At 42.7% G+C, this 107425-nt stretch overlaps 3 protein-coding genes across 6 annotated transcripts; all 3 read left to right on the top strand.

Moving 5' to 3' along the window:
- The first annotated feature begins 3526 nt into the window (after nt 1–3526).
- Nucleotides 3527–7410, top strand: cav2 (caveolin 2). The gene is made up of 3 exons (XM_061823744.1): nt 3527–3845; nt 4961–5148; nt 6420–7410. Exons 1-3 carry the CDS (start codon nt 3693–3695, stop codon nt 6568–6570), a joined length of 492 nt encoding a protein of 163 aa, XP_061679728.1. The 5' UTR covers nt 3527–3692; the 3' UTR covers nt 6571–7410.
- A 2143-nt stretch (nt 7411–9553) lies between these two features.
- cav1 (caveolin 1) lies at nt 9554–17881 on the top strand. The gene is made up of 3 exons (XM_061823410.1): nt 9554–9709; nt 11493–11687; nt 15840–17881. The coding sequence occupies exons 1-3, from the start codon at nt 9674–9676 to the stop codon at nt 16179–16181; spliced, it is 573 nt and encodes a 190-aa protein (XP_061679394.1). The 5' UTR covers nt 9554–9673; the 3' UTR covers nt 16182–17881.
- Nucleotides 17882–20874: 2993 nt separating this feature from the next.
- Nucleotides 20875–101215, top strand: met (MET proto-oncogene, receptor tyrosine kinase). Of its 4 annotated transcripts, none has more exons than XM_061822381.1 (22): nt 20875–21308; nt 35177–36191; nt 36921–37118; nt 56168–56371; nt 62629–62754; nt 62893–63069; nt 66801–66958; nt 67350–67467; nt 68496–68632; nt 69426–69590; nt 70393–70492; nt 77629–77853; nt 82484–82633; nt 88961–89114; nt 90076–90210; nt 91791–92045; nt 92574–92654; nt 95635–95816; nt 96700–96809; nt 97096–97261; nt 97514–97650; nt 99509–101215. In XM_061822381.1, the coding sequence occupies exons 2-22, from the start codon at nt 35178–35180 to the stop codon at nt 99801–99803; spliced, it is 4287 nt and encodes a 1428-aa protein (XP_061678365.1). In that variant the 5' UTR covers nt 20875–21308; nt 35177; the 3' UTR covers nt 99804–101215. The 4 variants fall into 4 exon arrangements, with proteins under 4 accessions (XP_061678365.1, XP_061678364.1, XP_061678366.1 ...); XM_061822380.1 differs by lacking the exon at nt 20875–21308 and adding an exon at nt 30189–30430 and having other exon boundaries at nt 99509–101214; XM_061822382.1 differs by lacking the exon at nt 20875–21308 and adding an exon at nt 30189–30430 and having other exon boundaries at nt 77629–77838; nt 99509–101211.
- Nucleotides 101216–107425: the final 6210 nt, after the last annotated feature.

Here is a 107425-nt window from a genome sequence, read left to right as displayed (position 1 = left end):
CAGTATTTGATTTTGTTTTTTAAAAAGTGCTTTGTTTACTTTATTTAATGTCACTCTGTAGAATATAGAAATTTGTGTTGTTGTTGTTGTTGAGGGGATTCTTTTAGTGAACTATGTTTTTGTTTTTTCAAAAGTTCAGCTTATGCTAATGAAGCCTTTTCGTTTAGCTCCGCCCTTTGTTGTTTGTTCTGAAAATATTTCTGTAACTGTCTCAAAGTTAACTGAATAAACCAAGCCAAAAGATTACATATCTGCTTTGTACATGGCATATGTCTAATTTATCTAAAAAAATAAATAAAATAAAAGCAGGAATGGTAAAATTTTGGCTAATAGGCAAGAGCGGCATACCGATACAAAAATACTCGGTTAAATTCTCAGTACGACATTGTGAAAATCCAATTCATGGGATCTAGCTGAAGTGTACACAAAGTTGACTGGCTGGACAGTAAATGTGTCGGAAGGTATTTGGGAACCAAGTGGACCCAGACAGCAATTCTCCCTTTCTGTCAAGAACCAGCGGGCCGGGGGCGGACCCAAATGCAGGACTTCGAGGCAGAGGCATAGTGTTCAACGTGGTTTATTCTGGAAACTGGGTCATACACTGTGTAGCAGTCCGACAAGGCAGAGGCGCAGAAACGCTAGGCTAGGCCGGATCCAAAAGACATGCAGCAATGTCCCATGACTATGGGGCAAACTATCGAACTCAGCAGGACAGGATCAAACAAAAGGGGCACGGAATCGCTGTGACTAGCGTTACTCTAATTTACGCGTAGAAGCGGAGACTCCCACAGGTAGTGAATGCAACTCACTAACGCAAGGCAACGAACTGGCAAATGCCAGTGACAAAAACTCCAACTTAAATGCCCGTCTAATTACAGTCCCAATGTGAAACAGCCGTGGCCTGGCCACTCCCCTCTTGGCAGTGACCAAGCCTTGCGCATGACACTTATGTGAAAGAGGCTTTTACCCTGTCTGTAAATGATGGCATTCTTCCAATTTCCCTGGGTTCCATGTGAAAGGCCACTGGAGCTAAAATTAGCATCTTCTGTTATGGGTCCGATGGGGCAATTTAACAGGATCACTGTATGGAAGGGCCTTGTATTTGCCAACTTGCGGGATTTTTGTGTGAAAGACACTCCAATAATGCAGTTTGCTGAATCTTTGTGAGAAATAGGGTGTGTTGTGGGCATTTCACACAGATCTCACGGTGCTGTTGGGGGGTCTCGATTTGAAAGAGAATCTTCTGTGGCCATGTTTTAGATTGTATGGAACAGAAATGTGTCTGTTTTCACAATCTCTGTGTAAAACATTCTTAAAATGTCTTGCTTTCTGTGTGAAACATGCTCTTATAGAGCAATTTTGTGGGATTTCTGCGTGAAAGAGTCACTTATGTTGCCATGTTTTGGGTTCTGTGGGAAACAGAAATGTGGCTGTTTTTCACGATCTCTCCGTAAAACGGACTTTTGAAATTGCTTGTTTTCTGGGTGAAACATACTCTTATAGGGCAATTTTGTGGTATTTCTGTGTGAAAGAGTATCTTTTGTAGCCATTTTGTGGGATCTCTGTGTCGAACAAGTTCTTAAATGTGAATTTGGAGGGACGGACGGCATTGTGAAAGAAGCTTGCACACGGCCGATTTGCTGGGTCTTTGTTTCAAAAAAATTGCAGCTTGGCCATTGGATTTTCTCTCTGTGTGAAACAGGGTCCGAGAGGGCGATTTTGCAGGCTCTCTGTGTAAAATAGATTCTGATTTGACTTTTTTGGATGAATCTGTATGTCAAAGAGACTGACTTATAGACTAGTATGTAAATAAACTAAAGTACTATCCATCCATCCATCCATCCATTTTCTTTTGCCGCTTATCCTCACCAGGGTCGCGGGGAGCGCCGGAGCCTATCCCAGCTGTCAACGGGCAGGAGGCGGGGTACACCCTGAACTGGTTGCCAGCCGATCGCAACTAAGTGCAATTTAGAGTGAGTGCTAATACTATAAAATATACTGTACTTGCATTTTTCATTTTTTTTAATTCCTTGAATGCTTAAATGATATTTTCCACATGCTGCACTGAACCGACTGCAGCACATTTTTGTTCTGTATAAACTTGCACACTTGTGACTATCAATAAAGCACATCTAGAAAGGCTCTTTAAGGTCTTTCTAGGACATCATCGACATTTTTACGCCTCCAAAAACTTGCCGAGGCACTGCTGGCTCCTGGGGGCTGATCGTGGACGTTGGTGCAACGGTTCACGTAGTTGTCGTACTTGCACTTGTTATCATTGGCTCTGTTTTAATGAGTTTCAAAGGCGATTTTTGACCAGACGGAAGGTGCGACGGGCCACGCCGCGCCCTCCCCTCACGCACTCGTTTTGCGCGTTGATCCGGCAGGATTTTGTCCTTCCATTGTTGCGTTGAACCCGATGAATGTCGGTCTGATGGAGTTCTGCTTAGCTGTCACTCACGCTGACGGCCCGGTTTTGCGACCCGCCTGCGCCCAAACGCCGCCCCCGCAGCTTGTTCCAGATTGTGGCGCGGATACAAAGGCGGGCCTGGTAAACACATGACGCGCAGAGTGACACACTTCGCTGGGGTGCACATGCTCAGTGATAGCGATTGAGCCGTTGCCATGACGACACCCCTTGTTTTGGCCCGGTGCTTCCCAAACATTTTTTTTGCAGCCCCCCCCCCCCCCGCCTGCAAACATTCCCTGGGAATCAACAAAAACATGAACAACATCTGGGTGTAACTTTGTCATGAAAAGTGTTCACGGTAGTTCATGGTGGCGGCATGGTGGAGCACCTGGTAAAAGCGTTGGCCTCACAGTTCTGAGGTCCCGGGTTTGATCCTGCACCCGCCTGTGTACAGTTTGCATGTTCTCCCGCGTGCCTGCGTGGGTTTTCTCCGGGCACTCTGGTTTCCTCCCGCATCCCAAAAACATGCAAAATTAATTGGACACTCCAAATTGCCCCGAGGTGTGATTGTGAGTGTGATTGGTCGCTTGTCTCCATGTGCCCTGCGATTGGCTGGCAACCAGTTCAGGGTGCCCGTTGACAGCTGGGATAGGCTCCAGCACTCCCTGCGACTCTTCTGAGGATAAGCGGCTAAGAAAATGGATGGATAGATAGATGGGTAGTTCATGGATGACCCCCCCCACTACCATTTTGAAAACTTTTGTTTGCCATTTTAACGTCTACTGTTGCCTCATTATCATTGGAGAAAAATAGTAATATATGAACAGATTTGTATTGTAGTGCATGTATTTATTGAATAAAAAATTTTTTTTGGTACATTGATATGAATTCCAAAGTAAAAAACGAAATAGTGCGAAGAATTTTACAAATATTTTACCAAAAATAAGGTTGGAAAATGACCATGGAAAAAATATTACATGAATAAAGTAGTACCATAACGATAATATAGTTGTAAAATTATGCAAAAAAAGTTTCAACTTTACAAGACAAACAATATGATATATATATATATATTATATATATATATATTTTTTTTTTTATACAATATTACGAGAATAGAAGACGAGGTCGCTCTGCGGTGCACGTGGGGGCGGGGGGCAGGGGTGGCGCCCGCTCCAGTTCTTGCTCCCGTTCCTGCTCCTGCGAGTGGCTCCAGACCAGCGGGAGCGGCTCGCCGACTTGCAAGTGCGGAGCGAGCCAGGCGACCGAACCGACGACGACGATGGGTGCGGAGAAGGAGAAGGCGGACACGAGCATCGTCATGGACGAGGGCGAGTTCGACAGGTCTATCGGAGCCGTCCTGGCCCGGAAGGAGGACGGCTTCTCGTCCGCGAGCGAGGACCGAGACCCCGACGACGTCAACGCGCACCTCAGGGTAAAAACTAAAACAAAGCGGAACTGAACCAACTGAGCCAGCCTTGCATTGTTTTCGAGGCACCGTGACGCGGAACTGGGGCTAGTGACGTCACTGGTCACTCAAGCCTCGTTTTGATAGCGCAGGTGTGCTTCTTCCTTCAAGGTCGTGGAAAAGCCACATCTCTCTCTTTCGCCCTCAAACTAGCTAGCTATAAAAAAAAAAAAAAAAAACTTTTAGTTTTTCTGATTTTGCGATTGAGGCACGCTTTTTTTGTTTTTTGGTTCAATAAACTACAGACAAATAACCCAACTCCAAAATTCCCATCTAGGAATATTGTCATTGGCAGCCTTTATTTGCAGAATTTTTTTTTTTCCAAAAAATATCCGGGTTTTTTTGGGGTTTGTTTTTTTCTTCTGTTTTTGGTGTCTTAATTATTGTCTTGTTGGACCAGTATTTATCAATTGAACAACATCGCTCTCTCTTTCATAAAGTTATCTATTATATATATATATATGGAGAGAGATTAATAATATATGTTTCAATAAGAAAAATAAAAACAAAGCATGGTCTGTATAGCATTCCATCCCATATTCCATAAGCAGTGTCTTTCTGTATTTGTTCATTTGCATTTATTTACTTACTTATTAGCCACCATCTGTATCATATGTATGTATGATATCAAGAATTACATCTTTTTTTTTTCAAAAAGTGAGAATATGGACATTAAAAAGGATAAATCATCATTTCCTGTCGTCATTGCCATGCTGTCATTTATTTTAATTGTGCTAATATTTTTTGGGATAAATTGTCAATATTATCCATCCGTTATGTGAGACGCTTATCCTCACAAGGGTTGCGGGAGAGAATGGAGCCGATCCCAGCAAGCTTCCTATTTTACTAAAAATAAAACTAACATTAGACTTACATAACCACAATGAGCACACGCATGCAGGCACCGCTGCGTGCCGCAGCTCACGCCCTGACACTCACACGCCGACGTCACATGTCACCCCACTTGACTCCGCCTCTTAAAGGCACCACAATGCACACTTTATTTTCTCTCCAGTTCATGGCTAAAACTATTCCAAAAAAAACTTCTTTTTAGTGACCTGCCATTTGTTCTCTGCCGTCAGGTGGGCTTCGACGACGTCATCGCCGAGCCGCCGTCCGCTCGGACCTTCGACCGGGTCTGGATTTGCAGCCACGCCTCCTTCGAGGTGGTCAAGTTTGGCCTGTACCGGCTCCTCGGGACGCTGCTGGCCGTCCCCCTCGCCTTCCTCCTCGGGCTCGTCTTCGCCGTCCTCAGCCTCGTGCATATCTGGTAAGGCGTGGCGCTTTTTCTTTGGCTTGTGAGAGCGGCAAAAATGCGTGACGTGTAGTTTGAAAAGTTTTTCATTGTACTTCTTAATTGATGAGATAAAAGTATATAAAAAATTGCAAGATTAAAATCATATTTTTTTTTACATACGAGTTGTGATGATATGCAAAAACTTGTACTTTTACTAGAAGAGATAGAGAAAAAAAAATCACAATATTATCCAAAAAATGTTGAGAAAGTCAAAGGTCCAAAAAAGATTTAGGCAAATACACCAGAACCCGCCCAGAAACAAAAGTGACTTTTAACGAGCCTGACAGACTATTATGGGATGTTTGCAAATGCTCCAAGGCAAACATTGACACGCGCTATTTATAACAGATGACATCACTTTGCTAAAGAATGAGCCCTTCTCTCCCGAACTCTTGTTATGATCATGAGTTGTTTTTTTTTTTTTTTTATGTTTTTTTTTTGGACTGATGACATCATCACGCGGGCCACCTGGAGACTGTTAAGCAGCAAGCTAACAATCGAACACGCTAACCCAAAGAGAGCGCTCATTGATGGGAAAACGCTCGTCGTCACCTGCCAAAAAGTGAGCTCGAGGAAAGTTGGCGTAAATGTGCCCCCCCCCCAAAAAAAAAAAAAAAGTTCCACTGGGGAGGGAGCGGGAGAGGAAAAAAAAAACCAGACAGGATGGTTGTCATGCTCTTCAACACCAGAGTGGGACATTTTTCAGCCCCGCGGCGGCCATGTTGGAGGCAGGAAGTTCTCGTGGAGAGGCGGGAAAGCGCGGCCATGTTTTTGATGACCTCTGACACAAACAGGAAGCTCAGGGGACATCATAACAGATTTTTGTTTTGTGCTCATGTCGCTGTCGTTTTGTGTTTGGATATCATTCAAAATGAAAAGTTCCTTGTTTTGACGATCTATTTTGGCCGCAAATCCTTTGAAAATAAGTTGCCATGTAGCATTGGATGCTATTAAAAAAAAAATCATCATTCATGTTTTGACCATAAATCCCTGTCAGCATTTGTTGCATACGTTTAAAAAATCAACACCATCTTGTTTTTGGACGATCTGTTTGGACTCGTAAACCCTAAGCCACCATCTTGACTTCTTGTTTGACCCTGCACGGCGCCCATCTTGTCCCGGAGACCATTCAAAAGCATTCTCGGGTTGACAACGACGACGTTTCGAGCGTTTTGCCGGCCTGTGCCCATTTCGATCCATCAATTCCCCATTGTAACTTTTTGGTTTGTTTTTGCCCATCCCAGGCTGGTGACGCCGGGCATCCGGACCTTCCTGGTGGCGCTGCCGTCCCTGCGGGTGGTGTGGACGAGCCTGACGGACACGTTGGCGGCGCCGTTCTTCCGCAGCCTCGGCGCCGGCTTTTCGTCCGTCCGCGTCCAGCACGACGACCAATGACGCATACCAGACGGTCTCTGGGGGTCTCCAGGGAATTGTTACCCCCCCAAGAATGGATGCGAGCGCAGTGCTTGTAAAACTGGATTCCATCAGAAGCCTGCGAGCTATAGTTTGAGGGTCCACCGTGAAATAATTTGCAATAAATTATTTGGTGGCATCCTTTAAAAAAAAAAAAAAAAAACGCATTCCGACACATCGTTAGCTTAATAGCTTAGTTGGCTTGGCAACTAAAGTATGCTAATAGGCGAGTTGTAGGGAGGTGGAGCTTAGCTTTGGGCCAATCAAAATCTCAGGCACGAGTCTGACATCAACACATAAATCATCGTTCCATCAACAAAGGCTTTTATTTTGGGAATTTTTACAACAGGAGTAAAGTCTGTTTTTGTTGGGGCCAGAAAAGCATATTTTCTAAACTCACTTTTTGGAGGACAAATGTCTTTTTTTTGGGGGGTAATACGGTATACCCCTCCCCGACTTTTTTTTTTAACAATAAAAACATCCGAAATAAAACATCGCTACAAAACATAAAATTCTGTTTTTGAAATTCACATTATAATATGGCTTTTTCCCCCTCATTAAACTTAGATTTGAATATCAAAATATTTCAGTTTTATATCAGAAAAATATATTTTTTAAATTGAATATTTAATGGTTTGTTTTTGTAAAATTATACTTTTTTATGCTGTCAAAATGTGTTGTAAAGATCAACTTTTTTTCTTGACAAATCATTTTATCATTTGAAAATTTTGAGTCGTTTCTCAAAAAAACATTTTTTTGGGCACTTTTACAAAATTTCAACGGCATTGAAGGGTACGCATCATGTTTAATTTTTTTTTTTTTTTAAATAACCAGGATACGAGTGGAGGTGCCTTTCAAGTTTTTGTTTTTTTTTAATCTCAAAATATTCTGACTTCACGTTTAAACGACTTTGACAATATTACATCAATTTTGGTTCTTGTGACGATTCAGATTTTTTTTCTTTCACCAATTTCAACTTTGAAAATAATGGTAACTTTGACTTCCGTATAATATATATAAAATATTATTTTTATTATTGGGAAAAAAAATCTGACTTTATTCCTCCTGAGATTGACATTTTATCCCGTCCATTTATATCAACGCTCTTTGTTCTTAAAATTATGACTAAAAGTACAGGGACGCACGCATTTGCAGACGTCCCTGTTACGCCGAGTCACGTTACGTTGTTGTAAATATTTTGGAAGACCAACGGGGTGGGGAGGGATGGGGGCGTATGCTTGTCGCACGTTTACGAGCTGCTTCCTTTTTACCTGCTTCAAACTAATATATAAATAAATATAATTATTCTATGTCTTCTCGGCAATGACTTGAATTTGTGCCAATGTTTTCTTTCCCCCCCTTTTTAATGTCAGAATGTAATTTCTGGAACAATTAATTTCATTCTTGTAGGATATATTTGGGGGGGATATGCTGAATTTTCTGTCATAATATTAATGTAACATGAAAACCTTTATTGTAAACGTGGATTTTGGGTCTTGAAATAGTCTCATAACAGTACAACTTTCTTCACTTTTACTTCAATAAGAACAACTATTTTTTTCTAATATAATCATACCAGTCCATAACCAAATCTCCTAAAAGTAAATTATTGCAAGATTTAGTTCTCAAAAATGCCGGCTTTATATCACACATGATTATCGCCTTAGTCAAGTTGACAATGTCGTGTAATTACCGTCAAAAGTGATGCGTTGATTCCTTTGTATAATTTATAACTTCATACTATTTACAACGCCTCCTATTGACCAGCTTTCAGCACATTTAACAAGATCTCTTGGTTGATTGTTTTTTTTTCTGATTGGGAGGGGGGGGGCAGACAATTCGGCCCTACTTCCCTTCCTCCAAACACGGAGGGTCTTGAAACACCCAGACTCGCTCGGAGCTGGTGTAAGCCACAGCTCACACCCTGGCGCTCACACGTAGACAAACCATCCAATGAGCTGATGTTGTCACTCACTAGGCCACACCCCTTCAAGGCACATATCCGACAAACTAATAGTACAATGGGTACAGTAATTAGACTTAAAACTTGTCTTTCTCTGTTTTATTGTGAATTCTGTAGCTCAGTGGTTAGAGCACTGGTTTGGTAAACCAGGGGTTGTGGGTTCGTATCCCACTGGGGCCTCCACTCCCTGAGAAGGGTTGCGTCAGGAAGGGCATCCGGCGTAAAAATTGTGCCAAACATATGTGCGTTCATCTGAGATGACACGCTGTGGCGACCCTGAAAGGGACAAGCCGAAAGAAACTTACTTTACTCAGCTGGTAAAACATTGGTCTCACAGTTCTGAGGAGCCGGGTTCAAATCCTGACCCTGCCTGTGTGGAGTTTGCATGTTCTCCCCATGCGTGCCGCTCCGGTTTCCTCCCGCATCCCAAAAACATGCAACATTAATTCGACACTCTAAATTGCCCCTAGGTATGATTGAGAGTCCGGCTGTTTGTCTCTATGTGCCCTGGCATCGCCTGGCAACCAGTTCAGGGTGTACCCCGCCTCCTGCCCGTTGACAGCTGGGATAGGCTCCAGCACTCCTTGCGACGCTTGTGAGGATAAGCGGCAAAGAAAATGGATGAATGGGTGTTTTTGAGTCTGGAAACTTCACCTGACATGCAAATTACGAGCAATTGTACTTCTTGTAGTTGTATTAGATATATATTTTTTTTTTAATGGAAGCCTCATACAGCTTGGTAAAACTCCAGAGATGAGTTGTATGCCCCCCCCCCACGCCCCCCTCCGTTTGGGGCATGGGCGCGCGTGTCTAAACACCTTTTGCCTCTTTCCCAATTATCGCCCAGCCCTCGGCCGACAAGAACCCGCTTGTGCTCCTGCCTGCAAATCCTTCCACGCATCACTCCCCTCCCGCGGCCCGGAAGCTCCTCCGCGTCTTTTCATTCTAATCACGTTCGCCGAGCGTTGGTGGTGGTGGTGGTGGTGGGGGGGGGGGGGGGGTCGCGAGAAGAAATCGCCGTGGGAACCCCGCGCGCGCACACACACCTCCTTCCTCTCTCCAGGTTGTGCTCGGAGCCCGGCAGCCACCGGATTGCCGTCTGGTCGCTAGAAGGACGACATCATGGCGGGGGGATTGAAGAGCACCGAGCCCGAGGAGGTACACGAGTAACCCACGCGTGTTTTTTGTTGTTGTTGTTGCTTTCTTTGTTTGTCTTTGCGCTGCATTTTTCTTTCTTTCTTTTTGGTTTGCCCAGCGATCTCTCGCACCAGCTGATTGAATGTGTAGCACCCGAAGCGCGTGCGCATTAGCGCGGCCCTGCGACATTTAAGCCCCCCGCGCGGAATTCTTTGCGCGTGTACGTAAAATGCGACGCGAGGCGCAGCAGGTGACCGCAACCTGGGACTGAAGTTAAACTTAAGCGACACACGCGCAGTACACGCGATACACGCAAAGGCGCCTGGTGACGGCGATCACGCGCTTTTTCGAGAATTTTCTCCACAATTAAGCGGTTGTGCGCGCGCGTGTTTGCAAAACTAACTTCCGGATCAATGATTCCCTAATTGTGGAAAGCATGCCACTCGTGGTATACTATTTTATTTATTTGCAGAATGTCAAAGCACAGTACTTTTAAAATATTACAACTCAGTTGTCTTTCACTGTATTGTACTGTATTGTATTTGCAATTAATTTTGAAGGCTAATATCAAATGCTATTTACTTTGACATCTGTGGCTCATACATTTGAAGTGACCCATCACTTTAGTAGTTATTTCAAATTTCCTGCATTAAACTGCAGTGTTAATGTTCAAACTGTGCATAACATCAAAGCGACTTCCAATAATATTCATGCATTTATTTTTTTAGGAACAAAACCTTTTCATTTTTAATGAGCACCTAGCCCTTCTACGTTACCTTATTTTAATGTCAAACATTGGAAATTAGTTTCAATATGATTTTCAGGACGTTATTTTTGTACTTTCTAAGTTTTAATGTAATTTTGCAACAGTTCACCTTATTTCCATCATGGAAGCACTTTTATTCGACATTAAAACTTTATTCTTGTAAGTTATGATTTAAGTGTTTTCCTGATTTTCTTGTAATGTCAAATCTTTTTTGTAATGATGTTACACATATTTTCTCTTGTAATGCTACAATAGTATTTTGTAACATTATAGCCTTTTCATATTTTAATGTTATTTTTTAAACTTTATTTACATACTCTACTTCTCGTTGTAATAAGCTTTTATTCTCACATTTCATATTTTAATGTTATTTTTAAACTTTATTCACATACTCTACCTCTCATTGTAATAAGCTTTTATTCTCACATCCCCAACTTTTTTTTTTAATAATTTGCAGTCTTGTTCTAGCATAGCAACTTCAGTTTTGAAAACTACTGCATGCTTTTTTTTTTCTTCTTCCTGAAAACTTTCGGCGTTATTCACATAACATGACCCCCCCCCCCGGCCCCCCCCCCACCCCATACACAAATCATCGTCTCATTTCGACTTTTTTCCGCCTCCGAATGAGGAAGTTTGGTACTCCCTACTGGATTCTGGCTTTAGGATAATGAAAGGGTTCTTGGAATGAAAAAAAAAAACCCCTCATCTAGTTAAAAAAAAAAACAAAAAAAAAAAACGTTGGAGCCCCCCCCAGTTCTGGACGATCCATATCACACTGGTTAAAAGCGAGTTCGTACGCACGGGAAATGTTTCCGGGTGCGTAATTACGCAGGGACAAGGCACGTCCAAGCTTTTTTTTTTTTTTTTTTTTTTTTTTGGGGAGGGGAGGGGGGTCACCGAGGACCCCTTGCGGCTGTTTGCAGGGGTGTGGCAGCGCTCCACCCCGTGCAGCCACTCCACTCTCTCACTCCTTCCTCCTCCTTCCTTCTCCTCCTCCTCCTTCTCGTCGTCCCCTCACTCCGTCTCCGTCTCGCGCAGGAGTTTGTGCGCTCGCCCTTCATCCGCAAGCAAGGCAACATTTACAAGCCCAACAACAAGAAGCCAACGCAGCAGGACGCGGGCGACATGGACAGCGACAGCCTCAACGAGAAGTCCATGATGGACGACGTGCACACCAAGGAGATCGACCTGGTCAACCGAGACCCTAAGCGCATCAACGACGACGTGGTCAAGGTATTATTGTTATTATGATTATTATTCATATTTAAAAACACACATGACGGCATGTTCATTGAAAGAGAGCTTACTATGTGGAGGGTAAAAGACAGCCAACAGGAGACATTCCCAATGTCATATTGTTGGCGCAGAAAGTTCTTTCCGCAAGGCTGCGCCGCAGTTGATTTCCATTCACTCTTTTTGCGCAGACTAATAAATAAAGTGAGTGGTGAAGTGGCGCCACCTGTTGTCAGCCGGCAAGTGATGAGGTGCGTGTGTATCCAGCGTGTGCGCGCGCGCGTGGAAAGCCTGGAAAAGCAGGGAAACACCCTTGCTGTGCGCGCGGCATCCCTGTGTTGCCACACCCCTCTCAATTTCCAGTCCTCTCCATGTGACGGTTGCAGTAGCACGACTGTGAACCCGCATTTATCTTTTAATATAACACAAAAAACATCAAATATGGAGGCCATGCAAAAAAAAAAAAAAAAAAAAAGCCCTCACTCACGCTTTAAACTTACTGGAAGTCATTTTTCAAACACATCTGAACTCCCAAAACACATTCCAAGGATGGAATATAGAGAAAATACTGTGTACCTATTAAAATGCCGGAACGTGCACGTGCCCTTTAGAGGCGGGGCTCGGCGGTGAAGCGTGTGAGTGTGAGCCGTGGTCGACAGCAGCCCCTTCGCGAGAGTGCCTCAAACGTGTTTTACGTCCACTGGGCGGCTGAAAACGGTGGATCTCCTTTACCACGTGCGAGGGCATCGCCGTGAGTGAGTACTGCATAACTATAAACGCTTTAAAAGTGAATTATAGCGGCGGTGTGAAAGATTGGAAAGATCTATGAATTTGAATCTATAAATATGATAGCGATAAAAAAGAAATGGCCCCTTGGTGACTTTGAATGGTATGAAATGATCTGATTGGATGCTTCCGGTTTCAAAAAATATTGTGGTGCAGTGCGAAATTGTGTTCACGAATATTCTTGGATATTATCGTTTTATTCTTGTCATTTCAAGATGAAAGTTTTGGAACTTTGCAACAATTTTCACAGCATGACTTTATATTGTTGTAACATTATCTCTTGTAGTCCCGTAACATCACATTTCTAATTTTGATCGCATTAAAAATGTATTCTTGTAATTATAAATTAGCAAATTTTTTGCTAACTTGACAACTTTTTGGTTGTGATATTGCAACTTTTTTTCCCGTATTGTTTGTCTCATAATGTCACAACTTTATTTTAGAATATTTATCTGCTTATCGTATAACTTTTTCCTGATAATATGAGTCCTTTCTCTTGTCATACTTTTATTCTCCCATTTTTTAAATTTAATTTTCAGATCACAGCTTTAATTTTGTCCGACACGTCATGTTTTCGTGCTCCTCGCATTACAAACTTCTTTAATAACAAATCTTTAATTTCCTAACATTGCAAACTGACATTTCACAGTAAACTATTTTTTTTTCTAAATTCTTTTATATTTGACCTGTTTCTAATAACGACATGACACAGGAGGCATTTGGAGAGCATTTATTGATATACATTTCAAAATATTCTTTTGACTTGTACTCCTTTTATTTGAAAGCTGAATAATATATTTTAAATTCATATCCTTATGTCGTATACGATCCCAGCAATGCCGCTCGATACATTAAAGCGCAAATATTGCAGTATATTTCCAAAGCTTTTCAAAATATTCCGGAATATTTCCAAAGAGGAGACAACCGGCGCGCACACGCATTGATGTCCACGTTGTTGTTAACGTGCGGAAATAATAAGAAGTAAAGTTGAACTTTTTCCTTTTTCCGACTCCTCCACAGTCGACCACAATTTTAACATTCCCGCTGGAAACGTTCAATTACGCTGGTTACTCAGCCTCTAATTATACGGAATAGGAAACGTTGACGGGGTACACCCCGGATTGGTCGCCGAGGAACAGGCAAGCCTCACCCTCACACCAATGGACAATTTGATCAAGCCATTCTTTGGAATGTGGCAACCGACTCGAACCCGGAACCCCTTTCAAACTGTGAGTCAGATTTGCTAACCACTAGCCAACCTCGCTTGGCACATTTTTGGGGGGTAAAAACAATTTCAAAAGGAATCTCTTCGAGGCGGGGAACACGTGTTGGGCCGGCCCGCCCTCCGGACGGGAACCGTCAACTTTTCCACGTCGTGGCTTGGTGAGTTGAGGACACTGACTCAACTCTGCCAAGCGTGCACGCGCAAACACGCAGGGATCCCCTTCAGCCAGTCGCACGCACGCAAACGCAACGCGCTTGAAGGGAGCCGCGGCTCCGGCAGCTGGTCCCAATCACCCCGGGCCGCATCGGAACCGCTTCGCTTCTGACTTTTCCATTCGGACGCGGTGTTTCCACGGCCGAGGGCGGCCGCTTTGCGTGCAAAAGGGAGCTCCTTGTGTGCTGCTGCTGCTGCTGCTTCCGCTCACTCTAAGTGGGAGAAAATGGATTTTGGTTAACATGAAAATCATGTTCAAGCCATTAAGCAACCTCAGTGACGTTGAAGTAAGCAAAGTCGAAGGATAAAAAAAAAAAAAAAATCACACAATAGATTTGTTGCATGGTGTTGTATTTTATTGTGAAACAGGATGTGACGCTTCCCGTCACACGTGAAGCCCCTAAAAGGGACACGAGAGTCCATTAAAATGCTTCTATGGCACTTTGCTTGAAGATAACGCTCTGAGAATAGCACGTCCGCTTTTCTTTGTTGATGCAAAAATACAGTTGCCAGGGCGATGTGGGTTGGCGGGAGATGGGGAGGGGTGGGGGGCTCACATGCTTCCACGAGACTCCAATCGGGCCTCAGAAGAATGCCTTCGATGTTGCTGATCTTCACGGGCTTGATTTATTTGTTACAGTGCGTGCGAGGTTTTGGCCCCTTAAAAGCTCCGGGACGATAACACGCATCAAAAAGAATTCGCGGTGCGAGATTTCCAAATAAACACGCGAGTGTTTTAACAAGAGCTTTAAAGTGGGGGGGTGGGGGGACCATCTACTTTTCTACAAGAGGCCTCTTGTATTCTTCTTCAGCGCACTTCTGGAAAGTGGCGCTTTGAAGCTTTAATAATGTTACTGGTACTATTTTGAAACTCGTGCTAAGCTTGGCTAACCAACCAGGATCTAGTTATCAAAGAAGTTTATAGTTCCATGTAGAACCTTAAACGTTAGCATTGTGTATATTCATTCAGAGTAATGCTAACATGTAACAAGTCCAGTTTTTATGCTAACCTGCAACAATTGAACTGCCAGAGGCATTATGATTGATTGAAAATGTTATCTTTGTGTATATGATACACAACACGCATGGAGAAAAATGCTACTGTGCATTTGCTACACAATTTTAGCATCCCCAGTCCTTATGGTAAGCTAGCCACGGAGGAATTAGCAAAATGTGCGGATTAATATTTATGGGGTTGCGTCAGCAAGGACATCTAGCGTAAAATTGTGCCAGACAAATGTGCGTTCATCTAAGATGACACGCTGTGGCGACCCCTATTGGGACAAGCCGGAAGGAAAAGAAGAAGGAGAAGAAGTGTGTTCGGAAATTTAACCCGAGTCCCAAAGTCAACTCTGAGAGTGAGTACAGTAAATGCTCGGCGGGCAGAATGGGATCGATTCCCGGTCAGTGAAGGTGTTGATACGTGCCCTGCGACTGCCTGGTGACCACCCTGCTAAAAATTTTTGATAGAATTTCGATCAAAATCTATAGAAATTGTACAGAACAACTTGTTCTATAGAGCTTTGGCTGTGATTTTCTATAGAACTTCTACGGAACAATATAATTTCTACAGAAATTCTACAGGACTTGAGTCCTAAAGTTCTATAGTTCTTTCGAAATTCTTCCGAAATGTTCTATAGACATTTTTTTTTTTTTAAGCAGGGCAGTTCCGGATGTAGTCCGGCTTTTGCCAAGGTTAGCTGGGATAGGCTCCGGTACTCCCGCGGCCCTTGTGAGGATGAGCGAGTAAATTCTCGTTTTCTTTTTCAGAAACTGAACGACTCAGAAGATGATCAGTTTGAAGTCACTCTTTTGCTAGTCGTAAAAAATGACACCCACAACAGCGCCCTCTAGCTGATTAACTGATAAAACGTCCAACCCCCGTGACAGTTCTAAATCCTCGTCACTGGTCTTCTTCAATCCGTCAGGTGGACTTCGTGGACGTGATCGCGGAGCCGGCGGGCACGTACAGCTTCGACGGCGTGTGGAAGGCCAGCTTCACCACCTTCACCGTCACCAAGTACTGGTGCTACCGCCTGCTGACGGCGCTGGTGGGCATCCCGCTGGCGCTGGTGTGGGGCATCTTCTTCGCCATCCTGTCCTTCGTGCACATCTGGGCGGTGGTGCCCTGCATCAAGAGCTACCTGATCGAGATCCACTGCGTCAGCCGCGTCTACTCCATCTGCGTGCACACCTTCTGCGACCCGCTCTTCGAGGCCATGGGAAAGTGTTTCAGCAACGTGCGGATCAGCACCACCAAGGGGGTGTAGGCGCCGCACGGAAGAGGATTCAGAGGAATTCATGTGGGGGGGTGGGGGTCGGTGGGACAGAGTCTGATGGGACATTTTCACAGGTTGGACATTCCAAGCTGAGGGACTGGGAGGGAGGTGGGATTTCTTTGTGTTCTCGAACTTTCCCTTGCGTTTTAATCTGTTAAAAGCCAAGAAAACACACAAAAGCTCCCCCCAACCCCCCACCTCGGTCATGGAAACCGGCTTTTTCCCACCTCGTTGTCCTGCGTGTAGATTAACGGATACAAGAAGGGTGTTGGTGGGGCGAGGGTTGAAGTTGACCTGCAAATTGGTCGTTTTTGGGTATGGGTAGTATCAGAGGAAGATGCCGTCAACATTAGCAATCCAGGCTTACTGGCCACGCCCCTTTGTGTCGAAGCCAATGTGGTTCTTCTCCTCCGATCCGAACGCCCCTCAATGTTCCACCTTGGGCGGGTTTTGCCTTCAAGGCACACGCAAAGAAACGACGCATCTGACGCGGCAATTTTCCATGGAAGCGGGGTAAGAGCATTTGGATGGTTTTTAGTCCAATTCCGGCCCTTTACGAACAAATAACAGCAGACATTGTATTAGAAGCGGGTCGCCGGAGAAGTGTTAAGATTTTAATGTTGCTATTTACGATTTAAAAAATGAAATAATAATCCTGCCGCAGACAACAGCTAATCAGGAAACGAGCCAAAGCCGGTTTCAGCCGCAATTGAGGTTAAGGAGTTAGCTTTGAACCACCCCAACATCTTCACCTTCTTCTTGATTGTGGTTCATTGTTTTTTGTTTTTTTTTAATTTGGGGGGGTCTTTTTCCGTGCGTAGCGGGTTTAGACAATCCGACAACCACCTTGTTCACGTCCGCTCAGGGAAGGACGGCGGTCGCAGCGCTCGCTCGCCGGTGGCCCGAATCCCGCTGACACCAAACAAAACCAAACAAGCATTGATCCCTTTGCCCCCGCCGCGACCTCAGAAACCCCCCCCCCCCCCTCCGCCTCCCCCGCCTCCCGACCTGGCTTCGCTGCAGTCAGACACACTGAACCCGCCGCCACCCTTTTTTTTTTTTTTTTTCGCCGTCCGCCACCCTGGAGACCAACACGCCACCTGCACTCATTCACCTGCTTCACATTATGAAAAACTTTTTTTTTTTTTTTTTTTTGCAATTCACTTTTAGGCTTCCCCTTTTTAGCCTCCTCCTCGGGGCGGCTAACCTTAGCGGCTAACTAACATGCTGCACCTGCATAGACTCGCAGACTTTGGACTCGGACTCTCCATTATTGCGTATCAACGTGAAAAATACGCGATAACACTGAATGTCGCTGCCTGCCGACAGTTTGTTTTAGCCTAGCATAGTCTGCTAGCTCGCTAGCTAGCTCGGTGACGACTGATTTCTTGCCAAGACTCGACTTCGACTCGCTTTGCTTTTGAGTTTTGTTTTTTTTTCACATGAGAGGAAAACAACGTTTGTGATGCCATTTAAAAACTCAACGTGATATTTCTCACGAGGCAATGGGAGGTCTCGGCTTTTTCACGTTTGTGCGCTTCGTCTCGCGTTCTCTCTACCTGCTGTGTCTTTTTTCCCCCCTCGCAGGAGGTGTAAAAGGTGATATTTTTATATATAAACTTTTTCCCCCCTTCCTTGCTTTAATTGTCCGATATCATGCTGTGCACATTAAAGTTGAATATGATCACGTATTTGTGTGTCTGTGTTTGTGTCGACCTCACTAGGTTTTCGTTTTAGGAATATAGTTTTTCATTTATCTAGTCATGTGTTCGGTCAAAAGTTGGTTTTGTTTTTTGGAAAGTTCCACATCAACAGTTTTTTTTTTTTTTTGGGTCAGATGTGTCTCAACGTCTGGCCCGTGCCATCTGCACATTTTTAAAAATTGATCATTTGCACTGATTGCAATTATTTTATAAACAAGGGTGATAAGAAAAGGTTTTAAAAAGTTTCTAACTATTTTTGAAAGTAAATAAAGCAATTAAAATTAAATGTTCCAAGCTATTGCACTTTTCATTTTGAATTTTAAGAATTTTCGCGTTAAGAATTTGTCACATTTTCCATTTTTTTATGTTCCAAGATGTCAGACTTAAAGAGAAAAAAAAGTTGAATGTCAGTAATACTAATTAGTTTTTGCTCATCACCGATAACACCAACCTGCAATTTAGACATTACTACATTATTATCTATGTTTCCCCGCCTAGCATATGCTGACTTACAGAAAATTAAACTGATTTGATGTCATTTCCTAAACACGAGGTGACAAGGTTTAGTGTTGGGCTGCCAGATATAACCCAAAATGTTGAGTTGTTGTTGTTTTATTAAGACCTTTAGGACCACCACAGCCTCCATGATTGTGTTTTTGGACGGTATTTTCTCAGAGGTACATGTAAAATGTTGAGTTGTGTCATCTTCGACTGATTTATCAAAACACGCTAAAGGTTTTAAAGCATTTAGCCATATGCGCAACGTACATGCTAACATGCTAGCACATATGTTCTAGTTTCGCACTTATTTCCATAGCATCCGATTACAAAGCTCACCTGTCGTTCTCAGAAGATCCACCGTATAATTAAGATTTATTTATGTTCATATGAATCCTCACATTGTCTCCTTCGCTTGATGAGAATTGTCAAAAAAGAAAAAGCGCTTGTGGCAGTGAGCATTATTTTTGGTCCACAGCGTAACACCCCCCTCTGGTGGATAAAAGAGGTAAGTACAAAATATAACGTTGGACGCCCCAGAGCCGCAGCACCATAACTTTTGCATATCCTAATGTTGCTGATTATGAGCAAAAAAAATTGCATTTTGAAGGGAAAATATTGCCTTTGTAAACGGTGAAGAGTATGAGAGTAGAGAGAGTAAGTGGGTATTCAGATGCCAACGCGTCATTACATTTAGCGACTCCGCTTGTATCTCACCCGTATATCAAACGACTTTTCTCCATTTAAATTTATGGAAATGCCATTAATCTATTGCAGCCTACCACTGTACAACCACCATTTTTTTGTGTTTGTAGTTCTTAACACAGAAAATTTGCACTCTACTTCTCTTTCATGGCAAACTAAAACAGCGTTCAAAAAGTAAATTGTTCGAAAAACCGAATCGATGTTTCCCATTACAATGAATGGAAAAAGAAATAATGCATTCCAAGCCTTAAAATTTTTTCGCTTTTTAAAGCATTTTTTTAGGTTTTCCTGATAATAAACTGGATAGTAGAAATACATGTATAGTTAAATACTTTATAAAATAAAATAATTTAAGAAATATATTTATTTTTTTGCTGAAAATCTATGCTTTAGTAGTAGAGTACATTAGACTGGGAGTGCATTGCCGTATCTGTAGCGACTAGAACCCTAACCTTGGAAACTTTTTTTTTTTTTTTTTTAATCAACAAAAGTGCAGAATAACTTTAAAAAGGCAACTTGCCTTCTTTGGAGGCATAATTGGGGGTTAATACGGTTGTCCTCGATAAGAAGAAAAACAGTCACTACCAGAACAAACAAGAGTGCGCTGGTTGCGCCGCGCTCATTATATAATATCCGTTTTTTTTTTTTTTTCGGGGGCGTTCTAAATGACAATAAAATGCGTCGTGGGTGGGTCAGCTGCTTGCGGCGCGTACATTATGTTATGTCCAGTTTTATCAGGGGGCATTCGAATTGACAATAATAAAGCGTGTCGTGGGTCAGCTGGTCTGGCCGCTCGCTGTATGTTATTTCCGGGTTTTGTTGGGGGGTTTAAGCAAAAAAAATATATAAACATTTTCGTTTGAAAACCGATTTGCTCGAAAACGGGGACAACCGAAAACCGAGGTTTTACTGTGTTGTATTTTTATCTGTCTATATGTGTTTCGCTCCCATTTGTGTTGTTGTAGAAGCGCAACAATTGATGCTAACCATTCATATGTCAACGGCGTTTTGGATTGTTTGTCGGCATGACGTTAAGTGGACTTTCCCATGGCAAGACTAGACCTATGTGATGGATTCATACTGAGTATTTCTCTTTGTTTTATGTTTAGTTTGACAGTTTTCTCCACCTGGGAACGGCATTAAACAATTTTTGTGACAATGTGTCGCATTTAGTTGAGGCCATTGATTACATTACCGTGCCAAAATCAAACTTTTTGTCCACAACCATTACATTTTTGTGTACAAGTACACTGCTTTTTGCCGGGGAAATATGTTGTTTATGTCGCTTTGTGTCTGACACGAAAATTTTTGCCACAGACTTTTATTTAGTTGCAATGTTTTTGTGAGCACAATTTTTCCCCTTTTATGCAAAGTTGTTAAGCTTTGGGCTGTATGGAAATCTTTCTGTTCATAACAATAGTTGTTATTGTAATCATTAGAAGAGAAAGTTATAATGTCATCTTAGGTGTATTTGCTCATCTGGCTGAATAGTTGAAAAAGAAATAAAAAATAATAAAGTTGGATTGCACAAAATGTTTATTAATTGATACAATCGGCCCGTCTCAATGCTTCTGTCAATGTAGCATCAAAAACCAAAGGAGGGACTCAAGTGGCGGTCATCCGAGCAAGAACTTTATTTTGATTTTCTTGATATCCGGTCCAGTTGCTGCTATCGGTGGATCGCGTGGACGTGGAAGCGCTTCTGCCGTTGAAGATGTCTGATGTCGATTTTATTTGGCGTCTTGTCAGATGCAGACGGACGCTCAGGCCGTGTCATTTCCTGTCATGTGTGCGATTCTCTTTCTTTGATTTCCTGTTCGCGAGAAGGAGGCGGATAAATCTGGCGAGTCAAAGCTGCCGCGTCGTATCGCTTTTAGATCGTCAAAAACATCCACGCGTGCATTTTCCATTCTCGCGGAGCACCACCTGGAGCCTGTCCCAGTCCTTTCCAATTTCTTTAATCATAATTAAGGAGTTCATAAAGCAGGTGTGTGATTTTGACTCAGATGCAAATGCACGTTTCCGTGTAAAGGAAGGAGCACCTTTTAACCTGTAGCGCTAGCTGCAAGCAGCTATATAAAGAATGCTAACAAAATGCTGCCCATCTTAGACATGATTTGAACAAAAGGGATAAAAGAGTTAATAACACCAAAAAAAGAGGTGGAGTTAACAAGTGATGCTGCATTTCTGGAGTGTTGAACTACAGTAAAAAGTGAGTAAACAACAGTTATTTGATGGGATTGTGAAGTAATGATAAATTATCAGAAGCCTGAAGACCAAATCTAGAATTTTATTAAACATCATGCTTCCATTATTTACTTGGCTATAAGCGTGTCTGAAGCCAACTCCAGGCATTTCTGTTTGGTTATCTTGGTTTCTGCTTTTTCCAATTATCACCCAAAAAAAAAAACCCAAACCTTAAGGCAGTGAGTAGAGCGCAATTAATATAACTCAATGGAAATAAGAGGAGCAGTAAGCATGATATGAAAATACTGTAATTTCCTGCGACTTTTTTCACACTCTTTCAACCCTGCGGTTTATTTGTGCATTTTTTCTAACGGCCGAAAGGAGGCGCTTGAGCGGAAACGTTAAGAGTGAGACCAGTGGAATATATTAGGTGAAGAAGTGACGTTTACCGACCCTGTTTGTGCTGCGCTAGCGTTAGCGCTGTGCTAGCGTGTTGCTGCTGCGTTACTGGGGTGTGTCAGTGATATTTACAGATACGTTTTATTTTAACTGGCCCTATTAGTGTTAGCAATAGCGGTAGCGCGCCACTAGCGTTAAAATCTTTCTGTGTACCGTCTTTCTTTGCAAATATCTTGTGTTTCAATGTGGGCCCTTGCGGCTTTTACACAGCTGCAGCGTATGTATGTACCAAATGGTATTTCCTTTACAAATGTACTCGGTGAGGCTTGTAACCAGGTGCGCTCTGTTGGCCGGGAATTACGGTACTTGTTTACCTTCAACCTGCAGGAAGGCTTTCGACCAGAACGCTAGTATTGCATTTGGCCGATAGCGGCCAACAAATTCTATTGGGCTCTTGTACTCTACACAACACCCAAAAACAGTGTTGAGGTTTTAGTTAGAATCTGAATCTCAAGTTACTTTCTTGTAAAGGTTACTTTTTGGGTACTTCTTAAACTTATGTCATCACCAGGCACAAGTTATTTTTTGGTAACTTTACTAAGCTAGTTCCTTTGTGACTTCTTGTTTGCTTCTTATCTTACATTTGTGTAACATCTTGGGGCAATTTACTTCCTATCATGGTGTACTACATGATTACCTTCAAGGTTAGTTTTGAGGTTACTTCTCGGTTTTGCGTACACCCTTGTAGCGCCGTGCTTGCGTTAAACTCTTTCTGTGTACCGTCTTTGTGTAAACATCTCGTGTTTCAATGTGGGCACTTGCGGCTTTTACACAGCTGCGGCGTATCTATGCACCAAATGGTATTTCCTTTACAAATGTACTCGGTGAGGCTTGTTACCAAGTGCGCGCTGTAGGCCGGGATGTACAGTAGCCGAGTCCCGTGTTATATTATTGAAAAGGTTCATGGTTGTTGCACAATTTCATTATTCATATGTATTTATGTTTACCAAGTAAATTTTGGTAATATCTTGCTCATTTCCTGTGACGAGAGCGTACATTTACACAGTGGGTGGCGTTCTGGATACCGTTATACGTACACATCACCACAATAATTCCAGTTTGGTTAGAATTAGTATTCAGTGGTGCTCTGCTCATTATGAGGGGCGAGTCTCGGCTATAAAAGTCCTTTTTTTTGTCCCGGTCCAGCCCGGAATGAACGTAACGTGCGTTTTTATGGAATGCGGGAGAAAACTCATGCCAACTTCGGACCAGCATGGAACGGTTACACAAAGTCGTTTCAAAGTGGTTCAACTTTGGTACAAACTTGAAAATTATCTTTATTTAATTTTTTTCCAAAACTGAATATGCAAAAGTGTGCGCATACGGGAAGAGGATATGGTGTTGATTATCTGTCATCATGCAACACTTTTTCAACAACTTGATTGACTGCAACACTAAATACTACGTTGGCCATACAAATTTTTTCTTTTTTTTTTTTTTTTTTAAGGCTATCATATTTTTTATGGGTTTTGACAGCAGCTGTCGACGACAATCCGTTTGAAGCGACCTAGCCAACAACAGAAAGCGCAAGAAATGCTTCCCTGCGGCCGCTTTGATGGGAAAAAGAAAATTGCAGAAAAGACAGCAAAAATGACTCAATAGTAAAGAAAAAAATAAATGTACTGTAATGTCTTTCATACAGCAGCATGCGTTTTGGAGCCATATTGCACCACATCATTATTCAGTATTACTACTTCCAGAGATGTATTTCTTTGTCTGTAAAAGGGTTGTATGTTACATAACATAGACAATCTCAGCCCTTTACTAAGATTTGTAAACACTGGAACTCATTCGCATCAGAAATAAAATATCCATCATCCAACGTGTGTATACTACGACTGAAGGAAGGTTTTATATCATATAAATGCAAAATTCAATTACTGAGTATTACCAAAGGATGCTTTGTCTGTCTGTCTGTCTGTCTGTCTGTCTGTCTGTCTGTCTGTCTGTCTGTCTAAACTGCTTTACATTTTATATTGTATTGCAATGTTGTGGCGGAGCCATACAGGGGACTGAAGTTGGGCATTAAATTAAAATAAATAAAAAATAAAGTGGATTTTTTTTTTTTTAAAACAAAGCTCAAAATGAGAATATTTTACAGTATATTAATTTAAATATTGATGAGACTATAACATAATTAGTACATATGTTATTCATGAAGATAATAATAATAATAAAATGATAAATATACTTGCATATACAGTGTAAACAATGACCTCACAATCCCATACAGTAATTACATATTCACACATGTATTCCCATCGTCTAAAATTACTGAACAATGAATTAAAAAAAATACAAAAATTATTATATTTATCTGCCCTCTTAATATATTTTTAATGATTAAAAAAAATCAGCAAAATTTCTAATTTCTTTAAAATTCCTTTTATCAATGGGTACAATTAAAATATATTAATAGCACCAATTGTAATAATTTTAATAATGTCTCTCTCTCTCTGTATATATATATATATATATATATATATATATATATATATATATACACCATCCATCCATTATCCAACCCCCTTATCCTCACAAGGGTCTTGGGAAAGCTGGAGCCTATCCCAGCTAGCTTCACTCAAAAGGCGGACTACACCCTGAACTGGTCGCCACTCAGTCGCAGGGCAGATAACGACAACAACACTGAGCGGGAATTGATCCCACGCTCCCCACACCAAAGTCAGGCATGTGTACCACTACACCATCAGTGACTCAATATTATATGTATACAGTATATACTGTATTTACGTTTTGTTTATCATAAAAGCAAATTACTGGCATGTAACGCATTTGACTCATTGCGTTGTTTGTTCCGGAGGTCCAGCTGCAAGCACAGAAAACAGAACGTGCGCATAGCAAGCCGGGTTGCAGGCGTCCTGCGACATCAGAAGCAGACCCAGAACCGCATTTCGAGCTCGTCTGCATTCCGACCTCGCCGTCCTTCTTCCTGCTCGCTCTTAAGCACAACAACGCTCGCAGCCGCAAGAGCCGCCGAGACACACCCAGTGGCCCCACAAAAACACTCGCGCTCACACACACGCGCACAGTCGACACACCCGTGTGTGTGCCCCGAGGCCAAACAAAACCGTGCTCTCTAATCAGACTGACAAGCAAGATATGAGACGTTTTGGCTTGTTACTGCAATCCCAGTGATTAGTCTCCACCGCTTTTCTGTGGGAATGCGCGGCTAGAAAATATCAAGAAATAAAAACACAAAAATCAATGAATGCTTGCATGGATGTTGCAAACGTATTTACCGATGACACTTTCTTTTTCCTAACCTGCCTGCGGACACCTGATCAAATCATCGCCCTTCACCACAACGCTTTGCCCGCACGCGGCGGCGAAAACTCAAATTCCTCGCAATTCAGAGATTTCCGGCGTCTTTTCTCGTGTGGCTTCTCAAGACTTTCATGCTGCTGCACTCGTGATAGTCCGAATTTCTCGTTGTTAAGCGAACAGCTTCGGGAGCTTCGCGAAGTCAGGGCGGGTTGTTTTTTTTTTTTTTTTGTCAGTGTTAGCTTAGCGGGGCTAGTTGTGTATTTTGGAGGCGGTTGACAAACACAGCTAATCCAGCTCGTGCTAATCTAGAGATTTACATTTGCTCGTCATAAAAACACGTGCAATCCTTCGTTTGATGATGGAAGTGCCCTTCAATCATTCAGCACTCTCGTTAATTATGTGCATGACGCGCCGTTTGTCCTCTTGGGAACCGTACGGGTAATCAACCTGACACCTATTGATCAAAAATGAACTGTGCGATAGCGAGAGTCAAGCGTAAACGTTAACGAGTATGGCGAGTCACGGCTTATTGAAAATGTATCACTTGTGTGATGACGCTGACATAACGGCAAGTGTGTAAATGACGCAGTCCTCGAGCAATTTAGAACCATTTGTTATTACTAATAGTGCGATGATCTGGTTTAGTGACAATTGTGCAAATGGTGCAGGATGCTGACAAGCACATAAGTGACTAATGGTAATCGACGACAGTATGCAAATCCTGATCAAACAGTGAGTGTGCGGATAGTGTAGAAGTGTCAAAGCAGAGATGTGCAAAACTGCTAGCATGTTGAAATGAAATCCTTGGGTTGCAATCATGTGGTAATCGCCGCCATTTCTACAGACAAGCTCGGCGTTGCAGACGACTTCACCATGGCAACGTCCACAGACCCACGTGTAAGCGGCGAGCGGCGGATGTTTTCTGCCTATTCAATTCACTCGATGAAACGAGTTTCCTCCGCAGGGTGTCCGGGCTCCCGCTTAGAGATAGGGTGAGAGGCTCGGTCATCCGGGAGGGGCTCAGTGTCGAGCCGCTGCTCTTCCGCATTGAGAGGAGCCAGATGAGGTGGCTGGGGGCACTTGATCCAGATCCAACCCTAACCCTAACCCTAACCCCTCCCTGGTGAGGGTTTCCGGGCACGTCCCACCGGAAAGAGACCCCGAGGACGACCCAGGACACACTGGAGAGACTATGTCCGGAAGAGCTTGAAGAAGTGGCTGGGGGAAGGGAAGTCTGGGTATCCCTGCTGAATCCACTTTCCCCGCGACCTGACCCGGAAAAGCGGTAGATAATGGATGGATGGATGGATTTCGCCAAAGCTAGATATGTACAGAAGATCAACCTCTGTGAAGATATCGATTCGTATAATCTCCACAACGAAGTACTTTCAAAGGATTTGAAAGACTTCCCTGAAGAAGAATATCTGGACACTAGTAATACACATACTTATCGCTTACAAAATGATCAGAACAGACTTTCAAATAACCATTTGCCTTGTGTACTCGAGCTTCGTTCAGATCCGCACATCGTATATTTGCAAGACTCTTTTGTTGCCATTCCGTTGTCTTCTCCTTCACGCAATCTAATCTTTGAAACACGGAAAAATTGCTTCCCAATGTCTCTGTTCCCGCGATTTCCACATCCGTCGACGCAACAAAAATCTGGCGTGGTGACGATGGACGGCTGACTGCTTGTCCGCAACGATGGCGGTCAAGTACCAGGATGAACATGCGTGACGTCACGTAAACCCAGCCATTGTAAGTCCGCTGACGTTAATGGCAAGAGGGAAGAAGCTCTTGGAACGTCAGCTGGTTTTGGTTTGCATTGTTCGATAGTGTCTACCCAAGTGAATGAGCTGGAAGAAGTGTGTTGAGATCCTGCCGGTTCCTGTCCTGGCCTTACCGGTCCCCCGATGCGAACCACACACATCTGCCAGATCATTGCCTCAGGCCTCATTCCCGCACTCTTGTAATCCCGTTCCTGATCTCCCGTGTACCGACCCCTGCCTGCCCGCTGACCTGCCTCCTTCGCCTGACGACCTCGTTACTGCTGCTCCAGTTGACTGCCCGCCTGATCCCCGACAATGGACTGAATAAAAACGTTTCCCGAACTGCCTTTACGTCTCTCAAGTCGTGCATTTGGGTCCAAAACCCGTGTTCTGGTCTTGACAAAGTGGTGCAAGGTCCAAGAGGATTTTGCAAGCCCTTGCCATAGTTCTGGCAACATGCAAGTCCTCAAGAGGCGGTAGGTGGCAAATGACAATTTTTTCAGCAGTCTTGACTGTCTGTCACAGTCTAATTTTGTTTTTGTGTCAGCACCAATCCAGACTGTGACGGATGACCACAGAACCAATTCAATGATTGCTATGTAGAACTGTCCCGATGGATCCTGAGGTAGGGCATGGTTCCTCAGAAGTACATCCTCTGCTGGGCCTTTTGAGGATGGCGTTGATGTTGGTCTTCCACTTCAGGTCCTGAGAGACTTGACTGTTTCAATGGTCGGCACAGCAGTTGGAGAGCATGAAGGGCAGCTGTGGTGAGGAGACTTTCCTGAAGTCCACGATCATCTCAAGACTATTTGTGCGTCTTCAACTTCCAGGCGATACACAGACTCGCCGTCTTTGATGAGGCCGATGACTGCGGTGTCTTCTGCAAAGTTCAGAAGTCTTTCAGATGGGTGCGTTGTTTGTGTTGGGAGAGAAGAGCAGTGGAGTGAGGACAGGTTGGTGCTTTTCTAGCTTGTTTAAAAAAAGACAATGAGTAACAATAAAAAAAAAATCTCAAATTTTAAGGGTGATAGGATTAAGTTTAATAGTGCTTGAGAAGCCCCAAAAGTGGGCTAGAAATGCATTCAAAGTAGTCCTATTGGAAAAATATTTAAGTGAGTGTTCATAATTGTCTGTCAACATTTAAATAATTATTCTGTGGCTAAAATAAGAAAAAAAATTGAACAATTATAATTCTGTCACAGCTCACATCCACAAGGGGGCACATTTGGAATTGAATCCGGACTTTTGCTTGTGATGTGCTCGTCGCTCAGATTTTTTTTTTTTTTTTTTTTTTTTGCATGAATGAATGGATGTTTGTAGTGTTTGATTGGGGTGGGGGGGCGCCATGATGCGGCCAAAGCGCCCCTCCAAAAAGAGGAAACTATTATCAGAGCGTGACAGCATTCGATCATTCGGGCACTCGAGCCGCCATCAGAACGTCCGTCGCGGACGTCACGTGGCCGCAGTCCCCGCTTTGCTTTCGGGAAGCGGCACAAAGGAATGTTTGGCCGTGGAAGTGGCCGTGATTCACTTCGCTCCGCGGCCCTGCGGCTCGTTTTTTTTTTTTTTTTTTTTTTCCACGGCCCGGCGAGTCGTCGCTCCGCGTGTGACTCAGTTTGCGGAGGGCGGCGTCAGGTGCCGAGGAAGTGACAACCGCCGTCTCCGAGCTTCACGTTAACTGGTCGCGTTGAGCGCTCAACCGAACTGAAGTACGAGCGGACAAAATATGTAGGCCACGCTTTTTTTATTTTTATTTTTTTTTATCTGTTTGGAGGAATCAAAAGGCAAAAAAAAAAAAAGTCCGCTTGGAACCAAAAATCGGAAACTTCTTGTCTTCTCGAGCATGGCTTCTTGAGGCTTTGTATTTAAAAAAAAAAGGTGTGGTCATGATGAACATTAAATTCATACCTGCCAAATTTTATGCTAGTGCAAACAGTTTCGTGGGTTGAATTATAGATGTATAAAAACAGACATATACAGTTATTTTGCTTTAAAAGAATCAGAAATAACCCCTTATGTGTCCTGTGTGTTTTTGGCAGAGTTTTCTTTTTGTAAGTGTACTCATAAAAGTGTACATTTTCCCAACTGCAACTAGATCAGGGGGGGGAATTTTTTTTTTTAATTATAATTTGTTAAATTCTGTGGCAGCACGGTGATTCAGCTGGAAAGCGTTGGCTTCACAGTTCTGAGGTCCCGGGCTCGATCCCGGCCCCGCCTGTTTGGAGTTTGCATGTTCTCCCCGAGCCTGCGTGGCTTTTCTCCGGGCACTCCGGTTTCCTCCCACATCCCCAAAACATGCAACATTAATTGGACACTCTAAATTGCCCCTTGGTGTGATTGTGAGTGCGACTGCTGTTTGTCTCTATCTGCTCTGCGATTGGCTGGCGACCAGTTTAGGGTGTACCCTTGCTTCCTGCCCGTTTACAGCTGGGATAGGCTCCAGCACTCCCCGCGACCCTTGTGAGGATAAGCGCCTAAAAAAATGGATGGATGGATATTAGTTAAATTCTGGAGTGCACAATGGCTGAACTAATGGCGAGTCGTCACACTTCGATGTTGTAATCCGCAAAGACTCAAATGTTTCTCAATTTGAAATTGTTGCAAAAACACATCTTTTACATTTCGTTCGGTCATGTTACGACTCTGTTTTTGTACAGTAAAATACAGTACAGTACTGTTTTTCTTATTTAAAGAAACAACAGCATGTGTTGTTGTTTTGGGGGGTCTGGAATGGATTGTCATCTGTTATCAAGTTGAGATCCAAGTGATTTGAGCAACAATCTTGGTTACGGAATGAATAAAGTCACATGTCAAGCTCGTATTGCATTTTATATGGAAGTACAGTATTTCCTACTCCTGCGTCCCAGCCTCCGTCTCGCAGTACACCAAAGAATCCCTCCCTAATGAAAGTTCATTTAACTTTGAAGTCAATACAAATTCACTTCACCTTGTTTTCCTTTGAAATGTCTTTTAAAATGTCATTTATGTGCTTTATGATTCATTTTGATTAAATCTTGTAGTACATTTTTTTTAATATTCCTACCTTTTAGTGTAGTGTTGATGTTCAAACTGTGAACTGAGCAGTGTTAGCGTGGCTTACAATCGATAGTTTTAGATGAACACTTAGGCCTGCTATTCTATTGTATTTTAATGTTGATCATGATGAGAGAGTATTTTTTATTTGTAAGAAAGTGTCAAAAGTAATATGTAAAAACAAAGTTCTATAGTGATATGAAACTAAATAGAAAATGTCACCAGAAAAAGTTTCCCGTGAACAGACGCGCGGACTCCAAAAAAAAAAAAAAAAGAGGTCGGCCACCTGCTGGCGTCACAAGTCAGGGGGCGTGGCTTGGCCGGACGCGTGCGGAGGGGAGCGAGCGCGCACTCAGCCGAGCGCCAAAGCGGCAGCATCGTGTCGGATGCGCGCACGCATCGCGCTCGCTCCTCACTGACGAAAACAAAAAAAAAAAAAAAAGGAAAAAAGATCAACAAAATCTGCTTGTTTGCTTTTTTGGTCACCAAAATTAGCAGAAAAAGAAGAAAAAGGGACACGCCGGAGAAGTTGACTTGACTTCTGTTTGGACTTATTGGCGAAGTTTGTTGCCCCGAATATGATTTGAACGCCAACGAACAGGTGACTAAATTATGACGAATTCTGACTTTTGTGCCGGTCGGGGGGGCCTCGGCCCATTTGTGCTGTTGACTTGGGCTTTTGTGTGATCGCGCCCCGTGTGTGCTTTTGCTTGGCATGCGTGCGTGTTTTGTGCGCGGTGCATGACTCACTTTCCTCCTCAATTCGCAACATTTTCGCAATTGTGCCTTTTTTTTCTACGCCGCCATTGTGAAGGTTTTGCAGGTGCACCCCCCCCCCCAGACACGCATTTCAATGGTGATTGAATTATTCACTTTTTTCCCCTAAGTATCAAAAGTGACTCCTCGCTGAGCCTCCCCGTGCACCTTAAAGTTAAAAAAAGTTTTTTTTAAATAAAGTTCTTGTGTATGAGCATTTTTGTGCATTAATTTCATGATTAAGTATCGTTTCAACAGAGTCAGGGCCCCTGATTATAATTTGTCTGTGACCCCCTTTGTCCCCCTCCCAAACAGAATATGTATAGTATTTACAGTCTATATAAGCAAATAACAAACTGTCTCTTCTTTTAATACGCTTTATGATAAATCTTGCAGCATGAATCCATTCCGCTTGTTTATAATTTTCTCCATATTTGACGAATGGAATTTTTTTTTTTTTTTTACTGTATGTTGAAGGTTTTCAGGACAGAAATGATACACTTTTTTTTTTAGTCCTATTATCATTTTACAGTTTTATTGTTTTGAATAGTTTACTTTTATTTTGCATTGAACACTATTAGTTTTCTGTAAATATTTTGATCATTTTGCTTGATCCATTCCTTCATATTTTCATCATTTTGGACCAGTGCAAAGTAAAGTACATGTATGTTTTTCATAAGCAGTCATTCACATGATAATCCTGACGTGGTCCGGGCCCCCTTTAGTTTTGAAGAGTGCCGCTGAAATTTGAATATTCAAATCAAATCAAAAAAGGGGGCTTGTTATTTTCATAATGGGCGCGAGGCGCCCCGCCCCCTGCATCATAAACTCACCTCCCCCCCCCATCCCCATCGTCTTTACATGGATGGGAACAGCGGGGGTCCATCTGCGTCCTCGGTGCTAAGCTAACGTGCTGCTGTTGTTTTGATCAACCAGAATGCAAAAGCGCATTTTGCGAATCCTACGGCAACACCGCAAAGGAACAATATCCCCCCCATGACACCCCCCCCCCTCCCACTCCCTCACATGGTGCTGTTGCGTCGCCGGGTGATTTATCACATCCCGCCGCCTCTTTGCTTTTAATCGAGTTTATCTCAATGCTTCCCAGAGGCCTCGCCGTCTTTGTGGCAAGTGCTTGTGCAGATTTGGAATGACTTTTCATACAAATTGTGCCTTTCACACGTAACCCAGCAAAGGTGTAATGTGGCCGTGTAGACTTTCACACAGAGGCGTGCCGTGTGAAATAGTTGTCGGACAGCGACAGTGACTTTCGGAGTAACGCGGCAAGGGGGAGCCATTGTTAATGAGCGCTTGTGTACCTCCGCATCACGGAATGAACGCAACAGACGGGCTGCGTCGCTCCTCTCGAAAGTTGCCGGTCCGACGTCGTTCCCCGATTTGCCGTCGGGGCATCAGAGCTGTCGTAGAAAAATTCGCATTTATCCACTTTTGTCTTTCTCGCTGAATCCTGTGAGAGAAATATGTAGTTGCGTGCACTTTCATACGGAGACACAGCATCCTGCAATCAGACGATTCAAGGCATTTTAGTGAAGTTGTCAAAATATTCATCAGGTTTTTTGTTATTGTTATTATTCAATTCGGCACTGATCATTTCTGGCCAAATTTCCGCCTGGTATTAAGTTTAATCTTTGGCGAATTTCCTTGTGATTTTGGCTTCTAATTTGATCTCCAGTTTGAATTTCCAGACATTTTTGTCTGAATTCCACCCAGGATTTTGGTTTTTAAAAATTAGTTTGATGTTGAAAAATTTTGCCAAAATTCCTTTTTATCATCAGATTAGTTGGGGGTAATTTTTTGCCCCATTTTTTTTTATTATGTAAACAGATCTTATATTATTTTATATTTCAGAAATTCTTAATGTACTGTATTTTATTTTATTTCTGCTGAAATCATTAAAAATTCGGTCTCTTATTTCGAAATTTTTGATTGTTTTTTTCCAACCTCGTTTCATTTTTTTTAATCGAGAAATTTTCACCAAGGTTGCTTTTGTTTTGTAATTAAAAAATCTGATTAATGATTGAAAATGTCTTTTTGAATTTCTATTCATAATTAAATTTTTCTCAGAGGGGGGGGGGTGAATACCTGTCCTAATTTGATTCCAGCTTGTTGCATAAAATCCATAACGGAAAACCGGGCATCTGTCTGGCTTTGCTTTTCACGCAGGAACCAGCAAAGGTGGGACATGATTGCATGTGCTTTCACACAGAGACACGGAAAATTAGAAAACATCGGTGCCTGGTGTGACATATTAAATTTACCCCCCCCCCCAAAAAAAATGGTATTAAACTTCACATCGCTGTCCCTGCATTGCGGAATTCCTTCCCACGTAGGCGCCGTTTTAACCGCCTTTGACGGTTCTGTCCCCGATTTGGTGTCGGTTGCAGATTCGGATCGGAAGATCCGGCGTTAACAGCTTCCACCGTCCTTTCACACAGAGCCTTTTCTCATGACGGAGTCAGCTGACGTCAAGTTAGCGAAGGAGTTTGTTCCCCTTCAATGGAGGACGTTCCACTTTTTTGTCTGTTCTCTTTTGTCTTGTACTTTTTTTTTTTTTTGGGAGGGGGGGTGTCCCACTTTTTGCTGTCCTAATTTTTGTGTTCCTCTTGAGTGATCTACTTTTTTTGTCCCTCACTCTGTGCCCTATATCATGTCATTTTTAGCATTCAATTTTTTTTGTGTTCCATTGTTTTAGTGTTGCCCCTTGTTTTCCACTTTTTGCGTTTCACTTTTTTTCAACTTTTTGTGTTCCACTTTTCTTGCTCTGCTTTTTGCGCAACAGTTTTTGTTTTCAACTTTTTGTGCCCTTCTTCACTACTGTATTTCTTTTGAATTCAATTTCTTGTGTTACACTTTATGTGATCCTCTTTTTTTTTGTGTTCGACTTTGTTTTCCATTTTCGGTCTTTTGCCTTTTGTGTTCAACATTTTGTTCTTATTTTTCTGTGCTTTTTTTGGTATTTCCTTTTGTATTCCACTTTTTTGGTGTTCCTTTTTTTTTCCATGGTCTTATTTGTACTCCACTTTTTTTTAGCATTCGACTTTTACAATGTTGCACATTTTTTGAATTTTTTGTGCTCCACACGTGACCTTTTACAGTCCACTTTTTTGTGTTCCACTTTTTGTTGAATGCTCTTCTGCGTTTTTTTTATTTTCCTTTTTTGTAATGTTTCACTTCATGTACCCCTTTATTTTCCACTTTTTGTGTTCCACTTTTTTCCACTTTTCTTGCTCTGCTTTTTGTGTACCAGTTTTTTTTTAACTTTTTGTGCCCTCCTGAATTATTTCTTTTGAATTCTATTTCTCGTGTTCCACTTTTTGTGGTCCACTTTTTTGTATTCCACTTTTTTATGTTCTACTTTGTTTTCCACTTTCGGTCTTTTGCCTTTTGTGTTCAAAATTTTGTTCTTGTTTTTCTGTGTTTTTTTTGTATTCCTTTTGGATTCCACTTTTTTGGTGTTCCATTTTTTCCATGGTCTTATTTGTTTTTTAGTATTCCATTTTTAGAATGTTCCACATTTTGTGCATTTTTTTTTTGTGCTCCACACATGGCCTTTTGCAGTCCACTTTTTTTGTTCCACTTTTTGTTGAATGCTCTTCTGTTTTTTTATTTTCCTTTTTTGTAATGTTTCACTTCACATGCCTCTTTATGTTCCACTTTTTTTCTCCTTCTTGTGTTCTACTTTTCTTGCTTTGGTTTTTGTGTGACAGTTTGTGTTTTTAACTTTTTGTGCCCTCCTGAATTATTTCTTTTGAATTCTATTCTTCGTGTTCCACTTTTTGTGGTCCTCTTTTTTTGTATTCCACTTTTTTTATGTTCTACTTTGTTTTCCACTTTCGGTCTTTTGCCTTTTGTGTTCAACATTTTGTTCTTGTTTTGTTGTGCTTTTTTAGTATTTCCTTTTACGTTCCAATTTTTTGGTGTTCTATTTTTTTCTATGGTCTCATTTGTACTCCAGTTTTTATTTTAGCATTTCACTTTTAGAATCTTCCCCATTTTGTGCATTTTTTGTGCTCCACACGTGACCTTTTGCAGTCCGCTTTTTGTTCTGCTTTTGAATGATCTTTTATTTTTTTCTTTCCCTTTTTTGTTATGTTCCACTACACGTGCCGCTTTAAGTCCACTTTTTTGCATTTCATGTTTTCATCTTCTTTTTATCGGTGTTCCACTTTTTTTGGGGGGGGCATTCCAGTTTATGTGCCCTTTTGGATCCCACTTTTTTTGTTCTACTTTTTTAGTACGACATTCCACTAGGTCAGAGGTGTCAAACTCGAGTCCTGGGTGTCAAATGCGGCCCGCCACATGATTTTATTTGGCCCGCAAAGGCAAATCACGAGTATGAGCTTCCATGATTTTTATTACAATCTGGACAAAAATTAAACATTGTCATATCATAGATGATGACGTTGAGATATTACAAGCTTTTTTTTGTGCTACCAAACATCAACAAGAGTTGAAAAACCCATTAACCTTGATATCAGATTCTAAAACTAGTTGATAAATTTCATGTCTGTATATATCCACTTTTTGTGATCCAAAGGTCTCCCTTTTGGCATTTTTTTTTCCCCATCAGGATGAATGTGCGCTTGGTGCAAACGCTGCGGGCCGTGTCGCTGTTGTGGTGGTGCCTGCGCTCACCGGGGGCGCACGGCCAGTGCGACGAGCCCTCCGAGTCGTCCAAAGTCAACCTCTCGTCGGACCACCGTCTACCGACGTTCGTCGCCGACTTCCCGGTCCAGAACATGGTGACCCTCGACGGCGTTGTCTACGTGGGCGCCGTCAACCGGATCTACGCGCTGGCGCCCAACCTCACCAAATTGTCAGAGTATCGCACGGGGCCGCTGTTCGGCAACGAGACTTGCGGGTACGGCGGCGGCGGCGACAGCGGTCAGTTGGACAACCACAATTTAGCCCTGGTGGTGGAGAAGATGTATGACAAAGGCTTGTATAGCTGCGGCTCGGCGGACAACGGCGTCTGCCGCCGCCACGTGTTGGACGACGACGTCAGCCCCAAGACGGTGGACGAGGAGGTGTACTGCTTCGCCGACAAGGTGGGGCCGGGCAGGGGGACGGCGGCCGACGCCGACGTGGTGGTCGGCGCTTCGGGCTCACGGGTGCTCAGCGTGGAGAGCAACGTCATCCTGTTCTTCGCGGGCAACTCGGAGATTCCCGGTTCGGGGAGTGCGTCCGAGGCCGCCGCGACCCGACCTCACACCCTGTCCCTGAGGAAGATGAAGACCAGCCAGGACGGGTTCACCTTCTTCTCGGCCCTGTCCCACATGGATCTGATCCCGTCGCTGCGCGGGAAATACTACCTGCGCTACGTCCACTCCTTCCACAGCGGGCCTTTCACGTACTTCCTGACGGTGCAGCAGGTGAGCCGGCACTCGCAGTCTTTCCACACGCGGATCGCGCGGATGTGCTCTTCGGATCTGGTCATCCGCCGCTACGTGGAGCTGCCGCTGGAGTGCATCAGCACCGACAAGCGCCGGCGACGCTCGGTTGAGGACGTCAAGGTGTTCAACCTGCTGCAGGCGGCGCACGTGACCAAAGTGGGCGACGACGTGAAGCTGCAGCGCCACCTGAAGGCATGCTTACGTTGCTTTATTTGGGGATTTGAGTTTTTTTTTTTTCCTGATTAAATGAAATAAGACGGAAAGTCCCGAAACGCAAACAAAGGTTGTGAATCGCCCAGGTTGGTATGTGGCTTGTGATTGGATGGCGACCAGTCCAGGGTGTTACCTGCCAAAAGTTAGCTGGGATAGGCAGAATGGGGATAGAGCCATGGAAAATGGAGGGAATGAAATTTTGTTTTCATAACTAGATTATTTTTACTGTTAAAATTTGGGAAAATGAAGAAAACTTTCTGTAATTTTAATTGTTTTTAAAATTTTTGAAATTTTCCTCACAATTTATTTTTCAAGGACATTTTTAATACAATTAAATATTGAAAATTGTTGTTTTAATTTTCTTTTTATAGTGAGATTTCTACATGAATTTTTTGGAATTTCCCTCTGCATAATTTGAATTCTGAATTAATTTTTGTATGCCGATTTTTAAAATTAACTTATTTAAAATGTCCATCCAAATGTCTACATTCGATGAAATTTATTTTTCATTTTAAGTCTTTCTAAATTATCTTTTTTAAATCTGACACCAGTTTGATTGGAATTTTGTATTTTTAATGACATTTTTATTTTTGTAAATTTTTTTTTTAATTTTTTTTAAATCAAATGGAATATTGAACAATTTTGAGCACATTTATTTTTGTCGTAAAGTTTACAATGTAATTTTTTTTTTTTTTTTTTTTTTTGAAGGTGGAGGAGGACGACGACGTGCTCTTCGCCGCCTTCGCCCGCGGCAAGCCCGACTCGAGCGAGCCCACCGCCAACTCGGCCGTGTGCGTCATGAGCGTCAAGCACCTGAACAGGATGTTCCGGATGTACATGGAGAAGTGCAACACGGTGGACCCGTACCATTTCACCGGCTCCGACGGCAGGGCCTGCTACAACGTGGTGAGTGCGCGGCCGACACGAAATCTGCCGGATCGCCGTCGGGGGAATTTCGAAACGCTCGTGGCTTTACGTTTTGGTCTTGTCAGGGGAAAACTTGTTCATGCTAACCGGTCAACTCACACAGTCCGTTATAGACTTAAAAAGGGTCACATGAAATCAATCACTAAAAAAAAAAAACCTCCATATTAATATTGATAACACAATACAGCAGTTATTTCCATTGCTTTTATTACTTTTTTTTCCAATTGGAAATGGTAAATACAAAAAAGCAGTCAAGCTCTACTTTGACACCAGGTTAGGATGATTAATATGCTAAAAAAAACAAAACAGAAAGATGTCTACGAAATGATGCATCTTGCACAGCCTCATCCAAGATGGCAGATAAACACGGAAATTTTTTGCAACTTTAAGGGTGAGCCCCCCCATTTGGTTATTTAAAAAAAATATTATTATTAATCATTTTGGATTTTAAGTGTAGAAAATTTCCGTTTGAATTTCTTTTCAGAATGAAATTGTTTCATCTAAAATATTCATCCAAATATATTTTTGAAATGTCTTCTTTGAATTTATTTTGCAATTAGATTTTTTTCATTTCAATGCAAATTTATTTTTAGAATGACTTTTTCCATCCAAAATTTTTATCATTTTTGGAAAAAGATGATTTTGCTAAATAACATTTTTCAACCTTGCTTCAAAATTATTATTATTATATTATATTGGAAATTTTTGAAATTTACATCCAAACTTAATCTTGTTCCATGATTTTATTCTGAAATTTTGAAATTTATCCTCAGAATTTTCGTTTTGTAATTCAAACTTCAAAAATATTGAATGAAAACACCTAATTATCCATCCATTTTCTTAGCCGCTTATCCTCACAAGGGTTGCAGGGAGTGACGCAGCCTATCCCAGCTGTCATTGGTCAGGAGGCGGGGTACACCCTGAACTGCTCCCCCGCCAATCCTAGGGCACATAGAGACAAACAGGCGCACTCACAATCACACCTGGGGGTAATTGGGAGTCTCCATATTAAATCCATATTTTTGGGACGTGGGAGGAAACCGGAGTGCCCGGGCAGAACACGCAAACTCCTTACAGGCGGGTCCCTGATTGAAGCTGGGACCTTAGAACTGTGAGGCCAACGCTTTTCAGGTGTTGCACTGTGCCGCCAGAAACAGCTAATTATTAAGAAAAAAAATCTGATTTTCAAAAGCCGAACATTTAGAATTCCCCTTTAACCACTATTGCTAATGATAAAGTTCACTGATGTGATCTGATGGTAACGTTAAATTAAAATCCCCCCCCCCCACCGCCCACTTTCCCCCCAAAATGGCCCCACGATGTCAGAATCAGCATACAAACGATAAGATGAACAATTAAGATTTCCATGTGATTTGTGCAAAAAGCTTTGTGTCCAATACTTTTTTGTCCAAGTAATGTTTACTGTTGAGTTTTTGAATGTTATGACAATTATTAAACCTTTTCATGCAAAACGTCTTTTGGGAAGCTTCAAAGTTGCCGCCGCAGCATGCAAATGAAGGCGTCCTTTGTCATCGGAATTGCAATGAACGCATCACGTTTGTGTTTTTATTTGTATTTTTTTTAATACTTTCCGCACTGTGACCCAAATGGACCGCCGAATCTTTATAGACGGGTTTTATCTTCCAGCATCTCGATCTTTATCGCGCGGATGGCATTTAGGAATTTTCCCACTCGAGACTCGTGCGGATGAAAGAGCGAGTTCAAAGGGCGACGCCGTCGGCTTTACCGACCATATTTGGTGGAGCTACCATTTTTCAAAAAAAAATTCTCTTTTTTTTTTTGCTCGCATAAAGCGTCCATTTTAGGACAAAGTGTCACGGGCTGCAGCCAGAGCTCGCTGCTGCTGTCAGGAGAGATCACGTAACCTCGAGAACGACCCCCCCCCCTCCCCTCGTGAGCATGGGGGGGCATTCCATTACCGTTGACAAAAAGGTTAATTTACGCTAGACATTTACAGCCACTTGCTAAAATGAGGAAGCTCCTCATCTGACAGCCCCCCCAAATGAATGAATGAATGAATCAATCAATCAATCAATCAATCAATTAATAATGATGTGAGGTTGACCAGTGAGTTGTGCAAGAAACACCAAAACAAAACAAAACAAAAAAAAGCAAAAAAGTAAAAAAAATGTCCTACAAAATGTCAGTTGAAAATAATTCATGGACTGGATCATTGAAAAGAAAAAAATACTGCACTATCTTAAAAAAAAATTACAAAATAAAAATGTAAAAAGAAGTCATGTTTTCATTCATAAAATATGAAAAATTTTGAACAAATTCTTTTAAAAATACAAAAACATAATCCTCATCTGACAGCAGGAGCCCCCTCCCCCCCCACAAATGAATGAATGAATGAATCAATCATTCAATTAATGATGATGTGAAGTTAATCAGTGAGCTGTGCCAGAAACACAAAACCAAAAAAAAAAAAAAGGCCCATAAAAAGTCAGTTGAAAATAATTCATAAACTGGATCATTGAAAAGAAAAGAATTACTGCACTATCTTAAAACAAAAATTACAAAAAAATATAAAGCTGGAGTTTTTTTTCAGGGTCTTTTTGTTCTCGATGCGGACGACGATTCCCTCTTTGTTGTTTTCGATGCGGACGACGATTCCTGTTTTGTTTTTCTCGATGCGGGCGACGATTCTCGTTTTGTTTTTCTCAATGCAGATAACAAATCCCGTTTTGTTTTTCTCAATGCAGACGACGATTCGTGTTGGGTTGTTGGGTTGTTTTCGATGTGGGCGACAATTCCTGTTTTGTTGTTTTTGATGCGGACGACAATTCCTGTTTTGTTGTTCTCAATGCGGATGATGATTCCTGTTTTGTTTTTTTCGGTCTGGACTATGGTTCCTGTTTTGTTGATCTGGATGACGACGACGATTGCTGTTTTGTTGATCTCGATGCGGACGAGGATTCCTGTTTTGTTGTTCTCGATGCGGACGCCGATTCCTGTTTTGTTGTTTTCGATGCGGACGACGATTCTTGTTTTGGCCTCGCTGCCGGAGACGACTCCTGTCCTACTTAAGGCGAGTCCCCCTTTCGGGTCGTCTGTCCGGCGGCGTTACAAGGATGTCAGCGGTTATATTTTTCGCCCATGTTCCTCTTTTGCGAGGCGAACACCTGCCACTCTTACGCTTCATCTTAATGAGCGCCTGTTTGGCTTTTTATTGCGCTTTTATCTCACTTTGAGTGTGAGGCTGTATGACTTTTATCAAGATTGCGGGCAGCTGTACGAAAGTGGCTGTTTTTCAAGGACCTGTACCTCGCTCAAGTGCCGGTATTTGTCTTTCTGACGGCTCTTGAATTTTACTGGCTACATTTGAATCGAGATTGTACTTTGTAATCCTTGCTTTGTCAAAATAGGCAATAACATGACAATGAAGCGATGGATGACGATACAACCAGTGGTGGTTCTAGCGTGGTGGGTGTGGGGGGCAGTGCCCCCTCAGCACTGGGCTTGCCCCCCTTCCCACCATTGATGCAATTGAATTAATGACTGAAAAATTTACTGCACAACGACAGCAAGATATTCCCGATCCATGAAAAGATGAAAAAATGGCCGCACAGAAGCGGAGTCCGTTTGCACGTACGTTTGCACATTCCTGCCGCAGATATCAGATTGTCCACCTCTGAATCTTTTTGTGTCTTCTGTGGCCTTCTTCACCGCAACGCTTTCTTCTCGTCAGCAACAAAAAAATTGAATGTGGCAGCCTTCAAATTGACAAACATTCCGCAGCTAATCTGGAAAACATACAAACAGTCGTTATCATTAGCTGATTCAGCATTTTTTTTTGGGGGGGGGGTTTGTTAGCCATGCATCAACATTAGCAAAGTTATGGGAAAACATTGCACAAAAGCTATTGTGAGGCTTTTTTCTAAGTCCAATCACTAATTAAGGTGGTTAAAAAAAAGCATTTTTTTAAGCTATCCAAAGAGATATTATATATAAAAATTCAGTTTATTTCAGTAAATTTCAGTTTGTACATTTTTTTTAAATATACTTCAGTAAAGGACTTCAATCGGTCCTTCTACTTTTTTGCTTGTCGCGTTTTTAATTTTTTTTTTTTTTCGTGACACAAGTATCAAGTGGAACAGCTGGTAAAGCGTTGGCCTCACAATTCTGAGGACCGGGGTTCGAATCCCAGCCCCGCCTGTGTGGAGTTTGCACGTTCTCCCCGTGCCTTGCGTGGGTTTTCTCCGGGCACTCCGGTTTTCCTCCCACATCCCAAAAACATGCAACATTAATTGGACACTCTAAATTGCTCCTAGGTGTGATTGTGAGTGCGGCTGTATGTCTCGATGTGCCCTGCGATTGGCTGGCAAGCAGTTCAGGGTGTACCCCGCCTCCCGCCCATTGACAGCTGAGATAGGCTTCACCACTCCCCGTGACCCTCGTGAGGATAAGCGGCAAAGAAAATGGATGGATGGATATTTGTTAAATTCTGGAGCGCACAATGGCTGAACTAATGGCGAGTCGTCACACTTTGATGTTGTTGACAGCTGGTATAGGCTCCAGCACTCTCGTGACCCTCGTGAGGATAAGCAGATCAGAAGAAGGCCGGATGGACAAGTAGTATCTGTTCTAGTACTTAAGTACAGAGTGTGAATAATTGTGCCACCTCTGGTTTACGACTCGTCCGATGAACATCTGGCAAGTAGTCGCTGGGCTCAGATATGATAAGCAGACTCATAAAAGCATAAAGATTGTCTGGAGTTGAAACTCTCCAGCACACAGCAGATCGTTGTTTTTTTTTTTTTTTTTTTTTAAAGAAATTATGATTATTATTTTTTTTGCTGCTGCTGCTGCTTCAGGAGGGAGAAGGAAAAAAAAGTCTCTGTAGGAATCTGGCGAGCGCTGAAAGTGCGCCGGAATGAGCGCGTTTGAAGTTTTTTTTAAGTGGCGGTTGTCATCGCCAGCGAGCCTCCAAATTCGAGAGCGTGATGGATGTTTTTAATGATGACTCACGCGTTGCAGCCGTGTTTGGGCAACAGTGACACAACTTTCATGGAAGAGGACGCAAAGCAAAAAAAAAAAAAAAAAAAAAAAAAAAGAGGACAAGTCGAGGAAGGAGTAAAAAAAGGCATTCAAGTAAAGAGCAACTCAATTAGGGATTATAAAAAAAAAAGAGAGAGAGAATTCACATAAATGAAGAAATGCAGAAGTAATAAAAATACTGTAAAGTTAAAAAAACATTTGAGAGATCAGATCGGAAAAAGCATCTAGATAGAGAGATATCTATCTAGAGCGAGAGAGAGAGAGAGAAAGAGAAGAAGGGAGAATCAGAAAGAAAAAGGAAGGGAGAGAGAGAGAGAGAAGAGAGAGGAGGAGAGAGAGAGAGAGAGAGAGAGAGAGAGAGAGAGAAGAGAGGAGCGAGAGAGATCTCTCTCTCTCTCTCTCTATATATATATATATATCACATTTATACATATATAAAGTATAGTAAGTAAATATATAATCAATTCATATTATTAAATTATTTTTTTAAAATGTAAAATTTAAATACAATTAAAAAAATTAAACAAAAATGAATTACTAAAACGCATTAAACATTAAGAAAAGAATAAAAATCAAGAGGTTTTTTTTTTACAGAAGAAAACCTTAAACGTTTTGAAAAAAAGAATGAAGTCCAATCAAATGAATTACTACAACTGTCAAAACAAATTCCAGGGGCTACAACCGCAGTCAATAACAATGGAAAAAAAAAATACAAAACAACAACCTTGTTGTCAGCGTGTTACGTTCTGTGTTTGATTCTGAATCAGACAATTCAAGTCACATGACGATGACTCACCAGTCAGAGGAGAGAGAGAGAGAGAGAGAGAGGAGAGAGAGAGAGAGAGAGGAAAAAGGACAAAAGAAATCCAAAGAAACAAAGTTCAAGGGAAACTTGAAAAGTGACAAACAAATACGAATAAAGAAAGAACTTTGAAAGGTTGGAATAAATGAAGAGAAATTTGATGAAAAGGTCAACTAAATGGAAAAAAAAGTCAGAAGTGAGAACTACAACTCATGAAGAAAATTTGGGAAAGGGGAAAAATATCGATTATAATATTGAAAAAAAGAGTGGTAGTTTAAATGACTCAAGGAAAATAGGAAATGAAAAATATAAAATAATGGCTGACAAGCAGTTCAGGGTGTACCCAACCGCCTGCTCGATGAGAGCTGGGATTAGCTCCTGCACTCCCGCGACCCTCATGTGGATAAGCGGCTAAGAAAACAGATGGATGGATGATTTAAAGATTACAAGTCATAATAAATAAATTATACATGAGTAAAAAAAAATATATTTTTTAAAAAAGATAAAATGAAGGAAGAAAATGTATTAAAATATGTAAAAAGAAGTCACATTAATATATAATGAGATTTTTTTTAAAGAAATGGTTAAAAAAGTCATTTCAAAAGGCACATAAAATAGATCATTTTTAAAAATAAAAATTTGGGGGAAAAAAACATTCACACACTCCAACAAAATCAATGCTGTACATACAAAATGTGAAAATACATTTTCACAAACTTCATTCAATTTGTCTACAGATGATGAGAAATAGCCAACAAGTGGATGAAGTCAAACAATAATGAATAAAAATTAAAGTGACTTCTTTTTCAAGTCTTTGGACAGTGAAGAATGTTCCTTAACAGACGTTCCTGGGGGGCTTTTTTTTTGGATGCTGTGTTTGTGTACTTGTAAGCGCGCGTGCGGTGCCAAATGCGAAGCCTCGAAACGTGTATTCATATTCCTTACGCGTGTATCATCTAATACATCAGAGCCGTGCTTACTTTTTCCCCGTAATGAGAAACGATTGGAGCCAGCATGAGATCAATGTGTTGCCTGTTTGCTCATAAAAAGCAGTGTGGGGGGGGGAGGCAAATTAAAATGGCCGTCGCTCAAAAACGCGCCGCTGCTCGCGAGGGCGCCGGCTAATCAATCAGTCGCCAGATTGAATTTAAAAGTAATCAGCATTTGCTGGTTTTGCTTCCGATCCATACTAATCTGATCGTCACTTTGACCTCGCATGTGGACGTGGAAACCCCCCCCCACCCCCCCAACTGGACTTTTGGGAATGTTAGGCCACACCCATTTTTAAAGACGCGTTAATTGAAGGTGAAAGCATTTTTGTCCAAATCCAAAATGACCAAACTTCATCTGTTTTGGTCTTTAACTGCAATAAAAAATAACCCACGTGTTCGTAATTTGGCCTCAAATTTGATGTCTTTTGCAAAAGTTACATCAAATTTACAAAGATGAAAATATGTAAAACTATTATTTTGGAAAAGGGCGACAAATTTAGTGTATACAGAGACTGAAAATTTTATATTTACAACAAGTGAGCCTTTCAGGATTGCCCCTTTCATAGCCAATCATGAACCTGTGTTTTTTAATTTTTTTTAATTTTAATTTTAAAATTTCTTAGCTTTCTTAATCGTTTAATGCAACTGTCCTCCCTTAATTAATCAAATTCAAAATGAGTGTATACATTTGCATATTCAAACATGAACTGTCTTGTCAATGGAGTGTCCAGAGCGCGTGCTGACGTCACGGCCGTGGCGTGCCCGTGCCCGTGTTCGTGTTTGAACCCCCAGCTGCGTTGTGATTGAAATCAGTTTGCGAGCCCGGAAAGCAGCTGTGCTACTTGGCGAGACGCTATCTCACTCATGAGCTAAGCTAAGTGTGTTCGAGTCACCGGCTCACACCTGGGGAGGCCCGTCCGGTGGTGCGGGCCGCTCCCCCCACCTCGAGGCACACCACTAATTTCCACCACGTAAGCTTAAAACAGTCGTGAAAATTTGTTATGGCGTTTCGCAGACAAGACATGATGTCTGTTTTTCAGGGGTAGTTCAGGGGTGAAGCGGTACACCCCTCGGCGCGTCACTGAGTCCCATGACGAGGTGTGTGTAGCATTTTAGCAGTTGTGAAAATTTGTTGTGGTGTTTTCCTTTATTATCCGCGGCATTTTTTTAAAAGGCTGGACAGTGGTACAACCCTGTGCACACACTTTAAGCACTTTTATTTCACAATATTATCAAATGTTGCAAAATTAATAAGGATGCTTTTATGGTTTAGAGCAGGGGTGTCAAACTCATTTTTGTCACGGGCCACATTGTAGTTCCGGTTTTCCCAAGAGGGCCGTTACGACTATGAAACGATTAAATCTTTGATCGACATCACGTTTACACGCAAAATTTATTAACTAGTTTTGAAATCAGAAATCAAGGGTAGTGGGTTTTTCAAGTATCGTTCACATTTGGCAACACAAAAATGTGTGTCATATCTCAATATTATCATTTATGATGGATGACGAATTGAAGTTTGGTCCAGATTTTCACAAGAATCATGGAAGCTGACGCCCGTGATTTTGCCTTCGCGGCCACATAAAATTCCCTGGCAGGCCGGATCTGGCCCCCGGGCCTTGAGTTTGACACCGGTGGTTTAAACTCTGTATTTTAATCTGCAGGTCCGGGTCTTAAATTGCTAAAAATGTTAAGATGTTTTGCTTTCCGGGGAGGTTTGTCGCTTAGGCCTCAGATTAAGATCCAAGCGTGCCCCGGCGTGCCGCGCCAGCGTTGACGACGGGGGCATCGGTGCGGGCGGCACAAAGGAATGACTGTTCTCGTCCCGTCTTGTCCCATCCTGTCCTGTTGTTGTTTGCCGCTCTCATCGCATCTCCGCATCCATCTCCTGTCGTAGTACGTTTGCGCGCTGGAAAATACCAGCTGCTGGAAAAGCGAGATGACGTCGCACGGTAAACTAGCCGCAAAAACAAAATATATGGCCTCGCATCACTGGAACATCAAATAACACCCAATCAGATTTCTGCCATCTTTTTATACCCGTGACGATCTGTTATTGGGTAAAACTTAGCGGATGACGTCGTTCGATAGATGAATTTCGACACTTCCTCTCCGGCTTCGTCTTGTTTTTTTTTTTTCTTTCTTCATATTCTTGTATCAGCAGCCATTTCCCGGCTGTTTTTCCACACGAGGTGACAGCGTGGCTCCGCCGGGTTAATGATCAATCCCGGGTTGTTCGCTTTCTTTCTGTTGTCGTTGGAAAGACCGCCGAAGAACAAACGGACAAAACGTGCTATCTTTGCTCCCCCGATAACGCCGCCGAGTTGTCGGCCTGCAAGCTGTTGGCTTCGTTGGGAAATGAGCGGCGGCCAGATGCGCGACTGCGTGAAAAAAAAAAAAAAAAGTGAGGTGCCAGGGATTAGGATTAATTTTGGGGAGTTAGTTTTCACAAAAAAATGGTGGTTAACATTAAAGTTTGTGTGTTGCTCAAATGGAGGAGTGCGGTCAGTGAATGGGGCGATCGGATGCTTTGGATCAGTATAAAACAGGGACTCCTCGGGTCAAGACGGTCTCCACCTAAAATATTTCAACGCCCGTCCCCCGTCCTTCATTTTGACTGGCTAATGCTTGTCCGTGTTTTGCGCCGATGTGACGGTCTGAGCGCTCCCCCGTGCTGAAAAGTCCCCTTGGGATTAATGCGCATGCGCGTAGAATTTTTTTGAATTTTTGGAATTTTTCTCGGCGGCACGGTGGATCAGATGGTAAAGCGTTGGCCTCACAGTTTTGAGGTCACGGGTTCAATCCCGGACCCGCCTGGGTGGAGTTTGCATGTTCTCCCCCGTGCCTTGCGTGGGTTTTCTCCAGGCACTCTGGTTTCCTCCCACATCCCCCAAAAATATGCAACATTAATTGGACACTCTAAATTGCCCTTAGGTGTGATTGTGAGTGTTTGTTTCCATGTGTTCTCCGATTGGCTGGCAACCAGTTCAGGGTGTACCCCGCCTCCTGCCCGTTGACAGACGGCATAGGCTCCAGCACTTCCCGTGACCCTCGTGAGGATAAGCGGCAAAGAAAATGGATGGATAGATGATGCTTGTCCGTGTTTGTGTGCCGGTCTGAGCGCTCCCCCGTGCTGAAAAGTCCCCTTGGGATTAATGCGCATGCGCATAGAATTTTTTGAATTTTTGGAAGGTCATTTCAGCGCGTGAAAATGATACGACACTTACTTTCACTATCCCAAAATGTGCCTTAATGACTGAGCCCAAACAATCCTCTGTTGATTCTTGTTCAATGTTGGAACGTGCTTTCCAGTTGATAAATAACAAACAATACGTTCACATTTGTTTCTGTCTTCTTTCATTCGCCGTGTTCGGCTTTGTGAGACGTCCATGGCGAAATGCACGTGGAGAATGAATAAAATGAATGAAGAATAAAATGAGAAGAAGAAGCAGGGATGGGGAAGTTTCAGACTGGCACGGAAGTAGAAAAAGTAAAAAAATTCCAAAAATTCTACTCGCATGCGCATTAATCTGACGAAGTCCTTTCAGCACTGGAAGCGCTCAGACCGTCACACCGGGAGTATCTTCGCCTTTTTCGACATTATCGCCCCAAAGAAGAAATCAGAGTCTTTTAGCAATGCTTCTGCAGCCATAAGAAAATCTATTACCATGGAAACGAAAGCTCAAAATCATAAAACGATAGGAGGAAGGAGAGACACTAACACCACCAAGGCTTCTGTCGGTCGACCGTGGTGACAATTATTAAAGACGAAGTCTGTATTTTAGCACATGTGAAGGGTTCCGTTCCGATGTCAGGTACAGCGATCACAAAACAAGGTTCTTTGATAGTTGTCGAGATGGAGAGGATTGAGAACGAGGTTCCTTCGCAATAGCTAAGCACCGCCTCCCTTTCTTCTTCTCCATCCACCTCTCACCAGTAATGCTCAATATGCCATCTTGTTTATTTCAATATATTTGTTTTTTATACAAAGTATTTGGATGTAAATTATGACTTCAACGGTGGAATCCGACTTAAGTCGAAATTCCGTACCGTAGGAACGGCTCTCAGTCTTGGACCGAGGACTCCCTGTATCGCGAGTAATCTGTTTTTTCCTTGATAATCGCACCATGTTGTTTGTGGTTCAGTAAAAAATAGAGTACTTGTGGCGCCTCACAATGTTTTTCTCGACCTGAAAACCGGGGGGAGGGGGGGGTGGATTTTTCCCATTGCAGCAAATTGTTGTATGTGGGAGAGCTAATCACCTGGTGTCCGATATTTTTTGCAGTTGTCAAGTACAATCGCTCTTGTTTGCATTGCACCAACCTCGGGTTAGACATTTGGGTTATGAGTTGGGCTTACAAATTAGAGTTGGACGTGAAGGTAGAAGTCACGTTTAAGGCTAGACATTATGGTTTAGGATGGGGGCAGGGGTTAAGGTCTAGGTAGTAAATGTACAACGGTTGGAACAAACCCAGGACAAGTCTCACCCTCCCATCATTACCACAACTCCTGAATTCAACCTCGTCTACTTTTGCTAAATTTTTCCCCTCGCGTCGCCCTCTCGACTGGGATTTCAGTCGTTTCCTGCCCTTTGAAAAAGTTTCTAATCACAGAGTCCAGCTCGGCGTGCAGGCCTGTGGCCAGCGAGCGTCTACTTTAACTACTAATTGAAAGCTTTGCTTGGGCGCACGCACGCACACACGCATACGTACGTGGGAAAGAGACATTTTGCCATTTTGAGGACGAAGCCGCAATTAGGGGAATAAACTGCAGTGTACTTCATGCCTTCTAAAGTCTTTAACGCACTTTCACCAACTGTTAAATGGGATTTGTGCACGTCGAACTGTCCCCAAACTCTCAGGGGTTTGCCCTGTCACACCGAGAATCCAGTTGGTTTTCGAACGGCCACCCGATCCGATCCACTCGAGGTTCCTCAGGGTCCGAGGTCACACGGGTGCATGTTTTGACAGTCCGGCAAACATCTGCCGCAGACATCTCATTCCGATGTAATCCCAGCACAATGCCAGCGCCGCTTATGTGTTTGCGCACGCGCGCTTCACGGAGGCGCGCGCGTGATGCATCCCGAACAAGTGGCGCTATCGCGTCTATCCTTGGGTTTCATCTCCTCGTCCCTCTTTCTTCCCCCTCATCCCACGTGATGGCAAAGAAGTTTTCTGTTTTCCTCCAAAGAAGACAAATTGTCTATGTTGCTGTTTTCGAAATTGATGACAAGCTATTTACTGCTTGTTGCGCCGTCCTAAAAACAATCAGCAGTGTTCGAGTTGTACTTTACTAAAAAGAAGACAAACTATGGATGTGGCACTTTGCCAAAAACTAAATCTATCTTTCCATCCATCCATCCATCCATCCATTTTCTTTGACGCTTATCCTCATGAGTGTCGCAGGGATTGCTGGAGCCTATCCCATCTATCAACGGGCAGGAGGCTGGGTACGCCCTTGAACTGGTCGCCAGCCAATCGCAGGGCACATCGAGACAAACAGCCGCACTCACAATCACACCTAGGGGCAATTTTAGAGTGTCCAATTAACGTTGCATGTTTTTGGGATGCGGGAGGAAACCGGAGTCCCCGGAGAATACCCACGCAGGCACGGGGAGAACGCGCAAACTCCACACAGGCGGGTCCGGGATTGAACCCGGGACCTCAGAACCAGAGAGGCCAACGCTTTACCAGTTGAGCCACCGCAACCCCTGAATAAAAAACAAATGTTTAAATTGTGCTCACTTAAAAAGAAAAACGATTCACGTTGCTCTTTCCAAGAAGCAAGAAAAAAAAACTCAATTTGGCATTTTTATAACAGATACATATTTAATTGAATTACACTTTCTAAAAGCAGTTTTACGGTTTGTTTTGTTGCCCCCCCCCCCCCCACCGCCCCGTCATTTGCATAAACATGAGTTCCAGGTAAGCCCATGCAAAAATGCACAAGGCTCTGGTAAAAAAAAAATAATAATAATAATTCATCCGCAGTGAGGTTTGTTTGCATAAGAAAGACTATGTAAACACACTTCTGCTGTTTTTGTTAGCGACTGTTCAAACAGGCTCTGAACTCCTCCTCCATGTCCATTTGAACAACAGCTTCATGAAAGACGCTAAATTAGAGTTCATTTGTTCAAACCGGTAAATTGAAGAATTTGAGAAATTGGACGCGCTTTTGTAGGTGCTGCTGTTTTGGTACGTAACAGGCCTCAAAGAGGCTCAACGGGAAACTGGTGGCCATCTGAAGGACGGCATCGTAATGCGGGCACTGTCTATTTCTTGATGGAGACTATTTCAATCACCTGAAATTGAGGCCTATCCAGGGAGTTTGGACGAACCCCCCCGGGGGTGGATGACCGGGCCCACCGCACCGTCCACCCCTCTCCCCTTTGCGCGCTCCTGCTTCATGCATTTGAACTTCTGGATCTGGATGCTATCGCTGGCTACCGGGTCTAACTCCAGGTCCTTGCTTGTGGTTCTCACATCTGTCTCTTGCTTCCAGTTCCGACAGACGGTTCTTTGTTGCAGTTTTGACTTGTTTTTCCAAAATTATGATGTCTGAAAGGATTACCGGGTTTAGACCCGGGTCGAGTTGAAGTTCACTTCTGGAAGGAGGAGTAGTTTTCTAGTTTGTAATGGCGATGACATGCTTCTCTGATTAATGAACGAATAAATGAACGAATGAAGGAGTGCACTTGGCCGAGGAGTGTTTGATGGATCAGACCTCAGATTCCGGCGCTCCCGAGCAGGATAATTTTTTTTTTTTTGTCAGTGTCAGTGACCTGCTGACATCCTTCATTTGCTTCCACGTCACTGGAAAGTATGAGCACGGAAAAGTTCCGGAATACTCGAGAGTCCCCGCAGCAGCTACAATATTCTTCACCCGTCACTTCATTCGGTAGATCGACATATCCGCTGGGAATTAAAAAAAAAAGAAAGCATGGTGGGCCCTATTTGTGTTTGTCAGAAATCCATTTCCTGGTTGTCGGAGATTGCCGTGAGATGACTGGACTGTGCCATATTTCATTTTGATGTATGGGGCACTGCCGTGAAGATTAAAATGGATGAATTCCTCACAAAACTGACATTAAAATACACGTACACGTATGGCCTAGACAGGAGATGAACATACCGTTTTCATCGTAAGATGCAGCTGAATTTTTCTATTGAAACTAAAATGGCAGGGGGAAAAAAAGTATTTTTTTGTTCATTGTATATATTTCCATATAAATTAATGGATATCGTTTCCAAGTGTAATCCGGATAACTGGCTGACTAGCTAAGCAGCTAACGATTTACTTGCAAAATAACTCACTACGCAGCTTATATATTGACCAACAAACTAGTAACTGACTAAGAAACTAGCAAGCTAACTCGGGAACTAGATGACAAACTAGCTTAATAGGCAACCAACTAATGAAAAAAGTTACCCGTCCATAAAGTTGAAGTTTCATTGTAGTTCTGTTCATAAGTTAACTGACTAGGTAATTCAACTACCTAACAGAAAAGCACAAAGGCTAACCACATACCTCTTTAGTATCCCAATAACAAATCAGCTAACTAAAAATCTTACTAAATGACAAATTAGCCAAATAAGCAGAAAACGGACTCACCAAAAGATTAACTAGCTAACTAAAAACTTCGATATGTACAGCTGAGTAGCCTCGTTGACAAATCTGATATCTGACTTACTACACTAAATGACACAGCAGCTAACTGACTGACTAACTAGCTAACGGACAGAGTGACAGACTAATTATCTTAGTAGTTAATTAACAAATTAATGGGGGAAAAAAAATCCTGGTGCTTGCTGAATTCTGCCAGGCAACAAGGGACTGTAATCTAAAGAAGCTAGCTTGCTCCTTCAAAAAAAGTTGTTTCCATCTTCAGAAGACCACGTCGCACGTGTGTCTTGGCCCGTTCGCCGCGTCTGCGTTGGCGCCGGCGGGCAGAGCGCCATCAGCTTTTCTCGACCGACCCTAGGCCGGTAACAATGGCGGCACACGCGCTGCGACAAATGCGCATGAACGACGGCGAGGGTCGAGTTGCAGATGGACGTGTGCTGAGGGAGTGCAGGTGGACACGCACGTACGCACGCGTACAGTTCACTTTCACACACACCCTCGAGCTAGCAACCTCTGTAGTTGGCTGATCCCTAGGTCAAAGGTCGCCCATTCCAGTGAGTCCAACCGGCAAGGAAATTTTTCGTTTCAAGTCAGCATACCTATTGTAAGCATCTTAGCAGCAGGTCAATTCTCATTTAGAAAAGTATCCGACTACATTAAGGTATAAATGAGTTATTAGTATACCTTAATGTTTTCCTGTTTCGGGAACTATTTTGCTACATTTACAGCCAAATGTGGGTTGAGTGGCCAAATATTGTACTCAAGTAAGAGTACTCTTACAGCATAAAATAACTCGTGCAAATGTAAAAAGTAGTCCTCTAAATAATAATATTTTAGTAAGTGAAAGAAAGTACTAAGTGAGAAAGACTACTCGAGTAAAGATTAACTTTAAAGAGTAACTTCTGAATTAAAAACAAAAAAAAAATGCAAAAACTCAAACAAACAAATCTAAAAATGTATTTGAATTTATTGGAGTCAACACACACCACCATTTTGATTTTCAATTGCCCTAAAACCAACAACATATGCATTCACCTACATGTACAGTACATTATTTACTGAAATGATGAAATGAAGACGTGCTTGCTGACTTGCAGACTATTTGATAGTGTTTGTGTGCGTGTGTGTGCATGTGTGTGTTTGAGTAAGGCGTGCAGAAGAGAGAGAGAGTGCAAAATCAGGGTGTTTTCTCCAGTTAGACTCTGCTAAAATATCTGAGAGTAAGAATACGCTGCATGTTGCTTTTTACAATATATCCACTTTTTGATCATATAACTTTTAATTGTCTCTTATTTTAATATTGTGTTTGTCATTTTTATTGCTTTTATCCCATTTTAAATGTTTTATCTCTTTGTTTTCAAATGCCTTGAATCATGTAAAGCACATTGAGTTACCTCGTGTATGAAATGCGCTATACAAATAAATTTGCTTTGCTTTGCCTTTGTGTTGCAAAGCTGTTGTTTTTCGGACTCTATAAAATAACCTGTCACATGACTGTTTTCTTCTCCCAAAAGGAGTTACTTTGATTGTCCCACGAACTGGTGAATGCCAGTCAAATGACACCAGCGATCATGTCGGATTGCCGCGACGGCGACGTATGGGGCGGTCGAAGATGGCGTCTAAAAATATCAACTCAAATATCGCGTTTGACTGACTCTCATTGAAAATAGTAGCCAATTACACGACGAGACGTAAAATCCTGCCGGATCTGCTTGAGCCCTGACCGTGCTCGGGTTGCTTTCTTGTTCTATGTTAGCATCACGTCTGTTAGCATTCGAAATAGTACCTGACCGCAGGCTAAGATGCACGCTAATGGCGGAATGCCGGTTCGGCACTGAAATGGATCCTCGACTGCCGCTGTTACTGCCATTTTGTGTGAGAAAACCAATAGTATTGTTGTCCCGACGTTAAAAGTGTAAAAGGGGTCTTTATTTTTTTTTTTACAACCACCCCTTGTGATATAATATCACGCTGGGAGCTATCTGCTTTCACATGAAGGGGGAGGTTTGTGGGAGTCCTCCTGGCTTGCGCTAAGCCCCCCCCCTTAGCTCGTCTTTCATCAGGCTCCGCTCGTAATGGAGAGCCACGGAGCGTGATGCATCATGGGAAACGGCCGGGAAGCTTTCTTACCGATGGAGCGCTACTTTTTCGAAAGCGGGCGTCGCTAGCTCCTTGTTGTGTCTGCGCCTGCTGAAGCGGCGAACGAACGCACTGAGCGGAACCGGAGTTTGATTTAGAACCCCCCCCACCACACACTTTATGCCCCCACCTCCTTCTCTCTTTGTGTTTAGTCATGGCCTTCAGCGGCGGGCCTCGGCTTTCATTAATCATTAATGATCCGCAAGGGGGGCTCTTAAGGTCCTTGACCTGGGCGCTTGACCGTGCCCCAGCTTTGCTTGTTTTCTTAGCTTCACTGCATCGTGACCTCTGCACGGACGCACCAACGGGACGGGGGGAAGCCTTGATCTAAGGCAGGGGGGGCCAACCTACAGCACAGACAAATGACTCTCTGACCTACAGTAAGTTTGAGCCCAAAAAAAATGCTGCTTCCAACTGGATTGGCAGATTTCCTGTTCAATTTCAGGCTTGGGGCCTGGAGGATTTTTGTGGGCCTACTCGTGATAGGCTGAATTCTGACACCCCCCCCCCCCCCCCGCCCCAAGAAAAAGGACAAAATTCAGGAGGCAAAGCTCTCTAGATGACCCAAAGCATGTTCGTTCTAATCAAAATGTTACACATCAAAATGTTCTTTTCGAACGAGACATTACGAGACGTTTTGTTAATTTCATGCCGCTAAGTGAAACTGGCTTTAGAAGGGTGAATTTGCCCCACCTGTGACCCCCCTAAAAAAAAAAAAAAAGTACAAACTTGAAAATCCAGCAGGCATGGATTTCCAGAAATGATCCCTGAAATGTTTGCTTCAAAACCAAACTGTCAGACTTTGTGTCTTTGCAGGTATCGGATATTTTCTTGTGACTTTTTTTGTGGGTCTACTTGCGATTGACATTTTACCACATTTTATCTTGTTCAGGGAAAGCTAGTTTAAGAACCAGAACTGTTTCACAATTCTATCGGATATTACCCAGCGGACAAGTTTGTCTTTAAGAAATCCTTGGAAATTCCCATTAAAAACCAAAATGGCCGACTTATTTTGTCTTTTTGGTCACGGCTTTTTAAGGCATTTCTGTGGGTCCACTCGCGCGAACAAATTTTGTCTTCTGTAGCGAAATTAGTTTTGGGGACTGAATTTCCCAATCATTCTGAAGATCGTGAGTTATCAAATTTCGTCAAATGTTTCACAATTTTGCGTCATCCATTTAATTTGTCATCCCTCAAATTTGGGGGAAAAAACTGTTACGATTGTCTTTGAAGAACCCCTGAAAAATGACGACAATCAGTCTGAAATGGCTGACATCCTTTTTATTTTTCAGGCAACCCTACATCCCCCCAAATATGGTTGCAGCCGGATTCATTTTTTTCTGTTTATTTCAATTCCGGGGTCATGCCTAGCAATGTTAATTCTCACCTACGACCTCTGACTCGGTTCATAGGCTAAAGGTCAGCATTCATTATTTGTGCTGTACCGTTGCACTTTGAAGTGCACAACAAAGGAGAGGGCACGTTTTTCCATCGCTGTCTGTTCTCCGGTTGTCTCGCACGTTTCTTCTTCGCCACGATCGGCAGCTTTCTGGGTGTCTTCTCTGGTCACTTCTATTTCTTTGGCGTACTCGTCTTTTAAAGTTTAATATTTACAAGATAGTTGTAAATCTTGACTTTTCGTAGCGTGCACCTGTACATCTCACGTTTCTCTTACGTGACAGTTTGATGGCGCCGGGCCGGTTTTTGACCGTTGCCTTTACCGCGCTCCCGTCACCGTAGACTCCGCGCTTAACCGGTCGCTATTGTCCCGACTACAATGGCGACACGATTGCATTTCACTTTTTACGCCCGCAGCCCGCCACGTGTAAGAGGATACGCCGGCCTTTTATGTCAAAGACCAACGGCGGAGACTCGCGATGACAAAAACACAACACCTGAGCCCCGGAAAAATGAACAGCGCTTCACTTCTTTTTACACTTGTATGACAGTCAAGAATGTTTGTCCATCCAAACTGCAGCATGGACGTGGAAGTAATTTGAACCGACTTTTTAGCATGACATGGAATCCACACACACAAGCGATATGTTGCAGGCTTGATTGCAGTCGGTGAAAATCTGCGTGATAGTCCGTAGTTGAAAAATAATCTTACCGTACATACTGTAACGATTCTGTAAATATCACAAGACAAGATTGTTTCAAACAAACAAGATGCAGTATGATGATGAACGATGTTGTGGCAGGGGAACATCTTTAAAAACTCTGCACGTAGGCGTGATTGTGCCTATGTGCCTTGCGATTGGCTCCCGCCCGAAGATAACCGGGGATGGCCTCCGGCACTCCCGCGACGCTTGTGAGGATAAGCGGAAATCAATACATCGACGTTCCAGCAACTTTGTTCTTTTATGATTTCCTATCGAGAGTGCTTAACTCCTTTTTAACCCTTACATGACAATTAATTTGTGTGTCTGATGTCTGTGGTCTCCCCGCAGAGCTCGTCGGACGAGTGCGACCCGCACGAGGGCATCCATGAGGGGAAGGAGGGCAAGTACCGCCTGCAGGTGACCCAGTTCGTGCAGCGTCTGGAGTACTGGCACAAAGATCTCACCGGCACCCTAGTGACCTCCATCAAGGTGCTGCCTGTCAACGGGCACGCTGTTGCTTTCCTGGGCACCGCCGATGGACGCCTCATTCAGGTACGGGGGCCCTGGGCCTGAGGTAGTACTTTCCAGAGATCCAGAAACCTTTTGGGGGTGGGGTCTGTAGTGCTGAACATATCTGACTGGAACCTTAGTAGTCGGTTAGTTAGTATTTTGGAAAGGTCCAGAATCCTTTGGGACGTGCCGTTTTGATAGAACAAGAACTTTACCACAGATTGTCCCATTGTGTATTTGTATAAAAAAATCCTTCTGTAGTTATGTATCTGGACCGAGGGGAGACTTTGCTATGGGGGTAGTACTTTCTAGAGATCCAGGAATCTCTGGAGTAGTTGATTTTGATAGTAGCATATCGTAACCGATGGATCTTTTGGAAGATCCACTCAGAGTTTGTAGATCCAGGAATCTCTGGAGTTGTTAGTTTTGATAGTAGCATATATTCTAACCGATGGATCTTTGGGAGGATCCAATCAGAGTTTGTACTATCCAAAATATTGTCTCGATATATTGACCGGGTAAGCAAGCAGGAATAGAAGAAGAACCTACTTGCTGTTGCCTACTTTTAAGAGGTCGAGGAACCTTCAGAGTCTTGAGTGCTCAATATATTTGATCTGAACCTGACAAGCAGCAAGAACTAGTATTACCAAATATATCACCCTTAGAAACTGTTGGAGGGCTATTGTGTGTTCAGACCGTGGGAACTATGATCTAAATTTAGTTTGGGGTTAAAGTATCAGGCCAGAAAGTAGGCACTGCCTGAAGAGTACCACATTGAGAGGTCCAGAAACCCCTGTGGTTGGTTGTTTTGATAATAGTTTATTTTGACAGAAGGAGCTTCAACCAGGAACTACAAACTTTTGGTGGAACAAATCTGTGTTCGAGTCCATTTTTTTCCAATTTAGCTATTGGCTAATATACAGTATCTGGGCAAAGAAATGCGGGTTCACTTTTGAAAGCGCTAGCAACATTTCAGGGCAGGTTCTGCAGTGCTGAACATATTTGATTAGTACACTTTCCTTCCAGGAACTTCATTTTCCAACATTGGTTGGAAATGTTTCATCAGGGGAAAAAAAAAAAAAAATCACCCGTGCAGATGTTTTTTGGGGGATGAAAGCCCTCAGCTGCATGTCTGCTCAGCGAGGCTCCCGTGTTGCTCCACTCACGACATGTTTGGCGCGTAGCATGCAAAAAAAAAGAGCAGCTGTTTGTTGGCGTTCGCACCTGCTGCCTTTCTTTAAGGGTTTTTACTCATTTAAGTCAGGAAGCAGAAGTCATTCACTGTTGTTAAAGACGTTGCGAGTTTGGGTACTGTTGCACGACAAATCGGATCGGGGAGTTTTGACACCCATGCTGCATCCACACGCAATGAACAAAACTTGTTTTGTACCCGTCAATTAGACATGCTTTAGATTTGATAGCAAACAGGCAAGATTGCTTTAAGTTTGTGTTTTGACGAACCCCAGAAATGGCCAAAATTCTCCTAAAATGGCAGACTTCCTGTGTATTTCCAGACAGGACTTCTCAGGTTTTTTTTGGGGTGGATTCAATCACCATAACCATGCCAACAAAATTGAAGCTTTGTTCAGTGACAGCACTTTCCAAATATTCCACCGGGGAGCGATCCCTAGAAGTTGGAATACGTTGTCCGCTTCAAAGTGAAGCGGCAGACTTTGTGTCTTTTCAGACATTTCTTCTCAGACTTTTTTGTGGGTCTCCTCACAAAAGACATGCCAACAAAAACACAATCAAGCTGGCTTCACCGGAAGAAATTTCTGAACAATCCATGTGGCAAGGATCCCTGACAATTAGCCTAAAATGTCTGCTTCAATGCAAAAGTGAAGACTGCCTGTGTCTTCGCAGTAAATGACTTTTTTTTTTTTTTTTTTTGGTGATCTACTCACAATATTCTGTCCATGCCGACCAAACTTCATGTTGCTTAGTCAAATGAGCTTCAGGGGCTGAATTTTCAAACGAATACTTTGGGCAAGGATCCCTAGAAATGAGCCTAATATGTCGGGTTCAAACCAAAACGGAAGACTTTCTTTGTATTTTTTCGGCATGACTCTTCTTGTGATCCACATCCTTGAGAAATTTCATGCTACTGAGCGAAATTGGCTTCACGGGGTGAATTTTCCACATCTGGTTTGCACCACTTAACTGATGGCAAGGCATCAAAATTTTCCTGTCATGCTCCGCCCACTCTCTCTAATAAAAAAAAAAAACATAAAAACCTTAAGCAAGCTAACATTGTTTGGCTTCAAACATGGTAGGATTCAGACAAAATCTCTGAGAGTTTTTGGTCTTTGAACGATACCTGGAAATGTTTGAAATGAGCGTGGGGCTGCTGTTTGAAACCAAAATAGCCCGTGTCTGATTGTCTTATCAATGAATTTCGGTGTGTCCCAATACTTATGCCCCTGCACGGCATAGATGGACACTTAATTTGACAGGACAGCTGCTGGAGAAAAACACACAGCAACAGCTGCACGGGACCCTCGCTGAGTTGGGAATGTCGTGCGAGGGAACGTGTCAGCGAAGACGGCCGCTAGGCCATTAACGTGCTGATCAGCGTGAACGACACCCCCCCCCCCCCCAAGCACCCCCACACCAGCCCCACCATACCGTAACCCACCACTTCGGCCTTCTACCATTGGTTCTGCCATCCGGCCCTTTTCCGTGCAGCTGTCACTTCTGTCCAGCTCGTTTGTCTATTACCAATGCGGAAGGTTATTCAACTTCTACTCACCATTATATATACAGTGAGGAAAATAAGTATTTGAACACCCTGCTATATCGCAAGTTCTCCCACTTAGAAATCATGGAGGGGTCTGAAATTTTCATCTCAGGTGCATGTCCACTGTCAGAGAGATAATCTCAAAAGAAAAATCCAAAAATCATAATGTATGATTTTACTTTTTTAACGATTTATTTGTGTGATACAGCTGCAAATAAGTATTTGAACACATGAGAAAACCAATGTTAATATTTCGTACAGTCGCCTTTGTTTGCGATTACAGAGTTCAAACGTTTCCTGTAGTTGTTCACAAGGTTTGCACACCCTGCAGGGGGGATTTTTGCCCACTCCTCCACACAGATCTTCTCTAGACCAGACAGGTTTCTGGGCTGTCGCTGAGAAACACGGAGTTTCAGCTCCCTCTGAAGATTTTCTATTGGCTTTAGGTCCGGAGACTGGCTAGGCTACACCAGAACCTTGATATACTTCTTATGGATCCACTCCTTAGTTTTCCTGGCTGTGTGTTTCGGGCCATTGTCGTGTTGAAAGACCCAGTCACGACCCATCATCAATGCTCTGACTGAGGGAAAGAGGTTGTTCACCAAAATCTCACAATACATGACCGCAGTCATCCTCTCCTTAATACAGTGCAGTCGTCCTGTCCCATGTGCAGAAAAACACCCCCAAAGGATGTTGCTACCACCCCCATGCGTCACAGTCGGGATGGTGTTCTTGGGATGGAACTCATCATTCGTCTTCCTCCAAACACGATTGTTGTAATTATGACAAAAAAATTCTTACTGATTGTACGGGGTGGACAGGTGTCTTTATGCAGCTAACAACCTCACACAGGTGCATCTGATTCAGGATAATACATGGAGTCGAGGTCGACTTTTAAAGGCGGACTAACAGGTCTTTGAGAGTTGGGATTCTTGCTGATAGACAGGTGTTCAAATTCTTATTTGCAGCTGTATCACACTAATAAATTGTTAAAAAAGTCATACATTGTGATTTCTGGATTGTTCTTTTTAGATTATCCCTCTCACAGTGGACATGCACTTGAGATGAAAATTTCAGACCGCTCAATGATTTCTAATTGGGAGAACTTGCAATATAGCAGGGTGTTCAACTACTTTTTTTCTTCACTGTATAAGTCCACTTAATTTCATGAGTGAACTTTGGAACAAAGCTCAAAGCCTCAAACACTCTCCAAATGGTGGCTTCAAACCACGATGCCTGGCTCAAACGCGGGCATTTGACACTTTTTCGTGTCCTGTTTTGATAAAAAAATGTCCACTCAATTTCCCAGTGAAACTGGTGAATGGGGATGACTTTTTCGCCCCATAACTTTCTTCCCGATCCTTGGAATTCCCTCTAAATCGGAGCTCTCAACCAAAACGGCCCACTTCTGGTTCAATTTCAGGCAAGGATCCTTGAGACTTTTCTCTTTCGCTTAATCGAGATAGCCATCCAATTTCATGTTGACACGTCAACGTGACTCCGTCGGAGTCAGTGGCTGACTTTTTCTATATTTTGTTACCGAGTGAGTTCTGGGGTGATCGTGCTTGGGACCTCTAAATAAGTACATTGGTGAGTTTTCTGGCATTGTGTGGACTTGAGGGGGGGGGGGGGGGGGTGCTCATTTTCTGACTGGATGCGATTGTCTACATACTTCCTCATTCTCACACACATTGTCAGGCGTGCGACCTCCCCAGCGGTTCAACGCTAGCTTTGCAACAGTGAGAATAATGGCCGCCTGGAGGAGTTAATGGTGGTGTGAATTACAGCTTATTGTATTAGGCGAGTTGGGGAAGGGGTGGGGTGTGTGTGTGTGTGGGGGGGGGGAGGGTGTTTGCCAAACAAACAGTGCGACCGCTGTGTCATTCCCACAGTGGACTCGGAGTGAAGCCGAGGGTAAAAAACGTTTCCTGCGCGCGGTGACTGAGAGTGCGTGCGAGCAGGAAAATGAAATACAGCAAAAGTTGACAGCTTCAAACAATGAACAACACTCGGGGCGTCTTTTTGTCATTTCATGCCGAGCGCAGGTGGTTAAGAGGTCGCCAGTTCACAACACGAGATTTTTTTTTTGTACGCAAAAGACCTGTTTGTCTCAAATTTTGTATTCCTACCCTTTTGAAATTGTTTTTCTGAAGCTCCCAGGTACCCTTAATACAATAACACTGCCCATTTTGGCGTGGCCTTTTACTGTGGGCAGCCAAAGGAACGCCATCTCCGATAATCACCCTGTCTAATCAGAATCTTGATTTGTCATACCTATGTGTTATTGCAACTCAACTTCTTTTTTTAGACAATGGTCTCCCGCATCAATGGATTCCCCTATTCGCTGATTAAAAAATAATAATAATAATGTTTTGCATTTTTTTATGTTTTTTGGCAAGACAACCTACCAACCTATTCCCCATGAATAGCAAGGCTCCACTTTATAGCGCTTTCACAACAACTATAAATATCAAAGGACAAATTACAAAACATAAAGTAATCTTGATAATTCACGTCATGTCCTTATCCAAGCCGCTTATCCTCACAAGGGTTGCGGGAAAGCTGGAGCCTATCCCAGCTCGCTTCGGGCGAAAGGCGGACTACGCCCTGAACTGGTCGCCAGTCAATCTTAGTGCAGATAACGGCACCATCAGTGAGCGGGAATTGATCCCACGCTGTCCGCACCAAAGGCAGGCGTGTGTACCACTACACCGTCAGTGACTATAGCCTGATAATTCAATCCCAGAAAAGCAAACAAAATCTTAAAATGTTACATTTACTCCTCTCTCTCTCTGAAAACTACTTTTCAGGGTAGACTCTCATTTGTTTCGCAACCAGGTCCACGTTGACGACACTTCTCGCAGTCGTAGCTACATTTTCAGAGAGCCTGACGGCGCTGAGACATTATGCTCGGCAAAAAATGCGGCTGTTGCAAAAATGCTGCCCGTTCATGTGCCAAACAACAAGTGTCAATATTCTCCAATGAATTGTCATTGGCCAAAACCCCCGAAAACAGTCCACAACATCCACCCATCCATTTCCTTCGCCGCTTATCCTCACGAGGGTCGTGGGGAGTGCTGGAGCCTATCCCGGCTGTCGACGAGCAGGAGACGGGGTATACCCTGAACTGGTTGCCAGCCAATCGCAGGGCACATGAAGACAGACAACAGTTGCACTCACAATCACATCTACGGGCAATTTCGAGTGTCCAATTAATGTTGCATGTTTTTGGGATGTGGGAGGAAACCGGAGTGCCCGGGGAGAAATGGAAAATGTAACAAAACAAGTACAGGTAGTTGTTGTGTAGGAAAAGCTGCAGTATGGATTGTATGTTTTCAGAATCCAATCCCTGACTCAGATACAAAAGATAAGTATATCTTAGAGTTGTATTTCTTCTGTGAATGTTGTTCTAGGGTGAGGGTGTGGGTGTGTGTTTTTGTCACAGACATCGCACACGTGAGAGTGCTCTTGTGTTCAAAGTGTTTGTATGCGTCGCTGCGTTGTGGAGAGCCTCTCACCTGGTTTTGATACATCGCACTGATTCTTTTTGCTCCCCTTCCAGGTTCGCTTCTCCCGCTTGGCATCGCCGCACGTCAACCTGCGCTTGGACTCGCGACCCGTCACGTCCTCGGTGGCGCTGCTCGACGGCCAGGACGGCGGCGCCCTGCTGCTGGCGACCGGGAACAAGGTGATGCCATCGAGGTTCAAAACTAACCGAATTTGTATCGACTTTGAGGCACTTCAGTTTGAAAGTTGCAAGTGGTAGACGACTAAGTAACGATTTCTACCGTGAATGTTGACTCCTTCGAAACATAAATTCTTCTAGATCACCAAAGTTCCCCTGATTGGCCCGGGCTGCAGTCAGCTGACGACCTGCACTTCCTGTCTGCTGTCGTCGGCGGTGACCGAATGCGGCTGGTGCGACGGGCGATGTACCCGAGCCCACCAGTGCCCCGCGCCCTCCATCTGGACACAGGACTACTGCACGCCCGTCGTCACCAAGGTAACCACCGCAGGAAGTAACCTAGAATTAAATTGACATTCACCTCAAAGTAACAGGAAGTAACTTGGAGCCAAATCTAACTTGTAGTAAGATGAAACCTGAGGAAGAGAGTAACCAAGAAGTTGCAGGAAATATATGGAGGTGGTAATTAACCTCAATGGGACAACAATTAGATTGAACTGGAAATCACTTGCGTTAGGAAGTACCCTCAAACAATGTTCCCTCCAAGCTGCGCAACTGCGCATTTGCGCACTTGTCGCAGAGTCTCAGCGCAGAGGAAAACAGATCCAGCGCAGTGAACTACAGGCTGGCGTCTTTTTTTTTTTTTTTTTTTTTTTAAACATGGCAGCACACTGCCTCCCACGGAGAGCTGCTGCTCAGCCACACCAGGCCACACACTCTACTTCCTAGTTTACCTGACACCACTCCCCCCTCCATTTTAAAGGGGTACACTCATAATTAGAAACACTCGGGTATGTGAATAATTGGAGAAAAAGTGGTGAAACTGGATCAGATTTTCTGTTTTTTTGAGTAAAAAAAAAAGGTCTGGTCGGGAGTCAAAGTAGAAAGTACAGGATCAGATGGTGTATAATGTTCAAATTCCACCTTGACACAGCCAGATTGAGGATGAAAGCACAGACGATACAGTGCACAAAAAGCTAATTCTGTATTTCAAATATTGGAGGCAACGTAACATTAACCCAAAAACTGTTTGGGAGCATCATTCACCTTTCAACATGCATTGCTTAAGATATTCTGCAAGCAATAATTCAGTTTTACACCAAGAAAAACAGACGGGGATGTCATTGTGGGTTAAAAAAAAAAATGAAACCAAGTTGGAAGCGACATTTCAAATTTATAGTTCATAGTTGGCCTGGTAAGTATTTGTATTTGTTTGTTGACATTTTCAGTGTAAGTTTGCAAAAAACAAATTTTTTCTTAAAAATGTTCTGATGGAAATCTGAACGTTTTAATGAGCGATGTAACTTCAATTGATGACACTGATCTGACCACAGTGCATAAGTCTGATGTTGCTCACAGTGGTCAAAGGGGGCGCTCACGGCCTCAGTGTGTTTGCTCAGACACGTAAAAAGTACGGGGGAACATTGCCCTCAAACTACTTTTAGGTAGTACCTTGCCTTTAAACAACCAAGAAGTAACTTTCCTAATAAATGACCTATACTGTAACTAAGGAGCTACTTGAGTTATTAAATAACTGAAAGTTACTTGATGAAACCAGGAATATAAATTGTATCAGGAAGTACTGCATGTCCCGAGAAAGATAACGAGCAACGTAGAAGGATGATTTGAAGTAACCTAAAAGCCACAGGAAGTAACCTGCACCAGGAAGTAACTTGCACCTAGAAGTAGTTTGAGATCGAACGTTGTGTAACCCCCAAGTACCGTACAGTCAGAACTAACTTCAAGTATTTAATTAACCTAAAAGGGACAGGGTTTAACTTGTACCAAGTAAACTAGGGTAAGAAATAACTTGTCGGTAACAGTTGCTAATATCAAAATAAGTAAGTAACTTACAAATAACACAGATGTGAGTTAGTAACAGGATGTAACTTGCACTTAGATGTAACTTTAAATAACAAATAACATGTACCTTACGACTTGTAAGGTAGTAACTCAAGGTAGAAAGTTACCGAAAAGTAACTTGAGGTTAAGAAACAAACGAGAAGTAAAACAACATCACTTGTGGTATGAAGTAATGCAGAAGTAACATCGACTGACCAAATAATAACCAGGGAGTAACTTGATTTAGGAAGTAACCTAGAAATAACAGTAACGTGAACCTCAAGTAGAAGTAAGGAGTAACTTGAGGTAAGAAGTAACCAGTGAGGTAACCCTGGCGAGCACAAAATGGAGTGATTGCGTGTACGTGTGCGTACTGGGCGGCAGGATATCTGGTCGGCGTTTGATGTGCGCCGAGCGCAGTCAAGCGGCGTGACGCCGTCACCAAGTCTGTTCCCGACCGTCTCGCATGACCCTCGTGTGGAATGCTGCTTGTGGCGGTGTTTGGACAGTATTCCATCAAGTAGTATTCCGTGGCCCGTTTCCAGCTCTGGTGGAGCTTCCCCGCCGATGTCGGTGTTGTTCTTTTGTCATCCGCGCCGAGAGAAGATCTACGCGCCGCTGATTTCTTTACGAGCGCCGAAGAACCTGAGAAAACACTCTTTTGTCTTCTTTTCAAGAGCGGAATGTGCATCCAACATCAAACGCGCAGCACTGGCAACACCTGCATAAGCTAATCACAGCCCAACTAAAACATATTTCGCTATTTTGTTGACGTTTGGATACGTGCGTCCCTCACAAATTAATAATACCATAACCATTTGAAAATATCACTTTATACGGGCAAAATCTTTGCAGCAAGTAAGAACTTCAGCTACAAAGTAATCCTCGAAGTAGCAACTTGAAGTAGAAAGGGAAGAAAGTAACTTGAGGTAGTTAGTCATGTAGTAGTAACTGGAACAAACTAGTGGAAAAACGTAAGGTACAAAGCACTGTGCAAGAGAAGTAACAGGTAGTAATTTGCACCAAGAATGGACCTTTTCCGACTGGTGATCTTCAGATACCCTTGCCCTGCCCCACAATCTTCCAAAATGGCGACTGAACATAACAGGCTTGAACTGGATTCTCGATCGCGTATTCCAGATAATATTGGGGTATGTTTCTTTGCCAAATGCCTCAGACTTGTCGAAGGGACTTCTACAGAGAGGTCTCAACTATTTCACGCAAGAATATGTACACGGAATTAAGATACTTCTCCCTCATTTACCTTCGAACATACACCCTTGTGTTTGTTGATATTGTCCACATTTAGTTGTACGTGCGGTCTTCCGTGAGCCTTAATCCATTGTAGACACTTCGTCTACTATGTTTTAGACTTTGGAAATCGAATCAACCCCCTTGTAACCTAGCAGGATATCTTTCATCAGAATTGCACGTTCCCCAAGCGCATCTGAGGACATTGTCTTCGTAACATTAACTTTTCCAAGCGCCCGCTACTGACAACCAGCATTCCTTGTGGGACAATATGGCGAGAGGGGCATGTTAAGACAATGCGGCTATCTGATTGGCTATTATTGTACGAGTGATTGACAGGTCGGAAAGGTCCATTGACTGCAGAAGGAAGAGCTCCAAAAGAAAATTGACTTCAAATTAACCTAAACTAGGAAGTAACCAAGAAGTAACAGGAAGTGAATTGTACCAGGAAGTAACTCAAGGTAGGAAGTCACTGAGTACAAGCCAAAGCATAACTTGTAACAGGAATGAACTCAAGTTAGGAAGTATCCCTGAAGTAACTTGTACCAGGGAGCAACTTGAGGGAGGATGTACGTCAAAAGTGACAGGAAGTAACTTGCAGCAAGAAGGAAATGGAAGTAGAACGTCCCCTAGAACTAGCCAAGAATAACTTTCACCCAGAAGGAACTTGAAGCGGGAAGGGGGAAGTACCCCAGAAGTAACTTGTAACCAATGATTCCTCACAGTAATTGAAAGTAAACTGCACTGAAAATGAGGGTGGGGAAAGAAGTTAATTGAAGCAGGAAGAAGCCTACAAGTAACAGGAAGTGACTTGTACCGTCCACAAACTTTAAGATTAGCGGAAAGAATGTCACCTAGAAGCACCACAGGAGTAAAGAGTAGTAGGAAGTACCCGAGAAGTTCCCTTATTAAAAGAATTCCAATTCCAGATTCCGATTGGGATTGTGTCTTCTCAGGTGTCTCCGTCGTCCGGGCCCCTTCGGGGCACCACCGTGGTGACCGTTTGCGGGCGCAACTTCGGCTTCGACCGCACCGAAAGCTTCAAGGCGTCGCTGGTGAGCGTGGAGCTGGCCGGCACCCCCTGCAAACTTCCCAGACAGGACAACCTGAACAGGTCCGTGTGTGTGCGCATGTTAATGCACAAAGAGCGACTATGGGAGCAGCTTTAATGGAGCTTATTGTGTGTTAAAAAAGGAATGTTAAGAAGACCCCCAGAATCCCATTCCCATTCCCCTCCCAACCCCATCCCATCCCAGATTTCCACGTTCAACACATGACTCCACTAAGTGGAAAATTGCTGGGAAAAAAAAAAAAAAACAGCGTCCTGACTTTCCGCTCTTGTTAAAAAAAAAAAAAATCAACCCATTAAAAAGCAAAAAAACAATATAACAACTAAATACACTTCCCCGTCTTTCCCAGTTGCATTCCTTCAGGACAGGATGATGATGATTGGATTAGGAGCATACTAAGTCTTGTGTCTTGTGGGGGTGGTGTTGTGCTTTTAGGTGGACTGAGATGCAGTGTTCCCCCGTCGTCGCTGGGAACTTCACCCAGTCGGGGCACGCCATCAAGGTCACCAGTGGGCACGAGGTCGCGCACATGGAGGGCGCCTTCACCTTTGTGGTAAGAAGGATGGATGGCGGCCTTCCGGAAAGTTCTATCTGACTCTGCGTGTGACCAAAAACATGGACCTACTTGTAAAAATAACATGTCGAACTTCAATATGGACGTAACGTGAATCTAGAGCGAACTCGCATCTCCAAGTGACTTCCATCCCGCAGTGACTTGAACGTAGAGTAGCTGAAATAGCTTAAAACGTAACTTGTATCCAGATGTGTCTAGTATCTACAACTATCTAGATTGAGGTAACTTGTCAACTGGAAGTATGTGAAGTCAAAAAGTAACTTGAATCTATCTATCTATCTATCTGTCTGTCTGTCTGTCTGTCTGTCTGTCTGTCTGTCTGTCTATCTATCTATCTATCTATCTATCTATCTATCTATCTATCTATCTATCTATCTATCTATCTATCTATCTGTCTGTCTGTCTGTCTGTCTGTCTGTCTGTCTGTCTGTCTATCTATCTATCTGTCTGTCTGTCTGTCTGTCTGTCTGTCTGTCTGTCTGTCTGTCTGTCTGTCTGTCTGTCTAATCTTGAATCTCTAAGGAGCTACTTCTCAAAGTAACTAGCTGTTAATTTTGGTCAAATCTAAAAGAAATTTGTATCTAGAAGTAACTTACATCTAAAAGCCGCGCACATGTGGAACTAACTTGAAGCTGGAAGTAACACATTTAGAAGAGACTTGCATCTTGAAGTAATTTGAAAGTAAAGTACCGTATTTTCCGCAGTATAAGGCGCACCTAAAAGCCTTTAATTTTCTCAAAAGCCGACAGTGGGTCTTATAATCTGGTGCGCCTTATACATGGATCAATATTGAGCCTTTAGCGCAGCTCCCTCTTATGGATGCATAACGTAACCCCAGCCTCTAGTGTAGTGTCTATTCTATGCGTCTTATAATGCGGTGCACCTTATATATGAAAAAAAAAAAAGTTTTGAAATAGCCCATTCATTGAAGGTGCGCCTTTTAGTGCGGAAAATACAGTACCTTAAGTTACGGTTACTTACTGTTTCTCCAAAACTGGTCTTTCCAGGATCCGGTGATCGACAAGATCTTCCCGACGTTTGGGCCCAAGTCCGGCGGCACCATGTTGACCATCACGGGCTCTTTCCTGGACACGGGGAACAAACAAGAGATCACCGTGGGAAATGTTGCCTGTAAAATCCAGAGGTGAGGCAGAAAACCTTTCACACTAAAGGCCAGATAAAGTTTGCAGATGCCAAAAAAACGTGCAAACGGATTCGGAGGCGGATCTACGAACCAGGCGCGACCAGGATTGTGTCTGTCAAGTCGGCAAAATTGCTGCACACTTCATTTATATGTTCCGGGAAGAGCAGCTGCGAATGTCTTCATTTCGCACACGTGATTTTTCAAACCTGAGACAAATTTTGGTGGCTGATTTGCACATCTTTAAATAGCACGTCCGAAAGGCCGGCGGTGCACATAGTATGGCAGGAACACGGATGATTGCAACATGTGGTTTCTTCAACAACGTGCAATTTGGGAGCTTCTGAATGATCTAAGGGCTGACTTGGAGTCAGTCACAAGGAGGAGTCATGTGATGTCATGTCGCGAAATGCCTGCAACAGTTGAGAGCAGTTTTGAGGGTTTGCAGTGCCGTGTTTTGAGTGGGTCTAATTAAATCAAACAAAACATGTCTTTTACACGCTTACTGGCTTAAAAAAAATCATCTGAACAGCGCATTTACCGTATATTTTGTAACTTAGTATGTCATATGTTTGCCTCTTCCATGAACACTTCCAATTCCATCACTTCAAACTTCATTTTGAGCTTCTAGTGCCCTCCAAAATGTTCTATTAAACACATTATTAGTTATTTATACTCTTCTACCTGCTGCCAAAAACACCCACAATCCATTAGAGTGACTAAAATCACAATTTAGCGCCAGCCAATATTGATCTCGGTAAATCAGTCCCTAAAAGCGGAGCTTTGCCGTCCGCAGTTTGTCATCGTCCATGGTGACCTGCAAGACACCGCCGCACGCGGTCCCGTCGGCGCAGCCTGTCAAACTCACGGTGGACTCGGTAGAGCGCCAGGCAGTCTCCCGCTTCACCTACAACCAGGACCCCCTCATCAACAGTATCCAGCCGTCGCGTTCCTTCATCAGGTGACGCACTTTATTTTTTTATTTTCAGTGCCTCCACCAAGGAAGTAAAAAAAAAAAAAAAAAATACTTTGACTGTCTAATTCTAGTTTATTCCACCAAATATTTTTCATGCAACTTACAATGCAATATTTGGATTAAACACAGCTGTATTTGTTACTCATTGTTTTATAAACAGTCATGATTGCATTGAGGTATTTAGTTAGACTTACCAAAATATTAATAAAATAATAATATGTAAAAAACTAATTCAATTTAGTTTCATGTATTTGATTTTTTTAGATGCTCACCATACCAATATATGCAAAGGGAATTTAATTATATTTAATATAATATAATGTATTTGCATGCATCTAGGGTACATGCAACTGTCGTGAATGTAAAAAAATTAGCAGAATATTTTACCTAAACAATTACCCATGAATTTGTATTTGATTTAACATTTTTATTTAAAATTCTTTTTTAAATTTAATTACTTGATTTTTTTTTTTTTTTTTTTTTGATGAGCTTGTTTGCATTTATAGTACTTAGATTTACTCAATTATTCATGTCTCCAACCAACTAAAACAATTTCATTTTTATATTCAATTTAATTTTTGTGTTGTTTCGTATGTGTAGTATGTTTTCCTCATCAAACCGTCACCTTTCGCCGAGTGTGACTGTTACGTGGCATTCCGACAGTCCGTAAAGGAAGCGCGTGGGAGGTGACAAGCGGCTAAAAAGCGCTAACGCTAACAGCTTTTGGCTTCCGCTCGGCATCTCTCGTATCTCCGCTAACGCTAACCTCCGCTTTGTTCTCCCCCAGTGGGGGCTGCACGCTGTCGGCTCACGGCTTCTTCCTGCATTCGGGCCTCCAGCCTGAAATGGTCCTCACCACCGGACAAGATGCTGTCGTCTTCCACGTGGTGAGTACCAAAACTAGAGGATGTGAATAACTTCCGTGTGCTAGTTTCCTACTCCTGGAAGTTGTACCTAATAGTAAAGCAAAAGTAAATGAGTTCTAGATTATAATTTCATAAGGATATGACTTGTACCAGGGATAAACTTTTACCTAAAAGTACATACATCCATTTTCTTAGCCGCTTATCCTCACAAGGGTTGCAGAGTGCTGAAGTCCATCCCAGCTGTCAACGGGCAGGAAGGGGGTACACCCTGAACTGGTTGGCAGCCAATCGCAGGGCATATAGAGACAAACATCCGCACTCACAGTCACACCTAGGGACAATTTAGAGCACAGGTGTCGAACTCAAGGCCCGGGGGCCAGATCCGGCCTGGCGCATGATTTTATGGGGCCCGTGAAGGCAAATCATGGATATCAACTTCCATGATTTTTGTGATAACCTTTAACAAAATTTAAAATTGTCATATAAATGATAAAGTTGAGATATTTTTGTGTTACCAAACATGAATAATAGTTGAAAAACCCATTACGCTTGATGTCTGATTTAAATCTTGTTCATAAATTTCATCTGTAAATATCATGAGGCGAAAGAATTTCATGGATTCACAGTCATAACAGGTCTCTGAGGGAAATCGTAACTACAATGTGGCCCGCGACAAAAATGAGTTTGATACCCCTGATTTGGAGGGTCCAATTATGTTGCATATTTTCTGGGATGTGGGAGGAAACCGGAGTGCCCGGAGAAAACCCACGCAGGCACGGGGAGAACATGCTCCACACAAGGAGGGCTGGGACTGAACCCGGCCGGGTCCTCAGAACTGTGAGGCCAACGCTTTGCAGCTCTGCCACCGTGCCACGCTAAAAGTACATACGGATGTTAAACCCCACCACATCCAATCAGATTTCACTCTCAAGTGGGGATAGATGCATGAGGTCTGCAGACGTATTTGAATCACTCGCGGTGCTAATCCCATCCCTCGTTCGCACGGAAACGTCACCGTGCGAGAGCGAGATTCATTGCGCCACATTTAAAGGGAATGACAGGAGCTGGCGTGATTAGCCGTGACTTAACTCGGCTGTGTTAACTCCCACAACGGCACACACTGCGACTTGGGGTTCAAAAGTCAGCAAGAAAGAACTTGTACCAGGGAGTAACTTGGAGCAAAACGGAATCTAGGAAGCCACTTAAACGGAACCAATAAGTAACTTGCCCCTGGAATTAACCGTAGTGTAGTAACTTGGCAGCACCAAAGAATATCCCAGGAAGTACAACCCTAACACATACTGGGAAGTTACTTGTGTGTCTCTTTGAGAAGCGTTTTGATCCAATGGCCAAGGGGGCGGCGCTACCTGTTGCTCGGGCTGTCTCGGGGCATTCCAACTATGATCTAAGTGTCAAGACTTTTCAGTTATTTCTCAAAAAGCGGACCCTCCCGCCGAAGGCCCGGCAGGAGCCTCCGAAGATGAATAGCAATAGGAAAGGAAGTGAAGTGTAGCCTAGCGCGTGCGGCGCATGGAATTGTCATCAGTCGTCCTCGCGCCCACTTGGAGGAGAAAAGAGTCCAGTGTGTGGATTGCGGATGGAAAAGAGTTGCGCTTAAACGCAAGACGCGACAGCACAAAGACAGGAAACGTCTGCTCAGATTGTCATTCAAGTCCAGTTGCTCGGAGAGGCCTTCAGGACCTTCTGGAGCTCCTCAGGCTCACCGGCCACACTTAATACTACTTAAGCGTCTCTCGCTCTCTCACACGCACACACAAGTGGAAGTGAGAGAGCGTCGAGCTGGGTTTCGACTAACAGTTAAAAAAGCTGTTTTCAATTATACACGCACACATACCTTAAATATCTGATGATTTTCTTTTGGGGGGGTGTTATAAATGATCAAAAAATGTTAATAGAAATGTGTAATATTTGTACTATTACATGTAATGACTTCATCTGGCATTAATTAATTTCAAGAGCCATTTAATTTTTGTTTGTTTGTGTTTTGGGAGATTATTACGACAAACCTTTTTTTGGTTTAAAGAGCGCATATTGAGGAATAGGTTCAAATTTTATGATTGTTATTAATTTCTCCATTTATCGGTGTCAAGGTGTCTGAAATAATTGATTTTTTTTCACACTGGATGTCATTGCGCGCGGTGTCCCTAATGAAGTGTCGGCTGAGCGCCAAGGAAGTTCCCTTCGCACGTTGAACTTCCAATGATCCAGCAAAGTATTCCCGGATCCGGAGACCCAAGTCTCTGGCGGATTGAGTTACGCTCCAGTTGGCACTCAAATGAAGGCGTTGAAGGTCTTTGAAGTGAAAAAGAAGTTTTTTTATTGGCTCCGCCGAGCCTCAATAACATTCCACGTTAGCAAGTCCTTTTACCTTCTTCTTTTGTTGTCGAGGCCACTAAACACCACTTTTGTCTTCTCCGGCGTGAGCGCATGAAGAACGTGCAAGCACAAGCGCGCTTCAAGTACGGCGCTGTACGCTGTCTGTGAGGAAATGTGGAAGTAATGTGTATAAAAGTACCAGGAACTAACTCTGTTTTGAAGTAACCACAGAGTAAATAAACATAGCTTGTACCAAAAAGTAACTCGAGTTCGGTAGACCGGGAACTCATTTGTATCGGGATGTAACTTGCACCTAGAAGTACATTTTGGTACGACATAACCCAGGAAGTATTTTTGAAGTAATTTGTACCAGGAAGTAACTCTGCTTAGAAATGACTTCATGTGAGAATTACCTCGTCATAAAACATAGCTTTAACCACATAAAGTAACTTGAGATTGGAAATAACCAAGATGTAACTTGTAGTAAGATGTACGCATAACATTGAGGTTTAAAACTAACCTTGAAGGTAACCATGTAGTGCACTGTGATGAGAAGTAACTTACACAAAAGTAAGAAGTAAACAAGAAGTCGCCTTGTGAAAGGAAGTAGCCTAATATTAAAAAAAAATAACCAACTTGTACCTTGTATCAAGAAATAACTTGCACCTGGAACTTGAGGTAAGACGTGGAGTAACCTAGCAAGTTACCAAAAAGTAACTTATGCCTAGTGATGAGTTAAGTTTAAGAAATATCCAAAAAGTAATTTGTACAAGGGAATTACTCGATATTCAGAACTAATATTGTGCAGAGAAGTTTATCTATTATTTTATCTATAAGTCTCAAAAGGCTTCACGGGCCCACATTTGACAAAGTTATGTGACGTCTCCAGATCTAAACCCCCAAACCGAGCAAGGAAAACCTCAACACCCTGTTTTGGGGTAAAGTACAAGAGCCCGGATAGAATTTGTTAGCCGCTATCGGCCAAATACAAACCTCCCTGCACCTTGAAGGTAAACAAGTACCCAGTAATTCCCGGCCTACAGTGCGCACCTGGTTAGAAGCCTCACCAAGTACATTTGTAAAGGAAATACCATTTGGTACATTTGATAGCCGCAGCTGTGTAAAAGGGGCAAGTGCCCACATCGAAACCCGCATTGAAATACGACATATTTACAAAGAAAGACGGTTTACAAAGAAAGAAAGTTGAAGAAAGAGTTTAACGCTAGTGCGGCGCTAGCTAAGATTAGTGCGAATGCCGCGCTAAAGCTAGTACTAATGCTAGCGCCTCGCTAAAGCTAGCACTAATGCTAACACTAGTGCCGCGTTAGCGCTAATGCTAAAAGGGCCGGTTAAAATAAAACTTACCGGTAAATATCACTGATACACGCTAGTAACACAACAGCAACACGGTAGCACAGCGCTAACGCTAGTGCAGCGCTAAAGGGACCGTATAAGTCACTTCCTCGGCACATGTATTCCACCGGTCTCATTCTTACCTTTTCCCCTCGAGTGCCCCCTTGCGGCCGTTGGGAAAAAAAAATGCGCAAATTAGCCGCATCACCGCATAAACAGCAGGGTTGAAAGCGTGTGGAAAAAAGCCACGGCTTGTAGGCCGGAAATGATGGTAGTAACTTCTACCGGGAAGTACATAACTTACACTTAGACTTGTGCCAGGAAGAAACTCGTATAAATTGGGGTGAGATGCAAGGAAGGAAATAACTGGAGGTTAAAGAGTAACCATGAAGTAACCGTGACCAGGAAGTCATTTGCCCCTCACATAATTTAGGTCGTGACCAAAAAAAAAAAGCTTGGAACAAGAAGTACTGGTTGCAAAGTACATGCGTACTCCGTCTGGATGGCATGCAGAATGCGACGCTCTGCAGTCTTATCGTCACTGAGCTCCTGTTGGGAGAGAATTTGGTAATCTGGCAAACACAGGTCTGATGGCCGCTGCTTGACCCGACGGATGGACGCGTTTTCCTGCTTCCTGTGAGAAAGTGTTGGGCTGTTATGTCTTTTTGCGCTATGAACGCGTTCATTTATGATGCTGAAAGCCTTGTTATGGAATTGGCTGCTTTTCCCCAGAGGGGGGCTGAGTGCTGCGGTTTGCCTCGGAGGAGGTCATTTGCATACCCCGCAGAGTGCAACGTGTCAACGCTTAAAGTTGCTTTATTATTATTATTATTTTTAAAGACTAAACTTTTTTTTTTAAGTGCGGAGGAGCACCTGCTGGGTGACGACGCTCCTCGGTAAACCTCAAATTACGCAGAGCAGAGCGGGAGTGTTGATATTTGAAGGGTTCACATTTCACTTAAGCGTGTATAACAGTATCAGTGTATGCTATGATGTATAATATTCATGTACAACAAGCACAGGTACAGTGTATAACACGTTTATTGCACCACTGACATTAACAAGGCGCATCCATCAACATGAAGTGCTTTAATGCTGACATCCAGTATGTGCATGACTTGTATGACTTTATGCACTGACCAAATCTGTCAAAATTGTTGTCAAAATCTCCTCCGGGGTAAGATATAAAATAATAATAATAAGCAAAAAGACATAGGGCCACAGGGTTAAAAAGGATCTGCCGGAATGTTCTTTCTGTCCGTCTCAACTTTCCCACAAACATAAAAGAGATTTTGCGTTTCCTCTCCGGCACCGGCGGAGGTTCCTGCACCCTCCGTTCGGGTCGGGCCAAGAAAACCCAGTGTTTTCTTTCACAATACGAACGTTTAACAGCAAAAATCCAGCGCGATTGTGCATTGAAAACAACAACAATGAGGCAAATGTATCACCTGACAGCACCGAGACGTCAACAGCCCGTTCGTCCGTCCACTCGTCCGGAGGCAAAAAGTTCCTTTTTCTCCTTTTTTTCCCAGTGCACAAAGCAAGCGCTGTAAAGCAAGAAAAAAAAAAAAAGACCCGCTTGGAAGAGTTTGGTGTGGAACAAGAAGCCCATCAATCTCCAAAAAATATTTGAATATAACTCCACAATGTCTTTCAAATCAATGAACAGGCGAAACATTTGCAGAAGGGTTTTTGCTTTATTTGTAACCTATAAACTAACACAAATACCCAAGTACAAATTCCAAGTTCCAATATGTGGAACGGTGGACAAACTGGTTAGAGTGTCTGCCTCACTGTTCTTAGGACCAGGTTTGAATCCCAGGCCCCACTCTGTGGAGTTTGCATGTTCTCCCCGAGCCTGTGTGGGTTTTCTCCGAGCCACTCCGGTTTCCTCCCACATTCCCAAAATATGCATTCATTGGACACTCTAAATTGCCCATAGGTGTGATCGTGAGTGCGAATGGTTGTTTGTTTCTATGTGGCAACCAATTCAGCGTGTAACCTGCCCCCTGCCCGAAGCCAGCTCGAATAGGTCCTGGCACCACCGTGCTCCTCGTGAGGATAAGCGGATCAGATGATGGATAGATGGGGTTCCAAGATCAGGGAAGGCTCCTGTCCTATGGACTGTCAGGGGTGTGGCCAGTGTGACGGTCTGAGCACTCCTGGTTCTGAAAAGTTTCCTTGTGATTAACGCGCATGCGCGTATATGTTGTAAACATCCCCATCCATGTTTCAACACGTGCCATTTGACAACTTGTCGCCGAGCGTTCATGTTCGCTATGAACATTTCAGAAAGACCAACACAGCGAATGTACATATATGTGTAGTTTTTTTTTTTTGTTGTTTTTTTTTTAAATCAAAGTTATGTTATAACATATGTTAGCTCCCTCTATGTAGAAGAAGGGGAACGATGAGACCGGGAGATTTCACAGTCAGCATCTGCTACGTACTCAGAGTTCCCCTGTTAGCAACGCATGCACATTCATCACAAGGAGACTTTTCAGCACGGGGGGAGCGCTCAGACCGTCACACCGGTCCACTGGTAAAAGTACAGTGAAGCATACAATTGCGCTTTTGCAGAAGTACAAAGAAACTGACCAATGAGAGTGAGACACTCCGAAATGTGACATCCCATCAGATAATTCAGTGACGTTAGCATCTGGTGTGATAGTTTGACTCACTAGTACCTAACACACAAGTTTTTTTGAGAAACGAGCCATCAGTTGTTTGTTTGTTTTTTTCCTTTGTGTTGAGAGCCAAAATGTGGATTTCAAGCAGTCTTTGAAGACTCCACTTTTAAGCTAAGTGAAAACAAAATGGAGCAGCTAAAGTACTGTGATGCGTTTGCATGCAGTTGCCAATGTTACAAAATTATACATACCTTGTACTAATGAAGGCGGCACGGTGTGTCAGCTGGAAAAGTGTTGGCCTCACAGTTCTGAGGTCCCGGGTTCAATCCCGCACCCACCTGTGTGGAGTTTGCATGTTCCCCCCGTGGCTGCGTGGGTTTTTTTTTCTGGGCAATCCGGTTTCCTCCCACATCCCAAAAACATTCAACATTAATTGGACACTCTAAATTGCCCGTAGATGTGATTGTGAGTGCGACTGGTTGTCTCTGTGTGCCCTGCGATTGGCTGGCAACCAGTTCAGGGTGTACCCTTGCTTCCTGCCCGTTGACAACTGGGATAGGCTCCAGCACTCCCGTGACCCTTGTGAGGATAAGCAGTGAAGAAAATGGATGGATGGATAAATTGCCTCTAGGTGTGACTACGAATGTGGCTCCTTGTCTCGATGTGCCCTGCGATTGGCTGGCAAATACTTTGGGGTGTACCCTGCCTCCTGCCCGTTGCCAGCTGGGATAGGCTCCAGTACTGCCCGCGATCCTTGTGAGGATAAGCGGCTAAGAAAATGGTTGGATGGATCATACTAATGATGCAATAATCGACTGGCTGTTACTATTTAAATAGAGTTGCGTGTATGGCGAGAACCGCACCTCCATCCAGTGCACCACGCCCTCCCTTGCCAAACTGGCCCTGCCGCCCCCGGTGGTCACCAAAGTGGCGTTCATCCTGGACGGGTACTCCACCGACCAGTGGGACCTGATCTACGTGGAGGACCCCCTATTCCAGGACCCCAAGCTCACGTCCAAGGACAACAAGAGCGTCGTGGAGCTCAAGGTGAGACCTCGTCAGGTATGTTTCGAAAAAGTGAACCCGCAGGAGACTGTTTTGAATCAAATTCTTGTAGCCCCCCCCCCCCCCCCAAAAAAAAAAAAAAAGTCCCAGGAAGCTACACTTGAAAAGACACGAGAAGTTAGCCATTTTCAGTTGAAAGAGGCACTTTTACAGTGAGTTCCCTTTCTGGGATCCTTCCTCCAAAACCAGTTTCACTCAGCAACATCAAATTTGTTAGGCATATTTATCATAATTCAACCCACAAAAAACGTTTTGAGTCGCCAAGCCTGAAAAAGACAAAGGAAGTCTTCCGTTTTGGTTCGAAGCGGCCATTTTAGGCCCATTTCCAGGTTGTCTTTTGACGATGAACTTGGAGTTGTTTCACAATTTCATTGATCCATGTCTAACATTTTGCTTTGAAGCAAATATCCATCCATCCGTCCATCCATTTTCTTATCCGCTTATCCTCACTAGGGTCACAGGAGTGCTGGAGCCTATCCCACCTGTCAACCGGCAGGAGGCAGGGTACACCCTGAACTGGTCACCAGCCAATCGCAGGGCACTCACAATCACACCTTGGGGCAATTTAGAGTGTCCAATTTATGTTGCATGTTTTTGGGATGTGGGAGGAAGCCGGAGTGACTGGAGAAAACATGGCGCTGGGAGAACACGCAAACTCCACACAGGCATGTCTGGGATCGAACCCGGGACCTCAGAACTGTGAGGTTCGTTTTACCAGCTGCTCCACCGTGCCGCCCTGAAGCAAACATTTCATTTTTCATCATTGCACGTGGCTGGAGCATGGCATGAAATTTTGTTTATTTGCCATGAGCGCCGCAAGGTGGCCGATTATCTCCAAATATTTATTTGTTCCTCTCTCCACGCACGCTAGCGCACATTCCCACGCGCACGCCGGGAAGGAAACAATACAGAAAGAAAAACAGGAAGTGGAGTCTGTTTCCCATCGTTTTTTAAGTTTCTTTTTTGTGCGTCTCGGCGACCCGGCCTCTGTTTGCGTGTGAGCGCAGCGTTGATAGCGCCAAGGTCAAAGCGCTTGACATTGTCAAACGAGTTAACACAATGAAACCATTTTTTTCCTCCCGTTATTTCTTTTTTTATATATTATTTTTGCTCCGCTGACCGTAGCCCGGCGCTTCGTGCCAGCTGCGTTCAAAGAGCTTGAATTGTACTTTTTTTTTTTTTTTTTTTAAATCCCTGGTGTGACTTTGATTGGCCTCACGGTTGAATCCACCTCCCCATTCATCCGTTCATCTGAGACCACTTTTTTGTGTTTTTTTTTAACTTCACACAAACGAAGCAGCATCCGATAAAGTTGAATTATGTTCTCCCCCTTAGTAGTCTCAGTTCTACCAGCTGCCACGTTAACACGCGCATATGAGCTACCTAAAACTAGAATGGGCCAACTCCTTTGTTGTCACTTTGCATCGGTGAGATTTCAAGTTTTATGGCTTCAATCAAGAAATAATTTATGTTTCCATTTAAACCTGGAGGATTCATATTACTGGACATGTGTTTCCACAGAAATTGTGGCTTTATTCAGATTTTTGCATTTTGACGAGAGTACTGCTTTTGGACTAATAATATAATAATATTGCTTACAATTTGTAAAAATTATTTATTAATTTATTTATTTCTATTTTTACATTGTTATTGGTATAATCAAGGCTGCCTGAAAGTAAAGAAAAAGTGGAATAATAATTTCTAAAAAAAAATAGTGCAATACGGGTTTTAAGCAAACTAGACGTCATCCATCCATCCATCCATCCATTATCCATTTTCCTAGCCGCTTATCCTCACGAGGGTCGCGGGGAGTGCCGGAGCCTATCCCAGCTGTCAACGGGCAGGAGGCGGGGTCACCCTGAATTGGTTGTCAGCCAATCACAGGGCATATAGATGCAAACACTCACAATCACACCTCGGGACAATTTAGAGTGTCCAATTAATGTTGCATGTTTTGGGGATGTGGGAGGAAACCGGAGTGCCCAGAGAAAACCCACGCAGGCACGGGGAGAACATGCAAACTCCACACAGGCCGGTCCGGGATTGAACCCGGGACCTCAGAACTGTGAGGCCAATGCTTTCCAGCTGTGCCATCGTGCCACCCGCGAGCCATCATATCTATCAATATTTTAATAAAGTTAATAAATAACATTGAGTTACTGTATATACTACCAGCATACAGGTGTGTGGGTACTCATGGTTAAGCAGTACTTCATCTGATGGTTTTCTCTCGATTGCTGAACCTCACGTTTTGGTTTTCATGGCCACCGCCATCTTGAAAACGGATCAGAAAAAAGCACTCTCGCCTATATGTCAAAATAACAACTAAAGCTTGATCTGAACAATTTCTTCACAATCACGAAAAAATGAGTTACACCCACGCGAAAACAGATGTATGTACTTGTTAAATCAGGCTCATTCCTTTTATATAAAATGCGCAGGATGGCGGAACATGTGACATGTAACCTGACAAGTATTGAGTATAATTAACATTAAAAATTCATTTGTACTTTGTTTTCACTATTACCAACAGTAAGTATTGGAGTCGTATCTGTACTTTTACTTTTATCTGTACTTCTACCTGAGGGCACGGTGGATCAGCTGGTAAAGCGTTGGCCTCACAGTTTGCATCTTCTCCCCGTGCCTGCGTGGGTTTCCTGCGGGCACCAGTTCACCTGCCCGCTGACAGCTGGGATAGGCTCCAGCAATGCCCGCGACCCTCGTGAGGATGAGCACCAAAGAAAATGGATGGATGTACTTCTACTTTAGTAGGGACTGTGAGTACTTTAGCCACCTCTGCACTTGATAGCGTACACAAAAACGCACGCCGCCCGTGAGTGGCGTGAAGGAACGCCTGCGTGGAACTTCATGGGAGTTTTTTTGTTGCTGTATTTGCTTTATTCAGAGGTTAGGACAGTTTTTTTGCCAGCTTTCGTAACAAAGCTGTCAAGGCGACAGCTGGAAAACGCCACCGGTTTTGCAATTCATGTCATTCAGTATATTTGGAGGAATATTTGACTATATTTATTCCAACTTTGTCTTGATTTTTTTTTTCTGTGATTATTACAGATTTTATATTTTATTTTATGTATATTTAATCAATTTTTTTTATTTAGGTCTTTTTTTAGATTCATTCAAGAGTTATGTTTTTTTAATTTCTTAATTTTTTTTTTAGCAATTTAGTGAATTTTCCATCCATTCATCTATGTTGTCTTATTGTTTGGCTGGAATTTAATATTATTCAGTATTTTAAGTTATCTCTTTATTTTAGTATAATTATTAATATTTGTGTTTTTATTTAGTGTCTCAGTTGTATTTTATTATTGATTTTATTTCGTGCGTTTATCGATATGAAGTAACAAAACGGCTATAGTTGGGGACAACTTGAAAAATAATTTCATAATTAACTAGTTTATACATTATTTTAAAATTGTTATTATTTGAAATATTTATTTCTTTACTCTGTATATAATAAAGTAGTAATAAATGATAATACAAATCCTGTAGTTTGAAATAATATTTGTAATCAAAACCGTTGCTTGTTTACTTTGTCTTTAAATGTAGTAAAAAAAAAATACAGTTGTAGTAAAATAATATTCCTAATAAAATGTAATGTTTGTTACACAAATGTAAATTTTACGGAGGGTGTGAGTGCATGTGTGTGTGTGCACCGGAACAGGTGCAAGCGTCCACTCTGTGTCAAATCTGGAAATCCCGAGCTGTCACGGCAGGAATGTGATCATTCTTTTTATTGCTTTCTGCTGCACTCAAACAAGCTTATGGCTATTACGCATGTGCGTGTGTGTGTGTGTGTGTGTGCGTGTGCCTGCATGTGTGTGTGTGTATACATGTAAGCATGTGTATGAAGGATATAAAAAAAAAAAACTGTAAAAAAGGGAGAATGACCAAATAGTGAGTGGTGTGTTGTCGCCAAACTATAATAATCCCTGCAACAAATTGTCTCCACGAAGATAATTCAAATGGACTTTTGCTTTGCCCTGATTAGAATCAAAATTTCATTTTTTTTCCACAAGTGTACATGAAGGAATAATAAAATATAAATAAAATAATTTGTTAACCAGGCAGCTGGAAAGCATTGGCTTCACATTTCTGAGGACCCGGGTTCAATCTCGGCCCTCCCTGTGCGGAGTTTGCGTGTTCTCCCCAATTCGGTTTCCTCTCACATCCCAAAAACATGCAACATGGACACTCTAAATTGCCCCGAGGTGTGATTGTGAGTGCGGCTGTTTGTCTCGATAATCCCTGCGATTGGCTGTCAACGGGCAGGAGGCGGGGTACAGCCTGAACTGGTGATGAGATAGGCTCCAGCACTCCCCGCAACCCTTTTGAGGATAAGCGGCTAAGAACATGGATGGATGGATCTGTTAAATATGTATTTACATATGTTGATTTTTTTTTTTTGTTTTGTTTAATGTAATCGATGAAGATATGATTTCTGATTGATGACGATTTTGATTGATTAATGACGATTTTATTTGTTTTTTATACTTTATTTTTCATTTTTTAATTGTAAATTTTATTTTGTGTTTTTGTATTTTTAATTTTTATCTGTGTAATTATTTTTATTATTATCATTATTTTTTTAATAATGCTGTCTCTCCTGCAGGGCGACCACATGGACCGGGAGGCGATGAAGTGCCAGGTGCTGACCGTGTCCAACCGCAGCTGCGAGAGCCTCACGCTGGTGGGCAACACGCTGGAGTGCACCGTCCCCAACGAGCTGCAGGCGGCCACCGCCAAGGGGCTGCAGGTGGAGGTGGGCAAACAACCACGTTTGATTTCCAACAGTCTCACAGATTCTCCGATTGTAGCGGAACGACTCCACACACTAAATATGTAAAAGTTAGGGCTGCACAATATATTGTTTGACCAACGTCACCACAATATACGTACATGTGTGCAAAAGTCCAATCGCAGGGTCCTGTTGGTGTATTAATATGCAGTCAATCAACTGTAATATTATTTAATAACCAGCAGAGAGACCTGGTTGAAATCCTAAGACTCGCATGGTAAACTATAAAGTATTAAAAAAAAAAAAACACACACACGGAGAAGCCCTCGTGTTATAGAGTTGTTTTTCTGTATGACATCTCTGAATGAGGACGCTGAATATGTGTGTGTGTGTGTGTGGGGGGGGGGGGACGGCATTATTGAAGTGCCAAACTTCAGGTAACAACGATGCGTTTTGTGTCAATGAATGCAATCTATCCATGACTCCAATCAAAAATGGAAATATTAATGCATATGTTAAAAGATAGATGTTAATTAGGAATGTGATAATGACCCTAGAGCACAGGTGTCAAACGCAAGGCCCGGGGGCCAGATCTGTCCCGCCGCATGATTTTATGTAGCCCGCTACGCCAAATCTAGAGTGTCAATTTCCGATGATTCTTGTAAAAATCTGTGCCAAAATTTCAAATTTTCATATCGCATAAATAATAAAGGTGAGATATCACAACAGTTTTTGTGTCACCAAAAGTAAATAATTGAAAAACACGTTACCCTTGATTTCTGATTCCAAAACTAGTTCATAAATTGATGGTGTAAATATGTTGAGATGATGAAATATTTTTGTTCCACAGTCGTAATGGCCCTCTGAGGGAAACCGGAACAACAACAACGTGGCCCGCGAGAAAAATGAGTTTGACACCCCTGCTATAGAGTATAAGTCGCGATAAAAATAAAAAATAGGATTTTGACTTCATTTCTGTCACGTTATGTCATGTCCTCTTAACTTTTCAAATGCAGCAATATTGGTATCAGTGATACCGGCCTTGTACTTTGTACTCGGATCAATAACAAGTTGGTATTGCACACCACTACCCTACTCGTTGTGAAAAATTCCATTTTCACAATTATGTGGTACCACGATGCCAAATTGTACCTTTCGGGACGTACGCAGACTCAGTTCTGCCTTCCCTCTAGAGAGGAGAGCCGAATGTTTTCCCGAATGTCGCGAGTTTCCACGGCAGTGCATGCCAGCCTCGGTCGATGCTGGATTTTTATTGTGCGAGCACAGACGCTGGATGCTGAAGCCTTTCACTCGTCACGTCCCCCGCTGAGGCTTTTACCGCCGTCAACTTATCTGTAAAAAGCGAGCGGAACGCGAAAGGAATGCCGGAGAAGAAGTCAATAAAGACAATGAAATGTGTAAATCCCTTCTTGCGTTCCGTATCGTTAAAGCGGGCCGGACGATGTAAGAAATGTATCAAAAATGCAGCAGGAAATTAACGTAGGAGTGTCAAAGGAAACACTTTGTAAGAGGAAGGATCATAGATAGCGATACTGATACTTTTTAACAATGAAGAAGGTATTGCTGTATGATACTGCAAAATGTCTTATTGATCCAAGGAAATATTGGTATTATCAGTACAAATTCTGGTCTTTTTAATTAAGAAGGCATTTGTGTGTGATACGACAAGATATGGTATCGATCCAAGTAAGTACAGTACAGGACCAGTCTCACCGTTTCCAAATCTGATTATTTTTTTCCAATATTAATATTTTTTTTAATTCATGTTTGTAGTGTGCAATACTGTAGTATTTGATGCGGGTATTATACCAAGTAAATACAGGCACTGATCCAACCACTGCAGCTATTTTCTGGTAATTAAAAGTGAGAGGGTCGCTGATGGTGTAGCGGTACACACGCCTGACTCTGGTGCAGGCATCGTTGGGTCGACTCCCGCTCAGTGATGGTGTCTATCTGCCCTCCGACTGACTGGGGGCCAGTTCAGGGTGCAGTTGGCCTTTCGCCCGAAGCTAGCTGGGATAGGATCTGGTTCTCCCGTGACCCTTGTGAGGATAAGTGGCTTAGATAATGGATTAATGGATGGAAAAACGAGAGGTTTTTGGTACTGGAAGATTTACAATATCCATCCATCCATCCATTTTCTACCGCTTCTCTGGGTCAGGTTGCAGGGGAAGTAGCTTCAGCAGGGGTACCCCGACTTCCCTTTCCCCAGCCACTTCTTCCAGCTCTTCCGGAGGGATCCCGAGGCCTTCCCAGGCCAAGCAAAAGACATAGTCTCTCCAGTGTATCCTGGGTCGTCCCCGGGGTCTCTTTCCAGTGGGACATGCTTGGAACACCACACTAGGGAGGCGTCCGGGAGGCATCCGGATCAGATACTGTACCTCAGCCACCTCATATGGCTCCTCTGCGGAGGATCAGCAGCTCGACACTGAGCCCCTCCCTGATGACCGAGCTTCTCACCCTATCTCTAAGTGAGAGGCCTGGACACCTCGCGGAGGAAACTCATTTCGGCCGCTTGTATCCGGGATCTTGTTCTTTCAGTCATAGCTCGTCCCCATAGGTGAGGGTAGGAACGTAGATCGACTGGTAAATTGGGAGCCCAGTAGAAAATAGATCGATGGATGGATAGATGGATGAAACTGTTACTGTTTGATATTTATGAAGGTAGGGGTGTGCCCTGTGTGCAAGATTTGCAGCCTAATCTAATGATACCAACTAAGTAGAGTCAGTCAGTATTGTCGATGAGATCCAGATATTTTCTGATAATTAAGAAAGTAGTGTGGTGTGTGCTACTGCAAGATTTGCTCCCAATTCAATCCCATGTAAACACAGGCCAAGGATCACCCACCAAAACTTTTGAAGATGGAAGAAAGTAGTGTTGTGCGATACTGTGCATTTTGCTATCAATACCCACTAAATACTGGGCCAGTGAAAGGAGTGGTGAGTGTGTTGACCAGCTTCAATGCTCACTCTGCCAGGAAGAAGCCATTACTTCCAAAAAAACAAAACAAAAAAAAAATTACGGTTTGCAAATGCCCACTCGGACAATGACCTTAATTTTGAGACATGTCTTGTGGTCTGACAAAACTAAAATGGAACTTTTTGGCCATAATGAGCATCATTATGTTCAGAAGAAAAAGGGGGAAGCTTGCAATCTTGAGAACACCATCCCAACAGTGAAATATCTGTGTGGCAGCATCATGTCACTGGGTTGTTTTGCTAGAGGAGGGACTGGCGCACTTTACAAAGTCGATGGCGTCGTGAGGAAATAATATGATCTGGACATACTTAAGTAACATCTCAAGATGTCAGCCAGAAAGTTAAAACTTGGGTGCAAATGGGTCTTCCAGCGCCCGTGTACCGGTTCTTTTGAAAATGTATGTATTTCTGTCAGGAATGGGCCAAAATGACTACCAACTATTGTGAGAAGTTTGTACAAGGATATGCAAAACTTTTGACCAAGGTCATGCAGTTTATAGGCAATGATACAATTTCATCATGAGAGGTATGTAAGCTTCTAACTTTTGAAAAAGAGCAATATTGCCCAACATTTTTTGTGTATTTTTTGGTGTCTATGGTTTATGTAAACATTTGGTTTCAGCAGCAGATGCATGTAGTGACGTGCGCCGTTCAGAGATCTTTCGTGAGATTAGAGTTCCTCACAACAGATGTAGACACATGTATTTCTCTGGTACATAATACACACCTTACGTGTACGTTCTTGCCTTTTACATCAAAGACGTTGAAGTTGTACTGAAGTAGTTCCATCGTGAAAACCATACTTTTGACTTGACAGATCCCATGATTGCATCTTGTTCGCTCATTTTTGGCACATTAAGTTTCATAACAACAGCACCCACCTTGTTAATATGACTGATTGTCTCAGCATAAAATCATACTCTACTTAAAGACAAATGTAAATATTCCAAATAATAGCTATTAGATATGACTGTTTAATAACATGCCATGTTTCACTAACAGTAACGGTGTTGTAATGTTTGGAATACTAATTCATCAGATAGCAATATTGGCATCAGTAAAATTCAACTTAAAGTATAGTGTAGCATATTACTCTCCAGTCCTGTAGGTGGCGGTGATGTGTATTGTGAAATGGTGCGCAACCGCCATGTTGATGAAAACATAACTAACCTTTCCGACCTGTCAATCACTCGTACAATAATAGCCAATCAGATAGCCGCACTGTCTTAACCCCCGCCTTGAGACGCCCCTGCCGCCATGTTGTCCCACAAGCAATGGTGGTTGTCATTAGCGTGCGCTTGGAAAAGTTAATGTTACAAAGAAAATGGTTCTCAGAGGCACTGGATTCGATTACGAGCCAAGTCAAATGAATACACCCACTCGATATTACTCGTGATCTTTCCAAGTAAAAACTACTCACCCTGCTTTACATGCGCAGTACAATTCCACTATTTTATCCTGTTGGATTGCAATATGAAATTTGTGAGGCATCAAACTTCTTTGCATCGATCGCCAACATTTCCCCATAACTCTGACATAGGTCCTGCTCCGTCCAAAATATTAATACTGTGTACATATCCTTGCGTGAAATAGTTGAGATCTCTCTGTAGAACTCTTTTGGACAAGTCTGGCGCATTTGGCAAAAAACATACCCCAATATTATCTGAAATACGCGATAGAGAATCGACTTCAAACATGTTCTGTTCAATCGCCATTTTGGAAGCTTGTGGGACATGGCTAAGGGGGCGGAGCTTACGATCCCCATCGGAAAGGTCCGTTGAAAAGAGTTCCAGGCAGGGATTAGCAACATTCAGAGATAGATTTGCCCCTTTTGATTTAACAAAATACATTGTCAAGAAAAAAAGTGTTTAAAAAAATGTGTTACATTTTAAATAGGTTTTTAAAAAAAATTATTAAATTGGGTGGTGAATAATTATAATAATAAAATCTTCAGAACTCCTGCTTCCATTCCCCATGTCGCTATTGAGCGTGATGCTATGACCTTACGTAGCGTGTACAGTTAGCACAAAACTAACAAAACCAGGCTTCAAACAGGAAGTGCGACCAGCCGATGCTATCGCAGGACCTTTATTTTTCTCCAGGCTAATATCCTTTAGCTATGTCCGCACACATGCGCGCGCACATATCTGAAGTCAAAGTGGTAACCTCATAGCCACGAAACTTAATAAAAGCAGAGGCAATATCACTGATGTAATCTGACCTCAGATAACTGTGTGTTTGTGTGTGCGTGCGTATGTGTGCAAAAATAATCTGTATATATGGCTAAAAGGCTCAAGGGGATCAAAGCTTAGCGGCCCACGAATAAAAATGGTCCGTATGAAGGATGACTGTATGTTGTTTGCATTTTTAAAATGTATTATTTGTATTTTTTTTAAAAAAAACATTGCTGTATGTGTCACTTTTACTCATGATGAACCTCAAATTTATTAATTATTTTTAATACAATTCTTAATCCATTAAAAAGTATATACACTATATATGACTCATTCAATTACACTGCAGTGGAGTTTATTATTCATGTTTATTTTTAGTAACTGAAAATATATATATCAACCTCCCTTCTAAGTATTTTTTGTTTGTAAATGTAAAAAAATATATATACACATCAATTTATTAAATCACAATGAGCACTGGTTTGGTAAACCAGGGGTTGTGGGTTCGTATCCCACTGGGGCCTCCACTCCCTGAGAAGGGTTGCGTCAGGAAGGGCATCCGGCGTAAAAATTGTGCCAAACGTATAAATGCGTTCATCTGAGATGACACGCTGTGGCAACCCCGAAAGGGACAAGCCGAAAGAAACACACACACACAATGAGGTTGAATTTATTTCTGTTCATTTTGTTTTCTAAAAATGTAATTTTCATTTATTACCCATATTTTTAAAAGAAACAAAATATATAGTTTTTTTTTTTTCTGAATACAAAAATGTACATACAATTCAATCGCAACAAAAATGTAATTTATTTGTAGTATGTTTATCTTTTTTATTATTGTAGATCTTTTGTTTAGAATTTTACATCTGATATTTTGTATATAACTTTTTCCTTTACTTATGAACCATCCAGTTGCAAAAGGTATATTACATTATTTCTATACCAAGTTTTCATTTTTTTTTAAGATGACTTTTGCCCTCTTCATATTATTCGAATTAAAATCACATCACTTTTGATTTTTTTTTATCTTAAAAAATAGAAAATACACAAAGCATACAATCCCAATAAAATGGAATTTGTTGCTGTTGTATAGTTAAATATAAAAATATATATTTTTGTGCGTGCTGCACACACACTCACGCGCCGAGTTTTATAACACTCTGTTGATGTGTTCCAGTGGCGACAGGCCGATTCCATCCGCCACCTTGGCAAGGTGACGCTGGCGCAGGAACAGGACTACACGGGTCTGGTGGTGGGTTGTGTGCTGGTCAGCCTCCTCCTGCTGATGCTCGCCACGCTGCTCATGTGGCGCAGGAACAAGCACATTGACGGTAAGTCACTGGTACCTCCACGAAAGCCTCAGTGGTGGAATTCTTGCATATTTAGCCACTAATAACATGTAAAAACTTTTTTTTTTTTTTGGTTTCGAAAATTTGATTAAAAAATATTTGATAAAAATATATATTTTTAAGGGGCTTTTTGTCTGTACGTGAATTTTCATAAAGATTAAAAATACTTTTTAAAATGAATAGAACATCTTATACTTGTATATTCCATTAGTTGTTAAATCCATCCATCCATTTTCTTTGCCACTTATTCTCACAAGGGTCACGGGGAGTGCTGGAGCTTATTCTAGCTGTCAACGCGCAGGAGGCGGGGTACACCCTGAACTGGTCGCCAGCCAATCGCAGGGCACATCGAGACATACAGTCACACCCACAATCACACCTAGGGGCAATTTAGAGCGTCTAATTAATATTGAACCCGGGTCCTCAGAACTGTGAGGCCAACACTTTACCATCTGATCCACTGTGCCACCAGTTGTTCAATCAAATGGGCAAATCTATCTCGATATGTTCTTAACTCCTGCTTTTATGCTGATGTCATGTGGAGCGGAATAATTAGGCTTTTTTTTAAGTAAAAGACTGTAGTACTATTCAATTAATTTAGTTTCTTTAAATATATATATTTTAATGAAATTAGTCAATTTGTCTGTTGATGTTCAGAACTCCTTTTTCGTCAGTGAAGTTGTTGTTGGCAGAATAATAATGTCAAAAAAAAGTGAAAATGAAAATCTATGCAGTTCTCATTATATTGCCATTGGAATTTATGATTTTAGGATAATTTACAGATTGCTCCCTGCTAGCTAAGATTTTAATGTACCAGAAAAAGGCTTTTTTTTTTGTGTAGGTGGTGTGTGTCGTGGGTTTTATAATCCCTGCTCTGTCTCCATCTTTCCTGGCCGTCTGGCCGCTTTTCCTCCCGTCTTGATGCCCCTCTCCGAACCTGTAGATCTGTCTGAGGTGTGGTACGACGGCCGCGGTGACATTCAGCATCTGGACAGGCTTGCTAGCGCCAGGGGTGTCAGCCCCACGAACGAAATGGTGTCTCACGAGTCTGTGGACTACAGAAGTACGCTGCTGGAGGGTACGTGGACGCTTCCCCGCGAACAGCTGCTGCGCTGCTCGGGCGCGTTTCCTATTGCGCTTCTGGATGTGTCAGTCACGTACACAATCAGCAAACTAAAAACATTTGCTTTCGACACAATGGGTGAAAGCTACTTGGGGTTAAACCAAGTCCATCTTACTGCACCACATCAACGTTTTATCCTTGCTGTCGACTAATCCCCAGTCACCAGAGGAGGGTAGATTTGCCAAAAATTGTCTTCAAGCAAAAGAGCTGTTACTTTAGATTATATTGAGTCAATAAAAGTGAAAAGTAGTCCTTCAAATATAAAAAAAAAAAAGTCCACTTGACAGAAGAGATTCAAGTCACCCTTCTGCTGCCATTGGCGGATTATAACGCTCCCTGAAGCAAAGCAAAGCAAATTTATTTGTATAGCGCATTTTCATACACGAGGTAACTCAATGTGCTTTTCATGATTAAAGGCATTTGAAAACAAAGAGATAAAACATTTAAAATGGGATGAAAACAATAAAAATGACAAACAAAATATAAAAAAAAAAAGAGAATTAAAACCGCATGCAGTTCAAGTAATGTGATCAAAAAGTGGATATATTCTAAAAAGCATGAGAAAAAAAGTTTTCAACTTGGATTTAAAAACATTCACACTTGGGGCCTCTGTTGGCAACTTTTTCCATTTTTTGCAGCATAATAGCTAAATGCTGCTTCACCATGTTTGCTTTGGACTCTGCGCTCCACTATTTGACCTGAGTCAGTCCATCTCAGAGCTCTACTGGGTTTGCATTTCTTTCACATTTTCAGGACCTAAATCATTTAGTCATTTATATACCAGTAGCAGAACTTTCAAATCTATTCTAAAGCCGGCTGGAAGCCAGTGCAAGGACTTTAGTATTGGAGTTACATGCTCTAACCGCTTTGTTTTGGTCAGAATGCGAGCTGCATTTAATACTTTTGGGAGTCCAGTGAGAAGACCGTTACAGTAGTCAAGTGTACTTGAGATAAAAGCATGGATGAGCTTTTCCTGGTCTGCTTCACACAAACAAGACTTCACTCTAGAGATCTCTCTCTCTCTCTCTCTCTCTATATATATATATATATATATATATATATATATATATATACATATACCCTTTACCAGAAAAAAAAACCACATTGTAATATTGAAAAATGATCCAAAATGGACTCCAGTTGGCACGTCATCTTCTTTCCTGCGATCTCAACAATCTAGCACCAACTTGCCCCTGGCCCCGAAGACTCCAATGATCTCATCAGTCTACCTGGTGTTCAGGAATATGACTTTGGCTTATTAGCTAATAGCACAACCGCGCGCATTCCCTCAGGGCCGACGAACAGAATGGAGACCCCCCCCCCACCCCCCACATAAATATGACATCATCGAGACCTGCTTCAACACGTCTCAAATATCTCTCGTGTAGCTAAATGGAGGGTTGTCACTTTAGAATTTTCATTTCATGGATTATATCTCGTCCTGCTTATTGTGCAAAGTCACATTTATCATAAATCTCTAAGACAATTGCAGTGACTCATTTCTGCATATTTTTATGTTTGTTGCACCCACTTAGACCAGAACACAGAGCGACCCGAGACCTGCCGGGCGGTTCCCATCCTGTACGGGTCCGGCCGGGAGCTGCTATCTCCCCGTATGGGGGCCCTGACCCGCGGATTTGGGATAGAAAGCGAACTGGTGTCGCCGCTGCTGATGGCGCCGGTCCACATCGACCTGAACTGTCTCCATCCGGACCTCCTGAGCGAGGTCCAGCACGTGGTGATCGCCCGGGACAGACTCCTGCTGCACCTCAACCAAGTCATCGGGAGAGGTGAGTAGTAGTAATTTGTTAGCAGTAACAGAACCACGGCAGTCTGACAGAACAAAGATGGCTGTCTATGGCTCGAATTCATACGCGACACAACAACCCTGCGGGATGCCCGAGCCTTTTTCCGCCCCGCCCCCCTTTTAGCTTTAAGATTACCCCGTGAAGGAAAAGGAGCCTGCAGTATTCGCCGCGGCTTCAGCGCGACTAATTCCTGCGGCGCTCGCAACCCGACACCCTCGGCCATCTGCGACGGTGTGATAGGGGAACGTCGCGCTCATTTCATTCCCACCGCCGCCCCCCTGAGAACTCCCATGCTTGCAAACTTCAGCTATAATTCATTGAGGAGGGTGTTAATGAATAAAGCCTGGTGTTGGGTTACACTTGCGCAGTCGCAATTAAGTCCATTCCGTGTTCAGAGGTGTGTATACATGAACTACAATAAAAAATTATGCTACAATAGAATTCTGGATACATTCAATTTTAATGTAAGGATGGTTTCCTAAATGTATGAAAAATTATGTGTTCTGGCAGGTCACTTTGGATGCGTCTTCCACGGAACTTTGCTGGAGCCAAACGGTCAGAACCAACACTGCGCCATCAAGTCTCTCAACCGTAAGTTTTTTCTTCACCTTTATTATTATTTATTATCATTTTTTTATTCAATTTTTTGGAGTGTTTTCTCAGATTTTCAAATATTTTTAAACTTAATGTAGATTTTTTTTACATTATTTACAAATTTTTCCAGCTCCCCAATTATTAATTTTTTTTACTTAAAAATATATACATTTAAGATTTTTTGGTTTTTTTTTTAAACTGGTTTAAAATCTAAATTAATTATAATTCATTTTTATTTCTTTCATTTTTATTAAATTTTTTTTAGAAATTTGTAATTTTCTGCCTCCAGATATGAGGTAGAAAATTCCATATATTGTTTTGTTTTTAAACTATATTAAATGAATGAATTCTCATTTATTTATTTGCTTTGTCAAACATTTAATATCCATCCATCCATTTTCTGAACCGGTTATCCCATCAAGTCTCTCTTTTTCTTCACGTTTATACGCTGTAGATTATCATTTTTTTTCAAATTGCATTTTTTTCAAATGTTTTCTCAAATTTTCAAAACTTTTTAAATTTCATGTAGATTTTAGATTTGTATTTTTCATTATTACATTTTATTTTCTAGCTCCCCAATTATTATATTTTTTCACTTAAAAAATATATATAAGAATTTTGGGGGGGTTGTTTCTTTTTAAACTGGTTTAAAATTCCAATTAATTTTTTATTTCTTTCATTTTTACTTAATTTTTGTTGTTATAAATTTGTAATTTCCTGCCTCCACTTATGATGGAGGTAGAAAATTCCATATATTGCTTTGTTTTTAAACTATTTTAAATGAATGAACTCTCATTTATTTATTTGCTTTGTCAAAAATTTGATATCAATGCATCCATTTTCTTCACCGCTTATCCTCACGAGGTTCGCGAGAGTGCTGGAGCCAATCCCAGCTGTCAACGGGCAGGAGGCGGGGTACACCCCAAACTGGTTCCCAGCCAATCCCAGGGCACATGGAGAATATCAACAGTCGCACTCACAATCACACCTAGGGGCAATTTAGAGTGTCCAATTAATGTTGCATGTTTTTTGGGATGTGGAGAAAACTGGAGTGCCCGGAGAAAACCCACGCAGGCACGGGGAGAACATGCAAAGTCCATACAGGTGGAGTTGGGATTTGAACCCCCGGTCCTCAGAACTGTGAGGCCAACACTCTAACCAGTTGCTCCACTGTTAACATTTCCAATCGACTAAAGTATGACATCACAATCACGTTACCGGCGCATGACTGTATTTTTTTGTTTTTTTTTTCATGGAGGGGATTCAAAAGTGATGAATTAGTGTGGCCTGGTGAGGATTTTAATCGAGTAAAGATGAGAGCGAGGGCACGAGATGGGATGAGGTCTCATCCCCTGGGACCTCGTCCCTTTGTGGCCTTTTGTTCCACGTGGAGGCTTCTTCCTGTCGCTATGACGACCAGCGAAAGGGCACAAGGGACCTCAGGTCCGGCAATTTAATTCCGATGTCAGAAATCGGTTTGACTTGGAAAACGTACTGCGGGTCGCAGACTGATTTTGACGTCATGTCAGGTTATGTGGAAGCGTAAGAAAGATGCTACATGAAGTGTCGCGTCCTTTTTTTTTCCAGGATACAGAAGTGGCATTTAAAAGGTGAAATTAAAGTAGGCCATTGTTCCAGCACATTTAGCCAACTAACATTTGGCCATGGCGGCACGGTGGGGCAGCTGGGAAAAGCGTTTGCCTCACAGTTCTGAGGTCCCGGGTTCAATCCCAGACCTGCCTGTGTGGAGTTCGCGTGGTCTCCCCGTGCCTGCGTGGGTTTTCTCCGGGCACTCCAGTTTTCCTCCCACATCCCAAAAAACATGCAACATTAATTGGACGCTCTAAATTGCCCCTAGGTGTGGTTGTGAGTGCGATTGGTGGTTTGTCTCGATGAGCCCTGCGATTGGCTGGCGACCAGCTCGGGGTGTGCCCCGCCTCCTGCCCGTTGACAGCTGGGATAGGCTCCGGCACTCCCCGCGACCCTTGTGAGGATAAGCGGCGAAGAAAATGGATGGACATTCAACCATTTTTACCGACACAATCAGAGAATGGAAAATGTTGATGTCATTTGTGGCCACGACATGTGAGGATAAATTTGGAGTCTGATTGGTTAAAGAAACTGTCCCATTGTTAATATGCCTAAATACTTCGGCCATCTTGTTTTGATTGTAAGGGCAGGTCAGATTAGCTTGACATGGCAACGCATAAAGCCTGAAACCTTCTTCTTCTTCTTCTTTTCCTTTCGGCTTTTCCCATTAGGGGTCGCCACAGCGTGTCATTTTAGATCACAGGTGTCAAACTCAAGGCCCGGGGGGCCAGATCCTTCCCGCCACATGATTTCACGTGGCCCGCGAAGGCAAATCATGTATGTCAACTTACGTCATTTAAATGATGACGTGGAGGTATAAGTGGTTTTTATGTTACCAAACATCAACATAGTTGAAAAACCCATTACCCTTGATTTCTGATTTCAAAAGTAATTCATAAATTTCACATGTCAATATGATGAGGCGATAAAGATTTTTTATGGTTTCTGGTGGGAAAAGCCAGAACTACAACATGGTCCGCGACAAAAATGAGTTTGACACCCCTGTCTTAGATGAACGCATATTTGTTTGGCACAGTTTATACGCCGGACGCCCTTCTTGACACAACCTCCTCTGCATTTAGCCGGGGAGAGAAGCTTATAGAACCTGACTGGACAAAACAGAACTAACAACCACGTACACATACTGGGAACAGCACAGCAAACAAAATGAAGGGAAGAGACTTTTAGGACGAAATGAATATAATTTTATGGGAAAAATATTAGAATTTGAGTTGTAAATGTATCACAGCAAAAAAATGGAAATTTGGAATCAGGGTGGGGGAGGGTGTCACATCCTGGGTCATTATTGACGTATTTGGACTGACCAGAGCCGCCCTTTAACGTAACTTTTTTTTCAACACCAAACCCCCCCATCACCCCACCCAAGGCATCACGGACTTGGAGGAGGTGACCCAGTTCCTGAAGGAGGGCATCATCATGAAGGATTTCAGCCACGCCAACGTGCTGTCGCTGCTGGGCATCTGCCTGCCGCCTGAGGGATCGCCGCTGATGGTTCTGCCCTACATGAAGCACGGAGACCTGCGCAACTTCATCCGCGACGAGGGACACGTAAGAAACGACTGCGGAGTTCTTCCGGCTTCAAATTGGGGCATTCGGCCATTTGCCCCCACCCTACGGCTGGCGCAGAATTTACATGTTCTTCAGATCGAGTCGTGATTCTGTTTGTTGCAGGATTTAGGTGAAAATCAGACAATAGAACATATAAAAAGATGTTTAAAAAAAAAAAAATCATTCCCCCTCCCACAAACTTTAATCAACACATTTAAACCTTTTAAAACAGCATTTTTAAACACATCAGTGTATTTCAACGCAACAAAAATAATGTTTAACAGATAATCGAGCAACTGCGGTAGTTAAACTGCGATATCAGGCGGGAATACTGTAATACAGACGTGCCTTGAGATATAACATTATTCAATTCGTTCCAGAAAACGGTTCGAGAAGTGATTTGTTCAAAAACCGAATCGATGTTTCCCATTACAATGATTGGAAAAATAAATAATCCGTTCCTAGCCTTAAAAAAAAATTGGGCTTTTTAAAGCATTTTTTAAGCTTTTCCTGATAATAAACTGTACAGTAGAAATCTATGTATAATTTAAATAGTTTATATAATAAAATAATTTAAGAAATTTATTTTTTGATTAAAATGTATGCTTTATTAGTAGAGTACAGTAGGCTGGGAGTGCATTGCCGTATCTGTATCTTTGAAAATGAATAGATGGATGCCTTCAACCTGGAGTATTAACAGCTGAAAAGCCTAAGAATACTGAATAGTTTATTACATTATTATAGTATTATTATTACATATTATACATTATATTCTTTTATTATTTGTTTCTTATTTGTCCATGATTATTTTATAAGAGTACTTTTTAAGAATATCACCATACTGCTCTTTGTTGTCACTGATTGGTCCGTCGTTGTCTGGCAGAACCCGACGGTGAAGGACTTGATGGGTTTCGGGCTGCAGGTGGCCCGAGGGATGGAGTATCTGGCCAGCAAGAAATTTGTTCACAGGGACCTGGCGGCCCGGAACTGCATGTGAGTCCACAACATCCAGAAAAGCGTTTATTTTGCCATTTTTATATTTTTTGAAATGAATGAATTAATACTAAAGTAGACTTTTTTTTTTTTTTTGCATTTTAATTCAACAATTTTACAGGGATGAAATAAATGAATACAACGAATGTGTAAATGCTCATTAAAAGTAAACAGTCCTAATTTTGATAACAATTATGAAATATGATTTGAAAGAGCACACTGCAAATGGCCCTCGAGGAGGAGAGCGTGGCGTTGATTATTTTTTTTTATTTTTTTGTGGCGACAGGCTGGACGAGAGCTACACGGTGAAGGTGGCCGACTTCGGGCTGGCGCGCGACGTCTACGACAAAGAGTACTACAGCGTCCACAACAAGAGCGGCGTCAAGCTGCCCGTCAAGTGGATGGCGCTGGAGAGCCTGCAAACGCACAAGTTCACTGCCAAGTCCGACGTGGTACCCAATATTTTAACCTGTCACTTGGTGAAGTTATGAGCCAGATTCAAAAAAGGAAACGTTTTCGTTTTGGGGTGGTTGAATGGGAAAAAAAAAATTTTCACTTCATTTCAAATATGAAAATCTGTTTTTAGTTTAATTGAGTTACAAGATTGGTTTTGTAACAAATTAAACTCCTAAGTGAAGGCAGCACTGTGATGGACAACGTCTGGCTTTCATGTTGACTGACACTTGTTTGCATTTCATCTTCAGTGGTCGTTTGGCGTTTTGCTCTGGGAGCTGATGACCCGCGGGGCGCCGCCCTACTCCGACGTCAATTCCTTCGACATCACCGTCTTCCTGCTGCAGGGCCGCCGCTTGCTCCAGCCCGAGTTCTGCCCCGACTCCCTGTAAGTGTCATCTCGCGTCACATTCAAATAAACCAAAAAAAAAGCAAATTTTTGTGCTTTGTTTCACCACACGAGGTGACAGCAAAGCTGAGTTATTGGTTGTGGAAAATCTAAAAAGTGTTTGGTGAAAAAGTGTGAATAATTAAAAATGTTTTAAGCATTCACAGAATTACTGTATGTAGGGATGTACCTAAAAATATATTGCAAAAGAAACCTTTAAAAAATACTGAACTTTTCTCTATCTACATACAAATTGATTTATTAAAAAAATAAATAAATACAAGATTTGTAAAAGTTCAGGGGAAAATATATTTTTTTAAATGAGTAAATAAAACATTTTTAACATTTGTTTTATGTATGGTTTTCAAAGGAAAGTAAAAAAAAGAGCATGTAAAAATTTACAGGGTTAATATATATATATATATATATATATATATATATACACATTTTTTTAATGCATATATATTTTTTTCAACCCTTCTAATTTTTACATGCTCTATTTTTTTAACTTTCCTTTGGAAACCATATATATATAACACTTTTATGTATGTTTTATTAATATATATATATATATATATATGTATAAACAACCATGAACAACTATATATATTTTTTTAAATCAACTCTTAATTTTTACATGCATATATATACAGAGAGAGAGAGAGAGAGAGAGAGAGAGAGAGAGAATATATATTTTTTTCAACCCTTTTAATTTTTACATGCTCTATTTTTTTAACTTTTCTTTGGAAACCACACATAAAACACTTTTATGAATGTTTTATTATATATATATATATATATATATTATATATATATATATTTAAGTGAAACAAATTTGCTGGTTATCATTTAATCATACAAGATATAATCACTAAGATAAATATGGATCAGGCAGCCTCTCACCAGGATCTTTAATTTGAGGTACAAGTCGATGGGGTTCATGAAAACTAAACTTTTGACCTCGCTACTAGCAAACTATCGAAATCCTCTCAAATCAAATCCAGCATGTGGTAAACATCAAGTGTTTCAGGGCTGTTTTGTGAGCGTGAGAGAAAAGAAAGCAGACGGGCGAAAACACTCGACGCGAGCTTAACGCAACGTGACAGCTGTGGGCCAAAGCCAATCTTTCTTTTTTCTTTTCTTTTCTTTTCCTTTTTTTTTTCTTCCTACGGCCTCTGCTCCTGGAAATGGAATACCAGACTTCTTTTCCTCTTTGTGTTCCCCTTATCTTGACTCGTCGCTTCGCGCCCATCGCGGCGGCATTCCAGCCGCCCTCGTCGGGGAGGCCCATCAATCAAGCAAACTGTCAAAGCCGGCAGTCGATTTTCAGCAGTGCATCAGGCCTTCCCTGTTAAAGGCGACCGTTTGCTTTGGATCTGCTCCCGTCCAAGACCAACACTTTGAGGCCAAACCTGATAGAGAGACGCGTCTTTATTTTCTTCTTTTCATCCATGTTGTTTCGCATCATTTCAATTCATCCTGATATGACCTTCCCCCCCCCCTAATTTCTCATTTCTTTGGTCTGATATTTCCAAATAATGTGAACGGACGCCGGTGGTCCAACTCTCTGTGGTGTTTTTCTTTTTTTAATTCAGACCGCAGAGCCTGGCATTCGAAAATGTGTGCGGCTATCGCGAATAGACCCACAAAAACATCTCAGGAAGCCATGGCTAAAAGTACGCAGGAAGTTTGTCATTTGTGGTTTCGAGTGCTCACTGGAGTCTCATTTTATTTCCAGGGTGCCATCCAGGAATCCGATTCTGAAAAGATTGGCGCGCACCCCAAACGTCCCAAATCTCATGTGACTGCAGCCCCGTTTCACACTGACCATCTTTTTTTCCCGCCGTCCCCCTTGCAGCTACACGGTGATGGTGGAGTGCTGGCACCCGAAGCCGGAGCGTCGCCCGTCCTTCTCCGACCTGGTGTCCAGCATCGCCGCCATCTTCTCCAGCTTCAGCGGCGAGCACTACGTCCTGCTCAACACCACCTACGTCAACATCGACAAGATGAGCCCCTACCCGTCCCTGCTCGCCACCACCGACCCGGCGTCCCCGTCCTCCTCGTCCTCGTCCTCGTCTGAAGCGTTCACCTCCACCTCCCTGACGCCCCACCCGCTCTTGTTTTGCAACCCCGAGCGGGACTGTTGCACCTAAGGATTACGAGGGAAGAACTACTGTGTGTCCCAACACTGGACAAAGGACAAGCTCTTAATGTACATAGATTGTCGACGGTCTCGAGTTACTGATTTCCTGGACGTTTTTTGGGAGGAAGTCGGGAACCTTTAAGGCGGAGCTTTGCTCGCTTCTTGTTAATGTGAATTATGATCTATAGGGAGAAAAACTTGGCAGTCCTGCGGAAAAAAAGTGAGACAAACATCACCGGTTCTTCTCACGGTGACTTTTTGGACAGTTGTGGCTTCTTCACAAGTGCAACACTTGGGGCGAGTGTCACTTAGCAACATGGAATTTGGGAATTTTTCGATCACAAGTAGACCCACAAAAAGGTTTCGAGAGGTTATGCCTGGAAATGTTACGGGTAGTCTCCCGATTTGCTTTGGTTAGACCACCTGGAGGAACCTTTAGAAAATTCTGACCCGAAAGCCAGGTTCACGCATCAAATTATGGTCGGCATATCGAATGAGTAAAAACGAAAAGACTGAAGAGGCCAGACACAGGAAGTCAGCCATTTTGTTTTAAAGCTGCCATTTGACGCTCATTTTAGCCATTTCAGAGGGTCCTAAAAAACTCCTTCTCAAGACTTTGTCTCATTGCTACTAAATTTGAAGCACACAAGACGGGTGGGCAATGCATAATTTCAAAACATTTTGATATTTCATCATAGCATCACTCATGGTGTAGTGGTACACACGCCTGCCTTTGGTGCACGAAACGTGGGATCGATTCCTGCTCAGCGATGGTGTCAATATCTGCCCTGGCGACCAGTTCAGAGTGTATTCCGCCCAAAGATAGCTGGGATAGGCTCCAGCTTTCCCGCAACCCTTGTGAGGATAAGCGGAGTCCAGGCCATACATGTCATTGGTCCTCATCAAAATTTCCATCGATCCTGCCGAGTCACACGACGCCCTCCACAATATCGCCCGTCGGCCCAAAAATGACAACTACACAAAGAATTTCCACCATAATATTAAATTGTTTAAAAAAAATGTTGTTGTTGTTGTCATCGACAGACTGAATGTTTGCCCCGAGAGGAAAAATGTCTGTATTATATTTGCGGCGGGGCGACACAATGACGACGAACTCACTGCCATGTTGTAAATAAAAACACGTCGAGTCACGTTTAGGCTGAGGCCAGCCGCTTTCGTTGTGGAAAAAAAAAAAAATGCAGACGGTTTTGTGTGTGTGAGAGAGAGAGAGAGACAAAACAAGCCTGGAGGTACATGTTCATTTTCTTGCGTGATGTTAAAAAAAAAAAAATAAATCCACACCAGTTTCCTATGTGCATGCTTTGCTCGCTCTAATTGAAGATCTTGCATGAACACACCTGTCCTCCAGGTGAACGTGCCGCACTCTTGCGTAATTACACGTGTGTGAATTATGGCTGCTGTCATTCTTTGCAACAGCTGCAGGCCTGATGGACGTAGACAACCACACACCGACAATTACACAAACTTCAAGGTGGCCTCAAATTTGTGCTCAAACAAGGGTCCTTCTCTTCCAATTGACAGATGATAACCTCTGACCCCAGATAGCCTCTCTCCGTTAATGACCCCGCAGGGACTGTCTAGACTCAAGACGGCCCCAACTACCATCGCCACACCCATCCCCCGTTTGAGCTACATGTGCCATGACAGTGACTTTGAGGGTCTTCGGCTGTTGGCTGATACATATTTTCATGTACAGTTGGAGCCTGAAGTTTCTATACGCTGTGCAAAAACGTTTCATTTTTTTTTTTGTCCTGTTTGAGGTCATTCAGGATCCCCAAAATTATTTCATTTTCTATCGTCCATTCGGAAGAACCATTTGACACCAAGTTTCAGGTTCCAGGATTTTTGGGACAAGATTATAAATTACAAAAGTTGTCAAATGACCATAAATGGAAAAAAAAGTGGTATTTCCTTGATTGCGGCCTATTAGGAGACTTTTCTCTCAATAAGGCAAAAAATTAATAGTAAGTTTAATGTAATAGCTTCATTCTCGGTGAGTGGCCTTTCAGCCCATGTCGATGCAGGCCTCGTTTCACTGTCGATAATAACACATTATTACCAGCTTCATCCAGCATCTCCACATGGTCTTTAGATTTTGTTCTGGGGATGATTCGCACATTTTGGACCAAAAGATGTTCATCGATTTTCTCTGCAAGAGTGAAATTTGGCGGCCACGTGTCCCACAAGTGGATGAAGAAAAAAATCTTGAGAAAGTACCGTAATTCCCGGCCTACAGAGCGCACCTGGATACAAGCCACACCGAGTACATTTGGAAAGGAAATACCATTTGGTACATACATACTCGGCAGCTGCGTAAAAGCCGCAAGTGCCCACATTGAAACAAGAGATATTTACAAAGAAAGACGGTACAGTTAGCGAGCACTAAATCTAGCGCTAATCCTAGCGGTACACTAGCGCAAACGCTTAGGCTATAGCTCACGCTAACAGGGCCAGTTAAAATAAAACCTATTGGTAAATATCACTGAGACGCGCCAGGAACACAGCAGCAACACACTAACACAGCGCTAACGCTGGCGCAGCGCTAACAGTGCCGGTAAAAGACACTTGCTCGGCACATGTATCCCACCAGTCTCATTCTTACCTTTTCCCCGCGAGTTCCCCCTTGTGGCCATTCGGGAAAAAAATGCACAAATTACCCGCAACATTGCATAAACCGCAGGGTTGAAAGCGTGTGAAAAAAGGCACAGTTTATAGGCCGGAAATTACGGTATTTCAGAAAAGACTTGGCAAGTCTGCTACATTTGTTTTAAGAGGACACGTTAGGCTCATTTTCAAGGATTCTTCAAAGACAAACTTGTTTACTCTGTAACAGATTTTTTTTTTTTTAATTCAGCGCCCAAAGCCACTGAGCAACATTAAATTTGGTAGGAAAGTCTATCAAGAGTGGAGAAGCATACATCTGAAGTCATATTCAAAAATATAATGTAGGAAACTTTCCATTTTGGTTTGGTTATTTTGCTTGTTTGCACACTTTGGAATATTTAGAAAAATCATTCCCCGAAGGCAATTTGACACAACACCATGAAATTTAGTAATCATGTCTGTGAGTAAACCCACAAAAAGTCTCATTAAAAAAAAAATAAAAGAAACAATAAGTCTGCCAGTTTAGTTTGAAGTAACCGTTTAAGGGTTCAGTTCCAAGGATTCCTAAGAGACGAAATTTGTAGCTCCTGGAATGTTTTGACAATTTAGCCCTCGAGCTAGTTTCACTTAGCAACATGAAGGTGGGTATGTCCATGTGTCATCAGAAGAACCAGACACACACGAAAAATATCACTGGCTGAAGAGAAGTCTGCATTTTTTTTGTTTGAAATAGCAAGAAAGATTAATGTTGGTTTCATCGGACCATGACGAGTTTTTGTAAGATTGTTATGGTCTGATCAAACCGAGGTTAAACTTTTTGGCCAAGGTTCCAAACACAGAGTTACGCAACACCATTGAGTTATACAGATCATAGGTCACATAAAAAGGTCGATACATTTTTAAATGATTTATCTTGGTCTCATTTTATACCGTAAAAACCTGGCAAGTTGAGTGAACAATTGAAGTTTATTTCCAGTCATGAGTAGATTCAGAAAAAAGTCTGCTGTTAAGCAACCATTTTAGGAGTCGGGTGTCTTTCAAAGAAAATGTTGATTGGTCTCAACTTCTGGAATTGTTTTTTTTTTTTTTTTAAATTACCTCCAAAACTGGATTAATTGTCTACTGTGCAGAACTTACCCCCGCAAAAAAAAGTCCCAAGAAGCCAGGTTCAAAAACACTCTTCCATTTTATTTTGAAGCGGCCATTTTAATCTCACTTCAGCCATTTCCAGACGGCCCTCAAAGACGACGCTTGTCCTGGAGTTTCTTTTAAAGCTCTCCGTTTTGAACATTGAACTGTGCGAGCTCCCTCCCGTTCCAAGCTGTTAGAACAGGGACCGAAGGGCGTGCGGCCCACCGGTGTGATCTCTCAGCGTAGCTACCGCAAACATCCTGTTGGACGCCGTTCAAAATCAATAGTGTTCCGCTCGGAACGGTTTACAGATGAAGTTGAGAAGATAAAGCCCTTTTTACGGAGGCTTTTAGTCACAATAAGCGATGACAACAGAGCGGTGGACGTCATCCGAGTGCTGTTGACACGGTGACACAAAGCCGTTAGCTAAACGCTAAACTCCTTCTTTACGCCGGTGTCAAATGATCCTCGGGGACACGCCCGCCACGGGAGAAGATCAACAACGGAGGTATGTGACACACTCGCCTACACGTGTTCGTGTTCGTATCTGCAAAGAAAACAACTGTGTGTGCTGATACGTAGGAAGGGAGCTCGTGTGCCAACTGGGAAATCTGTGAATCCCGCTTGGAGTTTTCGGAGTTCCAAACTGATCAAGATCACTGGAAACTGTACGGTAATCCAAACAACATGGCTGAACACTAAATGGCGGGAAAAAACGTGGCGCTTCAACCATGGTGCGTTCATGACTCCTGGAAAATCCGGGAATCCCCACTTGAAGCTCACGAGGTGCATAAAATTAAAAAAAGGTCAATTCAAATGTAAATGATGAAAAACTGCATCACGGTGGAGCACCTGGAAAGCGGTGGCCTCACAGTTCTGAGGTCCCGGGTTCGATCCCGGATCTCCGGTTTCCTCCCACATCCCCAAAAAACATGCAACATTAATTGGACACTCTAAATTGCCCCTAGGTACGATTGTGACTGCGGCTGTTTGTCGCCAAGTGTCCTGCGATTGGCTGGCGACCAGTTCAGGGTGTACCCCACCTCCTGCCCGTTGACAGCTGGGATAGGCTCCAGCACTCCCTGTGAGCCTTGTGAGGATAAGCAGCAAAGAAAATGGATGGATGGATGGATGAAGAAAACATGCCTGTCAGCATTACATGGCACAAAAACATGTTCAAATATGAATCTGATATGATACACAATGCATTATGTTCTGCTTTCCTACAAAAATAGAATATACTGTATGTACCAACCTATACAGTTAAATATGATGATACTATATGATGAAATATATCAGATATGTTTGTATAATACAATATATAGTATTATTGCAAGTGGATTATGATTCAAAGTTATATAGTACAATACGGTATGGTCCGGTCCACTATAATATCATAGAGATTACATATGATGTGGTACAATAGCGAAATTTCAGGGATTTTTAAAGAATAATTGTTGTGATATAATACTATTTAAAAAAAAAAGTTACAGCGCTGTCTCTAATTCAAAATTTAATCTGTTACAGAAGTCGTTATGTAATGTGAATTTTTCATAAGTAGAAGCGCATTTTACATGTAAATAGCCTAATCCGTTCCAAGCTACCTGACATCCCCCCCCCCCCACACACACACACACACACATCGCCAAAAATAAACAGTTTGATATGGTGTGTATCAATTTGCTCCAAGTAAGTAATTTGATGCGCTGTTCGGACACCCTTTTTTTTCCTGGCCAAAGGCTTACAATTTCCCACTTTTCATGTTCCTGGAATGCAGCAGGAGTCACCTCGGGTACCTAATAAAGTGGCTGACTAAGAGGAGCGTATCGAAATTTCTCTGAACCCAACGGAAACGCGCAGAACAAAGCACGCTTGCTGGACTTGACGAGAAGTGAGTCGCTAATAAATCAATTAGGATACAGTTTCGGACACGCGGACACTCCACGCACACGCACACTGTGTGTGTTTGTGCGTTATCGTGAGATAAAGCCACCAAAAGAATGTCAAGTAACATTCTGACCTACTGAGTCAACGTGCACCCATTCGAAGCCGTTAATGGGCTTTGGCATGAGAAAAAGGAGGGAGGCGGATGGCACCGGCTGGTAGCACACACACACACACGAGCTGACGGGCCGTGCGTGTGCGCGGAATGCTTTATTTATTTGGGCTCCAACGTTCCATCGTGGTCGCCATAAAACCTGGAATAAAGTGTTCACAAAAAAGCCAAAGAAAAAGGCAAATGGAGTGTATCGTCGTTGCACTTGTGTTTTTTTAGAGTCCTATGGAAGTGCAGGAGTGTAAGGCAGAGCCTTATCCATCCATCCATCCATTTTCTCAGCAGCTTATCCTCACAAGGGTCGCAGAGAGTGCTGGAGCCTATCCCAGCTCTCAACGGGCAGGAGGCGGGGTACACCCTGAACTGGTTGCCAGCCCATTGCAGGGCACATCGAGACAAACGGCCGCACTCACAATCACACTTAGGGGCAATTTAGAGTGTTCGGTATCGAACCCAGGTCCTCAGAACTGTCAGGCCAGCGCTTTACCAGCGTTAATACGTCGGGTATTAGGTTACCACGTTGTATTTTTTTTTTTTGCGTCGTCGTATCACTTATTGTATTGTTGTGCAATATTCTTTTTGCATTGCTTCGTATCGTCTCGCATCATATCCCATTGTATGATATCGTATCCTATAATATCATATCTTATGTTGTCATACTGTATCGCTTTTTTTAGTTTTTATAATGTAGTATTGTGGCGGCACGGTGGATCACCTGGTAAAGAGTTGACGTCACAGTTCTGAGGAACCGGGTTCGATCCCGGCCCCGCCTGTGTGGAGTGCCTGCGTGGGTTTTCTCCGGGCACTCCGGTTTCCTCCCACATCCCCAAAACATGCAAATTGGACACTCTAAATTGCCACAAGGTGTGATGGTGAGTCCGCCTGTTTGTCTCTACGTCTCCTGCGATTGGCTGGCAACCACTTCAGGGTGTACCCCGCCTCCTGCCCGTTGACTGCTGGGATAGGCTCCAGCACACCCCGTGACCCTCGTGAGGATAAGCGGCAAAGAAAATGGATGGATGGATGGATAACGTAGTATTGTGTCAGGGCTGTGGTAAATAAGATGAGAAGAAGAGTCATGTCACTTTGCTCTGCGCTTACAACCTGTTTTCACATCAAACAGCCAACCCCTCCCTTTGAAGCCAGCAACTCCCTTTGACGCTTTCATCTCTTGCCCCGCCCCTTGAAGACACACATCCCTGGTGAATGTCTCCCTCTTGTGGAGACAATCTTATTTGCGTGCGAATCATTTACGCTGGTTGTACCACCTGGAGTAACCTTTTGAAAATTCTGACCCAAAAGCCAGGTTCACAGAGCCACATCAAATTGAGGTCGGTTTTGGTTGCCCCCACCCCCACCTCGCTGTGGATTCAATTGAGCGGCTCTTCTCATGAGGTCAGTTCACATTCCTCACGCGGGCCCCATCGGATTTTCCACACCTGAATAATTCCGCCATCACTCATCCAAAAGTGTAAGAAGGACGGGGAGCCGCCAGGAATTCCACGGGAGTGCAGTCAGAGGCAGGCGGCCGATGAGAGCTCGTATCGTCTCAATAGTTCTCGTATCTTCTCATAACTTTTCGTATCTGCTCATAACCTCTCATATCTTGTCGAACGTGAGACACACAGACAGACACAGGGAAGCTGGAACTACTCTTTCTTTCTCTTGGAAGTTTATTTTACAGTTTATTTATGTTGCGTCATCAACCCCTCTACCTTAGCTTATCATCCATTTTTTTTTTTTTTTGCTTTAGTATCACGTTGTACCAAACTGTAGCTTATTATACCATACTATAGTTTATCATACAGTGAAGAAAATAA

This window comes from Syngnathoides biaculeatus, chromosome 6 (assembly GCF_019802595.1).
Source record: "Syngnathoides biaculeatus isolate LvHL_M chromosome 6, ASM1980259v1, whole genome shotgun sequence".
In the NCBI taxonomy this organism is placed as follows: Eukaryota; Metazoa; Chordata; class Actinopteri; order Syngnathiformes; family Syngnathidae; genus Syngnathoides; species Syngnathoides biaculeatus.
The sequence above is the reverse complement of the archived record's forward strand: the minus strand, read 5'-3'. Positions and strand labels throughout refer to the sequence as shown.

What these genes read in the sequence shown, in the direction of transcription:
- cav2 (XM_061823744.1), top strand. Translation starts at nt 3,693, where the DNA reads ATGGGTGCGGAGAAGGAGAAGGCGGACACGAGCATCGTCATGGACGAG. An exon ending in ACGTCAACGCGCACCTCAGG is followed by an intron (nt 3,846 to 4,960) that starts GTAAAAACTAAA and finishes CTCTGCCGTCAG; the next exon opens with GTGGGCTTCGACGACGTCAT. An exon ending in CTCAGCCTCGTGCATATCTG is followed by an intron (nt 5,149 to 6,419) that starts GTAAGGCGTGGC and finishes TGCCCATCCCAG; the next exon opens with GCTGGTGACGCCGGGCATCC.
- cav1 (XM_061823410.1), top strand. Translation starts at nt 9,674, where the DNA reads ATGGCGGGGGGATTGAAGAGCACCGAGCCCGAGGAG. An exon ending in AGAGCACCGAGCCCGAGGAG is followed by an intron (nt 9,710 to 11,492) that starts GTACACGAGTAA and finishes CGTCTCGCGCAG; the next exon opens with GAGTTTGTGCGCTCGCCCTT. An exon ending in TCAACGACGACGTGGTCAAG is followed by an intron (nt 11,688 to 15,839) that starts GTATTATTGTTA and finishes TCAATCCGTCAG; the next exon opens with GTGGACTTCGTGGACGTGAT.
- met (XM_061822381.1), top strand. Translation starts at nt 35,178, where the DNA reads ATGAATGTGCGCTTGGTGCAAACGCTGCGGGCCGTGTCGCTGTTGTGG. An exon ending in GCACGCCCGTCGTCACCAAG is followed by an intron (nt 63,070 to 66,800) that starts GTAACCACCGCA and finishes GTGTCTTCTCAG; the next exon opens with GTGTCTCCGTCGTCCGGGCC. An exon ending in CAGAAGTACGCTGCTGGAGG is followed by an intron (nt 90,211 to 91,790) that starts GTACGTGGACGC and finishes GCACCCACTTAG; the next exon opens with ACCAGAACACAGAGCGACCC.